The 138080-nt window shown below is 43.1% G+C and overlaps 4 protein-coding genes across 4 annotated transcripts; 1 reads left to right on the plus strand and 3 right to left on the minus strand.

Moving 5' to 3' along the window:
• Window positions 1-7813: 7813 nt before the first annotated feature.
• On the minus strand, window positions 7814-48714 carry tfe3b (transcription factor binding to IGHM enhancer 3b). Its single transcript, XM_084317688.1, has 9 exons — window positions 48600-48714; window positions 35245-35470; window positions 32682-32894; window positions 30547-30642; window positions 24572-24683; window positions 20842-20898; window positions 18404-18479; window positions 13539-13686; window positions 7814-10346 (listed from the first exon to the last, which is right to left on the minus strand). The coding sequence occupies exons 2-9, from the start codon at window positions 35434-35436 to the stop codon at window positions 9900-9902; spliced, it is 1341 nt and encodes a 446-aa protein (XP_084173814.1). The 5' UTR covers window positions 35437-35470; window positions 48600-48714; the 3' UTR covers window positions 7814-9899.
• A 1168-nt stretch (window positions 48715-49882) lies between these two features.
• gnl3l (G protein nucleolar 3 like) lies at window positions 49883-83310 on the minus strand. The gene is made up of 15 exons (XM_084317682.1): window positions 83246-83310; window positions 83093-83136; window positions 77744-77851; window positions 76961-77077; window positions 76771-76854; window positions 73553-73688; window positions 72055-72158; window positions 68891-69035; window positions 66721-66808; window positions 60685-60862; window positions 58454-58596; window positions 57679-57815; window positions 57021-57190; window positions 50913-51087; window positions 49883-49974 (listed from the first exon to the last, which is right to left on the minus strand). Exons 1-15 carry the CDS (start codon window positions 83256-83258, stop codon window positions 49910-49912), a joined length of 1707 nt encoding a protein of 568 aa, XP_084173808.1. The 5' UTR covers window positions 83259-83310; the 3' UTR covers window positions 49883-49909.
• A 15987-nt stretch (window positions 83311-99297) lies between these two features.
• LOC311231170 (uncharacterized protein) lies at window positions 99298-104419 on the minus strand. Its single transcript, XM_084317684.1, has 3 exons — window positions 104116-104419; window positions 103293-103706; window positions 99298-102711 (listed from the first exon to the last, which is right to left on the minus strand). Exons 1-3 carry the CDS (start codon window positions 104297-104299, stop codon window positions 101825-101827), a joined length of 1485 nt encoding a protein of 494 aa, XP_084173810.1. The 5' UTR covers window positions 104300-104419; the 3' UTR covers window positions 99298-101824.
• A 398-nt stretch (window positions 104420-104817) lies between these two features.
• On the plus strand, window positions 104818-110041 carry LOC311231169 (uncharacterized protein). The gene is made up of 6 exons (XM_084317683.1): window positions 104818-104905; window positions 105371-105817; window positions 106246-106477; window positions 106794-106926; window positions 107363-107605; window positions 108006-110041. The coding sequence occupies exons 2-6, from the start codon at window positions 105424-105426 to the stop codon at window positions 108513-108515; spliced, it is 1512 nt and encodes a 503-aa protein (XP_084173809.1). The 5' UTR covers window positions 104818-104905; window positions 105371-105423; the 3' UTR covers window positions 108516-110041.
• Window positions 110042-138080: the final 28039 nt, after the last annotated feature.

Here is a 138080-nt window from a genome sequence, read left to right on the forward strand (position 1 = left end):
GTTGGCTCGAGTTCTTAAACATGCTTTATAAAAAAAATGACTTGACTTAACTAGAAGGAGCACAGTTGAGAGCCATGTTTTGGACTAGAAGATTTGATTTTTATGAACAATCTGCAGTGTAAGGTTCACATAATTAAAACAAAATGATCAACAATCCATCAGGGTAAGTGGAAGGTGGAGATATGGGGGGAAAAAAATAAATATGTTGAAATTAAAGATGAGTATTTTACTGAACATTATGTAATGTTAAACTTAAAAGAGAGGACGGGGGTCTCTGTGTGCCCAGTTGAGGTCTGGCACCCTGCCACTGGCTGTGGAAGTGGGTAGATTCCAAGGTAAACCTGAGGAGGAGCGGTTGTGTGTTCTATGTGATCTGGGAGTGGTGGAGGATGAATATAATTTTGTTTTTCACTGCCCTTTGCACACCGATTTGAGGAGGGCTTTATTTGAGAAAATTCTATTTGTAAATCCCGATTTGTTCTGGCAGTCAGAGTTGTATGTTGAGTTGGTTTTTTGTGGAGGAGATTTTTAGTTTTGCAGGATTTTTGGAGAAAGCATGGCACTTGAGACAAAACACATTATATCCTATATAATTGTATATGAATTCCTCTAGTTTCTTTGTTTACATACATTGTTTACAGCTTATTATATTTTGTTTTATTTTTTTTGTGGCCATCTTGATCTATATACTTATTGTCAAGTATACTATACTTATTGTTTATGTGTCTTGTAAGCCCATATGGGCTGGGCATACATCTGTATGTAAGACACAAAAATAAAAAACATCAATCAAATAAGAGGCGGCAGGCAGAGGCAAGGAAGGTTATGAAAAATAAATTAAACCTGCCAAGTGCAGGTAAGATTGTGGCTGACTCCTACCGACTGGGCCAAAACCTCACGCCACATGTTTCGTCCCCTCTGCAGTGAGCCTCATCAACGAGGCTCGGGACCCTCACTAACACTCCCCACTGTGTTACATTAACATGCAATTTGATTGATTGTACCCACATATTCCACAACTTGATCAGTGATTTGTTTCACGTCGGAGGTGGGATTCGAACAGGCGACTCTTTGAGGTGAGATCCCCGCCCCTCTCTGTTTGAGTGGAGGGGGATGGGGTGCAAGGAGGAGGCGGGGATCTCACCTCACACAGAGTCGTCTGTTCGAATCCCACCTCCGACGTGAAACAAATCACTGATCAAGTTGTGGAATATGTGGGTAGAGAGCATTTAGGTAAGAAACGTCAACACAAGGAGGCCAATAACTTATCCAAGTCCCAGGTGATTGAGCTTCCAACAGGACACTCACACTCGCAGTCGACTAGTTCAAAACGGCTAATGTTACCGTTAACACCTGTGAGAGGAGCAACACGACCTTAGCATTAAAATAAGTACCGTTCAGTCGTCGTAGTAATCAGGATAAATAGGTAACTAAGGAATTAGGACCACCCAGACCAAATTTAAACATAAAGCAAGTATCTACAAGGTACAACGTATAACCGGGGATTTTCGACGACCTGGTAGTGGCCAGGATGCTAATGCCATCCAGAACTTCACAAGCACTATGCAGGCCATAAAGTAAGATATAGAACCTTGTCATAACCAAATGTAATGTAAGCCTATATAATGTATTGAACACATTTAGTTTGTATCTTTGGAAATGATAACCTTTTTGTGTAACAACGTTAAGTCAGCCATTTGTCTTTTTCCAGGCCATTCCCATATAAAGTAATAATATCTATAAAACTGAATAAGACAGAGATTTTGTATTTCTTCTGATTTTTAAGACAGGAATTGTAGGTATTGTCAATAGCATGTCTCACTCGTATACTTACACTATTGGCCTGTGTGCCTTCAGGGGCCGGATTTAATCTCAAGAGCAGCAGCATTGAGCCACAGGGTAATGTATTTTAGGTCGTTCACTAGAAATCTAGCATTTACATGATTCCATCTCAACAATTGTTCCATATCCTCATTAAAATACCTTAGTGAGGATCTGCCTGCTCTAGTCCCTAAATCAAACACACCCACACTTTACTCTGTCAGTCCAATTGTACCTCAGTGTAACAATAAAAGATTACAGAAAAGAGCAATAAGGACAATAAACAAGGTAGGATATAAGATAATATATTCCTTTATTGATCCCCTTGGGGAAATGCAGACATCATAGCGGGGAGGGGGAGGGGAGGTGAATTATTCCAGGCGGACAGCGTGTTGCTTTTTAACAGCGGAGGAGTGCAAGAATGTGACCATGTGACCGCGGCAGCGCGAGAGAGCGGCAGTGCGGAAATAGGCTGTCTATTGCCATTCTTTAAGACAAACGCTAACCTTAACCAGCTCCTTAACAGCGCCTAAACTTAACCCTTCTAACCTTAACCAACTCCGAAACAATGCCTAACCTTAACCTTAACCATGCCTAACCTTAACCATAGAAAGAATATTGCCATTCTCTAAGACAAACTCTAACCTTAACCAGCTCCTTAACAGCGCCTAAACTTAACCCTTCTAACCTTAACCAACTCCGAAACAATGCCTAACCTTAACCATGCCTAACCTTAACCGGCAAAAGAATACATGTTAAAAAAAATAATTGATGGGATTCGAACTTGTCACCAACGGACCGCAGGATGGCAGCGCGCTCCGCTCTGCGGCTGCCGCGCCTGCCGCAGGGCGTGTCGCAGCCAATCAGGGAAAATGCGGAAGCACTCGGCAGCACTCCTCCGCTGTTAATAAGCAATAGGCATCTGGCCACATGTAATTTGAAATATGATTATAGAATATAGAATATCAGGCATAAAATGGTTATGCTATTAAAATGTGATTAATTAGATTAATTAATTACAAATCCTGTAATTAATTAGATACATTTTTTTAATCGCCTGACAGCACTAGTAATAATGTGTCCTATTGTGCATGAGGCCTGAGTACTAATGTATCTAGTGGGATGGTGGCGGAGGACGAGCAGAGAGGGAGGGTTGACTGGTAGCGGGAGGTGATTCCCTAATATTCACGTGGACCAGTTGGTCGGCTGTAGAGTGTGTGTGTGACTATAATAAGTGCATTGTGTGTCTACTGTACCTCATTCAAACTAAGGGTTGTTGCCTATATAAAAGTGTGCTGTGATATGTGCTCTACCTAGAGGTGAAGGGTTTTACCTATATATATATATAAGTGCTGTAATTTATAGTGTGCTTAACTTAGAGGTGATATAATTTACCTAAGGGACGCCTGGCTGTACCCGCTGCATTCTCCGGTTCTGCTAACCCTGTCATGTCTCAGGAGGGGAAATTAGTATCGGCTTCATGGCTCATATGTTTTACTTTTAATTAATAAACCTTGTATCTTTCGTAAACTGGTTGTGCTGTTGACTCATTGATGGGCTTTGACAAAAGAGCAGTTTCTCCTGCTCATAGTATAACTCACTCTCTCTTCTTCTTAGTGTCTTTCTGACAGAGAACGGAGCAACATGTATCTTAGCGTAGCTAACCGGTATTGTGTTGATTGATTTATTGATTGAAAACTTTTAACAGATTGCAGAATGGGTATAATACAGTACGGCTCAATACAAACAATTGTTAAGGGGATGCAGACCAGAAAAATACTTGTTTTCTGACAAAATGACAACCAATGTAATCAAAAAAGTCAAGCAACGAACAAGATTCTTGTACCGGATCTCCTCTCTGGTAAACAAGAATACCCTGAAGACTCTGGCAGGAGCACTCATTCAAGGGTACTAAAACTATGCTTGCACCTCATGGTACCAAAGCACCTCAAAGGCGCTAAAAACAAAACAAACTGGTCAGACTACTGCTTGACCTTACTCCTAAAACCCACCTCACCCCTGCCCACTTTGACAACCTAGGATGGCTTAGAGTAGACGACAGAGTACAGCAACTTGCAATGGGTCTGGTCTACAAGATAGACTACACGACCAAGGTACCCATGTACATGTCAAAATACTTCCCAAAGGTCAGTGAATACCACGATCACAACACCAGAGGGAGCTCCACAAATCATGTTAAACCCAGATTCGGCTCAAACAAGGGACTAAACACGTTTCGCAATTATGCCACATCAATGTGGAACGCCCTACCCACAGCTGTAAAGGAATGTGAATCACTACCCACTTTCAAAACCACTCTCAAAGAACACCTACGGGAGACTGCAATTCGAAACTGGCCCATGTAAATGTCCTAACCCAACCCCCTCCAATGTACAGTAAATGACCAAGTATGGTTGTCAATATTCCAATGTACAGTTTTGCTTGTACAGTTATACAGTGTTCCCCTCCTACCCAACCCCCCCACCCCACCCACGAACCACCTCCAATGTACAGCCCCCCCCCCCCCACCTACCCAACCTCCCCCAATGTACAGTTTTTACGTCAAATGTATATACTCTTTTCTGGACTATTTTTGTATCACAAACAGTACTGTATTTGCAAATCTGGTATGTCATAAATGTATAGATGTAGCAGTACTGTCTATCTGTATGTCATGTATGTCATATATGTCCTGATGAATTGAAAATGGGGGACCCTGATTCTGCATCCCCTTAACAATTGTGTGTATTGAGCTGTACTGTATTGTACCCATTCTGCAATCTGTTAAATAAAGTGTTCATTCATTCCCCCTCCACCCGGTCTTCCCTCTTGTGTTTCTACCTAGGTCCTGCAGATGTCCGTGTGGCTCCCACATGCGTTCCTGTGTCTTTGGACTGGTACATCTGTGTTCTTTAGCGTTCCTGCTCATCTCTATGTTTTGCCTGTCTGAATATCAGAGTAGTCTCCCCACCTGATACTTTGTACCTCCCTACCTACTCTTCATTAAATACAGTACACCCATTGTTGGGTTTTGCTTGTCATCTGCCTCCTGTCTATAGCCTTCACTTGGGTCCACATTCCTAGCCTGGTCATTACAAGCAGTCAGTACAAAATTGTAAATATAATGTCCATATCTTGGCCCGATTACCACAGAAACATGATGAGACAGTTGAAAGATAATTGATGAGACACAGGAGTTCTTCTGAACAGCATTACGACGAAGGGAAACCATTGCAAACAAAACTTAATCATCAAATATAACTCAATTCATGTTTAGAAGGGGCTGTTCTAGCTTCTTCAAAACAAATTCTGTGTGGGGAGCTGCCAGGAGTGGGAACAAACAGTAAAAACACATTTGGGGTTTATGGGAAAACGTAGTCTTATCCTGAAAATGAATCACAAGTTCAATCATTGTGTGAAGAAGTGCAGACTCTCTTGCTTTCCTTGAAGGTGAAAGCAAAGTGATGGGCCTTTAAAAGGCCTCAAAGAAGAGCATAACAAGAGGTTAGTGACTCCAGACAGACCTGGGAGCTGCTGTCTCCTGAGAACAGAGCTTAGAGACTCCAGACGGACCTGGAAGCTGCTGTCTCCTGAGAACAGAGGTTAGAGACTCCAGACGGACCTGGGAGCTGCTGTCTCCTGAGAACAGAGCTTAGAGACTCCAGACGGACCTGGGAGCTGCTGTCTCCTGAGAACAGAGCTTAGAGACTCCAGATGGACCTGGAAGCTGCTGTCTCCTGAGAACAGAGGTTAGAGACTCCAGACAGACCTGGAAGCTGCTGTCTCCTGAGAACAGAGGTTAGACTCCAGACGGACCTGGAAGCTGCTGTCTCCTGAGAACAGAGGTTAGCTCTGGGGACTAGCATCAGCAGCAGAATAAGCTCTTAGTGTCGAGTTTAAAGACAGACCTAGGAGGAGACCAAACAAAGTAAAGTCCTGAGTCCACAAATGCAGTCAGTGCAAGAAGCTAATGTAACTCTCTTCCGTTTTCAAAACACCAAAACGTCAGTACACAGGCCTCTTATCAGAAGGATGCCCAAGTTGAGAAGCAGGCTGCACACAAACAACTTAAATAATTCAGGCAGATTGCCATAAACTCAAGGAGGGTGTTGTGATGGAAAGAGCTCAGGTCCAGAGTGCAACCAGATGAGACCGAGGACCAGGTACTTGAGAATCTGAAATCTGAGCCAGACAGTGTCTGAACCATTGTTTTATATCTCTTCTATTAATGGTCATATCACTGTAGCAATGTGTAGCATACTAATAGGCCAGTTTGTCCTGAAAGCAAAGATGCATATAACATGATTGTGGATTAAATTGTTGAGGTTACATGCATGATTACTCAATTACACCAGATTAACCAAAAATAGGAAAGAATGACCCCAGAGGGTCACATTCAAGATGCTTAACACATTGGACGCCAGAGGGCGCTTTGTTCAATGAGGAGAATGCAGTGTTTGCAGTGCTGAAAACAATATCAAATATTATAGCTATGGATCTAATAACATTGTCGATTGTCAGTGAGTTTCTTCTGGTCAACATGCAAAAAACAGATTGTTTTTTCATCCGTACATATGAGTATAGTTTGGGTGATTCTGAGTAATCCCAGGAAAAGACACGAAAATAGCCCTTTAGTGAAATCCAGTTATCACGGTCATTTTTCGCCGGATTATCGAATCTTCCTGAAATCAACGCTAGATTATCGTTATTATGTCTTCTCATGCACGCATGAAAGGGCTTGTAGCGGGGCGCCCCTCCGTGCTGTGATGTGACCAACGGGAAACAGCACACACACATTCCACACAGACAGCTTCGATCGCGGGAGAAAAAAATATCAGATCAACGCAAGATTGGATATACTGTATACTGTCCTTACCTTGTCTCTGAAAAAAAAGAATCCAATTATCTGATCGCCATTCCAAGTACTGGTCGTGGTAATCCGTCCCACGTTATCCGGCATTGCATATGAACGAGGGGGCAGCCAAGTTGATGCATCGTTGTAAGCGCTCGTCTTGCCGGAAAATTTTGTCCGCGCCCGCACGGCTCAGCTCGGCCCAGAAAACAAACTACATCGTTTCAAATGGAGTGCAATAGCGTCTGCAAGGCGTTAGACGGTGGTATTTGCCGTCTGCGATCTCAGACACACCCAGAACAGCCTGCCCTGATGAATTATGAATGGCAATAGCGAATAAAAGAAATAACGATTAAAATCCGAGATATCTCGGGTTTGGCGCCCAGCGCATGGCAAGTTAACCCGGGATATCTCAGGTCTGGCCCCGAATGCGTTAAGAGTGAGAACCTCAACACTAAACATCCTTCCCTTTCTGGCCTCCACCAGGAGCTGATATGTAAGAAAGGGAATAGTTGAGCAAAGAGCAATCACTGATAAGCACCGGACCATAGCGGATGAGGTCAAAGAACAAGGCTAGACAGAATGAACTAGAATATGCCTTAAAACTGGAGCAGAAGCGTTCAAACCACCTCTAAACTCAGAAGAAAGGTGTTAGGTGCGATGAGTACTTTGAGCTCAAGGAGGCTCTGTCCAGGCAGATGGTATTGACTTATCTCAAACCCCACCCTCTTTTCTTCAAGATCATAAGAAGTCAAAGAATAATTGGAGTAAGAACCAAATAAACTGTAGTTAGTTCATGATAATAGTTTACATGGTATCAACCATAAGTTTTGTCTATCTCTATGGTATCAACCATAGGTATTATATACTGTATCTCTATGGTATCAACCATAGGTATTGTCTACTGTATCTCTATGGTATCAAACATATGTATCGTCTATCTCTATGGTATAAACCATAGGTATTGTCTATCTCTATGGTATTACTGTAGCCAATGTGTTTTGGTAGCTGGAAACAGATGGTAGTTTCTACGTATGTGGAATCAGGAACAAATTACATACTGTATGAACTAAGGCGAAAGGAAATTGACAACGGTGAATCATACATTTAAATCCATGTCACCATATTTCTGTTGGTGCCAGGAGGAAACATTTATTTTGTGTTGGTGCCAAGAAATGTATTGATTAAAAGTCAAATGTCCTTTGGCCATTTTGATTAATGTGTTTTTCATATTTCAATAGCCAACAATAATAGTATTAAACTCATGTCTGTCCATCACTTCACAAGGATTGGTAAAAAAGAAAAAAGAAAAAAAAAGAAGAAAGAAAGTAATTCAATTCACCAGTGTAACTGATAACAAATATGTCCGTGTTGAAAGAAACTACACACATAGTCCGGTGTGTTTTGAGACACACTCTCATTAAACCAACTGTACATAATGTTGTGCTGGGCATCCCACAAATACAATCCTTTCCAAACGTTTGTGACTATTGTATAGAATAATAATAATAATAATAATAATAATAATAGCATGGTATCAAGTTTTACACAACAAACAGATAAAACTTAATATAAAAAGTGAGGATAGTGGTTGCTTTAAAAGGTCAAGACCCCTCTGAATTCAAAGCAATAACACATTTGTAGTTATGTCACTGGTTCATCAGAGGTAAAAAGAAATAGAATAAAATAAAAAATAGGTTACAATCTTGGTAGAACGTGCTAACCATAAAAATCACCCAGCAATCAACATGTTTAAGAACAGACTGTAGATTCACTGATAATAAAGATGTTTAGTAAAGACTTGATAAAACTATTTTGGGATCAATAATATAATGACCTACAGTACTATGAAATGGTATAATTAATCTGCAGTTCTTAGCTTAAAGTTCCTCTACGTCTATTGACACAAACATGTTTAAAAAATAAAATGCAAATATGTATATCTCTGGCTACTCTGAAAAGTTGGCCTGCTTTGGCTAATTAGCTGCAGCAGCATTTGATTTTTTTTATTTATATATATGCATGCAACCTGGGTGCCAGCTATTAACAGTCTATAATAGTAAACGGAACAAATCTTTCAGGAAATGCATAGATTACCATAAAATAAGGTGCAATAAAAATCGCCTACCTAAAATATTCTCATATTTAAATGCAGTAAATATTTCACATTGTGCCAATTCACTTTATGAATATCCCTTTGGTAATTTCTAGTCAAGACTAACCCTATGAGAAGAAACATGCACTTGTGCACTTCAGCAAACAAACCCTGGTTCCAGTCAGTTGAATAAACAAAAAATAATCTTGACATTTTAGTTTGTCGTGCCATTATCATAATGAAAAAATAAACCTCACAGCATTCTTCCCTAAAATGTTGTATATAATATTCAAGCAAACCTTATATTCCTCCTAAATCTCTGAAGGAAACCTAAAGGAGAACCTCACCCAAAAATGCTAGTTTGTATATTACTCACCCTGTGATTACTTGGATTCATGAAGATTTATTTTTCTTCTCACATGTCTCCATGGTGAACGTAGAATCCAGAAAACAGTAGAAATACTTGATGAATTGAAGTTAATGGAGATTTGGTTTAACAGCAATACTACATCAAAACATCAGTTTACAAACTTGCTCACAATTTATGCAGTATAATCCAAGTCTCTTCCGTCTCTCACTATCCAGTCGTATGCTCAGTACTTCATAAACACATGCCACAAACCTTGCTAACAAAAACACTTCAGATTAAGTGCTGCCTTACGTAGTTTTGCTGTTGTTAAACTAAATCTCCATTAACTTCAATACTTAAAGTATTTCTAAGGTATCAGCGTGAGTAACTGATATACAAATGATTTTTGGGTGAAGTGCTCCTTTATGGAAAATAATTTAATTTGTTATTGCTAAAACCCATGTCCCCTTTTTACAATAATCCAATTCAACAAGATTGCATTCATAAGGACCAAGAATAATCTAGTCATCTGATGAGCTCCAAAAGGGAACAACAACAATGATTTAGGCCACGAATGACGTAAAATAAATGTATTCTCTGCTGAGAATGTTGATCATTCGTTTTGATACCATCTCTATATCCCAAACGCAATGCTGCAGTCCTCACACCATGAATCTCATCCAAGGATGATAGACTGCACTCTCCCTGAAATTCTCGTCTCTAGACCCATTGTCACTGTGTGTGTGTGTGTGTGTGTGTGTGTGTCTCCTGATCTGAGCTGGTCACAAGTCTTCATCCATGTCAAGGCTGCTCCTGCTACTGGTGTTAGAGGCACCTGGGGATAAGGGTAAGAACAGGGGGTCCGTCACCCTCCCGGGAGACAGGGTGCATCCGTCGTCCATGAGAATGTCCCCCAGGCCTATGTCTGGGTAAAGGGATGAAGCCGAGACAGCATCCAGCTCGGCGAAGCTCAGGCTGCCCAGGTCCAAGGGACTGCTGACGGTGACGCCGAGGGGGGAGTCGGAGGTCGGCGGGGAGAGGAAGGAGGCGGGGACCGGCTGCCCCATGGCCCCCAGGCTGAGGAGGAGGTTATGGGAGATGGCTCCTCCCACGTTGGACACCAGAGGCTGGCCACTCTGATGGGCCTGCTGGAGCAGGGAGGGGTCAGAGTTCAGGCCGGACGACATGGGGGTGGAGAGGCCGTGGAGCCGCGCCTGCATCTCCAGCTCCTGCCAAATCAACAGCATTGAATAGTAAGAACTCTGGCACTGGTCCTTTTTCTACACAGCTGGTGTGGCTTAAAGGGGCATTTCACCAAAAAGAAAAACAATGCTCATTTATTTTGCACATAATCTTACACACATCCAAAAAGTTTTGCACACATTAATTTAGTTTGTTACAGAGAGTAAATGAGTTTGAATATGGCCACCTGTGATGTCATCGGGGACATTGACATCCTTGTGTTGTGTTAATTACAGCACCATCAAAAATTGCAATACCCTGTCTTATAGGGACTGCTAAAGTACCTTATCATTGCACAAGGCCAATCAGCCTGTGCTTTGGTGCTGAACCAACGTTCAGCAAGGATGAGCGTGTGGGATTATGTTTCACATCAGGCAACAGGAAGTATTCTTTTGGAATCAAATTCCAGCATTCTCCATTGGCCTGCATACAGTTCGGAGCAACTGATGAAATCAGCGTTAATTGTACGTGATTGTAGCCATAGCCAGCGAGTGTTTCAGCAACATTTTACACAGCAGATAATGTCATATGCAGAATTCTAATGAGAGCTATGAGTAGAATAAAAATGTAAAATGGATAGGAACAAATGCATGAAATTATTAATCATAAGGGGCATTGAAATCTGATCCTTTGATATGTCCACTAGGGTTGGGTACTGTTCACATTTGGGAATCGATACCAGTACCTGGGAAGCGATACCAGTACGGTACCTTTTTTGTACTTTACTCTCTGTAATAACAAAAAATTTATTTCAGTAGTCCAAACTTCTCAATTTCAACAATGTTGAAACATTTAGTTATTTATTGTTGTAACACACCACACAAACTAAAACCCCTCCCTACCTCCCTCTCCCCTCCAAAACTGTTCTTACTAATTTTTTTTTATGTATAATTGTTTTTTTATGTTTAAATATCAACATTATCTGGCCATCCTCAGTAAATACTATCAAATTCCTCTGACCTAATCTGGTCTTTCCAAAGACCCAAGAGATGGGACAGCAATATATATATTACACATATTACCTGCTCTCAAGGTACCGAAATGTGGCACCGATTGGTCTAACGTAATTCGGTCGGTACACTTAAAAGTACAGAGTTCGGTACAAAACCCTAGCCGACATTGTAGGTAAAGGTTACTCATGATAATGGTAATCCAGTCTTGAAACAACTTGGTTGTGGAACTGCCTTGGTTGAATTGTTTTTACAGAGCAATGAGGATGGAAACAGCTAGTGTTTAGGGCTGACCTTCAAAGCTTTTTTTGGCCGTTGAAGCTTCGGGGGGCCGAGATTCGATTTTAATTCGAAGCTTCGAGATTAAAAGAAAAAAGAAATTATAATTTTAATTTTTTTTATCTTATGTTGTGTGACTTCTACAGCACTTTGGTCAACTTTGTTGTTTTTAAATGTGCTCTATAAATAAAGTGGATTTGATTAATTAATTAATTAAATTAATAATGAGTCAGGAGCTGCGCTGCCTGGGCAGCTGCTCTCCGTTACACAGCCAACAACATTACATAATTATGACTTAATTTTTTATTAAGACATGTTTTTATATGGGTCGAGACACTATAAAAAATACTATAGAGAATTGTCAGTGCTGTAAAGTTTAAACCTTTTTAAATCTTAGACAAACAAAACACTTTGCTTTTATGAAATATTGTAAGCCGTCATTTGAGGCTTTATAAAAGCAGCACAATTAACACAAATCCGTCAGTGCAGAGTCCGACCTCATCTTAAATAACAAACGGCATTGCTTGTTGTAGTTCAAAAAGAGAGGCAGAGAGGGCGGCTAGGTGGCGCAGTGGGCAAGGCGCTCGCCACCAACGCAGGAGATGCTGGGTTCGAACCCAGCTCTCGCCGTTGCTACCAGCTTGGCTGGTCGTTCATACTAATACAATTGGCAGTATTAGGGGGTGGGAAGCTGGTGGGTGGGGATCGGACGTTGTGGACAGTGACTCCTACAGGTCGGTTGGTGCGCCTGCGCAGTAAAATCAGGAAGAAACGAGGGCGGCGTGTCCCTCCCACGCAGACCCACGCCGCTAAGAGATGGCGCTGTGCAGGTGAAAAGATGCGACGGCTGCCTCCTCGAGTACCGGAGGGGACACGTGATGCAAGGCTTCGTCCACATTGCAGCCGGCTTGTGGGAGGCATGGCCTAACAACGTTCGAGACAGGGGAGGGTAGAATTGGACAATACGAAATTGGGGACGGGAGAAAAATAGAAAAATGGGGAGAAAAAATAGAGTAAAAAAAAAAGAGAGAGAGGCAGAGTTAATGAGGCGTATGACGTTTGTTGCATTGGAGGCGCAAGATTTTGCAGGTGGGAGGGGGGATAAAAAATATATATATATTTGATTTTTCTTTTTTTTATATATTCGAATCAGTTTTTCCCGTTCGAATCCCGTGCCCATCGAACGAAGCTTCGAAGTTTTGAAGTATTTTAAGACAGCCCTACTAGTGTTCTGGTGAAGGAGCTTCAATCTCAATGAAAATCAGGGACTGTTATCAATGTGGTGGTGACTGACACACATCCTGGAGACACAGCAACGGAAGAGATAAAACATATGTGTACATGCAACACCATTTTCATTCATTGGGAGGATATATTTGAGAACAAACAACACTATTGCGTATTTGCACTTAACACATTCTGTGCAAAAACGAAAAATTACGTGTTTGCTCGACAAGCGTTGAGTGCCAAAAACGAGATATTAATCGTTTGATCTTTTTACTTTGATCCCCGCTCTACAGACTTGCCCGGAGCGATCTGCATCACGTTGGCACATCCACATACACTAGAACTGCAATGCCGATCGACTATCACCAGGTGGCAATATCGTCTGTGTCTGAACTGGAATGGCTTGGTGTTGATACGTGGCCTCCTCTTTTTTTTCCCTTGGTAGGGGCCCCTCCTCCTGCTTGATCGCCCCGAAATTCCGTTGCCTAAGTGTATTTTACCATCGAAACGTGTATAGACGTATACACTGGTAATCGCGATGACAATGCGATCACTTGGAATTATTCTTCTTGGAATACCTTCTGGCTAAGGTAAGGTATATTCTATGTCTATTTGACCGAATCTGAACCGTGTTTTTCTAACGATCACAGTTATGTGTTTTACCGGACGTAAAACATACAAGCCCTGTATCCAAGGCATGAAGCTGCTGACCGCATCACTGACCTGGATGCGGAGCATGAGACTGTGGTTGGCCTGCTCCAGCTTCTTCTGACGCATCTCCGTATCCTTGCTCCTCTGCTGCTCCTTCTGTAACTTGCGGATGTAGTCGACCGAGGCCTTCAGGATGGTGCCCTTGTTCCACCGCATCTCCCTGGAGACAGTGGGACGTCAGGTGCAAAAGACAAATATTAGGCGTTTTGGGACAAGCAGGACTTTTTCATCATTCCCCCCTTTTTCTGGGACGTTTTAGCTCCCGTCTCAGGGCAGGACTGATCCCAGCACAGAGGAAGCACGAGTGACGCAAGTGTATGGTGATTGGTCCAGACTAGGGTCGGGTATCGTTCACATTTTTTATTTTTTTTTATTGATATTTTTTGCACAAATCTCTCCAATATTCAAAACATCTCTTTCCACATCATCATATGCAATTTCCAGGATTTGCCTTTTTCTTTTTTGTAAGAACATACAAAACATGTAAAGGACTCATACAAATACATTAACAACTGACATGGAAAATAAAAAAAGACTTACGAAAAAAGAAACATACTATACTATACATTATGCGTATACATCCCTGATATATATACTTTGCATGTAGACCGAACTACCTTCGAGCAGGTATGTGCTGCATCCTCTATCGGGATGCCACCCTTCTCCATATTGCATGTGAGAGAAAGCGCCCCAGACACATGCAGTTGTGCATGATAACATGCATGCACGCATGTCTCCAACACATGTATGTGGGTACGTGTATTATCGTTCACATTCTATCCCAACGGTACCTTTTTTCTGTACTTAACTCTCTCTCTCTGTAATAATAAACAAAAAAATTCAGTTGTAAAAGTATAAGTCCAAACATCTCAATTTCAACATTGGAATTTATTTAAAACATTTTGTTATTTATCGTTGTAACACACTACACAAAATAAATCGCATGATCATGTATTGTGTTTTTATATAATGTTTAAATATCAACATTATCTGGCCATCCTCAGTAAATACTATCAAACTCCTCTGACCTCGTCTGGTCTTTCCAAAGACCCATGAGACGGGACAGTAATATATTGTGTGGAAAAGGCTCCCTCTTGTTTAGTATATTACACTCTTACTCTCACTTATTACTAAACATGTAAAGGTGCGAAATTTGGTACAGATTGATCTAGCGTGAATCGGTACTCTGTAGTAATGATGTAATTCGGTCAGTACCCTTAAAAGTATGGAGTTCAGGGCGGTCAGGTGGCGTAGCGGAGGGACGGTCAGGTGGCGTAGCGGAGATTGCGCTCGTCACCAACGCAGGAGATGCTGGGTTCGAGCCCAGCTCTCGGCGTTGCTACCAGCTTGGCTGGTCGTTCATACTAATACAATTGGCAGTATTAGGGGGTGGGAAGCTGGTGGGTGGGAATCTGGCGTTGTGGACAGTGACGCCTACAGGTCAGGTCTCGGCGCTTGCTCAGCGGGGGCAGGACTTGGTGGAGATAGCGTGCCCTCCCACGCGTTACACTTCATCAATGAGAGTCCTCGCTGCCAAGTGAAAAGACGTCACTGGCAGTCGCCGCACGTATCTGAGGAAGCGTGCGATCGGCTTCGGGACGCCCTTGTACCGACTCGTAGGAGAACATGCGTACAACAACCAGGTAGGGGAGGGGGGGGGGGGGGGGAATTGGCACAACGACTAAATTGGGATGGGGAGAAAAACAGAGAAAATTGGAGAAAGAGAAGGTAAAAAAAAAACTATGGAGTTCAGTACCCAACCCTCGTCCAGACATCTCACACCTAAGTGTGCTCAGCTGTACGGTGCTGGAGAGACAGATGCCAAAAATGCCAGTCAACCTCGTATTGTAGTTGAAATACCAATGAATGAATCAAACTATGAATATTGTGCTGTCAGAACAGTCTCATATTTGTAGGTTAAATATTTAAAGTTCACTATCTGCTATTTTAGCGCTCTCATCTTGTTATCTACCAGGAAACGTCAATCTGGTGTGATCTATGCACGCACTGCCCAGCCACAAGTCTCCGTTCTCCAGGGAGAGAAGGCAGAGGCAGGGTCGGCTTACGTCACTTCAGAGTATCCATTGGTGGTGCGAATGCAAACAGAGAAAAAGCCATGAAGGTGTGTAGTTCTCTGGAGAGCTCCCCAGGGGGTAGTATCTTAAAATTAATGAAAACAGATTAACAACGTATTATTCTACAGAGATCCAATAGCTTGATTCTGAATTTAAAATCTTCTGAATTTGTTATTCATCAACAAGTGAGTCAGCTGTCCAAAGTGATTATCCCAATGTGGCATTCAGATTGTGGTGATACTGGGATGGAAATTTGGACAGCAAACTGGATATCATCCATTTTCAATGAGAAATGATAGTCAAATCTGACAATACAGAGCATTCCCTAACAATGGTATAAGAGCACATTTTATATCTTTGGAAAGGCTGATTAGTCACCTTTACATTTTGGCAAATATTTGGGGCCGCTACCCACGCGGTTAGCTGTGTTGCTCATTCCACGAATACACAATCCTTACAAGTTGTACCTCGTTGTAAAGGTGACTAATCAGCCTTTCCAAAGATATAAAATACAATACCAATTGGTATTATTAACTCATTGGACGCCACGGACTTGAGCATCGTTTGTTCCTACCACGCCAACGCTCTAAGAGATAGGAATAAGTGGCGGTGTTTGCAGGGCTATATATATATTCTATATTATAGCTATGGATACAATACTATGGCCCATTTGACATCAACTATCTATCGTTCAATATGTGATATTCATCAATATGTTTGCGTGTTATACCGTGGTGAATATAAGTATAGTTTTAGAGAGTGATCCTGTCTAATCCCAGAAAACGACGATATGCAGCAAAACATGAATTTCACTAAAAGCGTTGGTGTTTCTCGCCTGGACACGCTACTATTTCCAAATCAAATGTATATAATAGGCATTATGTTTCATCATGAATGCATGAAAGGGGGGGGGGGGGTAGTTTTTTGATGCTTTGATCATCACCAAGGGCATACGTTGTGGAGTAACTTTACACACCCACGTTGCGATCGAGGTGAAATCATGGTTGGATCAAAGCAGGATTGATATAATTTAGTCCTTACCTTCACTAGGAGAAACCACAAAAATAATATTCCAATTGTCTGATTGCGAATCCCAGTATTGGTGTCCATCGTGTCGCCAACATATTTCACCACAACAGATGCATCAGGGGCATTTGACGCTTCTCAATGTGATCGGGATATAAGGTTTCAAAGGGTGCTCGATACTGGAGGATGTGGCCGGTATTGCACTTTGTCCATGTCCACACGAGTCCATGTGCCTGTAATGAATAGAAATATCGAATAAAAGAAATAACGATGAAAACCCGACTATACTCTGGTCTGGCGCTGAACGGTTGGCGAGATAACCCGACTATCCTCGGGTCTGGCGCTGATTGAATTAAAGGGGAGTTATAATTGACAGAAATAATGTTTCCAAACTTTTTTTGAGGAGTTTATATATATACGTATATGTTTATTATATATATAAAATAATAATAATTTGAAACAGACGCATTGTCTAATACGTCCACTGTGTGTTTGTGTGTGTGCGCGTGTGTGCGCGTATTAGGGCTGACCTTCGAATTTTTTTTGGAATTTGAAGCTTCAGGGCCGAGATTCGATTTTAATTCGAAGCTTCGAGATAAAAAAAATAAAAAATAAAATATATTTAAATTATTATTATTATTATATATTTTTTATGTTGTGGGACTTGTACAGCACTTTGTTCAACTTTGTCAGTGCTGTAAAGTTGAAACCTTTTTAAATCTTAGACAAACTAAACACTTTGCTTTCATGAAATATTGTAAGCCGTCATTTGAGGCTTTATAAAAGCAGCACAATGAACACAAATCTGTCAGTGCCGAGTCCGACCTCATCTTAAATAACAAAGAGCATTGCTTGTTGTAATTAACAAAGAGAGGCACATTTTTTTTTTTATATATCATCACTGTTCTACTCCCCTTGAGTTAACTTCTCCCTGCGGTTATTACATCCAAATGTTTCCAAAAATGCAGCTTTCCCAGACACATATGGGAACTTTCAAAAGCTCTCCCTTTCCCTTTACTATTTTATCTGTTAGCTTATACATCTCGACTCCTCAGACACAAGGCTTTCACTCTCTGATGACAGCACTACGTTACGCAAAACAGAAAGTGAAAGCAGCGTGAGGCGCGCGCGCAATAAAAAAAAACAAATAAAAAAAAAAGAGGGCGCTGCTCGGCCGAGCCCGAATTATTTATTTAAAAACAAAGCCCTACCCAGCCCGAACCCGTCGGGTCGGGTAGGGCCCCGTCGGGCTCGGGCAGGGATGCAGTGCACTACTGTCAACCATAGAGGGGGCGTTAGTTATGCAAATCAGTGCTATATTAACGTCACAGAAACCATCAAATCAGAACAGTTTAGTTGAGTGAGGGAGGATCATGTGAACTCGAGACTAGACTGATGAGTCAATATGGTAATTAGAGACACAGACCCATTGATACTAACCTGTATTACTATAAAACCATGCTAAACACAGAAAAAAGGCATTTATAATGCATGTCCCCTTTAAATAAATAACTTATTTGGAACATACCTGTGTGTTTGCTATTTTATTGAAATAAAGTTTTTAAGTCGCAGGAAATTACAGAAAACATCACCAGCAACAGCAGAAGGCGCGGCAGTATCCATCAGTGTCTGAATAGTTTTACATCACTACGCGACGTGCCAATATGTTGACAATTCTAAATGGCAATCTATGAAATCAAATCCTTTGAATTATTATCATTTTATCAAAACACTACAATGTCCTAGGACACAACAGAAAGACAGTGAAACACTTACGGATCACTGGACTTGGGTATAAGAGCCCCCAGCTCCTTGATGCGGTCATTGATGTTGAATCTCCGCCTCCTTTCGACTATAAACAAGCAGAAGGAGACCGTGCAGAGAGAGAGAGAGAGAAACAGAGAGAGAGAGAGAGAGAGAGCAGTGACTTTCACTTCCCCTCTGTGAGGTGGAAACAGCAAGTTGTCATAAGCGCATTAGACAAGAGAATAGAAAGCAATACTAAAGAATTTTTTTTTTAAAACACTTTTAAAAAAGGCTGATTCCTGGTGGCTTAGCAGGTGTGGTGGAACTGGAGAGGTTAATCTTGGTCAAATCTTCATGGTTGATACACATTTATTGTTAAAACATTGAGTAATCAAATACAATTTAAATTCTTGACTTTCTCTGGCCAGGAGAAAGGATCAAGCACCCCCCCAATCCTGTGAGCTTGTCTCTATAACCCCTCTATATATTTCTATATACATCTGCATATAACCCCTAGCTCTGTATGATAGCATATACAAAAATGCTGTATATACCCTATATATAATATATCTATACTTTTTTCTCCTCTTATTTTTCTGTATTTTTCTCCCATCCCAATTTAGTCGTTATGCCAATTCCCCCCTCCCCTTCCTGGTCATTGCGCGCATTTGCCCCCTACTTGCAGGTCTAGGGAGCCCTGAAGTCTATCAGATGCTTCCTCCGATACATAGGAGACAGCCAGCAGCCTCTTTTCACCTGCCAGCGCGGACTCTCATTGGTGAAGTGTAACGCGCGGGAGGATCACACTACCTTCACCAGTTCCTTCCCTCGCTGTGCAGGCGACCTGACCGAGGAGGAGTTGCTGTTTACAACGACCAGGATACCACCCACCGGCTTCCCTCCCGCTGACACTGCCAATTGTGTCAGTATGACGACCGGCCAAGCCGGAGGCACCGCTGACAGCCGGATTCGATACCAGTGTCTCTGCGGTGGTAGACAGACGCTTAGTCTGCTGCGCTACCCGGCCGCCTATATATATATATATATATTTATTCTCACCATATATATATCTATACACACCTGACTGTACATACCTGCACATAATCCTTTTGTATATCTGTAGATACTATATCTATATCTGTACATATCCTACTATTACTAGTTACGCTGCTGGCCAGTATGACCAGTGTTTCCCATTAATTACCTAGACTGTGGTGGCCCGCCACAGTTGTATAATGAACCGATTTTTTTTATAATTTTTTTTTTGCCAATAGGGATGTATCAGTAGTATTGGCAGTGGTAGTAGTCGTAATAGTAATCCAGTATATTTTTTTATTTTCTAAAAAGTAAACCAGTTCAACACAGGTAACCACTTTTGCTTCATTTCTTTGATGGCTCAAATGTATGCTCGTCTAGTCGATTTTGTGTTTTGAGCACAAAGTTCATCATAGATATAGCCTCTTTATTTTGCTCTCAAAGTGCACCAGATTGATGCATTTAACTTTAAAATGTACCACAAAAGAAATTACGGTGCAGCATGCCCCCGGACCTCGGACCCCCTAGAGGGTCCGAGGTTCACCTACCACAGTCTCACAAAATCCTGTGGGAAACACTGATGACTACTACCATACTGTCTTTATACCTATAATATATCACTGTACATATTATACTACAACTCTGTACATACACTCAGTAGTACTAATTTGTATATTTTGTACCCAGTTCAATCACCTGTACATTGCATATTGCTGTTGCACATTACTGTTACATTTGCACTCTGGTTGGATGCCAAACTTATTTTCTTTGTACTGTACTTATGCTGTATAATGACAATACATTTTAATCTAATCAAATCTAATCTAATTTAATCTAATCTTAAAATTTCAGGGAGGGATGAACAGGTGAGAGGTGTAAGGGGGAGAGGAAGGGGGGTGGATACAGGGGGAGGGGGAGATATGAACAGAAGCCTTAAAGGGAACTTCCACACAAGCAAAGGCACATCTTGCTCATGTGAAATGTTTCTTATAATTATTCCATCATGAGCAAACTCTACATTGTCTCAAACTCGAACCACTATGCAGAATCACGTGAGCAGTATGCACCTTTACCACACGTTGGCCTGCCCACTTTCTGGAAACGAGTTACAAAGTTGGGAGAATACAGGCTCTACTTCTGGAGACGCAACCCGGTGTCTCACATTACACATCAGTATCTCAGCCAAACATTCTGCTCCATAACCGCATAAACTCAGAAAGAATAAACCTGATCATTCATATACATGGAAGGAAACCGCCACCACAGGCTTTTATACTAACTCGTCAGATAAGCCCACAATAATAAATACAATTAAAAAAAAAATTATGACAGGAGGAGATTCACAAAATTGATTACTCGTGCACAGAAGAAACAATAAAGTTAATAAAGCAGAAATTCCAGAAATAATAAAAGAAAATAAGACCTGGACTTACTGAGGTTATGGTTGTCCTTCTTCTGCCGTTCTTTCATTAGAGATTTAACATCGGTGTCTGAAAAACAGAAACCCTCATCAGGACATCATCCATACTGTTCTCCCACCCTAGTAAATACCGTAGTCTGCTGACAAACGTGAAGATGGATTAAAAGGGTTAAATGTATGAATTTACACAAATCCATACATTTAAGTAGAACATAATATTTCTAGGGAATATACCTATATTTATCATTTATTGTACATCTGTGTTATATCGTATCGTTGGAGTATTTAGATATGGCGAATCATGACACAATCTTGCTGTCAATAATGATAAAAAGTAAATACAAAGTCTCACAAAATTATTTCTGAAATATCTGAGAATATTTCATGAACATTGAACACTTGGACTATTATAATCCAGCCATTTTCCAAACCTAAGCAAATAATTTCATATCTAAACAATTATTTGGGGGGGATCCTTTTGAATATCACAATAATATATAGATAGAAAATTGAATATATTTTATAAGTATATAGGCCGATAGATATGTATGCAAATGCATACAAAGTTCATTGAAAGGCGCAAAACGTTTCAACTTGAGCGAGAGGTTTGCCAGGCGAGAAGGAGCAAATACAGGTATATCTTGACAATGTATATATATATAATATATTTAGCAAATTTAGCACCAAATGTTTTCCACGTGTTCCCCATCACCATAGCTTTCATTTTGGGGTAGGGGCCACGTCATCATGATGGATTTCAAGATGGCCGCCATGTAAAATCAAGGTTCTGCCCATTAATAAATATCTTGGTCCATAGCACGCTCAATATTTGAGCAAACACAAAGGTATTGGTATCCCTGTAAACTAGAGAAGCTAAGCTTTCCATTGGTACCATTCTCCGTTGGGAAGGGGGTTTTAATAGGCAATGATTCAAAATTATGTTAAATCTTCGACCTAGATAAAACTGCCATGCTCATCTTCCAAAAGGTCCCTTGGCCGTTCACATGAATATATCAGAGTGCACATTGGTTTTATAGGTACCCACAAGCCTCTTCTTTCCAGACATACCCACTTTGTCCAACTTGCATGCTATTTGAGGCAATAATCAAGCAGGTTTGTGCATGTGGTACAAATGTGTCGAACATTGGGTTAGGGTTCGTTGTTAGAATGTTGAACATAGAAGATACATTTTGGTGTCAAACTACAAAATTTCTGGGTCAATAAATGTGTTAATGCTATGAAGAACATCCTGGTCGTTTGGCCATTACGGTGTTGATGACCGGTATAGTCACAGACAGCTGTCATGAGACGTGCACTGAGAGTATGGCCACCGCGGGAATTTTTATGAAACATTCTGATATTTTCGCAGGTCTTGTGCAGTGGTCTCGTGCGTGCCACTGTCAACCAAGGGACCGACAGTGGCACGACTCGAGACGCGCACCGTTTGACAATGATATGCATGCATGCAGCATAATATGCGAGTGCTCTCGTGAGTCGTGACTGAGGAGGATGGCCCGCAGGCTGCAGGAATTTCTATAAACATTCTGATACTTTGATTAGTTAACTATCTATTTCGTTAGTTAACTATGTATTGATAGATAACTTATTACATATATGATATTGTAAGGGGCAGGACCAGATAAGCTTTGCTTCTTTCTGTCCCTTCTCGAACAAAACCATTTGTCTTGAGCTATGTTGATTATTCCCTCCATAGGAAGATATATTTAAATGTATTTGTATTTTATTTCGTTTTTATTTATTTTTTGTTATTACAATTGTGTGTTTTTAAAGGTACTTATCGAAACACAGCCGCTCCGGTGTAAAACAAAGATATCCAAATGGTTTATTACTCTTCCACAGCGAAGTCTTTCTTTACAGAAGTGATCGTAAAGCTATTTTCTTAAATATTCACGTCACTACTACAAGGTAAGAAAACTGTATTTTTCCCAGTCTCCAAAATCACAGCCGACTCGACACATGAAAATTCCTCCTCACCTGAAAGCCGTAAATAAACAGCAAAACGGTAGGCAAGGCACCCTGGTCTAGAAATGCAGGCTTCAATCTATGTTGTTTAGTCTATCTGGTCAGTACTGCTCAGCACTGTTTCAAGATGCACAATGAGCTCTTAAGAGAGAATTGTTGAATATATATAGATACACAAATGTTCTAGAATGTTTGATTATGACATCATACTGTGACATCACAAATGCTCTAGAATGTTCCATTATGACATCACAAATGTTCTAGAATGTTTGACTATGACATCATACTGTACCTAAAGATATAGCTTTGGCTCCTCTACAATACGCTTACCTAGGATTTGACTTGATTAAACAACAAAGCAGTCAGGGCAATGGCAAGCCGAAAATGGTCGAAAGTGTAGTTATTTGAAGTTTGGATTTTTATTTTTCATGACTGAGGTAGGTAGATTACATTTTTAGAGACTAAAGTACCGAAAAAGGGTACCGTTGGGTACCGGTATCGATTCACAGGTACCGGTACCGTATCGGTTCAAATGTGAACGGTACCCATCCCTATTGCTTATGTCCAGAGATTCCACCTTTGATAACTAAAGTAATGACACTTGACTTACCTTATATTATATTATGTTTAGCCTTTTTAAACATGTCCCTTATCGAGCTGTCCTCTGGCTGCGCTAAGCCACGACAGCTGTCACGAGACGTGCACTGAGAGCTGGCCAGTATACCGCAGGACTTTTTATGAAACATTCAGATATTTTCGCGGGCACCACTGCACAAGACCCACGAAAATATCTTCATAACAATTAAATACGCCTATACGGGCTAAAGAGTTATGATAATAATAATAAATGTAACGAGTGATCCTAATAAAATGTCTATTCGATTCATGCATGTCTGACTGTTAAACAAGTAAAAGATTATGTAAATATGTTGTTAGAATGGTAAAAATATTCATCTGGTGACATTCTTCATAGCATTAACACATTTATTGACCCAGAAAATGTATAGTTTGACACCAAAATTGATCTTCTATGTTCAACATTCTAACAACAAACCCTAACCCAACATTCACATTTTTGGCAGTTGTTAGAATGTTCAACACATTTGTACCACATGCACAAACCTTGATAATTGCCCCAAATAGCATGCAAGTTGGACAAAGTGGGTATGTCTGGAAAGAAGAGGCGTGTGGGTACCTATAAAACCAATGTTCACTCTGATATATTCAAAGAATATGAGCATGGCAGAGCATGGCAGTTTTTTCTAGGCGAAGATTTAACATCATTTTGAATCATTGCCTATTAAAACCCCCTTCCCAACAGTTGGGCTTAATGAAAATTATACCAATGGAAAGCTTAGCTTCTCTAGTTTACAGGGATACCAATACCTTTGTGTTTGCTCAAATATTGAGCGCGCTATGGCCCAAGATATTTATTAATGGGCAGAACCTTGATTTTACATGGCGGCCATCTTGAAATCCATCATGATGACGTGGCCCCTACCCCAAAATGAAAGCTATGATGATGAGGAACACGTGGGAAAAATGTGGTGCTTTTGTCCGGCGCGTCCACATCCTTCTCAAATCTGGCGCTAAGCCACCGGACTAATATGAAATAGACTGATTTGAACGCTTTGTAGCCTATAGATATAATAGGTTGCATTTAAAAACTGTCCCGTTTTTTAAAGACCAAACTCTCTAGCATGTCTTCACGACAGTCTTGCTGGTAATCCTGTAAAGCGACTATTAGTAGGTCATATTACCATGGATTTCCCTTTTAATATTTGGAAGGTCAGCGGGACAAGAGTTGCTGGCGGTGAGAGTAGTGGCTGCCATTCCTGGACTGTGGTAAATATCAAAGAGATTCCCAGGTAGCTGCAGGAAACAAGAACATGGGACATTCAAAGGAAATAAGATTGACACTGCGTTAATAGAAGATCAAATGATCTTTTCAACTTTGATTTGATTTGAAATCTTTATTTCGAACATGTAAATGAATACAAACAAAATAAATAACTAAACAAAATCAAAACATAACTCAAACTAAATAAATAACTAAACAAAAGCAAAACATAACTCAATTTACATGTTCGAAAAGGAGTAGGAAGAAGTATACACTTATTTAATCCTAACCCTTTTCCACTACTCAAATGAGTGTACTAATTTAAAACATTTAAAAATAAATATATATATATATATGCAAAACAAAAACAAAAAAATACTATATACCGTATGTAAAACATGAAAGAAATCAAATTAAAATGTAAACACCCGTGAATATCAAGTCCCTTCCTCATCCCTGTACCTCGTGAACATCATTTCCTTATAAATCAGTTTGAATTGTCTCATGTTTGGACATTGCTTTAGCACCACATTCAGACTGTTCCACAGTTTCACTCCACATATCGAGATTCAAAGTAGACTTTCTCAATGTTAAGTTCTGCAACACCAATCGTGAAAACCTAAAAAAAGCCTTCAACAAAAGCTTTCTACATGCAATTCTATACTAAATGTATACCTACCTACTGCTTTCACTGTCTACCCATATACTCTGTATGATAGCACATACAACAGTGCTGTATATACTGCATATATAGTTCAAGAGGTTTATTTGTCACATACATACCAGGGCATACAGTGAAATGCGGGAGAATATACAGGTGCAGCTCAATAAATTAGACTATCATAGAAAAGTCCATTTATTTCAGTAATTCAATTCAAAAAGTTAACTCATGTATTATAGATTCATTACACACGTAAAGTGAAATATTTCAAGCCTTTATTTGTTATAATTTTGATAATTATGGCTTACAGCTAATGAAAACCCAAAATTCTGTATCTCAGAAAATGTGAATATTACATAAGACCAATAAGAAAAATAATTTTTAATATAGAAATGTTGTCCTTCTGAAAATGTTCATGTATGTTCACTCAGTACTTGGTTGGGGCTCCTTTTGCACAAATTACTGCATCAATGCGGCGTGGCATGGAGTCGATCAGCCTGTGGCACTGCTGAGGTGTTATGGAAGCCCAGGTTGCTTTGATAGTGGCCTTCAGCTTGTCTGCATTGTTGGGTCTGGTGTCTTTCATCTTCCTCTCAATACCACATAGATTCTCTATGGGGTTCAGGTCAGGTAAGTTTGCTGGCCAATCAAGCACAGTAATACCATGTTAAACATTAAACCAAGTTATTGGTACTTTTGTCAGTGTGGGCAGGTGCCAAGTCCTGCTGGAAAATTAAATCAGCATCTCCATAAAACTTGTCAGCAGAAGGAAGCTTGAAGTGCTCTAATATTTCCTGGTAGTCGGCAGCGTTTACTCTGGACTTGAGAAAACACAGTGGACCAACAGCATCAGATGACACGGCACCCCAAATCATCACTGACTGTGGAAACTTCACACTGGACTTCAAGCAACTTGGATGATGCACCTCTCCACTCTTCCTCCAGACTCTGGGACCCTGATTTCCAAATTAAATGCTAAATTTACTTTCATCTGAAAAGTGGACTTTGGACCACTGAGCAACAGTCCAGTTATTTTTCTCCTTAGCCCAGGTAAGACGCTTCTGACGTTGTCTCTGGTTGACAGTTGTAGCCCATGTCCTGGACACGTCTGTATGTGGTGGCTCTTGATGCTGACTCCAGCCTCAGTCCACTCCTTGTGAAGCTCCCCCAAATTCTTGAATGGGTTTTGCTTGACAATCCTCTCAAGGCTGCGGTTGTCCCTGTTGCTTGTGCACCTTTTCCTACCACACTTTTTCCTTCCACTCAACTTTCTATGGATATGCTTGGATGGACAGCACTCTGTGAACAGCCAGCTTATTTAGCAATGACCTTTTGTGGCTTACCCTCTTTGTGGAGGGTGTCAATGACTGTCTTCTGGACAACTGTCGAGTCATCAGTCTTCCCCATGATTGTGTAGCCCACTAAACCAGACAGAGACTATTTAAAGGCTCAGGAAACCTTTGCAGGTGTTTTCAATTCATTATCTGAATAGAGTGTGACACCATGAGTCTTCAATATTGAACTTTTTCACAATATTCAAATGTTCGGAGATACTGAATTTGGGGTTTTCATGAGCTAAAACCAATAAAAGCTTTTTCTCTTTTTTTCCCCACTTTTTCTCCTCTTTTTCTATGTTTCTCCCATCCCAATTCCACTGTGCCAATTCTCCCCTCCCCTGTCTTGAACGTTGCTCGCATATGCCCCCCACTGGCCGGTTGTAGGGAGGATAGAAGCCTTGCATCACGTGTCCCCTCCGATACACGAGGAGGCAGCCTGTCACATATTTTCACTTGCCAGCGCGGACTCTCATTTGCCGAGGTGTGTAACGTGTGGGAGGCTCACACTACCCCCGCCACTCGCCGTCTCTGCTGTGCAGGCGTCCCCAACCGACCTGTGGGAGTTGCTGTCCAGTCGTCCAGATTACCACCCATCGACTTCCACCTGCTAACTCTGCCAATTGAGTTAGTATGACGGCTGGTCCAAGCCGGAGGCAACGCCGACAGCCGGAGTCGAACCCGGTGTCTCTTGCGTTGGTGACGAGCGCAATGTCCGCTGCGCCACGCAGCCGCCCCAAACCAATAAAAGCTTGAAATATTTAACTTTTTGTGTAATACATCTATAATCTATGAGTTTCGCTTTTTTAATTTAATTACTGAAATAAATGAACTTTTTCACAATATTCTAATCTAATTCATTGAGCTACACCTTTTTTATATATATATTTATCCATATGTCTAAATATACCTGCATATAACCCCTCTATATACTTGCTTGTACATCTGCATATAACCCATAGCTCTATGATAGCATGTACAATAGTGCTGTATATACCATATACCGTACTTTTCGCACTATAAGCCGCACCTGAATATAAGCCGCAGCAGCTAAATTGAATGTGTACATATATAAGCCGCACTGGACTATAAGCTGCAGGTGTTTTAATGTTTAATTACCATAATGTAAGGGTTCGTGCACAGAGGGGATTGTCGGGAAAGAGATGGCTGTTTGAGGAAGCTCCCATTTATTAACATTTTTGTTTAAACAGTAACGGTAGATAGCTACTAACGATAGCTACTTAGCCAACACTAGGTAGCTACTAACGTTATCTCACGGAACAATAGAGCCAACTAGGTAGCAATCGTCCCGGGAGCTGTACCTGGCTGGTTGCTGGCTAACTAACGTGGCTACTCGTCCCGGGAGCTAACGTCTCTGCCTGGCTGGTTGCTGGCTAACTACCGTGGCTATTCGTCCCGGGAGCAAACGGCGCTGCCTGGCTGGTTGCTGGCTAACTAACGTGGCTAATCGTCCCGGGAGCTAACGTCTCTGCCTGGCTGGTTGCTGGCTAACTAACGTGGCTAATCGTCCCGGGAGCAAACGGCGCTGCCTGGCTGGTTGCTGGCTAACTAACGTGGCTACACGTCCCGGGAGCTAACGTCTCTGCCTGGCTGGTTGCTGGCTAACTACCGTGGCTATTTGTCCCGGGAGCAAACGGCGCTGCCTGGCTGGTTGCTGGCTAACTAACGTGGCTAATCGTCCCGGGAGCTAACGTCTCTGCCTGGCTGGTTGCTGGCTAACTACCGTGGCTACCCGTCCCGGGAGCAAACGGCGCTGCCTGGCTGGTTGCTGGCTAACTAACGTGGCTACTCGTCCCGGGAGCAAACGGCGCTGCCTGGCTGGTTGCTGGCTAACTAACGTGGCTACTCGTCCCGGGAGCAAACTGCGCTGCCTGGCTGGTTGCTGGCTAACTAACGTAGCTACTCGTCCCGGGAGATAACGTCTCTACCTGGCTGGTTGCTGGCTAACTACTGTGGCTATTCGTCCCGGGAGCAAACGGTGCTGCCTGGCTGGTTGCTGGCTAACTAACGTAGCTACTCGTCCCGGGAGCAAACGGCACTGCCTGGCTGGTTGCTGGCTAACTAACGTGGCTACTCGTCCCGGGAGCAAACGGCGCTGCCTGGCTGGTTGCTGGCTAACTAACGTGGCTACTCGTCCCGGGAGCAAACTGCGCTGCCTGGCTGGTTGCTGGCTAACTAACGTGGCTACTCATCCCAGGAGCTAACGTCTCTACCTGGCTGGTTGCTGGCTAACTAACGTAGCTACTCGTCCCGGGAGCAAACGGCGCTGCCTGGCTGGTTGCTGGCAAACTAACGTGGCTAATCGTCCCGGGAGCTAACGTCTGGCTGGTTGCTGGCTATGCACTCGACTGTGAGGGGGAGGAGGGCTCGACTGTGAGGCGGAGGAGGAGGGGCAAGGCGTGCACTGCTGCAGCAGATTTACGAGTCTGATCTGACGGTCAAAGAGCTGAGGGAGCGAGCCCAGTTAGCTGTAAAAATCCATAGATTAGCCGCACCGTTATATAAGCCGCAGGGTCGAAAAATGGGGGGAAAAGCCGCGGCTTATAGTCCGAAAAGTACGGTATACCGCATATATATCTATCCACACCTGTCTGTACTTACCTGCACATAGTCCTTTACTATATCTATACATATCCTAGTCTTACTAGTTATGCTTCTGGACAGTGTGACTACTACCATACTGTCCTTATACATGTATCACTGTACATATTATACTACAACTCTGTACTTACATCTGATTAGCACAACACTCAGTAGTACTAATTTGCATATTTTGTACCCAGTTTAATCACCTGTACATTGTATATTGCTGTTGCACTTTACTGCTACATTTGCACTCTGGTTGGATGCCAAACATATTTCCGTTGTACTGTACTTGTGCTGTATAATGAGTTTGACAATACATTTGAATCTAATCTAACCTATTGACCATTACATATTACACAGCATGATATTGCTTGATATGCAGGACACAGGATAAAATCAAAACAACAAAAAAATATAATGATTTTCTGCTTCTGTGCTCATGTTATCAATTACAACAATGTTTCACCCAGTGTGCCTTTTCTGTGCGAAACGCTTCATTATGGAGGAAAACAAAGATACAGCAGCATCAATACACTGCTTGCGTAGCAGAATGTGCACATTATTTCACATGTTCACATTCAAGTCCAATCAAGATATCTTTGTGACGTCAGAAACCGCGCAACAGATTTACCTCACAGTGCTTTCTTTTCCTGTCATCCAGCAGAAAAACCATAATCCTAATTTTTTCTTTTGTGGTGGAATTCCTGCCAGTTTTCTCTATCTCTGACACATCAGCAGGTGGGTAACTTTACACTCGCAGCATGTTGTTATGAGAGCCATGGATCTACCGGACCTACCGACATAACGCACTGCATCGCCTCCCTCTCGCCTCCGCCGACCACCTCGCCCCCCCCCCCCCCCAGAGGCAACACTTTCCTGACAAATAGCAAGCGAGTGCCAAAAGTATATATTTACTCCTACGACACCGGCTGAATTCCTGTTCCAGAGTGCTACATGGCACGCACCGGCCCAGGAAGAGGATGACACTCGAGGTAATTTAATGCTTGTAGGACTCAATAACCTGAGGAGTAAAGTGTTTTTATGCGAAGTGAAGCCTACATGAAGTAGTGGCTAAAACCGCTTCCCTATCAAGTCACGTGTACAACTGCTGGTCTGGGATCAGATCCATGTTCTCCCGTGTCTCCCCTACTCTGTCTCCCTCTCAGCCTTCCAATAACGAAAGGGTATCAAGGACAGTGGACTGCCTACTCGTGTGTGTGTGTGTGTGTGTGTATATATATATATATATATGAAGAGGCGTTGACCATCCAGTAAACACATTGTTGTTCATACCGTGCTAGGCAGCTGAAGACCGGAGTCGATTAATGTCAAGATGTCGTCATTAAAACTTGATTCGAGGCTAATGATGTCATCGATGACGTCTTCAATCTGGAGAGAGAAAAAAGACCAGGGAAACATGTAATCACAGAATATGTCCATTATAATTAAACCACTTTCCATCCAGTAAAATATTTATAATTAGATTTCCTTTTGCAATAGCTTTAAATTTATTTTAATTTTTTTCCATTTTTATTTGTTCGTACGTGGAATTGTTATTGTACCTGCCCCTACACACATACAGTACACTGATAGACTAAGTGCAATGTTTACCAAACCAAACAAAATGTACATACTTATTTAGCAGAAATGGAAACATCAACACAATTAAATTAAGATAAATAAATACCTTTTGTTTATCTATCAGTTAAATTGCATTTAGGTTCATTCATTTATACACACAGACATTTATCTATATATAATGTATTATTCTATATTATACTTCTATATACTATACTTGTATTATTTTATTTTATTATAATATAACCAAATCTTACTATTTATACTACACTATATTATATTATTCTATGTTAAGCTGCTATATACTATATTACTATACTCCTACTAGCCTATACTGTAATGCTATGCTATATTATCCTGTTATGCTAAACTGCAATATTATACTAAACTGTGCTATAGTGTCTATCTTTTCTTTGTACAACCTTTTGAAGTGAAATATATTAGTAGAACTCTTTTCATCATTCTGCAAAGAGTTGCATGGTTTGATACCTATAACTGAGGTGCACCTTTGTTTTAAGGTGGTTCGTGCACATGTAAAACTAAATAACATGTAAAACGAATTATAACAAACAATTTTGCATTAGTATAATTAAATTGTTCTATCAGAGCCTGTTTTAAACAAGCATGGGTGCAAGTGAGGTGCTGGTATCATTACGCTGCGGGTGCAGTATTTAACAGTGTATTGTGACACCGGGCCAACTAACAAAACATCACAAGTACATAGTCTTCATGGCGGGACATTCAGGCACACCGTTACACAGCAAGAGAAAAGTAATTAAGAAAGTAGTGGACAGTAAGTTAGTAAATAACACAAACTGCAACAGCTTAAAGGTTGTAACTTGTTTTAAAGAAAGATTCCAAGGAAACAAACTTTTGCAGTGTATGTTGCAATTTTGCTAAAGTAGATGTTTTCCTAAAAACCACTAGCAGGATCTTTGTCATGAGCAGAGTTACGAGCTCTCTCTCAAAAGTGAGGAAAAGTGCCATGACCTCATCGAATAGGATTGTCTGAGATGGTTGAGAGAAGATATTATGGACAGGTGTATATCTGTGCCTATTGTAAAAATCTACATGATTTAAAATAATATATATATTCCATATACTCTATGATATCATGTACAACAGTGCTGTATATACCGCATATTTAAATTTGTATGTACTGCATATATATACATAATATTTGTCTGAATATACATGCATATAACCCCTCTATATACTGCACTTCTATATACTGTACACCTGCATATAACCCATAGCTCTGTATGATAGCATGTAGAGTAATGGTGTATATATATATATTTATTCTCACCACATATATATCTATCCACACCCGTCTGTACTTACCTGCACATAGTCATTTTACATATCTGTAGATACTATATCTATATATGTACATATCCTACTCTAACTAGTTACGCTGCTGGCCAGTGTGACTACTACCATACTGTCTTTACACCTGTATCACTGTACATATTACACTACAACTCTGTACATATTGTACATCTGATTAGCACTACACTCAGTACTTTGTACAGTATATTGTATACCCAGTTTAATCACCTGTACATTGGATATTGCTGTTGCAATCTAATCTAGATCTAATCTAATCTAGATGTTTACTATGCATACAGAAACACGACTGTCTAGAATATCGTTTGACCATCTCAGGCAATGTAATTGAAAGATATTGTGACTCAGAGCTCATAACTCAAAACTCTAGACTATTTTCTTAGGACCTTCTTCTTATAACAAAAAATTGTGGAATTATCCCTAAGAGCAACAAAAAAAAGAGAAAGAAATGAGAGGGGGAAAGATTTAAGAAAAGTTTCATAATCAATGATTTCCCATACTTCCTCCTTGTTGGACCCGAGGTTGAGCTGAGCCATGGGACTGTTGGGAGTGCTGGTGGCCGTGGGGGCGATCTCCGGTGCAGAGCTGGACTGCAGGCCGAGGGTATGAGGAACCATCTTGTTGCCCAGAGTGGTGGAGAGATACTCCTTCACCTGCTGCCTCTGAGCCTGCTGGATGTGGTATCTAGTGGGGTTCTCCAGATGTGACTGCACCTGAGGATTAGGAGAACATCACCAAGAGCATTGTAGTGTAGGGTTGCCACGGTGATGTGGAATTTCCCATGACTTATAAAACACCAGACATTTTACAAAATTATGCTCAATATCTGCAGAGCGCTTACTTTGATCTTTAACGTTATATAGGGCTACATTGATCCACTGTGTCCGTCCGTCTACGTCTGTTTTTAAATAATTTTCAATGATTAGTATCCATTTGTTGGACAGACAGAGTTGACGTTAGGTTCTAAATAAAAAATAAACTGACGGACAGTAATACCTTCCATCACTTTTCTATCTGTTCATTGATGGACGGACCAATGTAGCTGCAACATACTTTTGCTGGTCTGGACGCGTGTAGTCTTTTACCAACACACTTGCAGTTCCACGTTCGGGTTCTGTGATCTGATTGGCCACTGACGTTTCTCTCTGCGCCAATCGCGTTACGCCTAGTTCTGCTTTACTATCCTCAGTTAACGTAATTTATACAAATGGAAGTATTGCTTTCGCCGTAACGAATCATTAAAAAAATATACCGTTAACTGGAATATGTTAGTTTCTTACACATATGTTGGATTATGTAATTGGTTTGTCATGACAAACCAATATAAAATCATGAATTAACCGGTGGTTATCCTATAGCCCTAGTTATATGTACATTTCAACCGGACACACAAGCAGAATACGACACATAATTTTTACTTCCGGTCGGGGGGGTTTCAAAATAAAAGAGCGACGTCTAAAGCACCGGAAATACGTTTATTTTGTACATTATCTAACGTTAACACGAACCTAAACTAACTTTTCCCCCCGACCGGAAGTAAAAATGATGCATCGTATTCTGCTTGTGTGTCCGGTTCTGTGTTTGTTAGTTTTAACGTTAAATTAATTGATTGCTGTTTAACTTGTCCGTGTCCCATCCTTTCGATTAGCCCCACACCGTTCATTGTAAACAATGATGCATGTTATTATATTAACGTTACTGTGTTGTTGTAGCTATGTTAATAAATTCTGAATGGCATTAACGTTAGTTGGGTTACTTGGGTATGATAGCATTGAATAGCATCAACGCTAGCTGGATTTAAAGGCGTATGCTATGGAAGTCCCCTGCGGCTCCACTTTGTTGAAATGTACATATAACTAGGGCTATAGGATAACCACCGGTTAATTCGTGATTTTATATTGGTTTGTCATGACAAACCAATTACATAACCCAACATATGTGTAAGAAACTAAACATATTCCAGTTAACGGTATATATATATTTTTTTTTATCCACTTTTTCTCCCATTTTCTATATTTTCTCCCATCCCAATTTCGTATCATCCAATTCAACCCTCCCCTGTCACGAATGCTGTTTCTTGCCTCCCACAAGCCGGCTGCAATGTGGACTAAGTCATACATAGCACAAGTCCCCTCCGGTACTTGAGGTAACAGCAGTCGCATCTTTTCACCTGCGCAGCTCGATCCCTCAGTGGCGAGGAGTAACGCGTGGGAGGCTCACGCTGCCCCCGACACTTCCTGATTCTACTGCGCAGGCGCACCAACCGACCTGTAGGAGTCGCTGTCCACAACGCCCGATCCCCACCCATCAGTTTCCCACCCCCTAATACGGCCAATGTGTATTAGTATGAACGACCAGCTAAACTGAAAGCAATGTGGAGCGCTGGGCTCGAACAGGCGAGCCCAGCGTCTCCGCATTCGTGGCGAGCGCCTTGCCCACTACGCCACGTAGCCGCCCCCCCCAGTTAACGGTATATATTTTTAATGATTCGTTACGAAGAAATCAATACTTCCATTTGTATAAATTACGTTAACTGAGGATAGTAGAGCAGAACTAGGCGTAACGCGATTGGCGCAGAGAGAAACGTCAGTGACCAATCAGATCGCAGAACCTGAACGCGGAACTGCAAGTGTGTTGGTAAAAGACTACACGCGGCCTGGACGGGTCCTCTGAGCTCCTCTCCTGTTGCTCTTTTAATCCTAAATATTTCTGAATCCTCCGCTAACGTTGTGTACCGTGTCGTCTCTAGAGCCTTCTTTCTCTCCTTCACGTGAAGTTAAAACTAAGTAAAAGTGAAACCTAAAAATAGCTGCTGTCCGCAAGTTCAGTTTATAATGTTGTCTGATTTACACGCTTGATAACACGTTTAGTATTTTACAAATTAGAGGTGGGCAAGTAATGTACTCAGTGGATGCCTGAACACAGAGTAACACCGGTATCACAGACTACTGTTGTGTAAATAAACTGAATGGAGAAACGGAAATCAATGAACAACAAAGCACTGAACCCCAAATAGCTAATGTTGTAAATCCTATGTTTGGGTTTTATATTCGAAAGCCTTACTTTCAGCACTTCCACGGGCACCTGTGCTGGGGGTGGACGGGCGGCATTTGGGGGCAGTGTGACGGAGATAGCCGGGGTTGAGTCGGAAGCTCTGAGCTGAGACACAGAGACCTGCTGCTGGGCCTCACGTCTCTCCTGCTCCTGGGCCTGCTCCCTCATCAGCTGCTGGCGCAGCAGCACACGTGACGACATGGCTAAAGGTTTACAGCCAGACGTATGGATGGAGCTGGAAGACAAATGAAAGACAAAAAGAACATTCATGACACAAAGGGCTAGATCCACAAAGAATGGATTGCACGGTGCAAGTTGCACCCTTACTTACAATTCATTATGAATTGAAAATGGGGGACCCTGATGTAAACAAGACGAAAGTCTTTCTCTGGTCTGCATCATCTTAACAATTGTGTGTATTGAGCCGTACTGTATTGTACCCATTCTGCAATCCGTACCGAGATGTGCAATGCTTTGGCAAATACATTTGTAGTTCAAATGGTCAACATCATCATTATCAGAATCGGAAAAGTCTTTATTGCCAAGTAAGCTTGCACATACAAAGAGTGACAGTGCTGGGCGATATAACGATAACGATAAATATCGCGATATATTTTAATAATCGATATCGAATATCGAAATTAAAAAAAAAATCGAAAAATCGTTTTTTTTTTTTTTTTTTTTTACCTGCAACAGGGCAGTTTTAAAACCAGAGACAGTGGACAGACTCGTCTTTCTTGCCTGCAACTTAAAGTAATGGCTTTGCTTGTCCAAATGACAATACTGACCAAATTCAGATTTCTTTTTCTCTTGTCCATTTATTTTGTTTGCTTTCTAATTTAAAATACATTTTGAAACCGTCTGTACACAGTAGGCTATGTGTGCTAGCAGAACTAGACTCCAGTCACGAGTCACAGTGCACATGTGCGGTGGTTTGTCCACCAAAAAAGCGCCAAAAGATCGAAAATAAACTAGCAGAGCCAGAACTGTTCAACTCCTCTGGAGCCACAGCCAGCAGAGAAGCCGGTTTACTTTAGCTTTTAAACCAGCTGCAGCCTGAGAACTGGAGTGTGAGGGGATGTAACACTAAAGATGGCGGCAATGACAAAGAATTGCTGCAAAATAAACATACATCTGTTGTTAAAAAAAAAAAAAAAAAAAAAATATACTTATAACAATTCGATAATTATCGATATCGAGAAATAAAATAAAATTATCATATCGTTATCGCGATATGATTTTTTTCCATATCGCCCAGCCCTAAGTGACACGTTCAGCCGAACGCACAATTGGAGGGGGGCTCCCCACCCTCCAGAACATTTACAACAAGCGTTGCAAGGGCAAGGCTAAGAGAATCATTAAAGACTCCAGTCACCCAAACAACTGCCTCTTTGAACTGCTGCGGTCAGGCAAGCGATACCGGAGTCTCAAGGCGAGCACAGAAAGACTCAGAAGAAGCTTCTATCCCCAGGCCATCAGGCTGCTAAACGAACAATGAATGAACACTACACAACAACAACCACCAAACGCACATAGCACACACATCCACACGCACACACTCACTTTAAACAAACACACTGTAGCACCCACTCCACACACTTTATAGCACACACCCACTTTAAACAAACACACTGTAGCACCCACTCCCCACACTTTATATTTATTGATGAAGGATTGCACTACAACTCGTACACCTTACTGTAAATTGTACCTAAATTGTACCTCATCCCATTTCTGCTTTGCACTATATAGTACTGTACATTAGTACACTGCATAGTATTGTATATTATATGGTAACTCAGAACATTGTACATATGTCTATACCGAACACTCTGACCTCATTTTCTTCTTCTAAATTACATGCTATACTATGTTATTTGATACTATATTGTCTAGCACAGTCTCTGGAGCGTAACAGTAAGAAGCATTTTGTATGAAAGTATTCTGTACTTCTGTATGACAACTATTAAAGAAACTTGAAACTTGAAACTTGAAACATACAAGAAGTCTTGATAATTTGGTGCAATCAACATTAACAGACAATTAAAGTAGAATAAAATAAAATGGAATATATAAACTAAATTAGAATAAGAAATACAATAGAATAGAATATAGGACAGGGCTGTACAATTGTGCAGGATTGTAGTAGAATATATAGACTAAATTAAAATGAAAATACAGTGGAATAGAATATGTAACTCGCTCATGATTAAGCAGATAGAGGTAACTGGGGGCAAACTAAGTAGCTTCGCAAGCCAGAAAAATTACTTTTTTTTTTTACTCAAATAACTAAATCTTCTGGCTTTCGGAGCTCCAGACCAATAAGCTGGCTGACACACTCATGGAATCAAACCAAGTGGTCTACTATCAAATTTGCCTGAGTGAGTGAGATATAGGCCACGCCAAGTGCCAAAAACACATGAAAGGTTGATGGGTTCCCTAGATAGATGAAATTTCCCTTCTCAACCAACCCATTGATAACAAGCAGAAAAATAAGCATTATTTTTACTTCCGGTCGGGGGATTTCAAAATAAAAGAGCGACGTCTAAAAGCACCGTAAATATGTTTATTTTGTACATTATCTAACGTTAACACGAACCTAAACTAATCTAAAGTTAGTTTAGATTCGTGTTAACGTTAGATAATGTACAAAATAAACGTATTTCCGGTGGTTTTAGACGTCGCACTTTTATTTTGAAATTCCCCGACCGGAAGTATTTGTGATGTATTCTGCTTGTGTAACTTTAGGTTAGTTTTAACGTTAGCTAGCAGCAGGGATGGACGCCTTTGTGCAAATGCAGGCAGCTACAGGCACTCGAGGTCGAGGAAGAGCTGCTGAATTTAATCGGCAGGAGGAGAGAGAGCTCGTCAAAGCTGTATATCCCTGTGGCTGTGGTTGTAGGCACGAAAATGCAGCTCGAACTACCTGTTATATTAAATGTATTGATTGCTGTTTAACAACTTGTCCGTGTCCAGTCCTTTCGAACTGCCCCACCGTTCATTGTAAACAATGATGCATGTAATTATATTAACGTTACTGTGTTGTTGTAGCTATGTTAATAAATTCTGAATGGCATTGACGTTAGTTGGTTTCAACTTTCTTTAATAGTTGTCATACAGAAGTACAGAATACTTTCATACAAAATGCTTCTTACTGTTACGCTCCAGAGACTGTGCTAGACAAGATAGTATCAAATAACATAGTATAGCATGTAATTTAGAAGTAGAAAATGAGGTCACAGTGTTCAGTATAGACATATGTACAATGTTCGATGCAGAATAGACGTAACTGAGTTACCATATAATATACAATACTATGCAGTGTACTAATGTACAGTACTATATAGTGCAAAGCAGAAATGGGATGAGGTACAATTTAGGTACAATTTACAGTAAGGTGTACGAGTTGTAGTGCAATCCTTCATCAATAAATATAAAGTGTGGGGAGTGGGTGCTACAGTGTGTTTGTTTAAAGTGAGTGTGTGCTATAAAGTGTGTGGAGTGGGTGCTAAAAGTTTGTTTAAAGTGAGTGTGTGCGTGTGGATGTGTGTGCTATGTGCGTTTGATGGTTGTTGTTGTTGTGTAGTGTTCATTGTTCGTTTAGCAGCCTAATGGCCTGGGGATAGAAGCTTCTTCTGAGTCTTTCTGTGCTCGCCTTGAGACTCCGGTATCGCTTGCCTGACCGCAGCAGTTCAAAGAGGCAGTTGTTCGGGTGACTGGAGTCTTTAATGATTCTCTTAGCCTTGCCCCTGCAACGCTTGTTGTAAATGTTCTGGAGGGTGGGGAGCCCCCCTCCAATACCCAGTTGGGTATGATAGAGCATTGAATAGCATCATCAACGCTAGCTGGCTGGCTACAACAATGGAGGATGGTATTCCTCGCTGCGGGACCAATATTATTCTATGACAGCCCGCCCCCATTCACTACCAACCAATCACTGCTACGCAATATCAACGCAACGGTTGTTTAGATTAGATTTTGGGGAGATGTACGCAACATCCTCGCAACACAGTCTACAAGACCCTCTGCAACAACCGCGTTGAAATCGCGCTGATGTTGTGTTGCAGTTGCTTTGAAGTTTCTGTAGCATGCAGAGGCCTTCAGGGGTAAGATGGCAAAGGGTGGGTTTCCCCGGTTTTCCCCTGGGCCCCCCCCCCCCTCCCCTCAAACATGATTTTGTTTACAATATGTGTGTTGTTTCACTATGTTTTTGGGGATACGGTGTAACCCCTCAGCTTCTGCTGGGGTTGTGCTCTTGCTTAGAGAGGCAATTTTTTTCTGAAAATTGTTTGGTCGCTGTCATGTGGACTTAGCAAGGCCTGTGACCAGTACTTAATCGAGGACTTGTGTCTTCTCTCGTCATGAAAAACGGCGTTCCTCTTACGGTAGTGAGTGTACTTTCGCCCTTTTTTGTTGTGATGGAGGGTTGTGTGTGTCGTTAAGATCCACAACTGGGAGGGTGGCTATGTGGCGTAGTGGGCAAGGCGCTTGCCACGAATGCGGAGACGCTTCGAGCCCAGCGCTCCACATTGCTTTCAGTTTAGCTGGTCGTTCATACTAATACACATTGGCCGTATTAGGGGGTGGGAAACTGATGGGTGGGGATTGGGCGTTGTGGACAGCGACTCCTACAGGTCGGTTGGTGCGCCTGCGCAGTAGAATCAGGAAGTGTCGGGGGCAGCGTGAGCCTCCCACGCGTTACTCCTCGCCACTGAGAGATCGAGCTGCGCAGGTGAAAAGATGCGACTGCTGTTACCTCAAGTACCGGAGGGGACTTGTGCTATGTATGACTTAGTCCACATTGCAGCCGGCTTGTGGGAGGCAAGAAACAGCGTTCGTGACAGGGGAGGGTTGAATTGGATGATACGAAATTGGGATGGGAGAAGATATAGAAAATGGGAGAAAAAGTGGATACAAAAAAAAGATCCACAACTGGGTTAGGTGTTGGCCTACAGAAGTTACATGTGTAAGCTCTTGTACCAGGGCCCTTGGCTCTTGGTCTGTGTTTTTTCTTCCTTTAGGAAAAGGTGTAAAAATTCAGGTGGCAGGTTCGCACATGAGCCTATGTGAAGCTGTACATGCTGGTGTCATGGCTCTGCTTTGTCATTGCATCGTATCAGGAGTGAGGGGTCATGAGGGGATGAACTGATAAACCATCCCTCCCCTTTTTCTGATTGGTCAGGGGGTTGGACCTCCTGTCCTTCGGGCTTCCTGTTACGTTGCTGGGTCAGCATGTCACAGGGAGTTTCCTGGTCCCAGGCCATATTTGGGTGGTGGGTCACGGAATTCCCCCCGCCATAGAGTACGTCACTGGGCGCGTTTCTATTGGTTGTGAGACTTCCGTGAGTTCTTTTCGGGCTCCATGTTGTGGACCTCTGTTATTGTCAAGATGAGTTATGCGGTGCGTGAGAACTTAAAAAGAAGTTCTGCTCTGTTGTATGTGTCTTGAGCTTGGTAGGTGATGCAATGCAGTAGAGACAATTTGTTCTTCTGCTCTGCTCCCTACTAGTAGTGTATATTGGGTCAGAGCCTCCTCCTCAGGAAGTTTCAGAGCCTCCTCCTCAGGGAGTTTCAGAGCCTTTGACAACCTAGGATGGCTTAGAGTAGACGACAGAGTACAACAACTTGCAATGGGCCTGGTCTACAAGATACACTACACGACCAAGGTACCCATGTACATGTCAAAATACTTCCCAAAGGTCAGTGAATACCACGATCACAACACCAGAGGGAGCTCCACAAATCATGTTAAACCCAGATTCGGCTCAAATAAGGGACTAAACACGTTTCGCAATTATGCCACATCAATGTGGAACGCCCTACCCAAAGCTGTAAAGGAATGTGGATCACTACCCACTTTCAAAACCTCTCTCAAGGGACACCTACGGGAGACTGCAATTCAACACTGGCCCCTGTAAATATCCTAACCCAACCCCCTCCAATGTACAGTCATTTACCTAGTATGGTTTTGTCAATAGTTCAATGTACAATTGTGTTTGTTTGTACAGTGTCTCCCCCCCCCCCCCTCAATGTACAGTGTTACTTGTTTATACAGTGTGCCCCCCCCCCCCCCAACCACCTCCAATGTAAATTACCCAGTATGGTTGTCAATATCCCAATGTACCCAACCCCCCCCACCCAACCTCCTCCAATGTACAGTTTCTACGTCAAATGTATATACTCCCTTTTCTTGACTCCTTCTGTATCACAAACAGTACTGTATTTGCAAATCTGGTATGTCATAAATGTATAGATGTAGCAGTACTGACTATCTGTATGTCATGTATGTCATATATGTCTATATGAATTGAAAATGGGGGACCCTGATGGAAACAAGACAAACGTCTTTCTCAGGTCTGCATCCCCTTAACAATTGTATGTATTGAGCCGTACTGTATTGTACCCATTCTGCAATCTGTTAAATAAAGTTTTCATTCATTCATTCATTCCTCTGTGAGTTTCAGAACCTCCCTCTCAGTGAGGGAGCCTCAAGAGTTTCAGAGCCTCCTCCTCAGAGAGTCTTAGTCCAATTGTTACATGAATCTTTTTGGACACGTAGCTCAATGTTGCATATATCTTTTCAATTATTACTCATGTGGGAAGTCTCTGGGGGTTCCCTGTCTCCTCTCTTTTATAGGGCAGGGTTGACAGGGGTGTTTTCCCTCGGGCGCGTCATATGGGACCCATATCTGTGTCTTGGCCAGCTTCCTGCCGCTCTCCCAGGCGGCTTGGAGGGAACGTTATCTGGGTTCTTGTTAGAATTACCATTGATATGTTTTGGGTCTCGACGTGTACATAGTGCTGGCCCTGGGTGCTAATGTGTGGAACCACACATGGGCTTGCGCACCTTGGTTGCTCATCATTGAAACAGCGTTTTTATGGGGCAACTAGGATGGAGTTTTGTCTCTTCCGAGCGCCAGTGTACTAGGTTAGTCTCGATGAATTCTCGTTCATCTCTGGGGGGAGATACCTAGGGCTGACCTTCGAATTTTTTTTTGGCAATCGAAGCTTCGGGGCCGAGCCTCGATTTTAATTCGAAGCTTCGAATTAAAAAAAAATAATCTTTTCTTTTTTATATAATTTTTTTTTCTTCTTATGTTGTGGGACTTGTACAGCACTTTAGTAAACTTTGTTGTTTTTAAATGTGCTCTATAAATAAAGTGGATTGGATTAATGAATTAAGTAGCCCCTTTCGTGACTGTGACGCAGCCAACACAGTGTGATTTAATTCAAGGTGGATCGCTGTTGTCGTTTGAACAACTTCAGATTTCATGGGAACTACCAATCCCCCAAATCAAGAATGTTTAAGATGAATGAAGTAAGATTTTGATTATTTGAAATATGGCCTGTGTAGTGTTGTGGAAAGGTTGTTTGACACAGCAGGAGACGATATTTCCAATTGTAACAAATAGGTAATTTATTTAAGAAAAGAAGTTCGTTAACAGCAAGAGCTATGGGTCAAAGATGATCGCCACAGCTTGAACAAAAACACTCTGTCCTGGAACCCTTTGCCTGTCCCTAAATCCCCTCTCAGTCCTGCCCCCATGACAGATATGATGACGTGTCACATCATGTCAGATCTGACATGACGTACATTAAGATGATACGTAGATTTAACATTGGAGAGAGAGAGAACATGAGGAGAGATAAGCAAGATATGATATCACACACGATATGATGTAAAACATTAAGAACATGAAGAGAGAGTGAGATATGTGTGTTTGTGTGTGTGTGTGTGTATGTGTGTGTGTGTCTGTGTGTGTGTGTGTGTATGTGTGTGTGTGTCTGTGTGTGTGTGCGTCTGTGTACAGACGTGTGTGTATTGTATGTGTGTATTGTGACACAGGGAATGTGTGTGTGTGTCGGTGTGTATGTCTGTGCGACTGTGTGTGTCTGTGTCTGTGTGTGTGCTGTGTAACTGTGTGTGTCTGTGTGTGTGCTGTGTAACTGTGTGTGTCTGTGTGTGTGTGCTGTGTCTGTGTGTGTGCTGTGTATGTGTGTAAGAGAGAAAAGACACAAGATTAGAACACACGATATGATGTGCTGAAATGTCCATCTACTATCTTGAGGCTGTTTTAAGAACATCAGCCAGACTGTCGCCCTAGTGTCTTTGAGCCCTGCTAGTTGACCTATATTAAACTAGTCAAGACTAACCCCTTTCCTACCTCCACCCTCGTATACACATTTTCCCCAACATTCTGTCACGTCATCATATCTGTCATGACGTACATTAAGATGATACGTAGATTTAACATTGGAGAGAGAGAGAACATGAGGAGAGATAAGCAAGATATGATATCACACACGATATGATGTAAAACATTAAGAACATGAAGAGAGAGTGAGATATGTGTGTTTGTGTGTGTGTGTGTGTATGTGTGTGTGTGTCTGTGTGTGTGTGTGTGTATGTGTGTGTGTGTCTGTGTGTGTGTGCGTCTGTGTACAGACGTGTGTGTATTGTATGTGTGTATTGTGACACAGGGAATGTGTGTGTGTGTCGGTGTGTATGTCTGTGCGACTGTGTGTGTCTGTGTCTGTGTGTGTGCTGTGTAACTGTGTGTGTCTGTGTGTGTGCTGTGTAACTGTGTGTGTCTGTGTGTGTGTGCTGTGTCTGTGTGTGTGCTGTGTATGTGTGTAAGAGAGAAAAGACACAAGATTAGAACACACGATATGATGTGCTGAAATGTCCATCTACTATCTTGAGGCTGTTTTAAGAACATCAGCCAGACTGTCGCCCTAGTGTCTTTGAGCCCTGCTAGTTGACCTATATTAAACTAGTCAAGACTAACCCCTTTCCTACCTCCACCCTCGTATACACATTTTCCCCAACAGTAGACTAAACTATGCACAGAATTATGTCAGTCTACAAGGTCCGGATTCTACATGGTCCGGCAATGTAGACCTTGTAGACTCCACTACAGACCAATTATCAGTGAATGTTCATGCATTTTTAAGAAGGGCTACTTCCACAAAAAAACAAAGAACTCACCAAAACATCTCAGTAGCACCTTATCTAAATGTTCTATTTCATATATGGAGATTCATATTTATTTATGTATTGCATGCATTTCTACATTTTATTTCCTATTTTGTTTATTCATCCCAGTATCTTTCTTTCTTGTGTGTGGAATTCTACAAGGCATTCTACATTCTACATTCACATTTAGTCATTTAGCTGACGCTTTTATCCAAAGCGACTTACAAGTTCTGTACGACAGGTCATCAGGAAGGATACAACTCTATCAGCTGAGTAACAATATTCATCAAAGTGTTGCGTGTTACAGTGTAGGTTAGTTTATTAGGACAAGTGCATGACAGTAAGGTTAGTTAGGGTTAGATTTTTTTTATTTTATTTTTTAAATTTTATTTCAGATAATGGTTGAAGAAGTGCGTCTTTAGTCGACGGCGAAAGATTGGATGGGATTCGGCTGTCCTAACTGGGGTGGGTAGTTCATTCCACCATTGTGGGGCAAGGACTGAGAATAGGCGTGTAGGTGGTGTATATGTGTTTGAGGATGATATCCTTCAAACAGGCAATAGTGATGATATAATTTGGGCAGTGCTGAGCTGGGTTACTTTCCTCCAGTGTATTTGTCCCCCGGCCCCACCCAATGGCCCCATGCACACACACACACACACACACACACACCGAAGTAAAAAAATAAAAAAAAATTGAAAAAAAAATTGATTTTTTTTTTTTATGTTCGAAGCTTGTGCCATCGAACGAAGCTTCGAAGCTTCGAAGTATTTAAGACAGCCCTAGAGATAACTGAATAGATCAAAGCATTGGCGGAGGGGTCTCCCGCCTTTGGGGTGGGCCACCGGGAGCGGCTTGGTGGCGCCCCCTGTGATGTTTTAGATCGACACGCGTACCTACCCCGGCGGCGTGATTAGGACACGGGACTGGTTCTTGTCGCGCCGGACCAGGTCTGTTAACCCGTTGTCCGCCGGGGCGCAGATCTGCTGTTCTGGTACCCTGAGGGACTTGTGCTTTTTCGGGGGGAAAACGCCGGGTCGGCCCGGGCGTTGCAGGGTTTGATGTTATGGAGGTGTTCGTGATTATGTCACTGCGTGTTATCCTTCACTGTTACTTGGTCCATATTGGTTGTACCTTGCGCTGTGCTGAAGGAGCCTGGTCCTTCTCCATTATTTTTTCGCCCCTCTTCTCCTGCTTGGCGGAGCTGGGAGGGGGCTGTCGAGGTGGTTCTTGTACGGTACCCCTCTGGCATCCCTGTGTACGTCCCGGTCCACCGGGCCCAGGTCCGGACTCGTTCTCGTCTACCTGTTGGCCTGGGTTAGCCCCTTCTTGAGAACTGAAATGCTTGTACTGCTGTATAGCCAGTGTATACCCGCAGTTGTGTTTTGGAGTTTTTTCTTGGGGAGGTTATAGGAACAACCGCCTCCAGTTAGGTGGTGGTTGGTTTCCAGGTGTGTTGGTAGCGGAGTCGACTCTCGGGTTAGGCCGGGCTTGACCCCGTCTGCCTGTGAGTGTGCCCCTGCACCTTTAATGACGTCTGCCAATCGTGTCTGCCTTCTCTGCCTCGGCCCCTCTAGAGGGTCAGGGTTTTTTGTGGAGGCTGCGACATGGTGCACAGCATACCGTACGCCCCTTCCGCCGGGGTGCTGTTTTCAGCAGACCCCTTTGGCGCCTGTCTAGTCCGCAGTGCTCCAGGCTCAGGTCGAGTCTTTTGACCCGTTACCTGGATTGAGGGATCAACCTCTTTGGAGGTTGTCTCCCCGGTGCGCTGCCTGGTCCCGCTGTGGGTGTAGCCTCTTGAGTGCTTCAGGGCGGCGTGCTGTAGGGGGGAAGGGCCTGCTCTTGGATGGGCCCTGTCCGATACGCTGGCGATGTGGGGGGTGGTGTCACTAGTGACCGCCTGGTGGGGTCTCAATGCTGCGGCGTCGTTGGCCTCACCAGGCCCCCTTTTCCGGGGGGTCCAGTCCCTTCCTGGGGCTGGGTCCTCCGCGCTCCGCTGCTACGGCCTTGCCACAGGGTTGGGTTTTTGCCCTTGACCCTGTGATATTAGGGGTTGTAACGGGGGTTTTGTTTCCTGCCGTTCGTTCCCTAGTGGCATGTGGGTTGCACGTTTGTGTAGTCGTGGGTTCTTCTGTGGGAAGGTAAGTCACACGGTCTGCTCACCCTGTGCGTTTGAGTTGCTAAACCCCTCTTCGCACAGTCGGATCCGATTCCCTCCCGTCCTCCACTAGGGGGGTCCGGGGGCTCGGGTCCTCCCCGGTTCTGATGGTTGTGGAGTGCCTCAGCGGGTACATTTGTCGAGCTTCCGCTCTGCTCCTGTGTTCCAGTAGAGCACAGAGCGTAAGCTATGACGTAACATAACATACGGTTATCTGTGCGAGCGCTCTGTGCTGGTCTCACTGAGGACCCTGTGGTCTTCGCCTTGGTGGTGAAAGACTTGGGAAGGAGCCGTTAGTATGGCCACACCCCTGCTTATGTAGAGGAGCGAATGGGGGTGTGGCCAGACGGATGGGTGTGTATAGGTACATGTGGAGAAATGTATTCAGTATATAGACTGGATATGGGATATGTTCCAGTAGAGCACAGAGCACTCGCTATTACTCACATAACTATGGTTATATAGATAACCTTAACATTGCTTTATGACCAGCTGACATTCTGTCAACGGTGTAAAAGTGATCATGGCTGATTGATTGATTGAAAAGTTTATTAACAGATTGCAGAATGGGTACAGTACAGTACAGCTCAATACATACAATTGTTAAGAGGATGCAGACCTGAGAAAGACTTTCGTCTTGTTTCCATCAGGGTCCCCCATTTTCAATTCATCATATGACACACATGACATACAGATAGACCGTACTGCTACATCTATACATTTATGACATACCAGATTTTCAAATACAGTACTGTTTGTGATACAAAAAAAATCCAGAAGAAGAGTATATACATTTGACATAGAAACTGTGCATTGGGGGAGGTTGGGTAGGTGGGGTGGGGCTGTACATTGGAGGTGGGGGGGGGGGGGGGGGGGGGGGGACACACACTGTACATTGGAATACTGACATACATTTGATATGGAAACTGTACATTGGAGGAGGTTGGGTAGGTGGGGTGGGGTTGGGTGGGGCTGTACATTGGAATAGCCATGCTTGGTCTTTATTGTACAACTGGGTTAGGACATTTGTAGGGGCCAGTTTTGAATTGCAGTCTCCCGTAGGTGTTCTTTGAGAGTGTTTTTGAAGGTGGGTAGTGATTTACATTCCTTTACAGCTTTGGGTAGGGCGTTCCACATTGTTGTGGCATAATTGCGAAACGTGTTTAGTCCCTTGTTTGAGCCGAATCTGGGTTTTACATGATTTGTGGAGCTCCCTCTGGTGTTGTGATAGTGGTATTCACTGACCTTTGGGAAGTATTTTGACATGTACATGGGTACCTTGGTCGTGTAGTGTATCTTGTAGACCAGGCCCATTGCAAGTTGCTGTACTCTGTCGTCTACTCTAAGCCATCCTAGGTTGGCAAAGTGTGCAGGGGTGAGGTGGGTTCTAGGAGTCAGGTCAAGCAGTAGTCTGACTAGTTTGTTTTGAGATGTTTGTAATTTGGTTTTTAGTGCCTTTGAGGTGCTTTGGTACCATGAGGTGCAAGCATAGTTGTAGTACCCTTGAATGAGTGCTCCTGCCAGAGTCTTCAGGGTATTCTTGTTTACCAGAGAGGAGATCCGGTACAAGAATCGAGTTAGTTGATTGACTTTTTTTATTACATTGGATGCCATTTTGTCACAGGAAAGATTAGCCTCTAGGATTGAACCCAGGTAGGTAATTTCATCTTTCCTTGTGACAATATTGTCACCCACTGTAACTGAGAAGCCGTCTGTTTTGCTGAGTTTGTTATTTGAACCGAAGAGAATGGACTCTGTTTTGCCCATGTGTAATGATAGTTTGTTGTCGGCGAGCCATGATGATGGTTGCCAGAGAGGACTGATGAACTGTGAAGTATGTGGGGACTGTCTGCCACGCAGAGCAGAGGCTCTTAACGCACCTCAACGTTCAACAGTTTTGGAATAATGTTATCATTTCTCAATTATTTCCGTTAGTCAGAAATTAGGTCAGTTAACGTAACGCAACACACTTTTAACTCGTAGATAACGTTACCGTTAACTTCATTTGCACACTATTCGTTATGCTTAATGATCATTGTCCCTGTCATTAGTTGTGCTTAATCCAAAGAGCAAATGTTGGAGCTGGCGTTAAAGCAAAGTGAAAATAATATAGTTATGTGTAACGTTAGCTAGCTAGCTTGTTAGCTAACCTTAACAGCAATGTTTTAGCTAGCTTTAGCGTCAACTTAACGTCACAATAACTTTGTTTCAAGTAATAATAGAACATACTGTAGCAATGTATCTGTATAATTTCGTCACAGCCACAAATCGCCGAAGTCCTCCGTTTCCTCCCGCATCTTGTCGTTATTGGTTGTAGCCGAGCTGCAATGAAACTCTTGTTTACTCCACTCCGAGGTCACTTGACGTCTGTGTTGCCCGGAACTTTTTGCCAGGTGCAGTTGGGATGTCGTCAGAATAAAGGTCCTCGCATGACAGACTGGTGTTGCGTCTCCTGGTTGGTGTTAGTTGGTAAAGCGTTTAGCATTGAATACAATGAATGAATGAATGAATGAATGAATGAATGAAAACTTTATTTAACAGATTGCAGAATGGGTACAATACAGTACGGCTCAATACACACAATTGTTAAGGGGATGCAGACCAGATTAAGACATTTGTCTTGTTTACATCAGGGTCCCCCATTTTCAATTCATAGTGACATTTATGACATACACAACATACATGCATTTCCAAGTGATCGGTAAACCCTACATTTATATTTGTACAGTAATAGCTCATGTAATGTGTAAAGCTACTTACTTACTTACTTACTTAATGTGTAAAGCTGTAAGAAAGTACTGCCTCTGGGTCTGGGACAACTTTACCATCTCTCAAAAGTGCATTATTGTAAAACCAAACTAATTAACTAAAACTGCAGTCATGGCAGAGTCACCTAGCAACGGTGGGAATGAGTGAGGATTGGAATAATCAGGAAAATGAAAAAGTGTCATGTAGGAACGTCAGTGTTTTAATCCTCTTGTCTCCCCACCCTGTTCTACTGTCAGGTGAGATGGGTTTTTTTAAGGGAAGAATCCATGTCCACATTTCACACCACTCATCCCAGGATTTAAATCCACTGTTGCTCCAACAATGTAGCTTCATTCTATCTGAATGTTTTAATAAATGCTTTTGTGTATATTTGGCTCTACATCCATAATTGCATCGACAATTCATTAGCGTGGCTTACGATAGAAAAACAAATACCTGGCCAATTTTCCATCGTGGACTAAAAACACACTTCTTTAATCAATGTCTAATTTTTTTTTTTCTAAACAAACCATTGTACTGACTTTTACTATCATGCACTTTGCTACCAATTAATCTTCCTTGCTATATTACTACATACTATGCTATTATGTCTTTACTACTATGCACGCAAAACTGTAGCACCCAAGTTTCAACACTGTTTGACGAACATTGTTACTCAGCTGAATTGTTGTACAGAACTAGTAAGTCAAAGTGTTCAGCTAAATGACTAAATGTAAAATGTAAATACAAGCAAACAAACAAAAGACGTTTTCATTGAGTCTTTATTTTCATCAGCTGTCAAATGAGAAGTTCATTGCGGATGTCAGCGTGTCCGAGAGTTTGGTAGAAAGTTTGTCTGAAAAGTAAAGAGGAGAAATACATACAAAATTCAATAATACAAAACAATCTAAATGATCAATTCCAATTAAACAGAACAAACCTGACTAATAGGTCCAACATAGTGGGATTACCAGTGGAATAGTAATTAAGCAATAGCTCACAACAGGCCATGGTATATGGTTATTATATCACACGTAATTTGGCCTGACGTAAAGCAGAGGTCTCCTCCGTAGACCAGACTGTCTCGTTTTAACAGGGCTAAGATTTTATTTTCCTTAGACGCGGAGTGATACTTGTGAAAAGGAATTAGAATCATAGCTGTTGATATACGCTCATTATACCATGGCTATGATCCAATCAGATTGCTTGATTTGAGCTACCCGTTTTATAATGCTGGATATAAATGGGTTGTGGCGGAACAATAATTGATTCCGTTTAGTATCAAAGGACTAGTATTAGTATGAAGAAGATGGTGATAACAGGTCATACACATTAGTGATGTTGAAGTTTGAAGCATGCGTTGAGAAAGCAGGGCCATGTCCGCTGAAGCTCCATTATCGCCCCGGGCTTGGTGAGCAGATGTCAATTATGGCTATAAGGAATCAAGTCCCCTCACAATTGGTGCGTTCTAGCTGGCCACAACATCGTCTTAGCTTGCAAACTGTAATTATTATATATTAACTTGATCAATGGACAACTGATTTAGTTTGAAGATCATTCTGTCTAGGAGGAGCCAGAATCAAACCGGGAATCTTCCGATTACCAGACGCCTGCTCTACTGTACCTCCTGATCCACCTTTGTTCGACCGTGGAAAGCAGAAGTGGCGATTGAAGAGTCAAGAAAAGAGGGAGGAGTTGGGGGTCAAATGGCTGGGAAGCCGCAGTGCTGCAGGAAGCAACGTTTCTCCATTAATACACTTCCATCGTCTCTCAATATAAAGTATTTAAACAAACCTGCTCTCTTCTGCTGCTTCTTCCTCTTCTTGCCGGCAGCGCGGAGAGCCTGGCCTTGGTGAAGAGGGTCTACGTTCACAACGTCCTGTAAGCTGGGAAGCTTGGGTGCTGCACGGGCTGCTGCACCACCTGTCTTTGCCTTCTGGGTTTTTAGCACTACCGTCATCGGCCCAAACTAGTATTTATTTTGCACAGGATAAGAGGAAAGAGATAAAGAATATTAAATACAGTTTTACAAAAGGAGAGAAAGGGAAACAATGTGGTAAAAGGAGAATCTGCCCAAAAAAAAGCACCAGAAACTATTAGGACTTTTGAAAACGCTGGTGAAAGTCAATGGAAACCCAAACCGTTCCTATATCACATTTACAATTAGTCATTTAGCCGACGCTTTTATCCAAAGCGTCTTACAAGTTCTGTACGACAAATCATCAGGAAGGGCACAACTCTATCAGCTGAGTAACAATGTTCATCAACGTGTTGAGTGCTACAGTGTAGGTTAGTAAGTGCATGACAGTAAGATTAGTTAGGTTTTTTTTATTTGTTTTTTCAGATAATGGTTGAAGAAGTGCGTCTTTAGTCGACGGATATCACCTTCCAAATAGCTTCATAACCATATAGTTAAGTATAGGGCTGTACCGAATGTCATTTTTTAACATTCGAAGCTTCGATTGAAGTATTCGAACGAAGCTTTGATTTTTTTTTAACTAAATCCTCAATTTGAATAAAGTGATTAATCTGATTAAATTAGTCTCTTTTATTAAATCAACTTTCTTTAATGAATATAACTCATCAGTTTCGTCAACATAAATAATCCAATAAGGGCACGGTTGGTATCAAAGTGATGGTGATGTCTTATAGTATAATATTGTGGTGACACTTATCACGCACAATTGGTGCAGACATTCACTGGACTTGAGGAGCAGAGGAATGCTCCTTTAAGCCTGGGGATTCTGGGAACGGTGTGGGTATTTGGTGACGTATATTAGGTCACCTGTCAGCTGTCAGCTGGCTGCTGTCACTTTGAAGTAGTAACGTTAAACGCCTCTGCACTCTGTTTTGATGTATGTAATTTATGTTGGGAAGTAAAGGAAAGACTCGACTACCGTCTCCCGTTTCATCCTTTCTTGCGATCCCACATTGGTGACCCGAAGTACGTGAGGAATATTACATCATGACGGACGGAGAAGTGAACATTATCTACGCCGCTGCAATCAAGTTACCCGACTTCTGGCATCACAGCCCTCGACCCTGGTTTCAACACATTGAAGCTCAGTTCGAGTTGAGAGGAATAACACAGGATGTTACGAAATATTATCATGTGGTAGCAGCATTGGATGCCCAGACGACGGCCCGCGCTATGGGGCTGCTGGAAGCCCCGCCAGCTGCCGGCAAATATGACGCTATCAAGGCATTCCTTTTGCAATTATTTGAACTGTCGGAGATTGAAAAGGCGGATCGTCTATTGTCACTTAACGGCCTCGGCGACGGCAAGCCGTCCGAACTGATGGACAGGATGCTGTCCGTTTTGGGCTCGGCAGATCCCTCTTTTTTATTTAAACATGTTTTCATGCGTCAGCTCCCAGCGCCTGTGCGCACCGCCCTGGCCAGCTCTCCCGTCTCCTTCACCAAGGACTACCGCGCGCTGGCTGCCGAAGCGGACAGGATTTATCTCGCCAACCGACAGCAGTTTGTGCATGCGCTGCTTCCAGCCTACCACCCACCTACCCACCTAGTGGACGCTGCGGACGCCGCTGCAGCAGTGACTGCCCGTCGCCAGGGTAACAGTGGATGGTGTTATTTCCATAACCGGTTTGGCGCCAGGGCCAAACAGTGTCGCCCACCGTGCAATTACAGTGACCAGGGAAACGCCAGGGCCAATGCTCATTAACAGCCATGAGCGTTGGCGGAGGCAGCAGGCTGCTATTTATTAAGGACACCTTATTTGGCCGGCGACTACTAGTCGACTCGGGCGCGCAACGAAGCATCCTGCCTGCTACAGCTGTGGACACTATGGCTGGGGGCCACGGTCCCCCCATGGACGCTGCTAATGGCACGCCTATACGTACCTACGGAACCAGGTATGTAGAGGTGTGTTTTGGCGGGCGCCGTTTCGGGTGGGAGTTTGTCATGGCCGCTGTGTCAGTTCCTCTCCTCGGCGCGGACTTCCTGTGTGCGTTCAGGCTGCTAGTGGACATTACAAACTGTCGCCTAATCGATGCTGTCTCCTTCGCTACCTACCCGTGCACGCTGGGAGGGCCAGGGACACTAGGTCTGTCCAACATGCTTGCTGCTGGGGATGTATATCAGCGCCTCCTAGCGGAGTTCCCTATCCTCACCACGCCTACATTTTCCTCAGCAGTCGCTAAGCATGGCGTGGAGCACTATATAGCCACTGTCGGTCCCCCGGTCTATGCACGTGCTCGGCGCCTTGACCCAGCTAAGCTCTCCATTGCCAGGGAGGAATTTGCAACCATGGAACGCCTTGGAATTGTGCGCCGTTCTGACAGTCCGTGGGCCTCCCCCCTGCATATGGTCACTAAGGCTGATGGTGGGTGGCGTCCCTGTGGCGATTTCCGACGCCTAAACAACGCCACGACCCCGGACCGGTACCCCGTCCCGCATATACAGGACTTCTCCGCCCACCTGGCGGGGACCACCATCTTTTCCAAGGTGGACTTGGTGCGGGGATACCACCAGGTACCAGTTCACCCACGGGACGTTCCCAAGACGGCGGTCATCACTCCTTTTGGCCTGTTCGAGTTTCTGCGGATGCCCTTTGGCCTCAAGGGGGCGGCACAGACTTTCCAGCGACTGATGGACTCGGTGCTGCGGGATATGGCATTCATGTTCGTATACTTGGACGACATTCTCGTAGCCAGCACGTCTGCAGAGGAGCACCTGACACATCTCAGGCAGTTGTTTGAGCGGCTCAGTGCACATGGGCTCATTGTTAACCCCGCCAAGTGCCAGTTCGGCCGGTCGTCTATAGATTTCCTCGGGCACAGGGTCTCAGCAGAGGGAGCCGTTCCGCTCCCTGCCAGGGTGGACGCCGTTGCCAGCTTTCCACGCCCCCGCACCGTGAAGTCCCTGCAGGAGTTCCTAGGCATGGTGAACTTCTACAACAGGTTCATTCCCCGTGCTGCTCACCTCATGCGTCCCTTGTATGAAGCCCTGCGTGGTAAGGACCCCAAGGCCGAGGTGGACTGGTCCCCGTGTACCGACGACGCTTTTTTGGGCGCTAAAACTGCACTGGCCAATGCCGCATTACTGGCACACCCATTTCCTACCGCCCCTATCGCCCTCACAACTGACGCCTCAGACTACGCAGTGGGGGCAGTGTACGAACAGTGGGTGGGGGGGGGCTGGCAACCGCTTGCTTTCTTCAGTCGCCAGCTGCGGGACAATGAAAGAAAGTACAGCACCTTTGACCGGGAGCTCCTAGGCCTCTTCCTGGCCATCAGGCACTTCAGATTCCTGCTGGAGGGCCGACGGTTTACTGCCTTTGTGGATCACAAGCCACTCACCTTCGCCATGGCCAAGGCCACCGAGCCGTGGTCAGGGCGCCAGCAGCGCCAACTCTCCGCCATCTCCGAGTTTACCACGGACTTACGGCATGTCGCAGGTAAAGACAACTACGTCGCTGACTGCCTCTCCCGGACGGTGGTGGGGGCCGTCCACTTGGGACTGGACTACGCTGCCATGGCTGCCGACCAGGCCACTGACAAGGACATGCAGGCCTACCGAACAGCCGACACTGGGCTAAGGTTAGAGGATGTGCAGGTTGGTATTGCCAACACCACGCTCCTCTGCGACGTCTCCACCGGTCAGCCCCGTCCGATGGTTCCCGCTGGCTGGCGGCGGCAGGTATTCGAAGCCATCCATGGCCTGTCGCACCCGGGGGTGAAGGCGTCAACTAAGCTGGTCAGTGCTAAATTCGTCTGGCATGGCCTCAGGAAGGACATCGCAGCCTGGGCCGGCTCCTGCGTGGCGTGCCAGCGTGCAAAGATACACCGTCACACCAAAGCCCCCTTGGCACCGTTTCTCGTGCCGGAGAGGCGCTTTGACCATGTCAATGTGGACCTGGTGGGTCCCCTGCCCCCCTCCCACGGGTTCACTCACCTCCTCACCATGGTGGACAGAACCACTAGGTGGCCGGAGGTGGTCCCGCTGGCATCGACCACATCCGCCGAGGTGGCCCGGGCGTTCATTGGGTCCTGGGTAGCCCGTTTTGGCACACCATCTGATCTCACATCCGACCGGGGCCCACAGTTTACGTCCGGGCTCTGGACTGCAGTTGCCGAGGGCCTGGGAGTGAAGCTCCACCGCACCATAGCCTACAACCCACAGGGCAACGGCTTGTGTGAACGGTTTCACCGCTCTATGAAGGCTGCTCTGCGGGCCAGCCTTACGGACTGCAACTGGGTCGACCGGCTTCCCTGGGTCATGCTTGGCCTGCGCTCCGCCCCCAAAGAAGACCTGCAGGCCTCGGCTGCTGAGCTGGTGTACGGACAGCCGCTGCGAGTCCCTGGGGAGTTCCTCCCGGATGCCGAGGCTCCCTGGTCGGTCACCTCATCTCGGACTGTGCTCAGGGATGGCGCCGGTGCTTTCACCCCAGTCCCAACTTCCCAGCACTGCCTCCCGCAGTCCTACATGCCTAGGGATCTGCAGTCAGCCAGGTATGTTTTCATTCGCCATGACAGCCACCGTACTCCTCTGCAGCCCCCTTACGACGGCCCTTTTCGCGTCCTGGAGGCGGGGCCTAAGAACTTCATGGTGGACATTGGAGGAAGGTCAGAGCGGGTATCGGTCGACCGGCTCAAGCCTGCCCATTTGGACCTAGACAGGCCAGTTGAACTGGCCCGGCCCCCGCGGCGTGGACGACCCCCTGCCCGGCCCCTGCCAACTGCTTTTCCCTCTAGTCACCTCATATCTCCTGAATCCCCCCCACACGCCCCAATCCCCACCTCTACCCCTGCACGGGTGATACGGACTCGTTTTGGGCGCCTGATCCGCCCCCGCCTCGTTGACTGTGGATGATCTTTTGGGGGGTTATTGTGAATTCTGGGGGGGCCTGTGTGGTGACACTTATCACGCACAATTGGTGCAGACATTCACTGGACTTGAGGAGCAGAGGAATGCTCCTTTAAGCCTGGGGATTCTGGGAACGGTGTGGGTATTTGGTGACGTATATTAGGTCACCTGTCAGCTGTCAGCTGGCTGCTGTCACTTTGAAGTAGTAACGTTAAACGCCTCTGCACTCTGTTTTGATGTATGTAATTTATGTTGGGAAGTAAAGGAAAGACTCGACTACCGTCTCCCGTTTCATCCTTTCTTGCGATCCCACAATATTATAATATTAGTGTAGCCTAATCTTTAACTGCAACTGTGAAGAAAACCCCCATTGGTTTAAACGGATTGAATAGACAAAAAGCAAAAAAAATAATAATAATAATAATAATTTAATTAAAAATTTGAATGTTGATTTAGAATTCGAACGTCAACATTATGATCGAAGCTTCGAAGCATTCGGTACAGCCCTAGTTAAGTATATAAAATAGGGGTGGGAGTGGATGGGGGGATGAGAAAGAACTGAAGCACTTTGCAAAATGCAAATAAAGCATTTTGAAAAAGGTTTTGTGATATAGTTTAAGATAAGATAACAGCATGGGGGAGGGGAGATACGGGTATGGGCATGTTAATAGTAGAAGACATAAATAGACAAAGTTTAGAACTTTCTCATGAACTTAGAACTATAAATAGTTAGATCGCTAAATCCTTCAGGTTGCCACGGTTAGCAAAGAATAAAAACCCACGCAATATAAAAGTTTTGTAACAAAAAAGCAATCTAGAATCGAATCTATTATAATGTGTAGATACTCGGGATGAATTGAGAATTTAATTAAAAATCACACACAATATAACCACAATAATCTAAATAGAATCCTGGGATTCCCAAAGATTCCCTCCCCTAATATAAAAGTACCTATGTTTTTATCTCTGAGACTGGCATTGCTAACAAATACTAATCATTTCGGCTTCCATTATCTCAAAAACCAAAACATTGGTGCAAGTGCTTTTTAGATATAAAAGTCACAAAGACTGCATTACCTCTGGGTCCTGGTCATCCTCCACAGATTCTGAGTCATTATCCATAATCTCTAGCTCCTCTATGGAGCCCCCTTCCACCTCCAGTCCATAAGGCGGTTCCCCTTGACCACCCTGAGTCATCCCAGAGGTCGTCATGCAGAATCCCATGTCAACGTCAGGACAAAACGACTCTGTAAAACACAGCATAGGTCTACACTTAAAGCAGAATTCAACCGTTTTATTATCAATGCTTTCAGGGATGTTAGGTCAGTTGTACTCACAACTGCATGAGTGACCATTAATGTTTGCAAATTTGAGAAATAATGTCTACAATGAGAATAAAGTTGGTTTGAGACTTCTGGGTCACATAGGAAGAGGGATGTATTGAAATTAGGTAGTTTTTCATTATGAAGAAATGTGCACATAAAATATGCTAAGTGTAAACTGGAGAACATTGTGGTTGTAAATTAGGCGTGTTCCAGATGAGAATATGTTGTTGAGATGTCTTGTCATAAACTATTTTAAATGCCCTTTCAAACAAAGTATAATAAATAAATATCCGCTCAAAAACAGAAAGATCCAGATGAAGCAACTGATGGAGTATAGTATGTATAGAGAGAGAGAGAGATGCTTGGAGAAACAGGCTACTGCATCAAACTGACCAAATAGTTGCACCTACCTGCAAGTGCCTGCTGATTTCCTTTCTCCAGTTCATCCCAGTCAAAAGCTTTGCCCATCTCTGTGACAATCTCTGCACTGACATGAGTGGGAAGCGTGTGCGTCTCTGGGGGATGTGTAAAGTAGCTGATCCTTCCCCTACAAGACAAAGTATAGACAATGTTCCAAATCAACACTACAGTATAGCATTAGCAACAACTTCGAGGTTGGTTCATGGCGTGAGTGGATGTGCTGTGGATTGACAAGAGGTGCTTGTTAAGTGCCATCCTTGTTAAAATTTCAAGAGGTGCATAGCCTCACGTGCAACCTGTGACCCTCTGTGGCCCATGCATCTAATTTCAGACACATTTACGTAATCTCGTCCACATGCAAACCTGCCATGTCCGTTTCTGCAAAACAACATGAAGCAACCTTCATGCTGGTCCTTGGAAAATACCATGCAGGATCAGATAGAATATAGCTGGAATGGGTACTACTAATGGTGTCCAGTAGCCTGCTCCAATCCGCACATTGTTGCTTTAGGAAAATGTCAGGCTCTGATTCGCATACATCTACCCCTATACAGAAAGGTCCCGAACCTACTTTACAATTTTTAAGTTCAGCATTATAGCAGCTGAATAACTGTTGTCATGTTTAAATGTCACAGACCAGATGTTTTAACTTGACAGACGATGTCATTACGCAACTGAAAACATAATTGAAACGATCAATACATGAAATGTAAATATTAAGATGGTAACAGAAGGTGGTAGATCATCTTTTGCACATTCACCCACCCTGTCCAGTCCATTAGAACACTCTTTGCTGCTTTGTCACAATCAGGTAGTCCTCCTTTCCGCAGTTTTCCTTGTCGCCGAGCAAGCAACGCCAGGAACTCCAGAGCTGTGTGGAAGTCTGGCACTCCATAGTGTTCCATGATCTGAGGATAGAACAATAACGAGTCAGAGACACTTTGTTCACTAGAGGAATGTGTCTTGGTGAGAACGGTGCAGCAACAAGTCAGCAACTTAAAACTAAATCCCAAAGTGTAAACATGGTACAACAGGAACCTGCATACAGTGCACAGGGTTAGTAACACAAAACAATAAGACTATAGACTATACATATCATACATGTATTACTACTATAGACATCAGAGTGGTGGTCATGACAATGTATATAAACTAGGGCTGTCAAACTAATACAAATTCATTTAGCATGTTAATCACACGATAGGCGTTTATTTACGATTATTATTCCTAATAATTATTCAATCATAATTAACGCAAATAAAAAATACATCTGTAGGGCTGTTGTAATAATAAGTAATACATGCCTAATCATAAGTACTTATGTGTTCGACAGGAGTCTTCAATAACATTCAACGGTTGTGAACACATAATTTGTTCTCTAATGCTGTGTTGACAGATGACATCGCTAGCTCAGCCTGTAGATGCACTTAATGTTGTCGCTTCAAAGACCATTCATGATGAACAATGAAACCCAAAAGTCTGTTTGTAATGAAATCTGCCATTCAAGGGCTGTCACGGTCACTCATCCTCCTGGTATGCATGTCCGAGGGATCAGCAAGGTAAACAGGCCGACCACTTGCTGCTTGTTTTCGAAGTTATGGGAGGTGGTTTGGAGTCAAAAGGGGCGATTCAATTATGTTACTTTTAGGCTATGTTCACACTGCAAGCTTTAGTGCTCAATTCTGATTTATTGCTCAGATCAGACTTTTTAGTTTGGCTGTTCACATTATTATTATTATTTATTTTTTTATCCACTTTTTCTCCCATTTTCTATATTTTCTCCCATCCCAATTTCGTATCATCCAATTCAACCCTCCCCTGTCACGAACGCTGTTTCTTGCCTCCCACAAGCCGGCTGCAATGTGGACTAAGTCATACATAGCACAAGTCCCCTCCGGTACTTGAGGTAACAGCAGTCGCATCTTTTCACCTGCGCAGCTCGATCTCTCAGTGGCGAGGAGTAACGCGTGGGAGGCTCACGCTGCGCCCGACACTTCCTGATTCTACTGCGCAGGCGCACCAACCGACCTGTAGGAGTCGCTGTCCACAACGCCCGATCCCCACCCATCAGTTTCCCACCCCCTAATACGGCCAATGTGTATTAGTATGAACGACCAGCTAAACTGAAAGCAATGTGGAGCGCTGGGCTCGAACAGGCGAGCCCAGCGTCTCCGCATTCGTGGCGAGCGCCTTGCCCACTACGCCACGTAGCCGCCCTTATTATTATTATTTTTACATTTTACTTTTTATGTGGCCAATATCAGATTTCAGAGTGAACTGGTCACGCTCCAGAACTGACCCGCATGTACAATAGTGATGATGATGATAGACGTAAACATGGATGACACTGAAGTCACAGTTTATGGTTTCATTTATAACTTGTAAATGCAGTGGAGGCCATCTACGGTAATTAAAACCAATCAGACCTGTGTAACGTTATCCGATTCAGGACCACATATGAAAGTGGACCAAATGAGAATTGAAAAGATCAGATTCCATGTGATTTGTGCGGTTCACAATTATGAAAAAATTACATGAGCAAATCAATCAGACTGGGGCCACTTTTGCCTGCAGTCTGAACGTAGCCTTACTTTACATGTTAAGGTTTCCAGTTAATATTGACAGCCCTAGTAAAGGCTAAACTAAAGACACACTTCTTCCACCATTATCTGAAAAAATTAAATTAAATAAATCTAACCCTAACTAACCTTACTGTCATGCACTTGTCCTAATAAACTACCCTACACTGTAGCACTCAACACTTTGATGAGCATTGTTACTCAGCTGATAGAGTTGTGCCCTTCCTGATACTTGTCGTACAGAACTTGTAAGTCACTTTGGATAAAAGCGTCAGATAAATGACTAAATGTAAATGTAGTATGAACACAACAACCAAAGTTGTTGATCTGTCAATTTTGTTATACGTTTTTGTCAATAAATCAAATCAAATCAAAAAGTGTCAAACGAAATGGCTCAAACACATTTCAATAACATACTTGTGTTTTATTGCAACGTCGTAGAATGGCTTCCACGGGAGCAACGGGATCTACGAGGTGTTCAATTTTCACGCAGTTCCGGAGGATCATTCCTGCGTCGGTTGTTGAGGTTGCCATGACGATGCCGGGACAATCAAGAAGCTTTATGAGTTTGTCCAGATGAATTTCTTGAAGGCACCTGAAATCCATAAAATGCATTAGTGACACAGAGAGCTAAATAGCCTTAAAGACTAAATTCAATGGAAAGATATTTTTTTCTCATTAGCTCATTTCCCCGGTCATATCTATTTAACAATATTATGTCAGAGAAATCACAAAAACCTTTTGTAATCTCCTAATATCAAAATCCAATCCCTTTTCCTGCCAGAAAACCTATAATGGGCTGTTTTTTGTTGTTTAGATTTTGCCTCCAAACTGAACATATTGGGCACATTACAAACTCCTCAAATCTTGATGAGACTAAAGCCATGTGTTTTTATATAACTATCAGCAGGGACACAGGCTCCAGACTAACTTTTTTCACCACCGTCCCGGAACCGTCCCGAAATACAAAGTGAATGTAAACCGTCCCAAAAATCTAAACGTCGTATCTTTACTTTGGTTTTCCCGTCTATAGTTGTTATCACCATTCAAATGATTAAGAAATAAATAATAATTATTTGAAATAATTATTTATTTTAACAATAGGCACATATATATATATATATATATATATATATATATCAACAGGTAACAACAAAACAACAACCAAAGCAATAACAATATTGAAACACCTTTATTATATTGTCAGAGTAATACTGTGGATAGGCGCGCGCGTGTGTGTTAGGGCTGGACGGTATGATCTACAATTTATATCACGGTATAATTTGAAGTATAGACGGTAACGGTATATTAATTTATCTTAAAATTAGGGCTGTCAGTTTATCGCGTTAATTAGATTAATTACACAGCAAATTATCGCGTTATGAAAATTAACTCAAAATGTATTACACATTTTTTTAAATTTTTTTTTATCTCATTCATTCCATAAGAACGTAGAATACACATTTACAGACTTTTTAATATGGTCCATTTGCATGTTCTTGGTATCGGATTCTAGGGACATCTATGGATCGCAGGGAATATCAATAAAAATTTTTTTTATCTTTGACTGAATAACACCATGCTCAAATTGACCAGACCTGAAGAATCTAAGCAAATTAATAGATGGAAGATGATTAAACAGAAGGTTTTGTAGATACAGTACTGAATTCTGCCATCTGGACACATGCAATTTGAAATATGATTATAGAATATCAGGCATAAAATGGTTATGCGATTAAAATGTGATTATTAAGATTAATTAATTACAAATCCTGTAATTAATTCGTTTTTTTTTAATCGCCCGACAGCACTATAAATGCTTCTGAAGGGGTAAAATACTGGTATGGCAGCTATTACTGTACTCTTGTATTACTAGGACATATTTCACATAGTACAGAGGTATTGCAAAACTGCAATAGAAAATGCTAAACCTTTTCTCAAGTGTCTGCTGGCAGATAATGCATATCTTGGATCGTGTTTTGACCATGTCTTTAAATCCCTTTCTATCGACAGTTTGAAAAGGAACCATGTCCTTACACAAGTAAACAGTGACAGCGTTTGTTATGTCGGTCCACCGCTGGCTTTTTTTGTCGTTGTTGAAACATAATTTTTTTTTAAATATTCTGTTACAGCTGCTGACCTATATACTATAGCTAATGTCCATCAATATATTCCTTTGGAATGAAATAGGTTCAAGAATCGAATCAGGATTGTTAGCAGAGAGAGAGAGAGGGGAGAGAGAGAGAGGGAGGGGGGAGAGAGAGAGTGAGAGAGAGCTGCTAGGAGTAGCCAACGTCAGCTTGCTGAAGCTACATCAATAGGCTGCTAGGAGTGGATCTAACGTTAGCTTTCCGAGGCTACATCAACAGTTAACATTACTTAAGATGTTAGCGCAACGTGGGCATTCAAGAATGGCGAGGATGCAAAGCATGTTAGACCATTGGATCCGTCGCAGAGTTTACATTACACAGAAACTGCTGAAAGGACTGAAGAGCTTGTTTGCTTCTAGAATTGAAGGTCCACTCTGTTCCGCGTCTATTATGAAATGACAATTGCGCCTTGACACGCCCACTATGCAAAGCCTCTGTGCTCCACGTGCTTAAGCATTCTATGTCTATGTTTGCGGGTCTTGTGCAGTCGTCCCGTGGCACTGTCAACTAAAGCGAGCACTAAGAAGATGGCACGCACCATTTGCCAGTGACAGTGATACACTGATATGCGCAGTTGACATTTTCCAAATAAATCCTCTTCGTCCCCACTGCGTCCCGGGGAGGATTTGTGTTCGTCCCAAATACATATTTGATCGTCCCCGGGACGGTGTTAGTCTCGAGCCCTGAGGTAAAGGCTAGCTGTACGCAACATTGTTAGGGTGACCACCTGTCACGCGTTTCGCAGAGACAGTCCCGATAATGGAACGTTTGTCCCGCGTCGTTAATGTGGCGTGCAGGTGCGTGATGACACGGTTTTATGTAGACAGTGGCAATCATTGAAGTGGAGAAGAAAGACAGCCGAAAACGATAAAAGTTTAGCTAGCTAAACTAAACGAGAAAATGAACTCCTAAAAAAAAAAAAGACTGCTCATACAACAGAGACTGGGAGAAGAAATATACCGTACTTTTCGCACTATAAGCCGCACCTGAATATAAGCCGCAGCAGCTAAATTGAATGATGTGTACATATATAAGCCGCACTGGACTATAAGCCGCAGGTGTTTTAATGTTTAATTACCATATGTAAGGGTTCGTGCAGAGGGGATTGTCGGGAAAGGGATGGCTGTTTGAGGAAGCTCCCATTAATTAACATTTTTGTTTAAACAGGAACGATAGCCAGTTAGCCAGCGCCGGGTACAGTAGGTAGCAACGTTAGCTCTCATAACGATAGAGCCAGTTAGCAGCTCCAGGTACATATAGGTAGCAACGTTAGCTCTCATAACGATAGAGCCAGTTAGCAGCTCCATGTACATATAGGTAGCAACGTTAGCTCTCATAACGATAGAGCCAGTTAGCAGCGCCGGGTACATATAGGTAGCAACGTTAGCTCTCATAACGATAGAGCCAGTTACATATAGGTAGCAACGTTAGCTCTCATAACAATAGAGCCAGTTAGCAGAGCCGGGTACATATAGGTAGCAACGTTAGCTCTCATAACAATAGAGCCAGTTAGCAGCGCCGGGTACATATAGGTAGCAACGTTAGCTCTAATAACGATAGAGCCAGTTAGCAGCTCCAGGTACATATAGGTAGCAAGGTTAGCGCTCATAACGATAGGTAGCAACGTTTACAGATTACGCATGGCGAGGAATGACATCTAAAGTCGTCCTTGGCGATTAAAGGGTTAATGATGAAAGTGTGATTAAATAAAGATGTTGGTGACAGTGGTGGCTGAGAAGGTGAAGCATCTACAGTTTAATAACAAAATGTGCTATATATAGTCGAATATGAAATAAAGGCATTTAAATGATCATTTACATTTTTTAATAGAAATCATGTATTCCCCCCCCCTCACCTACGTGTCCCGCATTGTCCCACAAAAGCAGTGCTGCTGTCCTGCGACTGAACAATTTTGACCTGGTCACCCTAAACATCGTTGTATGGAACATGGTTAGTCTGTGTTAATCTATACACCCACTCGCTCACTGTGTGAATTCTGCGATACAATGATCTACCTGTGTTCCGTCATGGGCTGTTTGGCATTACGTGCAGATTTAGGAATTTAGGACTCAGAAGTGGGCTTCGGGTTTTGTGTTTTTGGGAGACAAGCATGCTATCGATTTCCCCCCTAATTTGTGTTTGTTTGTGTGTGTGTGTGTGTGTGTGTGTGTGATTGGGAGAGAAATGTAGAGGAACTGTAAGCTTGGCTACTTTTTCACCTGCCATGATGATGTTGATGTTGCATACTGTATTTTGTCATAGCCTGCACCCTGATACATGATAAGACCAGTGTTTGTGAAGTGCTGGTGTTCTGAGTTATTGATTGCTTTAAGCAACTCGTATGTGGTCTGTTGTCTCCACTTATGTCATGCTTACCAGCTTCAAACAATCAATAAAATTAGCGTATTGTTCTAGTGCAGCCATGGTGGTCTATTTCACTCGGTAACCCCGTCTGTAATGGTAACGCATAGCGGGACCAAGATCTACTCGGTAAAAAACCTTCCGTTCCGAGCGCAGAGAGAGAAAAGTCTAACTAACTTTGTGGTCACAACAAATCAGAAATGTAAAATGACAAAATCAAAGACAACAAAATGTTCTCATGTTCTATTTTAATTTTTTTTTTATACTTCAGAACAAAATCAAAACAATGAAAAACAGCCCGTTATTGGTTCTGATTTTGGATTCTAAATCGGATATTAAATGATTGAATGATACACAGAGATTGCAGTAACTGTTCTACGTGCACCACCGAGGCCATGGATCAGCTTCTTACAGTCTTCTGTCCGTGGTCTGTCAACATTGTTTGTGGTCTGTCAACGTGGTTTCATTGCTGGGTTAAGTACTTCTATTCTATTCACATAATATGCTTACTTCATATATCTATTCTATCCACATATATGCTTACCACTTGTATCTATTGCTATGTCCGCCCATCACAATCACGCGAGCTATCTAACGCCTGTCCCGTCTCCCTGTGAGTGGCTGCCCCGGAGGCGTCTATTCTTAACCCAACGCATGTTTGCTTCCGCGTTCGCGGTTTGCAAATCTGATTGGCCACTGCAGTTTCTGGTGCGATCTGATTGGCCACTGACGTTTCTGGTCATGTGACATGTGCGCCCAATCGCGTGACGCGCCCATTTCCGCCTCGACCAGCAGCAAACTACCTAACGCCTACGATCCACACTCTAACCTTAACCAACTTCGAAAGAGTGCCTAAGCTTAACCAGCGAAAGAACTTGCCGTCACACGATTGGCGCGACCAGAAACGCCAGTGGCCAATCAGAGCGCAAAACGCGAACGCGGAAGCAAACATGCGTTGGGATAAGAATTTAGGCGTCCCGGCGTGATGACCGAAGTGTTGGACGTCCCGTGATGAAGACCGGGAGGAGGCGACCCTCTCTGCGTGCCCCCCTGTCTCCGGCTGTCTCGTAGTGATGACCGAAGTGTTGGACGTCCTGTGATGAAGACCGGGAGGATGAGACCCTCTCTGCGCTGCCCCTTGTCTCCGGCTGTCTCGTAGTGATGACCGGAGTGTTGAACGTCCCGTGATCAAGACCGGGAGGACGCGACCCTCTTTGCGCCGCCCCTGTGCCTCAAATAGATCCGCTATCAGCTCTATCTTTAATCTTTCAAAATGTTCAGTTGCTATCGCTATCAGCTCTATCTTTAATTTTTCTAAATGTTCAGTTGCTATCGCATGCACTCATCTGTGTTTCACTACACACGAGTGCATGCCTACCAACTGTTTTCACTGCAACACTACTATCACCGACATCTAAGAAGGGAGATCCCCCCTTGAATGGCCCTTCTAAGGTTTCTCTCCTCCACATTGCCTGTGGTGCATTTTTTCCTATTGCTAGGTTTTAGTGAGTTTTTCCTTACCTTCGCGTGGGGTATGTCTGAGAGTGTTGCATTTATTTAAAAAAATGTTGACCTTGTTTTGTTCTTGACTTATTGTGATGTTTCTTCTTGACTTGTTTAAAGAAGACGTGTACGGCCCATGGGGACATTAACGTGTGTTGTCGGGCCTTACAAATAAATTTGATTTTATTTGGTTAATGTAAGCATGCCCTTGTGTTTTAAATTGATTTGGTATATATGATTTCCCTCAAAAGCTAGCTGCCTGTCTAACTTCGCAAAGGTTATTAGAGGTAGGACATGTATTCAGCTTGTAGATTATAGAACAACAATGGAACACTGGTCTATTCGGGTGGAAATGTGAATATGAACAAAAGCGAGTTGTTTACAAGAAAAGCTCTGCTGGATAACTTTAACACATTGTCAATTATTAACAAGCACTTACTTTGTCACACCAGGAGTGGCTCCAACACTGCATGCCCGTGCCCGTTTCAGACTGTTTATCAAACTACTCTTTCCTACATTTGGGAAACCTGTAAAACGTGAGTGGATAGCGATTATCAGTGATGCACGAACACAAACAAGGCTTTAGTGCTCGTACTTGGTGAATCAGTGAAATCAGTTAAAGAGGCAAAGTGCTAGCTCAGTTACAAGGTGCTGTAAATGTAATTCTAGAAAGCATTTCATTGGAAGCAAAATTTGTATATGCCCCGTGTGCTGGATGACTCATCAACTATTTGTTTTTGTTTTCCAGGAAATGACGAACATCTATTTTGATTTCATGGGGGCTTTAAAGTAACAATTCATAGTATTGACATGTTTCAAGCCAACCTATATGGTGAATGCCAGAGTTCATTGGCCACGGTTGTCATTTGATTGCACTCACCTGCTTTTGGCGACCAATGGCTAGATCCACAAAGAATGGATTGCACGGTGCTAGTTGCACCCTCTTACAATTCATTATGAATTGAAAATGGGGGACCCTGATGTAAACAAGACAAACGTCTTTCTCTGGTCTGCATCCCCTTAACACTTTCTCTGCCAGAGACGCCTAAACTCGTCATTCCCAGTCATGCTAATTCTGCCAATGACGCCGTAACACGTCATTGAGATCAATATTTCAAAAATCTGTGATCGCAATCATATTTCTCCCCCGGAGACTTGAGATCTACTGTTGATCCCCTCTCAACTCTCCAACGGTTCAAGAGCGCCATCTGGTGGCCGATCGGCGGACCGCCCAAACCGGAAACGGAAGCTGGTGCTCATTCCAATTCTGTCCGATCACTCGCTAATAGTCCCGGGACTCGAGCTAGACACAATGGATAGCAATCCGTTACCAATAACTCGATAAACAACATGATTTGGACGTATATACTATTATACAACCTGGAGATGGATCGCATATTTCGACATCCCATAAAAGGAATATTTTTGCTCCACGCTCATCGCCCAACGCTACGAGGAAGCTACGGTGAGTTTCAGCGTTTTTTTTTATTGTGTTCGATATAAACTGCTCTAATGATCATATCACCCACACTAGATGAATCATCTAACGTTGGCCACGGAATTATAAACGACCCCCCCCCCCCCATCTGGTCAACATCAGATGATAAGTAGTAACTTCTAGAAGCACGTCCATTTGACATTTTTTATCTCGCGCAGATCGCTATCAAACTGTATTTGATCATCAATATAATGCATTTAGGGCTATAAATCACGTTCTGGAGAAAGCTGCAGAAAACAATAAAAACATATTTATACTTTAGACCGTATTTTAGTATGAATATGTGAATGAAAAAGTATAACGTTCCTACGTCCTGAACGATAGATAATTGACGTTGAATGGGCCATAGTAATGTCAATTTAGCAATACAATTTAAAAAGTTATAGCCCTGCAAAGAAGGGGAACTTCTCCATAGACAAATAGAGCTGGCAGAGAGGGGTATAATGATGTACATAAGCCTGGCGAAGAAAGTGTTAACAATTGTGTGTATTGAGCCGTACTGTACCCATTCTGCAATCTGTTAATAAAATTCTCATTAAATCAATCACCGTAAGTAAGGGTGCAACTAGGCGGCCGGGTGGTGCAGCAGACATTGCGCTCGTCACCAACACACGAGACACCGGTATCGAATCCGGCTGTCGGCGTTGCCTCCGGCTTGGGCCGGCCGTCATACTAACTCAATTGGCAGAGTTAGCGGGTGGGAAGTCAATGGGTGGTAATCTGGACGTTGTAAACAGCGACTCCTACAGGTCGGTTGGGGCGCCTGCACAGCAGAGACAGGAAATGGCGGGGCAGTGTGAGCCTCCTACACGTTACTCCTCGCCAAATGAGAGTCCGCGCTGGCAGGTGAAAAGATGCGACTGGTTGCCTACACATGTATCGGAGGGGACATGCGATGGGCTTCTATCCTCCCTACAACCGGCCAGTGAGGGGCACATGCGAGCAACGTTCAAGACAGGGGAGGGGAGAAAAAAAATAGAAAAAAAGGAGAAAGTGGATCAAGAAAAAACTAAGGGTGCAACTTGCACAGTGCAATCCATTCTTTGTGGATCTAGCCCCAAGTCGCCTGCGATCCAATACTATAAATACAGCATGAGGAGGCGGGGCTTACCTACAACACCGACCGTGATGGCAGTCTTTATATCCAGGTTGCGACAGTAGTTCCCGAGCAGTTTCATCAGGCAGTCTGCCCCAACGCAAGCGCTGCTGGCCAGGAGCTCTGCTGTGGCCTGCGTTACTGGCACGTTGCTGCGCTTCTGTTCACAGGAAAAACAATACGTTTTAACTGGAATCCCCAGGCCATCAGACTGCTCAATGTGGACTCACTGTAACATTAACTCATCCATTCTACATTCACTGCACACAACATCCATATGCACACACTCACTTTAAACATTCACAACACTTTAAACACTACACCATATTTCATCTATTTATTCGTACAAATTTGAAGGCGTTCGAGAGACTGGTCCTGCAACACCTCAAGCCCCTGGTGCGTGACTCCCTCGACCCCCTGCAGTTTGCATACCAGACAAACATCTGGGTGGAGGACGCCATCATCTATATGCTCCACAGAGCGTACACGGACCTGGAGAAGCCGCGCAGCTCAGTGAGGATTATGTTTTTCGACTTCTCCAGTGCCTTCAACACCATCCAGCAGTCACTGGTAGTGGAGAAGCTCTGTGATGCAGCTGGAGCACGGCTTGGTGGCCTGGATCAAGGACTACCTCACTGACAGACCACAGTACGACAGACTACAGGACAGTCAGTCTGACGTACAGGTGAGCAACACCGGCACCCCCCAAGGAACTGTACTGTCACCCTTCCTCTTCACCCTCTATACCTAAGACTTCTGCGACAACTCAAGCGGGTGCCACCTGCAGAAGTTCTCTGATGACTCCTCCATCGTAAACTACATCACCGACGACGATGAGGAGGAGTATAGAGCCCTGGTGGAGAGCTTTGTGGGGTGGAGCGACAGCAACCCCCTCCAATTCAACACCAGTAAAACCAAGGAGCCGTGGTGGACTTCCGGAGGAGCAAGAAGAGGCCCCCCCCGATTCCCATCCCAATCCTAGGGGATAAGGTGGAGGTGGTGGAGTCATATAAGTTCCTTAGGGTACACCTGAACAATAAACTGGACTGGTCGGACAACACAGAGGCCCTCTACAGGAAGGGACAGAGAAAGCTGTTCTTCCTGAGGAGACTCGGGTCCTTCAATGTTTGCAATAGACTGCTGCAGTCATTCTACCAGTCTGTAGTGGCCAGCGTCCTCTTCTATGCTGTGGCACTGGCATGCTGGGGGGGCTACATCAACTCAACAGGACACCAACAAACTGAACAAGCTGGTGAGGAAGGCTATCTCCGTGGTGGGAGTCGAGCTGGTCAGACTAGAGGTGGTGGCAGGGAGGGGGATGAGAAGGAAGCTGGCTGCTATCCTGGAGAATCCCTCCCACCCCCTCTACGACGAGCTAGTCAAGATGAGAAGCACGTTCAGTCACAGACTCATACACCCATCAGGCTCCACAACAGTGGGCAGGGACTGCTGCCAGACATCCAATTACTAGGAACCTAAAAAGGACAACATACTATCTTATCCAGACCTGGGCAATTACGGCCCACGGGCCACTTCCGGCCCTTTGGGCGTCCGAGAGAGAGAGAAGAGAGAGAGAAGAGAGAGAGAGAGAGAGAGAGAGAGAGAGAGAGAGAGAGAGTGAGGGTGTGTGTGTGCCACACTATGAGGCTATGTTAAATTACAGGTAAGCGCTCAGTGTTGTGCGTGGGTTTAGGGCTGGGCGATATGGCCTAAATATGATATCACAATATTTTCTGACCTTTCGGCGATACACGATACGCATCACGATGTTTTTCTTTTTTCCCCCCAAACAATTCATTATGAGGCTTACCAAGACAGTATTTGAGTTTGCAAGCTAACATTAAAGACAAAATAAAATACCCATGCATTTAGCATTTTTATATTATATATTAGATTTAGATTATTGGATTATTAGATTATATATTGCATATATTTAGCAATGAGATATTATATGATTTAGATACGAAATATGATGAATTGAAAATGGGGGACCCTGATGTAAACAAGACGAAAGTCTTTCTCTGGTCTGCATCCTCCAGTCCACTGTTGACTGTTGTTGTATTGAGCTGTACTGTATTGTACCTATGCTGCAATCTGTTAATAACGTTTATATTCATTCAGTCGGCAAACAGAATCAGTTTGATTGACAGTCGCGTCTGCCAATTACGTCACATCGCTTGCACCCGCCCTGCTGTTCTTAGCACCAATCGGCAAGCGCGTATTAATTTTTTACTTCCGCTATTGGAGAGCTCAATGAAAACAACAATGGCAGCGGTAGCTCGCCGCGGCCGACTTTTACCTTTTAGCTCTGCAGAATGACTAAACGACTGGAGGCATAATGATTTTACTGTAACGGATGTTATAATAAAAGCATTTCCATACATCTGTCTGATTGAAAACGTTATTAACAGACCGCAGAATGGGCACAACGGAGTCAGCACGGGCTGAGATATGAACGGCTAATGCTTGCTATATCTAGGTCGACCTCGGTCGTTGCTATGTAAATACGCTGATGTTATTGAAAGTGTAACTATATAACGTCAATGCCACAAAACGAATGCCTTTGTTATCATAAGTAGTAACTTTTGATGCAGTAGTGTGTGTGGGGCGGCGCTGTTCAAAAGTGTCAACGTGTGGACCAGATTGACGCAACACAAGCCTCTTGGGCAAAACATCACGATATCCACGATACGTTTAAAAAGTGTATCGTTAATGAACTGTACCCGATATTTATATAATATCGTCATATCGCCCAGCCCTACGTGGGTTGAACGAACACTTGGCACAAATTATATTTTGGGAAGGGGTGAACTTGGGAGTTTTGAATAAAATTCTGCACACAAAAAAAAGTTCTGCATGTGCATTCCGTTAACGTACCGTTGCATTTGTTCGGTACACAGTGCGTACTGAACCAAAGCTCCAGTACTGAACGGTTCGGTACGGATACGTGTACCATTACACCCCTAGTGTTTGGTCTTTATTATTTTACCTTTTTACTGTATGAAGCACAATTCCAGGAGGGTCATACAGAACCAAGCATTTCACAAGCAATACAAGTGACAAATAAAACAAAACTTGAACTTGGATATAATTAAATATACAATCAACCTATTCATGTTATTCTAAAGCATTAATGTAGACCACTAATAAAAAGAGAAATCATAGGTAATATGACGCACCAAGTTCTTGTTCTGAGTTTGAGTTGAGGCCTTGAAGGCCACTGTAGGGAATTCATTGCGCAGATACTTGATCCATTTCTCCACGATTTCCTTTGATACTAGATCTGTAAATAAAGTGAAATAAATGTAAGCACAGGCTAACCGATGAAGAAAAGATAAATCACACCAGTATGCTCCTTTAACCCTTCCACACTGCAAAGGGTAAATGCTTTCACTACCACACTGCAAAGGGTTAACACTAGGGATGTCCCGATCCGATCACATGATTTTCAGAAGATCGGGGGGGGGAAATCGGGAGCAAAATTATTAGTTTTTTTTTACATTGTATTCAACAAACATGACCATGTTCATGTCTCTTAAACTCATACTGAGGCTTTAGTTTTAAATTACATATCATCATTAAATTATTTATTGTCGCACAGAACAGAAGAATTTGCCAGTTTCTGACAAATGCGTCAAATCGGTTACTAATGTGAAAGATCGGTATCGGCAGATACTCAAAATCACATGATCGGGATCGGATCAGGAGCAAAAAATGCGATCGGGACATCCCTAGTTAACACTTTCACTACCACTACAGAAGGTTAAAGGGGAGATGAAGCAGTGAGCAATGTGAGCTAAGCAATTATAAGCCGACCTCCTAATACAAGCCGGGTTACTAATATACTGAGTTGCATACTGAGCTGCTAAGGTAAAGTTACTTGATTTCACTTTGAAAACGTTGAAATGACCAGTGACCACCTGTAATTGCACTGTTTACTATTTCATACAGTACTTGGTTTCAATAAATTAACAGTACATTTTACTGGGTTCAAACTGACACAAAATGTTGATTTATTCATTATGATCCGTTTGAAAATTAGAAATATAGGCCTCTCTCTTATACATGCCTCCTCCTAATAAAAGCCTGGTACACGCTACAGTTTAAGCAAATACAAGCCCGGGTCACTATTAGAGGAATTACGGTATAAGCTTTTATGTGATTATGTGATATGGCTGTTTGGCTGTGCGAGCGGTCAGTAACTAGGAGAATCGATTTTCAGCTCGCGGCACGAGCGTGCATGCGCACACATATACTATCGATAATCTAGCGTTTATTTGAAAACGATTCATAAATAGGCCGAAAAATGACAACGTTCTAGAATATTCCAGTAAAGGGCGATTATCATGGAATGTCAAATATTTTCCGTGAAATCGAGTGCTTTTCAAAATGCTAGAAAACAGAAATGAACTATGAAGCGATAAAAAAAACAATCTGCTACGACAATGTTGACTGGAAAATGAGTCTTTGATAAGCTACGGGGCAGATTAGACACATGCCATATTTTAAAACATAGATTAGGCGATATTAACGCTAACATTGAAGTGGTGCTGGGCATTCAAGGGGGTAAAAAGGAATTAAGCTTGGGCAGTGAAAGTGTTAACACAGAAATACCACTTACAGCGTAGAATTAGCAGAATAGCCAACATGAAACATGCATCCTGAAGGCCAGCCTACCAATCTTGTTGAGCACCAGGACTATCTTCTTGTTGGTTCCACTCTGGATAACAGCCTGTTCCACCTGGGGACACCTGCAGCCCAGAGGGTCACGTGCATCCAGGACCTCCAGGATCACATCTGAAGCCTCCACCACCTTCAGCAACACAACACGTTAGAGCACTGATCACTTGTGGTGTGTCTGTGTCTGTTAGAGCTGTGAATCTTCACTGGCCTCACGATTCGATTACGATTCAGCTGTCCACAATTCGATTAGATTCTACGATGCATCTCGATGCAGCTCAATAATATATTACATCCTCAGTTTTATAATATATATTACTGCAGGCTACTTTTTCATCAATTAATACAAGCAGTCAGATAAATTTACTTTTATTTAGAAAGTTCTTAAATCAGAATGTCAAAATAAACGTCTTTACTAGTGTTGCATGATACAGATACTAGAAAGGTATCTCGATACCCAGCTGTTAAAAAACGGTTCAATACTCTTTATTAGTATCAGTATTAGTATCAATACTTTTAGAATAGCCTGATGCTGTATTTTCTATGAGTTGAGTGGATGCATGACCAGAGAACTAGCTTTAATAATACAATAATAATAATAATATATTTGATTTGTAGGGCGCTTTATAGTTGTGGAGCAAAGCGCTACATTGTAAAAGAACTTAAAAGCTAGCAAGAGAAAATATTTCAAAATAAATTGTATTTTAACTAGTGCCGCCAGGCAATTAAAAAAATTAATCTAATTAATTACAGGATTTGTAATTAATTTATCTAATTAATCGCATTTTAATCGCATAACCATTTTAGGCCTGATATTCTATAATCATATTTCAAATGGCATGTGTCTGGATGGCAGAATTCAGTACTGCATCTACAAAACCTTCTGTTTAATCATCTTCCATTTATTCATTTGCTTAGATTTTTCAGGTCTGGTAAATTTTAGCATGGTGTTATTCACAGTTAAAGATAAAAAAAAAAATTATTGATATTCTCATTTGGTTAATTACAATTTACTCAAGCCTAGTAACAGACACAGTATTTTTGACACTGGGAATACATTCCCTGAGATCCATAGATGTCCCTAGAATCAGATACCAAAAACATTAATTATTATAAATTTTGAGTTAATTTTCATAACGCTCACGTTCACATACATTCCCGTTTTATACCGTGGTGAATATAAGTATGGTTTTAGAGTGGTTTAGGGTAATTCCTGGGAGGCTAGTAATAGGCCGTGACGCATATTATACTTAATCCATTGTAATTTCGTCCCTATACATGCTACAATAAAAAATTCAAATGCATATGTATATATCGGTATATTATGTTCCATCATGAATGCATGAAAGGGGGGGGGGGTCGTTTCTGATTAATTGATCGTCAATAACGGCATTCGTTAGTACAACAGCATACGCTGATCGCCCTGATGGCTATGAAAACAAGGCACAATCAAGCTGAAATTGCTGTTAAATTACTCTTACCTGTGGCCGGTGAGATTCCAAAAAGAATATTCCAATTATTTGATTGCCATCTGGTAGATCGTATGTCCATTTGGGCCACGACATAACCCACCACAGCCTAATGAATCGGGGGTCCCGAAAACTATTCAATGCGATCAGGTAAAGCCCTCGGTCCAGGTTACTATAAAAGTCCGCCCAGAGGAATTTCATCGACACACAGCCCCCATACACAGAGTCTCAAAGGGAGTGCAACATCGGCCGCATACCACCAGGCGGCGGTATTGGACTTTTGCGATCTCAGACTCATTCCCTATGGTTACACAGGCTCCCTGGATGGATAACGATTGGAAATAGCTAATAAAATAAATAACGATCAAATAACGAGTATACTCATTGTTGGCGTCCAACGATTGGCGGCCAATAGCGAGTATACTCGTCATTGGCGGGGAATGAGTTAAGATCGAATAAAAGAAAAAAAAACGATCTAAAAACATATATATACGTTTATGGGGCTGAACCGTTGGCGAGCAAACACGTATTGATACGTGGTTGGCCGTGAAAGTGTTAACGATGCAGCAGCTGATTCTGTATCCTGCACACACACACATGCTCCGTAGCGCGACAACGATTTACAACTCCAGATGATAATAATATTTTATATAATCTCCCAAAATGAGATTAGATTATATTCAAAATTTCAAATGTATCGTCACCATACAGCACAAGTACAATACAACGAAAATAAGTTTGGCTATACTGTTTATATCGAAATAACAGTATCAACCCCCCTGAACTAAATATAATGGGAAAGTTATTTGAAGAAGCTCTTGGTACACAAACTCCTGTATCCAAAAATAATAATAATAATAATAATAATAATAATAATAATAATAATAATAATAATAATAATAATAATAATAATAATAATAATAATAATAAAATAAGACTTGATTCACATCAACTTGTGTGAATGAGTGAGTGTTATAGTATTTCTTAATTTTCTACCTGTTCTCATTATACCCCCCACATAAAATCCAAAGGATAATTAGCTGGCCAAACATTATCAGTGCTCTCGAAATTATAATTAGCCGAAATTATATAGGCCTATATCTCGTTGCACTTGACTTGAATGATAAAGCGTCTGCTGAATAATTCTGTTTTGCTTCAATATATTATGTGTGTGTGGGGGGAGGGAGGGGGATGAACGTGATATCTGCCAATGCTAGGCGAGCAGGCTATAGTCAACTCTGAAGTGTTCGACTTTCTGACTCCTCCCCCGGTTGTAATCGGCTACGCTTGTTTGTTTTCGAGGCAAGCTGAAAGTAATCTCAAACAAGCCTATTATGAATCAAAATGCTATGCACGTTAGTCGCGCTATGCAGGTTTCGCTTGCTAACATTAATATGACAACAAAGATGCTATTTCAACAAATGCATTCACAAAATGGATTACCATCCAAACGTTTTTGAAGACTCCTGTAACCAGTAAGTAGATACTACTACTTTTACTAAAAAAATATTACTGCAGCAATATGCACATATGTACGCTACATTATATACGTGAATGTAATATACGCTACGTTATATGTGTAAATGTGCCTAAAGTCAAGACTCGACCGTACTGAGCCAGAAAATGTATTCATATGATTAAAAACATCCGTTCGAAAAACCCTGCCAAACTTCGAATCCTAAAAACAGGCTTCAGGGACAGCTCTAGTGTGTGTCTGTGGTGTGTGTGTGTGTGTGTGTGACCTACCTTTTTGAATTCTCTATAATAAGCCTTTCTAGAGTTCTCAGTTTCAAAATTGGTGTTCTTCTCTAAACTCTGCATCTCCGTTTCCTGAAAAGCAGAAAGAAAAACAAAGAGCTCACTGCTTGTTAACTGGATAATATGCATTTATTTTATGTTTGTATCGTGGTGCGTTTCCATTAGATTGCGGACTTACCTTCTGCTCAAACGCTCTTTGTCGCTGCAAGATGTCGTTCTGAAAGGTGTGTATATTCCTCCTCTTCATCAACTCTCTTTCTCTCGAAATTTTTTGCTTTTCTTGGAGGTCCTGAAGCTGATTCAGCAAGGTGTGCATTCAAAAGAGTTAAAAGCTCTGACTCTATAACTAATTTATTTCACATTTTGTAAAGTGTGTTTTGGTTCAGCTGGATGTTAAAGGGGTAGTTCACCCAAAATTCCTGGAATACTATCTATCCAGTTGGAGATTATGTATCTGCTGTGGAGATGTCTGCTATCACTTCAATACAAGATGGCGCTCAAAGCACCAATAAAATATATTCAAAAAACTCAAAAGCAGTGTCTATTTCCATAAATCATGACCCGGTTACTCAAGATAACACAACACTGTTGTGAACGGTTTCATATGTAGGAACTATTTTCTACCAAAGTACACCCTGATTTATTATTATGGCAGGTGTACTTTGGTAGAAAATAATAATAATTCCTACATGAGACTGATGATCACACGATCATCTGTGGATTCTCTTTTGAAAAAAAGAATATATATATATATATATATAAGAAAAGAGAATCGCTTTTGAGATTAAATTTTTTTTTAAAGTTTAAAGTTTAATAAAAAATGGAGTGAGCTTTGAGTGCATTCAGCTCCATTGTATTGAAGTGGCAGCAGACATCTCCAAAACTAGGCAAACCACATCGAAACGATCTTGATGGATAGATAGCACTCCGCGTAAGAGCCCCTTTAAAGTTCAACATTTACCCTTCGATTCCTGGTTTCTTCTGGCCTGTTGCGAGCCTTGGGGTGTTGAGGAGAAGACAGCTCTGCATGCTTAGTCTGTCCTGTAGCATCACTCTGTCCGGCATTAGTCTTTAGAGAGGAGGAACAAATCTTATTATGCTAAGTATGATGTAAAACGTGCATGTCTTGTTTACTAAATGTTACTATTGTAGTGACTGTACATAATTCACAAGGAACTCGTTGGGAATGGTAGTTCCCCCCGGACGATTTATAGGGTGGCACTTCCTGCCACCGGCATTCTTATTTACTGTCGACACGACTACGTCGACTTGTTGTTACGCTGATGAATAAAGGAATTAGGTTTAACTTCGAGACACCGCCTCCGACTCCTTCTTCTCAGCGCTACACTGGTGACCCTGACATTAGTCTCGAAGAAGTTTCCGAGGCGGAGAATACGACGAACATGGCAAACAACGCTGGTTTTCTCAGACTGCCTGAGTTTTGGGAGCAGTCGGCGGCCGCGTGGTTCGCCCAGGCGGAGGCGCAATTCGCCCTACAGGGAATCGTGGATGACGCCGCTCAATACTTCCACGTCGTCTCGAGTCTGAACAACACTACGGCGGCGAGAACGGTAGGCTTCATTACCGCTCCGCCGGCCCAGGATAGATATGAGGCGTTTAAGACGCACCTACTCAGGATTTTTGAGTTGTCGCCGTCTGAGCGGGCCCGACGCTTGTTGGATATACGTGGCTTGGGAGACAGCAAGCCGTCGGCGCATATGGAGATGATGCTGAATCTACTGGGCGCCGAGCAGCCGAACTTTTTATTTAAAGAGCTGTTCCTCAGACACATGCCGCCACGGGTACAGACGGCGCTGGCCAATACAAACATTGTGGATCCCCGTGCTCTGGCAGAGGAGGCAGATCGGTTCTACCTGGCCACGCAGCACTTAGCCCCAGAGGTGCTGGCCCCGACACGGGCGCACATGCCCAGAGGGGGAGGGGCGAAGATGGAGAGGGGCGCCGCGGCCGACGGCAATAATGACACAGGCCTGGGTTATTTCCATGCACGCTTCGGCGCGAAAGCAACAAAGTGCCGCCCGCCTTGTACTTTTGTCAGGGCGGGAAACGCCAACACCTGCGCCCAGTAGCGGCCGTGAGCGCAGGTACGTCGAACAGGCTACTCTTCATTAAGGACACACTCTCTGGTCGAGAATTCCTCTGCGACACCGGAGCACAGAGGAGCGTCCTACCGGCGACGGTGGAGGACACCGCCGGCGGGGGGGGGGGTCCGCGACTGACGACCGCCAACGGTAACCCGATCCGCACCTACGGCACGAGGACCGTGGAGTTGTGTTTCGGGGGACAGCGGTTCACGTGGGAGTTTGTCACGGCCGACGTCTCGTTCCCACTACTCGGGGCGGATTTCCTCTGCGCACATGGGCTCCTCGTGGACGTGAGGCACGGCCGCCTGGTAGACGCCCAGACGTACGCTTCCTTGACTTGTGTGCGCAATGAAGTGGTATACAGCGGGCTGGCCAGCTTGCTCGCAGAAGGTGACGTGTACCAACGCCTACTGCGGGAGTTTCCCGGCTTGACACAGCCTACGTTCTCGGCCGCGACCACCAAACACGGGGTCGAGCATCACATAGAGACTCAAGGAGCTCCCGTGTACGCTAGGGCCCGCCGGCTCAACCCTGACAGACTAGCAGTCGCTAGGTCAGAGTTCGCCAACATGGAGAAGTTGGGGATTGTCCGACGCTCGGACAGCCCCTGGGCCTCGCCGCTGCACATCGTGCCCAAACCGGACGGGGGATGGAGACCGTGCGGGGACTACAGACGCCTCAACGATGCTACCACGCCAGACCGCTACCCGGTCCCCCACATCCAGGACTTCTCAGGGCACCTGGCGGGTAAGCTGTTCTTTTCGAAAGTAGACCTGGTACGCGGTTACCACCAAGTGCCGGTACACCCCTTGGACGTCCCGAAGACGGCGGTGGTAACACCCTTCGGTCTATTTGAGTTCCTACGGATGCCGTTCGGACTGAAGAACGCGGCACAGTCTTTCCAGAGGCTAATGGACTCGACGCTCAGAGACATGCCGTTTATTTTTGTCTACCTGGACGACATCCTCGTCGCCAGCTCCTCGCCCGAAGAGCACCTGGAGCACCTACGATGCCTCTTTACGAGGCTGGGCCAAAACGGCCTAATCATCAACCCGGCTAAGTGTCAGTTCGGGTTGACCTCCATACGGTTCCTCGGACACCTCATCGACAGGAGGGGGGCCGCCCCCCTCCCATCGAAAGTGGAGGCCGTTTCCGCTTTCCCACGACCCCCGACGGCCCGGGCGCTCAGGGAATTTCTCGGGATGGTGACGTTTTATCACCGGTTCATCCCCCGGGCGGCCCACACCATGCGGCCGCTTTACGAGGCGCTGAAGGACAAGTCCCCCAACCAGCCGGTCGACTGGACGGCCGAGAGGACGACAGCCTTCGCGGCCACCAAGGCGGCCCTGGCGGGTGCAGCCATGTTGGCTCACCCGTCACCGGGGGCCCCGGTCGCCATTACCACCGACGTGTCAGACTACGCGGTGGGCGCAGTGCATGAACAATACGTTGACGGCGCCTGGCAACCGCTGGCGTTTTTCAGCCGTCAACTGACCCCCAGGGAGCGCAAGTACAGCGCATTTGACAGAGAGCTCCTAGGTCTCTGGTTGGCGGTGCGCCATTTTCGTTTCATGCTGGAGGGCCGGGAGTTTACGGCCTTCGTCGACCACAAACCACTCACGTTCTCCATGTCCAAGGTGGCTGAACCGTGGTCCGCGCGACAACAGCGCCAACTCTCGTACATTTCCGAGTACACGACAGACATACGGCATATCGCCGGGAAAGCCAACGTGGTCGCAGACTGCCTATCCAGGGTCGTCATCGGAGCTGTGCAACTGGGCCTCGACTACGTCGCCATGGGCTCGGAACAGGCCTCCGACCACGACATCCAGGCCCTCAGGACAGCGGATACCAGTCTGCGCCTCAGAGACGTCGCGATTGGCGGCTCGGGCGCGTCCCTGCTCTGTGACCTCTCCACCGGGCAACCCCGGCCGCTGGTCCCTATAGGCTGGCGCAGGCGGGCTTTCGAGGCTGTGCACGACCTGTCTCACCCCGGTAGGAAGCCTTCGAGCAGGTTGGTGTCACAGAAGTTTGTGTGGCGAGGGCTCAAGAAAGACGTGATGGCCTGGGTCGACGCGTGTGTGTCCTGCCAACGGGCTAAAGTGCACCGACATACCAAGGCCCCGCTTGTGACATTCGTGGTTCCCGAGAGGAGATTCGACCACGTCAATGTTGACCTCGTGGGCCCGCTTCCTTCCTCTCACGGGTTTACCTACCTGTTCACTATGGTGGACAGGACCACCCGATGGCCGGAAGCCGTTCCCCTCGCCTCGACGTCTTCTTCCGACGTGGCCCGCGCCTTTATCAGCACGTGGATCGCACGTTTCGGGACCCCGTCTGACCTCTCCTCCGACCGGGGCTCGCAGTTCACCTCAGAGCTCTGGAACGCGGTCGCCAGCGGCCTGGGGGTTAAGCTGCACCGTACAACTGCGTACCACCCGCAGGCCAACGGGCTATGCGAACGTTTCCACCGGTCCATGAAGGCGGCGCTGCGCGCAGGCCTGACGGACGGCAACTGGGTGGATAAGCTGCCGTGGGTCATGCTCGGACTTAGGAGCGCCCCCAAGGAAGACCTGCAGGCCTCGTCCGCGGAACTGTTATACGGCCAGACATTGCGCGTCCCGGGGGATTTCATTCCGGACGCGACAACCCCTTGGTCCGCGGCCAGCCAGCGTTCCACCCTGCGAGAAGCGGCTCAGACCTTCGCCCCAATTCCCACGTCGCAGCATGGTACCCCCGTTTCCCGGGTGCCGCGCAGCCTGCACACGGCGGAGTATGTTTTTGTTCGCCACGATGCGCACCGTGGGCCCCTACGCCCCCCTTACGATGGCCCGTTTAGGGTCCTGCGACACGGTAACAAGGACCTCATGGTCGACATGGGCGGTAGGACGGAGACCGTGTCAATAGACAGGATCAAGCCCGCTCACGTAGACGTTTCACAGCCTTTGGAGTTGGCCCTTCCCCCCCGCAGGGGTCGTCCGCCGTTGCCCCGGGTGCCACCGCCCACAGAGCCACCGGCGGCCTCACCGATGCCAGCGCCCCCGGGTGTCGGTGAGGGTACGGGCGCTTGCGACGCTTTCCCCTCTCCGCCCCCGGTTTTCCGCGCTCGCCGAGGCCGTTTCGTGCCCCCGGGTGTCGTGGACGGCGCGGGCGCTTATGCCACTCCGCCCTCCCCGCCCCCGGCTTTCCGCACACGCAGAGGCCGGGCAATTGTTCCCCCACGCCGGGGGGATTTTGACTATGGGTGAATTCTGGGGGGGCTTGTGTAGTGACTGTACATAATTCACAAGGAACTCGTTGGGAATGGTAGTTCCCCCCGGACGATTTATAGGGTGGCACTTCCTGCCACCGGCATTCTTATTTACTGTCGACACGACTACGTCGACTTGTTGTTACGCTGATGAATAAAGGAATTAGGTTTAACTTCGAGACACCGCCTCCGACTCCTTCTTCTCAGCGCTACACTATACTATATACCTGTATGTCCCTATGCCATAAATGGCATGTATGTTGTATGTCATAAATGTCACTATGAATTGAAAATGGGGGACCCTGATGTAAACAAGACAAACGTCTTTCTCTGGTCTGCATCCCCTTAACAATTGTGTGTATTGAGCCGTACTGTATTGTACCCATTCTGCAATCTGTTAAATAAAGTTCTCATTCATTCATCCATTCATTCACAATGTGGATGGTGTGTCTAACGGGCTGGAGAAAGTTAAGCTTACCCTAAAATTGTACTCATTACAACACAGCCCACAGAGCTAAATATGCCAACTGCACTAGTGGGTGGGGACATTCTAAAGTCATTATGGAATTGAACAGAAGCACATTAGACATCAAACAAAGCAAAAAATATTAATTAATACGTTACATTGTAATATTGTTGTAAGCAGGCAAGTGCTTACATAGGTTAGCAACAGTATGTGAAATGAAATACTCCCAATATAATTCTAATTCCCTGTGGTTTCTGAGCTACAACTTGTTGGCTACAAAATGCTAGTTTTAGTCACAACAGGCAACTTTTCCACAATTCTCATTTATTGCACAGTCTCTAAACATGTCTGCTAATATTACAATCGACAACAACGATAACATAATAACATGATCCGATCATGATCACGACGAGAGGGTAACGTTGGCAAACCTCAGCTGCCAAGCCTACTGTAACGTTAGCAAGTTTAGCTAAACATTAACAACGTTACCTTAATCTTTCCACGGAGGGCAAGGCGTTTCTGTCGTTTTTGTTCTGCAACGAGAAAACATCAAAACAACACAGCGGGCATTTTAAAACATCAGTTATGTAACGTTAGTTAATTCACACATGTAGTTATATATGCAATCAAACAAATACATACTGGTTTTCGACATTTCCTCAGCAAAGCTTTCACGTGTGTGGCACGAGAGCCAACATGCGTACAGCGTGACGTCATCGGGAACACCCGGTTATCCTTCAAAATAAAAGAACGCGCAGCTTTTAGTCCATGGGCCAGAGCAGTTCTATAGCCAGACTATATATATATCGGTACCACCACCACCTAAATGTAGCAAAGTCTTTTGGATGCCAAATTGTTTGTAGGGTCTGACTATGTGAATAGATTGTTGTGTGAATGATAACATTTCAACAAAAGCCGGTTAGTGTCTGTTTATTGCCTTTTGTGTTTTAAGGGGAGACACTGCAGGTGAATAGGGTAAAAAAGTTAACTAATAGATATCACAATGAAACTTCCCCAGTTGATTACTTATATTAAGACAAGACTTTTTTGTATTACACGTTTTCTGAAATTGTATGTTTAAATATGCAAATTAGGCATAATCTACTTAAATATGCACTAATTTGCATATAATTCCAGGACAGAAATCTGAACATTGGATAAAGCCATTTTCAAAATGATAGTTTCATTTTGTTGACATATTAGAGCCAAAGGTTATTACAGAGGGGATTTTGGATATCTCTTTTTATCACTCCATAAATCAGAAAATACTCCATTCAGTCAATTTTTATGGTAAAATTCCATATTTCGCCATGTTTTTAGGAATAAAATGTGATATAAATCAGGGTATGAATGCGATATCAACAAACCCTTCTGTAAATACCTTCAGAACATAGATATGAATAGAACTGGAAGTTTTGGTGTATGTGAGTGCTACTGAAGTGGAGATTTCTGGCTCAGAGTATGAGGAAAAACTCTTAAAACTCATTTTTGGGGAAACGCATTCAAAGTTCTGTATTGTAAAATGCCATACTTTTTTTTTTAAACAGATATTTACAAACACAATACCTAATCAAACCATTAGTTATAGACAACCTAAACACATGTCTGATAACTGAATAATAATAATAATGATGTTATTGAACTGAACAGAACTACACACAGGCTACAAACAGTGTAGTACAGTGTAGTACCCCCTAATAGGCAAAAAATATTTGAATAGATATCACTATGAAACTTTCCCAATTTGTTATGTACATATAAACTAAGAAAAAATATATTGCAAGTTTTCTGACATTTATGTTTATATATGCAAATGAGGCACTTCCCCATTAAATATATGCACATTTATGGATGCAATAAGGCAAAATGATGTAAAATAAACAACTAAATGTGTGTTATTGACGTTTTATTGTCACTAGTTTCATAGAAGACATGTTTAGGAAGCAAAATATAACAAAATCTCAAAATCAACAAAAAAAAGTATATTTGACTATTCACCTGCAGTGTCTCGCCTTAAAGGGGAACTATTTTACTATTTCTTTCACTATTTGGGCACTTTTACACAATTCCTGTGAGTCTATGGAACACCTCTGTAATATATATTTTTTTTTAATTCATTGTTTTGTATTTCTAATCAAGTCCTCAAAAACAGCATTTTTCTACCTCAAGATCTCGAGCTGTTTTGCAGCCGCAGCTGCAGGTGCCACCTAAACCACTGTGTGGCCTGCGCCGTCTGCTGAACATTAACATGCAGCAGTGACTATATGACATCACATATAGGCACATTTTCAAACGACTCAGTTCAGTGAGGGTGAATATTGTGAGAGGAGAATTGGAAGAATGCGCCAATATGAGAATTTTGAGACATAGATCATATTAATATAAGTTCACATAGCTAGGAAACAATGCTAAACACTCAAAAAGGCCATTTATAAGATAGTTCCCCTTTAAGCTTCTCTGTTACAGTGGGTGACAATATTGTCACAAGGAAAGATGAAATTATACCTACCTGGGTTCCATCCTAGAGGCAAATCCTTCCTGTGACAAAATGGCAACCAATGTAATAAAAAAAAGTCAACCAACGAACAAGATTCTTGTACCGGATCTCCTCTCTGGTAAACAAGAATACCCTGAAGAACAGGAGCACTCATTCAAGGGTTCTACAACTATGCTTGCACCTCATGCTCATGGTACCAAAGCACCTCAAAGGCCCTAAAAACAAGGCTACAAACATCACAAAACAAACTGGTCAGACTACTGCTTGGCCTTACTCCTAAAACCCACCTTACCTCTGCCCATTTTGACAACCTAGGATGGCTTAGAGTAGACGACAGAGTACAGCAACTTGCAATGGGCCTGGGCCCTATTCCCCGTACCTGGCTAACTGAGTTAGCCGGATAATTTTCAGCATAGCTTGACTTAAGCCAGACATTTCCGTTCCCCGACGTCGGATTTTCTAAATGGCCATGGTAACAGATCAGAAAGTTTGAACCTGGTGAGGGCAGGGTTTAGTTCAGTTAGCTGGATAACCTGCATGGCCACACCCTCGCAAAGAAATGCCAGCTCCCTTCCTTTTTTTTTTATTGATCTTTTTCCCCCTCCATTTTCCTCCGATTTTCTCCCATCCCAATGTTAGTCGTATGCCAATTCCCAGTCCCCTTCCTGGTCGCTGCGCACTTACCCCCCACAGTCAGATCATCTGGGAGAGTGGAGGCTATCACGTGCTTCCTCCGACACACGTCCAGCCAATCAACCGCTTCTTTTCACCTGGCAGCGCGGATCCTCCCTGAGAGGGCGTAGCGTGTGGAAGGATCACACTATCCCACTCAGGTCCTATCCGCGCTTAGCAGGCGCCCCGACCGAACTGTAGGAGTCGCTGTTTACAACGACCCGGACCCACCCCGCCAGCTTCTCCCACCCTCTAATACAGCCAATTGTATTAGTGTAAACGGCCAGCCAAGCTGGTGACAACCCCGGAGCTGTGAGCTGGATTCAAACAGGCGAATCCAGCTCACAGCTCCAGGGTTGGTGACGAACGCAATCTCCGCTACGCCACCTAACCGCCCTTGCCAGCTCCCTTCCTGAAATATTTCTCACAGTCTAGATCCCATTATACCATTCTGAATTATGTTTTTGTGCTTCGTTTGAAATGTAGAATAATAGGTCTGCAGTAACGCTGATAATAAATCATATTCAGCCTATGAATTTACGTTGTCCTATTATGCACGTCATATTTATACGGATACGGTGCTCGCGACACACACAATTATTTTAATAACGGACTAAACAGATCATTGCAAATGTGAATCCCGCAGGGATATTTTTAATGAATGAAACCTATCGGGCGTTTGGCTCTGATTAGTTTCATATTATTTGCTGTGTATTTGCTTAACGGAGCGCCCGGATTGTGTTTCATTCAAGCTGAAGCGTCTATGCGCGGATTGTGGATATGAATTATGAGGAATCTGAATCTGTGGAGTGTTTAATTGTATCACTGTCACTGTGACAGTGTCACACGTTATTGTGACATTGTAACTGGGTTTAAAATATATGAGGAGATGCGCTGTTTGATGGATTTGATGACGTGACGTGACTTGATAAATTGAATGAGCCTTTGACGTTTTGATGAATGAATTTGAGAAAATGCATTTCAAGTAGGGGTGTCCGATATTATCGGCCGACCGATATTATCGGCCGATATCGGCAGTAAAATGTGATATCGGAAAATATCGGTATCGGTTTAAAAAAAGAAAAAAACAATAACAATATTTGTTATATATATATCCAGTGAAATGATTAGTTACCTGAAATTATTCCGTTTTTTGGGGTGGGAAACCCTGCATATATCGGTATCGGTTGATATCGGTTGATATCGGTATCGGAAATTAAGAGTTGGACAATATCGGAATATCGGTATCGGTAAAAAAGCCAATATCGAGCATCCCTAATTTCAAGCACTGTTATCTGATGATGAACATGAGGTGTCACTGGTATATATAACGGGTACGTCCTAGTACCCGTCACGAAACTTCGACCATGCCTCGAGTGGGAGTCGAACCCCGAGCGTCTGCTCCGGGGCCAGTATAGAAGGGAATTCCCCTCTAAGCGCTCGGTTTATCTGCCTCTGGGGAGTGAGTTTTACACACTTCTATGTGCCGTAGTCACACTATCGCGGCACATATCCGTTACATTCACCCCCCCTAAACTCACACCACCCAAGGCATCCGGGTCACGGCACCAGTATAACGGGTACGTCCTAGTACCCGTCACGAAACTTCGACCATGCCTCGAGTGGGAGTCGAACCCCGAGCGTCTGCTCCGGGGCCAGTATAGCAAACCGCTGCGCCAAGAAGGGAATTCCCCTCTAAGCGCTCGGTTTATCTGCCTCTGGGGAGTGAGTTTTACACACTTCTATGTGCCGTAGTCACACTATCGCGGCACATATCCGTTACATATACACTGAAGGTTAATCAATTCAATGCATGTATGGATGAACAGATTAAAACCTGATTAATAGTGTAACTGCAAGCCTCCCTCCAAGCCTCTCTTTGGGAACCATGTATAATATTTATATAGTACATAATACATAAGCACATACAGTAGGCCTACAGATATCCTCATAATATAATTCGTATCAATTAGATATACTATATTTGGGCTTGTTTTTATCCTTATTCTGAAAGAGTTGAACAAATTATTTTCGCTAGCAAGATCTCATTTGATTATTCATTCCATTAAGCCTACTGCCAGCAGGCACATTTAAAGAAATATAATCTGATTTATTGGGGTAATGAGGGACTTAAAATGAACCTATAGATATGCATTTAACTTGTCGGCGAGGCTATTGAGCCGTACTGTATTGTACCCATTCTGTAATCTGTTAATAAAGTTTTAAATCAATCAATCAATCAATGCCGTTAGAAAATCAGGATTTCTGCGATCGACACCTGCTGTCTTTTCAGCTGAGGCGGCCGCGCGCACTTATCCTGAGTATCAAGTCTGGTTCAAATGAACGAGACTGAATCCACCTTCGAGGAACAGGGAAAGCGCGGATTCAAACATCAGGTTAATTGAATCTGGATAATGGGACTTTTGATCGACTTAGTTGAACCAGGTACGGGGAATAGGGCCATGGTCCGCTCCGCTGTGGCCTCATGTTTGTTTATTATGTGCAGAGTGTAGTGTGTGTGTGTGTGTTGTGTGTGTGTCTGTGAGTGAGTGAGGGGTGCGAGCGTGTCATTTGCAGTGGTGGGAGGGGGTTGTAGCGGGCGGGCGGGCGGTCTTTCGTTCGTGCTTGCTGGAGGGGGGGGGGGGGGCACGACGAGGTAGCATGCCCAGCTTCAAGGGCACCGCTCGCCACTGCTGTGAGCTGAGTGAGTTTGACTGGGATGATATTTGGAATAATGTCCCATTGGCTTCCCACAACCCTAATCACCAGAAAATACATTTACACTATATTCACAGGACGTATCTCACACCTAGGTGCACTATGGGGTTGGTGGCCGACTCTCGATGCACTCTGTGCGCTCTAGGCGCTACTGGCACTTACATGCATATGTTTTGGGACTGCCCACCGGTGGCTAGTTTTTGGAAATCCATGGCAACTAATCTTTCAAGCATATGTAGCCTGACAATTCCACATACGGCAACAACACTACTCCTAAACTATATAACATTACTACCGGCCTCCATACAGCAAAAGATAATCATACTGGCCTTACAGCAGCCAAGAAATGAATAGCCATGAGGTGGAAACATCCTGAAAAACTCACAATAATCAATTGGTCATTAACCTTTCTGGATGTCATATATATGGAGATTTCTACTGCCCGGGTGGTGGGGATTGGGATTGGGCAGTCCAATATCGAATTGTGGTTCTCGGCGGCTGAGAGAGTGAAGGCCATGTTTTAGTGGCGAAGCGGAGTCAGGGTGCTGATCCTGGGGGGTCCGGGGGTCCTGGGGTGGGAGTGGGGAGGAAATGTTTTTTGTGGTGTCGGTAACACAATTAAATGTTTTTGGTAATTTCCGTTGTTGTTATTGTTGTCGTTAATATGTCCTGTGAAGTCCTGTTTATTGTTGTTATTACTGTATTGTGTTGTTTCATGTAAAAGAAATAAGAAAATCAATAGAAAAAAAATACTGTGAGCTGATCCAGCCAGTCTAACAATACTGTGAGCTTATCCAGCCAGTCTACCTCTGATGGCAACAGCCCGTCCCCTCATCCTTCTCCCCCTCCCCCCCAGAACTACAGCCCAGACCGAACACCCGGAGACAACCCAACACCCATCTTTAAAACAACTGATCGGGTAAGATGGCAGTTCTCCAGGGTCAAGGTGAATAAGGGCAGAGGACCAGACAATATCAACCCCAGAGTGCTCAGGGCGTGCGCTGAGGAGTTGGCGGACACGTTCCAACACCTCTTCAACCTCTCACTGAGACTAAAGAAGGTTCCCCGGCTGTGGAAAACATCCCACATCGTCCCTGTGCCCAAGAAGGGACGCCCCACCACTCGCAATGATTACAGGCCGGTTGCTCTGACGGCACAGGTCATGAAGATCTTTGAGAGGCTGGTTCTGGAGCACCTTAAACCCAAGTGAGAGGCTTTTTGGACCCCTTGCAGTTTGCGTATCAGCAGAACATCGGTGAATGAATGAATGAATGAATGAATGAATGAATGAATGAATGAATGAATGAATGAATGAATGAATGAATGAATGAAAACTTAATTTAACAGATTGCAGAATGGGTACAATACAGTATGGCTCAATACACACAATTTTTTTTTTTTTTTTTTAAATCTTTCCCCCCCCTCCTTTTTTCTGATTTTTCTCCCATCCCACTGTTAGTCGTTATGCCAATTCCCAACCCCCTTCCTGGTTGTTGCGCACTCCCCCCTACTGACCCTCTCTGCGTGCCCTCCTGTCTCCGGCGGCCTCGTAGTGGAGACCGGAGTGCTGGGCCTGGACGTCCCGCGATGATGTCAGGGAGGTTGCGACCCTCTCTGCACCGCCCCCTATCTCCCTGTCTCCGGCTGTCTCGGAGCAATGACCGGAGTGTTGAATGTCCCGTGATTAAGACGGGGAGGACGCGACCCTCTTTGCGAAGCCCCTGTGCCTCAAATAGATTCGCTATCAGCTCTATCTTTAATCTTTCAAAATGTTCAGTTGCTATCAGCTCTATCTTTAATCTTTCAAAATGTTCAGTTGCTATTGCATGCACTCATCTGTGTTTCACTACACACTTGAGTGCATGCTTACCAACTGTTAGTCTGCAACACTACTAGACATCTAAGAAGGGAGATCCCCCCTTGAATGGCCCGTCTAAGGTTTCTCTCCTCCACACTGCCTGTGGAGCATTTTTCCCCTATTGTTAGGTTTTAGTGAGTTTTTCCTTACCTTCGCGTGGGGTATGTCTGGGAGTGCTTGCATTCTTTCATTTATTTGCATTTATTTTAAATTTGTTGGACCTTATGGTGTTCTTGTTCTGTTCTTGACTTATTGTTATGTTTCTTCTTGACTTGTTTAAAGAAGACGTGTACGGCCCATGGGGACATTAACATGTGTTGTCGGGCCTTACAAATAAATTTGATTTGATTTGATTTGATTTGTTGGTCCGGGAGGCCGGAGACTGTCACATGCTTTCCTCCGACGCATGTGCAGCCAGCCGGCAGCCAGCCTGGCAGCGCAGATTCTCACCGGGAGAGTGTAACGTGTGGAAGGTCACACTACCTCCCTCCAGATCCTACCCTCGCTGTGCAGGCGCCCCGACCGAACTGTAGGGGTCGCTGTCCACAACGCCCAGGACCCACCCATCAGCTTTCCCACCCCGAACACTGCCAATTGTGTTAGTATGAACGACCAGCCAAGCTGATCAAATCAAATCAAATCAAATCAAATTTATTTGTAAGGCCCGACAACACATGTTAATGTCCCCATGGGCCGTACACGTCTTCTTTAAACAAGTCAAGAAGAAACATAACAATAAGTCAAGAACAGAACAAGAACACCATAAGGTCCAACAAATTTAAAATAAATGCAAATAAATGAAAGAATGCAAGCACTCCCAGACATACCCCACGCGAAGGTAAGGAAAAACTTAGAGAGTTCCCATGTTTGTAGTGCTGCAAAAAAGCAGACATGGGGGAAAATAGACATCCTAACTAAACTAGACAGATTAATCTAAAGGTCAGTCCCCGACCAGGTGAGATCAGGGTAGGTTGAAGGAGAGAGAGAAAAGATGGGTCTTAAGCAGGGATTTAAAAGCTTCGACAGAGCAGGCGCCCCTGATGACGGCAGGTAATTTGTTCCACAGGTAGGGAGCGCGGTAGACAAAGGCTCTGTGGCCGGCGGATTTCTTTTTAACCCTAGGAATCGATAGAAGCCCCGCATTTTGTGAGCGCAGAGCACGAGCGGGCGAGTATCGGGAGATGAGATCGGATAGATAGAGCGGTGCAAGCCCATTTAAGATTTTGTAGGTGAGGAGTAGCACTTTAAAGTCAGATCGGGCTTGAATAGGAAGCCAGTGTAGGGCGAACAAAACTGGTGTGATGTGATAAAATTTTCTAGTTCTAGTTAGTATCCGTGCAGCCGCATTTTGCACGAGTTGAAGATTTTTGATGCTTGAATTAGGTAGGCCTGAAAAAAGTGCATTACAGTATGTGCATTAAATGAGAGGGAGGAATCAAAAATTACTCAGAGGTTTTTTATGGTGGAGCTCTGGGATACATGACAAGTATCAAAGTTGAGGGAGATGTCCTGAAACAGGCCTCTGTGGTTTGGGGGGCCAACAATTAACATCTCAGTTTTATCTGCATTAAGGAGTAGAAAGTTTTGCGACATCCACTTTTTGACGGCAAGCAAGCAGGCCTCAAGGTTTTATTGGGAGGAATCATTTGGCTTAATAGGTATATATAATTGGGTGTCATCAGCGTAAAAATTAATGTTTATGCCAAATTTGCGTATGATATTGCAGAGGGATAGCATGTAAATCGAAAATAGCAAAGGGCCCAGGACAGAGCTTGTTGTTAGGGTTTGAAACCGACCTCAACAGCACGGCACAGACAGGTAGTTCAGAGTTAGCCAAACACTAGGGCGTATTTATTACAGAATCAAAAAGAGCCAAATAACAAATCTGAATCAACAAAAAAGGAGAATGCCTTCGGCAGAGTTGTCTGCGGCTCTGCAGATCCTCCCGGTGTTAGAGGTGGGGAATCGGCATAGGCGCCGCTGCGGCTCTGCAGATACTCCCAGATCCAACTCGGAGTGGAAACGGAGAGAGAGAGAGAGATCAACAACAGTCCAACAGTACACAGAGGCAGTGCAGTTCAGTCCTCCCTTAGCTGAGTCCAGTATGAAATACAAGTGACTTGATCTTCGGTGTAAACTACACACAAGTTAGCTGAGTCCAGTACAAAACAAAACGGTACTTCTTCAGTGTTATCCAAACACACAATTTAGCTGAGTCCAGTACAAAACAAAACGGTACTTCTTCAGTGTTATCCAAACACACAATTTAGCTGAGTCCAGTACAAAACAAAAACGGTATTTCTTCAGTGTTATCCAAACACACAAAAACAGATAATCCAAAAAGGTTTGTTTCCAAAACTCACCAAAGCGCAAACGCGTAAAGCGGGCAACGAGGCGCAGCTCCAAACGGATGATCAAGATATTCACCAGCGGCGATCCAAAGATGTCCTGGAGGGAAAGTAGACGAGGCACAACAACGGGGGGAAGACAGGCAGTAGCAGTAGTAATCAAAACGACCCGACAACGATTGAAAGAAGGTCCGAGTATATGAAGCCTCTGGAGCGCTAATCACAAACTACGACAGGTGCGTGATGGAATTGGTAATCGCTCCTGAAGCGTGTGGCGGGGAATGCACCAATCAACACAGTACCTTGAAGAAGCGTGTGGCGGGGAACGAGCCAATCCTCACACTTGTGGAACACCACATTGCACTGGGAGGGTCTCAGATGTTAAATCATTATAGACCACGCAGTGTGTTCTATCAGTTAAATAGGATTTAAACCAAGCTAGTGCGAGACCCCGAATGCCAACATGATTCTCAAGCCGACCTAGAAGAATCGAGTGATCGATAGTGTCAAAGGCTGCACTGAGATCAAGCAATAAGAGCACAGAAGTGAGGTTTGAGTCAAGAGAGAGCAGTAAGTCATTTGTGACTTTGGTAACCGCCGTTTCGGTGGAGTGTAAGGCTCTAAAGCCAGATTGAAAAGATTCATTAAGATTATTGTTTGATAAATGGTCAGTAAGTTGCGTTGCGACGATCCGTTCTAACACTTTGGATAGGAACGGAAGATTGGAGATGGGTCTGTAATTTTTCAAGATTAGAGGGTCGAGGTTCGGTTTTTTAAGTAGTGGTTTAATGACGACTGATTTAAAGGCCAGGGGCACCACGCCAGTAGACAAGGAGGTGTTGAAGATATTGAGTAGGGCAGGGTCTAGAGTTGGGAAGAGTTTTTTGATGAGAGTTTCTGGAAGAGGGTCAAACAGACAGGTTGAGGGTTTAGCCGCGCCAACCAATTTAGAGAGGGCACTAAGTGAGACGTTTTCAAGGCAGCATAGCGTATGGCTGGATTCAAAGTCAGGGGGAAGGCCCATCAGAGGTTGGGAGGGACTCTGATTGTTGAGTAAGGCAACAATTTCATCTCTAATGAGGTCAATTTTCTTGGTAAAGAATTTAATGAATTCGTTAGCCGAGAACGCATGGTTTAGGGCACTTGGTTGTTTCTGAGTAAGTTTTGCAACTGTGTCAAACAGAAACTTTGAGTTGTTTTTGTTTTCATTAATGAGCCTGGAAAAATATGAGGTTTTAGCAAGTGAAAGTGCCTTTTTGTAGTTACGTAAACTATCATTCCAGGCAAGGCGGAATACTTCGAGTTTGGTCGAACGGCATTTATGTTCAAGTTTGCGACAAGCCTTTTTAAAGGAGCGCGTTTCCTCCGTAAACCAGGGAGTTTGTTTTTGCGGAGCACGTTTAATTTTAGGCTTAAGGGGAGCGACAATGTCGAGCGTGCTATGAAGGGCGGCGTTAAGTTTGTCTGTAAAGAGATCAAGGGGGCCAGAGTAAGAGAGGAAGGGAGAGAGGGTGTCTGGTAGGCAGTTAACTAGAGTTGGGACAGTTGAGGCGTTAATACGACGGCTCATGTAGGATTCTACACTGTCTGGGCGAGAAACCGTCAGATCAATTTGAAATTTGATGAGGTAGTGGTCTGAGAGAGCAGGAACATAGGGGGAAACGGTCAAATTTGACACAGTGAGACCGCGGGCTAGGACTAGGTCAAGGGTGTTCCCACCACTGTGAGTGGGTTGGTCAACGATTTGAATGAGACCGACAGAGTCAATGATGTCGGTAAAAGCCTTATTTAGGGGATCTAGAGTTTTGTTGGAATGAATGTTAAAATCACCAACAATTAAAATGTTATCTGAGCGCGTAACAAGCTCAGATATGAAAGTTGAAAACTCATCTAGGAAGAGGGTGTAAGGGCCTGGGGGGCGGTAAAGGACAGCCATTACAAAGGATGCAGTGGAGGTAGGAATCAGACCGCCACACTTTCTGTTGGGTGGAGAGGGACGCAACAGGAGCACCTCAAACGAGGAAAACGTACAGTTTGCGTCGGATGTAAAGTTGTGTTTAGAGTCGTAAATTAGAGCAACTCCGCCTTCTTTCTTGGAGGTGAGTGCGATATGGGAGCTACTAAAATTAGGGGGTGAAGCCTCGTTTAAGGGCAGAAAGTCATTTGGTTTAAGCCATGTCTCAGTGAGGCCCAATAGGTCGAGACTATGGTCTGTTATCAGTTAATTTACCAAAAGAGCTTTGGTTGGCAGAGAGCGAATGTTGATAAGGCCAACCTTCACGCACTCTGTATACTTAACAGCGCCATTTTAAGCCATGCGGGTAGGTTTAATCGCAATTAAGTTGGCATGGTTTATCGCACAAGGACGAGCTGGGTAAAGCGGAGCGTAACAAGATATTCTAGTTTTGATTGGATATACCGGTTTAAGGATAGAGATAGAAGGAGAGGAGTGGGGAGCCTGGTGGAGGAGGGACCCAGCAAGGTTAGGAAAGGTATAAGGATTGGCAGGCTCCATCGGTTTAGCATGACTAGCAGGCTCGCTAAGAGCCTGCACCCTGGCATGCTTATGGGGTGGCTGTCAGCCCGAAGCTATAATCTTGTCTATATTGCTAGATAAGAGAGAGGCGCCTAGCATGTTAGGATGCACGCTGTCCTTTCTCAGCAAGCCAGGGCGCCCCCAGAAAGAGGACCAGTTATCCACGAACCCTAAGCCCTGTTCTTTACAGTATTTTTCCAGCCATCGGTGTAGAGAAGCTGTCCTACTCATGAACTCATTATCATGCCGGTTGATAGCAACGCCGAGAGCTGGATTCGAACCCAGCATCTCCTGCGTTAGTGGCGAGCGCCTTGCCCACTGCGCCACGTAGCCGCCCAACCTTTACTATATCTGTACATATCCTACTCTTACTAGTTACGCTGCTGGACAGTATGACTACTACCATACTGTCTTTATAACTGTATCACTGTACATACTATACTACAACTCTATACATACATCTGATTAACACTGCACTCACTAGTAATGTTGTACCCAGTTTAATCACCTGTACATTGTTTGGATGCCAAACTTATTTTTACTGTATAATGACAATACATTTGCATCTAATCTAATATATATATATACACCCTCCTCTTTCACAAGTCTATGCCTGACGAAGTCCAATGTAAATTAAAAGGTAGGTGATTAACCACTAATGGAGCTTTTCCTATTCATTGACTTGCCTTGTCTGTCCAATGGTGTGTGCAGACATGACCTTGCTGTAGAATACAAGCTGCCTAGTATTTCAATGCAGATCTGTTTCAGTTCATTTCAGTGGATCAACTTCCATTCCAGACTTGCAGGGGTCCTGTTGCTGCAATATACAGCTCCTCTCATAGCACATCTGTTATGTAAAAAAAAAAAAAAAAAACATCTGTTTTTGAAATGTTTTTCCTAAGATTATGGGTTTAGGTCAGCTCTGATTGCATTTGTTTTATCAATCTACCTACAAATCCTGTTTGAAGGTTTTTTTGTCTCTTTTTCTCTTGTTTTATTTTCCATAAAAATGTTTCGCCTTTGCTGATATTTGCTGTTTTTAACATGTCTGTAAAGCACTTTGTAACTTTGTTTGGAAAAGCGCTATACAAATAAAATGCATTCATTCATAGCCAGATACTGTAGGAGCTGTTCATTTCAGAAAGGGGGTCCAACTCTTGACTTGAACATGATTAATGTGCGAGTCCCAGATAATAAGAAATTGTTTATATAGATGTGATGAATGAAACGAGCCAAATGGTTAACAACACTAGTATTTGAATCCGCTTTTCAGCCGTATCCCAACAGAGTACTCCATACCTGAACACCACTGTGTTGCCGGTTGTGATTACGGTTTTGACCGTTTTTGGTATATTTAAAACTCGTATTAGTATTAGTTGTCACACTACTTACTTACTGTAAATTAATTTCCTGTCAACCTTCTCCAGCACAATGTGTCAGCATTATGCAAGGGTGATGTTTTATTCATGTCTGAATAATGGATTGCAGTTTATACAGAGACTGGATGTAAATGGAAAACTACATCCCCAAAATGTTTATATACCCAATGTATCAAAATTCTTGTGGGGAAGATAAGGAATTATGTAGTTCGTTTAGACCAATATCGATCCTTAATTTGGATTATAAGCTGTACGCCTCCATTATCACAAAAAGATTAGAACAGTTTTTGCCAGACCTAATAAGCACGGACCAAACTGGATTTATATCTGGTCGCCAAACCCAGGATAACTTAAGACGAACACTACATATTATGAATCAGATTAAACAAACCAACGTTTATTCTGCCTTATTAAGTCTGGACGCGGAAAAAGCGTTTGATTGTGTGAGCTGGGACTATTTATTCTTGGTACTAGAAAGGTTAGGATTCAAGGAAGATGCAATTAGGTGTTTTAAAACACTATATACAAGACCCACAGCGAGAATAAAAGTAAACGGTCGGTTAACAAATCCGATCGCCCTAGAACGCGGTACACGCCAAGGTTGTCCATGTAGCCCCGCCCTGTTCGCGATTTTCATTGAACCGCTAGCCCAAGCAATTAGGGAAGACCCCAATATAACAGGTATTAATATAAAAGAAACGGAGCATAAGATAGCATTATACGCGGATGATGTCTTAATTTACTTAAAAAAACCCAGTCTGAGCCTCCCTAGACTAATGGACCTTATTGAAACCTATGGTCAACATTCGGGATACAAACTAAATATAGGAAAAACACAGATACTTACATATAACTATACCCCCCCAAGAGAAATAAAAGAAAACTACAATTTAAATTGGAACATGAAGTCCATAAAATATCTGGGAGTAAGGCTGACTAAGGACTTAACAAAATTGTATGAAGCAAATTACCAGCCCCTAAACACACAAATTAAAAAAGATATAGAAAGATGGTCATTAGCCCCCCTGGATTTCACCTCCAGAATAGACTCAGTAAAAATGAACGTAGTCCCTAGACTACTATATCTTTTCCAGTCCTTGCCGGTGGAAATCCCTGCTAAACAGTTTAACGAGTGGGACAGGATGATTTCTAGATTCATATGGAGCGGGAAAAAACCGAGAATTAGGTTCCGGACACTCCAACTCCCTAAAGAGAAGGGAGGCATGTCCCTCCCAAATCTGAAGGAGTATTACTATGCAGCGCAAATAAGACCTTTGGTCTGTTGGTGTGAAAGGGACTACGAAGCGAAGTGGAAGGACATTGAAGTGAAATCACTTGATATACCACTCCAGACAGTAATTGGTGATAGACAGCAGGCCAAGACCCTATATAGAAACTTAAACCCATTTATTGTACACACCCTACAGACATGGTTCAAAATTGTGAAACAATTCAAGTTAGAAAAAAGGATTAAGATCTTGAGGTGGTTTGCCTTCGATTTAGGATTTAAACCAAGAATGTATGATCAAACATTTAAGGAATGGGCTCTCCGAGGTATTACCTCATTCAGCACAATGGTAGAGAATGGAGAACTTGTGAGCTTTCAAACCTTGAAAGATACATACGGTTTGGATAAACACGACTTCTTCAGATACCTACAACTACGCCAGTACTTTCTAAAAGAGGTAACGGTGTCTGAGCCCAATACCCCAATAGACAGTGTTATTCAGATATTCATTCAGGCCTACAGGGACAAGATGAGTAAAACTGTGTCAAAATTGTATAATAGCTTTGTTCAGGCCAGAACTGACTCCACAAGTTACATTAAGACAAATTGGGAAAAGGAATCAAACATTGAAATAACCGAAGACGAATGGGAGAACATGTGCAGAACTCAATGTAGCTCGACTAATTCAAAAACATGGAGAGAATTCTGCTGGAAAAACTTGACTAGATTCTTCATAACTCCCAAAATCAAATCCCGACAAGTAGGCATAGAGCAACCATGTTGGAGACAGTGCGGCCAGAGGGAGGCAAACCACTCTCATATCTTTTGGAATTGTCCAGGAATTCAACGTTATTGGCAAGATGTTCACTCCACCATGCAGGTTATATTGAATTTTAAGATACCGGAGACCTTCTCCTATTTATACCTGGGTAACTTACCTGAGGAATTGGTAGGAGGAGACAGATATTTGATGAAAATATTTTTATCAGCAAGTAAGAAAGCGATCACGCGTCTCTGGTATCAACAAGAACCTCCAACAAAAGAAAAATGGTTGGCCATTATAGGCGAAATATACACAATGGAAAGACTTACTTTTACTCTCAGATTACAGGAAGAGAAAGGTTTGAAGTACTGGGAAAAGTGGGACTTTTATATGGTAATGACGACAACCAGTGGATGATGTATTGATGTATAGTTGTAAAGAATATTCGCCATACCTATAGGGAAAGTAAGAGAATTGAGAACTCAGCATGTGAAAAGTATATTTTTGTAAAGTGACACTAATAATGCAGCCCGGGATTGTGTTTTTGTTATGTCTTGTTGTTTGTGATTGTTTGCTTGTTGTGAAAAACAATAAAAAGAAAGTTATAAAAAAAAAAAAATCTTGTGGGGAACAACATTTTGAGTATCAATCAATAAAACAATCTTAAGAACATTGTTTATTCTTTTGTGCTTTTTTTTTGCTTTGAATTTATCTTTTTATCTGTCCTTATAAGAATAATATGCCATTTGTATGTCATGTCATCTGTACTTTCAATGTTATTTAAAATAAACAAAGTAATCTGTGCAGCAGTGATCAAAATAATATGGTTGTACACTCTAAGCAGGTCCAACTTTGGAGACTTCAGTCACTGATGAGGTCTTCTCACCCATCTCTAACATCTTCTTCATACAGTTTATAAACCCTGGTCTTTTGTCATCGTGACCGACTTCCGGGGCCCGACCCACCAGTTGAGAAACTGAGACAGAAGGTAGACATCACTCACACCACTCTTGGCACAACCCGCCAGTCACCGCGGTCTGCGAGCAACATTAGCCTCCTGTACGGTATGCTTGTGTTGTGTCAAAGTTCCGACGTTCCTTGCCAAATTCCCAAACAGGTCTCTGACATCAAGGCCACCTAATCATCCCTTCCCCTTAATTGGCTGATATTAATCCCTGTCTCCCGAGTCGTTCAGCCATTGTGTAGTGTGATGTGTGCCGGGTGCCAGAGTATGGTACTAGCCATTGAGCCTGCGTAGCCCAAGGTTGGGTGCTACCAGTGGTAGTGAAGGAGGCAATTTACCTAACCCTACGTTGTAAAGCGCTTTGAGTCTGAGGAAAGCACTATATAAATGTAATGAATTATTATTATTATTAAAGTTCTGTGGATGGTCGGTTCATGAATGGGGAAAAGTTCTGTGAGGAGATATTTATGCCTGCAACCTAGCATTAGACCCACTAAGGACCAGTCCCTGCTGTGCTGCACTACATATTCTCCTGTAGGTTTTGAATTAACTAAGATCCTACATAAACACTGGCACATCATCAACTCTGATCCCAAACTCCAATCTGTCTTCAAGGAACCTCCCACCGTAGTTTACAAACGCCCCCCCAACCTGAGAAACCAACTAGTGAGATCCTACAGCCCACCCACTGCTCAGACCCACGTTCCTAGATAACACCCCGGATCGGAACTACAAGTGTGGTAACTGTGCACAGTGTGGGTATACTATTAAGAGCAAGACCTACACACATCCACTTAATGGTAAAACCCTCAGAGTCCGTGACTTCATCACCTGTAGCTCCACTCATGTCATCTACCTAATAAAATGTCCATGTGGCCTGAGCTATGTAGGCAAAACCAACCGGCAACTCAAAACACGCATCAGCGAACACCGCAGCAACATCAGATGTGGTGATGAACATAACCCGGTTGCAGTACACTTTAGACAGGCAGGACACAATATCAGCACATTAAGATACACAGGCATTGAAAAGGTAGAGAGACCAGCGAGAGGCGGAGACTATGGCCCCTCTTGGACTGAATGAAGAGTTTGACATTAAACCCTTCCTGTAAATACACACATTCTGTCTGGTTCTGTTTTTTAATAAATTTTTCTGTTTTCTTATTATATATTTTCTTCTCTATTTTGCATGTGAAGGTGTGTTACATCTAACTACTAACTACCGTACTACTGTTATTGTAACTATGTACCGTATGTTCTGGCACTTGAGCTGCAGTATGTTTTGTAAATTTGTAGCCTATAGGCTAATTGATTTGAACCTTGACCTGGTTCAACCTTGACCCCTAATATGTATGTATATATACCCCACCCCTTTTCACATGTTGGTGACACTTGAAAAAGGCCACAGGCCGAAACGTTGTGTTAAAGTATATTAAACTTGGGAACACTACAGACGGTGTGCTGACTTTTTTTTCCCACAACTTGAGATATTTAGCCCCATGGCTCTTGGACTCTGAGCATGACATTCAAGTCTTTGCTAGTTTAGTGTGCCTTACTTTTTCTTAATAACCAGTGGTTCATATAATGAAGGAAAGCAGACATATTCAATTCTAATGTTTCACGGCGAGCCTCTCCCTTCTAACCGATCAGAGAAGCTCAAAGGGATTACATTCAATAATAAACAATAAAAAAACATAATTTAATGCTCTAAATGGTCCTCACTTTGCGAAATAAAATTATGTTCTTATTTAACGTAATTCATACGTGTTCTAGTTTCATTTAAAATACCTCACATATAGGAGCTTTAAATTTATATAATTTACTTTACATAAAAAGGAGGCTCCAGGTTGACTAGTGAGAGACAGCGTTTGTTTGCACAAAAGGCAACAAGGTCCAACTTAGAAAATGACAGCAGAATAATTATAATATTCCAATTGTCCATAAGTTCCAATGTTTACAGTTTACATGATGGTGCATCTTAACACCATAAAGTGGCCTTCCCTCGTGTCTGTAAAGACCTTCTTGCACCAAAACCTGCACAGTGTATAAAGATGTCAGAGGTCTGTCATTTAACTTTAAGTTAAGATAATGCCCTTCAATGCATTTGGAAAGCTCAGAAAACTTAGAAACAAAATAACCCAGAGCCATAGATAAGAATATATCATAAGTGTATAACAAATTGTATACTAGTGTATATACTAACTAGTGTAGTATATCCTTTTCTGAGTTCTTTATGGAGCTTATTATGTAACACATCCCTATATGCGCTCAGGACAGTTCCGTGTGTGCTGCTCTCTCCTCCACGTGTGTACCGTCTTCACGTGTGTGTTTAAGTTACTCTTCCGCCTGAAGCTTTTCCCACACTCCATGCACTGGTGTGGTCTCTCCCCTGTGTGGGTCCACCTGTGCGTCTCCATGTCTCCTTTCCGGTTGAAGCGCCGGCCGCACTCGCTGCACTGGTACGGTTTCTCCCCAGTGTGGGTCCTCGTGTGCAGGGTCAACGCTCCGCTCTGCCTGAAGTTCATGCCGCACTCGTTGCACCGGAAGGGCTTCTCTCCCGTGTGGATCCTCAGGTGATCCCTCAGGTGGCTCGACTCTTTGAAGCGTTTCCTACAGACGGGGCACGTGTGCCTCCTTTCCTTCGCGGGGCCGCTGGCGTGCGCTTCTGTCCTGCCGGTTTCTACACCCTCTGCGCATAGTTGCCTTTTCCTCATCCCCGTCGACACAAGCGTATTCAGCCATTCTCCGTCCTCCACGCCCTCCACACTGTCGCTGTATTCGCCGTGAGTGGCGCGTGAGCGGTCTGGATTCATGGAGAAGATGGTCTGAGAGTCACCGGTCACTCCTGACAGTTTGTATCCCTCTCCATTGGGCTGCGTCATGAGATCCTCAGACGTGTAAAGTCTGTGCCTGAACATCTGGTCTTGGCTGAGATGGAACGGATGAGGTTGATCGTACGCTCTCTCGTCTGAATGAAGGGGGGCCGTGCAGATGTCTTCGGACTCGTTCTCGGGGTCGGACCACACGACTCTCTCCTCTTTGATCTGCGGGGGATCGGGGGCCTCCTGGTCTCCACCGGAACTCCAGTCCCCGTGCTCCTGTTTGGGAGGAATCTCCTCCTCATGGCGAATGCTCTTCAGAAGTCCTGAAAGGAAGAGGGGAAATAAAACACATTTACTACACACTCATAGTGTCATAATGATGCGAGTGTCCAATGCAAAAGGTGAAAGGACGTTCATTTCTACAGAGAGAATGCACGTGTCATCTATGTCCTCTATATAATATGTTGAGAGTTTTTTTCCCTGGTCCGTGAATCATTTTCAGCTTATTTAATTTCCTAATCCCAGAGCGAAAGCACATGGTCTTTCCTTAAAGGTACAATCTGTAATGCTGTCAGACAGTGACCTCTAGGCAAAAGAGCCCTGCCTGGTATTACACCTTTTGTGTTTTGGTCTGATGTGTAGGTTGGATTTGAGTGGGGATAGGGGGGGGGGGGGGTTGCTATTGCTGGACAAACCTCAGGCTCTGCCAAGAGAGGTCTGGAGAATTTCACAGTATAATAATTTACTAAACTCCAACCCACACATCAGACCAAAAACAAAAACATTTAAACAAAGTGCTGTATCAAGAGGGGCTCTTTTGCCTAGAGTTTGACATTTAACGGCATTACATACTCTACCTTTAAGTCTCTCTATGTCTGATTTGATGATGATTGTATCTCCTCACCTTGAACGGCTTCTCTCTGAGCTCCAGAACACTCCGGGTTTACTCCAAGGGGGGACTGAGAACCACAGGTCGGTTCAGACGTTCCAAACTCATCACAGTCGGGTTCTGTTTTGATATCTCCAGTGTTGTTGATGGTCCTGTGCTCAACAGTCAGTATTCGGTACAGGTGGGAGGGTGGAGGAGATTCCTGGCGACACCTGCCTTCTCTTTTAGCAAAGGGAGGAGAGGCTAGTGTATCGTACTTGTGCCGGGAAGGTCCCTGCTGACCGGTCCTATGCTCCTGGTCCTCTTTGACGAGCAGGGGCTCTGCGTCCTCCTCCTCCTGGCTGAGCCCGGGATGCCACTCCTGCTCACAGCGCTTCTGCTCAGGGGGAACTACCTCTTCACAGTCAGGAGCAATGGACTGATGAGGCACTGAAAGAGAAAGAGATAGTATGTCTGATGTAAACTAGGGCTGTGTGATGTGGAAAACTCAAATAAACGTCATGATATTCAGAAAGACTTTCTGATAGTACTAAATGTGTAATGTGTTGCTTACATGCACAATAGTATAATGTGCAAACAAATACACATTTAGGTACTACAATTAGCCCTAGCCGACAAATTACTATATAACAATACACTGTGCACAATTGTGATCTCTACGCTAGATTTGCAACTACGTTAGTGTTAGATATTAGTAAGGTCTATGCAAATATCTTCAGGCTACAACACAATGATTCCAGTTCCATAAAACGCATACGGCACACTGAATGCTTTGAGTACGACCGAGGTGATGATGATTACAAGACTCAAACGTTGAAAGTGAAAATGAACCACACACCTGCCCTGTGCAATTTCACTTCAGGCCAGAGGACCAGCGTCCGCAGATGATCTATCTCCTCTTTGGATCGAGAGATCTCTCCCTGGAATTCTATGATCGTTTTCTCCACCGCCCCGAATATATCCACAGCCGCCGCTGTCAAACGCTCAGAAATAAAGGCATTTAGAAACTGCAATGCAGCCATTATTGTTGCCGTAATGTCTTCCTACAACATCTTCCACGGGACGAATTTATATTGGACGTTAATGTTCGGCCTAAATGGTCTCTGGTGAAAATAAGATTTCATCTCACATGACTTCCTTGTTTATATCCCTCTCCCTCAGGCGTCTCCGGCGTTATTTCTTTCCGTAGCCGCATTTTAGCGGAGACGCTCTCTGATTGGCCACTGAATAACGCCTCTCGCGTGGTGGTGTTTATCGTCGTTGAGAACATTTGGAAGTCTGTCTCCTGTCGCCACCTGCTGGTCAGGAGCGGTCTGTGAATGTCATTATTAGTGTAATTTAAAAAAAAAATCTTTTTTATGCGTCTATTCATTCTGTTTAAACCAATGGGGGTTTTCTTCACAGTTGCAGATAAAGATTAGGCTACACTAATATTATACTACTATTATAGTATATAACTCATCATAAAAATGTAAATAAAACATTATAAATCTCCACTTGCACAACGTGAAGTAGGCATTTCCGGTAGATCTCGGGTTGAGTAGGCTTCTTCCGGTCCCATCATAATACAGCATCTTCAGCAAGTTTTCTCAAGCAAGTTATTTAAACAACTTTATCATCACAGACAGGTAATGAAACGTTTGTATTATTATATTATAGAATCTATTTAATAAGCAAACGTTTGTCAGCAGGGTTTTTGGGCTGTATTTCATGTAAAAACGTTTACTGTTAGTTAGCCAAATTAGCATTTTAGCTAATATTAGGAGACATGATCAATGAATTGCTGTTGTCACCATCGCGTTTGTTAGACCCCCATATGGACTTGTTTGATAATCAGAAGACATTTTATCATGTTATGCCGATCTGGGAAGTGTTATTATGCTGCATGCATGTCTTTTCTCCTGTTGTTTACCTGCATGTAATGCTATCTGTAATGCTATCTGCAGGATATCCACCAAGCTCACCAAGTCAAATGTACTTCTATGTGCAAGACATAGTACCTAAAAGAATGCAGCATTCTTTATGTGTGATTCTCAAAATAGACTGATTCTTTATGAAAATCTAATCCTTTCACATCTCGTTTTTGCATACAGGGACCTGCTGTGAGTAGCATTCAACATCCCACTGTTGCTATCCCTGCTCCAGAATGAAGAAAGGCACTGTGACATATATGAAGAGGGCGGCCGGTTCTCACGAGTTTTGTTCAGTCCCTCTTTGCTCTACCTCAGCTTCATTCTGTTCTATGAGTTTTCATAAGTTCCCAGCTGATGCTGATGTTAGAGCAAAGTGGCTTGTCAACGTAAGAAGGGATGACTTCACCGTCACTTCTAATAGCAGGGTGTGTAGCAGGCATTTCCTCACTGAAGACATGATTAAAACTCCTGATGGACGTCGTAATCTCACAAAGGGAGCATTGCCTGTGCTGTTTGAATGGAATGGCTATCAAGTCCGCCAACGTGTGAGTGTTTGGGGGAGGAGAGAAAGACCAGTGGCTAACTGCACCGATCAGACTGACAATGACAGGGATGGAGGTGCTGGAGGTAATTGGTCTGATTAACGTCTAAACTTAACACCAGAAATTACCCCCCACCCCAACGGTTTACTGTACATATATTATTTTCTACTAGTAGACAGGGCAAATCCTATAACAATTTATCTATAAGTCATAATAAATTATATACAAAAATATACATTGCAGAAATTGATTCTACAGGAAAAATCACATAAGGCACACCCTTTTATCAAATTGTTATAGGATTTGCCCTGTCTATAGTGTTTTATTGCTACTAGTGCTGATGATGTCTAGGGTATATTATTGTATGTCTTTCAATATCTCTATGAATTTAATACACATGACCTCAATGGAAACAAGACCTTTTTTGGGTTATCCTTTTAGACCAAGTGTGTGTACTGTACTTGTGCTGTTTGTATCTCTGTCTAATAAAGTATTCAACCAATCAATCCGCAGATCAGACTGACAATGACGGGGAGGGAGTGGGTGCAGGTGCAATGGAAGTGTGTGACCATGACTACTGCACAGCCCCTGAACCTGCCCATGTTCACCTGACCTTAAGTGAGAGAGATGAAATGCAAGATCAAATCCGTCAACTGACTAAGCAAGTGGAGGACTTGACAGTTAAATCTCGGTTTGGGCTACGTAGATTTGAAGGCTCAGACTCGCAGATTAAAGTCTTCACAAGGTGAGTATAACTTGCACAAAGCATACCAATTTCATATGAATAACATTAGTTTGTTTATTATTAGTCACAATAAAATACAGAATACGATGAAATGCTTGTTTCTGTATGAGCCCCTGTGAGTGTGCTTCATACAGTAAAAAAAAAAAAAAAAAAGTAATTAAGAAGTAAAAAGTAAGTAAAGTAATGTTCAATATACATATATACAATACAGAGTAAAATGAGTAACAGTGAGGTACAATGCAGAATTTATGATGCTGTAAATGCCATTATATGAAACCTTGCTTATAAAGCATGCCTGTGTCTTAATGTTCCTTAGATTTGCCAGCTATGAGCACCTGATGGCCTTTTGGCAACTCATAGAACCATCCACTGCCAACATCATCCGGGTCACTCGAGCACGTAGAGCCCAGCAGAGAAATGAGGAAATAATTTCCCCATGTACTTACTCAGTAAGTTGTGTTTACTGGTTTAGTATTTTGAACAGTGCGGTATGTTTTTACTGTAGCATATCTATACCACAAAATTATGTACCGGTAATCAAGATCAGGTGTAATTTAAAAGTACAGCAACATGGTGTTGGGGAAATTTGTTCTCTGCATTTCCCCCATCCTAACTGCTTTAGAGAGCATTGAATAGCCATAATGCAATGTAGATGGACCAGCTGCAGTTATGATGCCAGTACCTTGGTCAAGGGAAATGGCAGGAATACGTATAGCATGCATGTTTTTTTTTTTTTACATCAGTAAGAGATGAGATGGCTGTGTAAATGTCTGGGGAAAAAAACATTCCCGGAGATTTCTTTCCCTCTTCTGACTATTAGAAATATGTGGGAAATGAATGCTTGACGTAATAATTGTCTAATCTGTTTTGTACAATTTCTTACAGAGACATGCTCTTCCTCTGCTGGATGAGATGTTCCTGTACCTAATGTACATGGCCTTGGGGTCCACAGAAGTTGACCTGGCAAATCGCTTTGGGATCCATCCATCGACGGTTAGCCGGATCATCACAACATGGACCCATTACCTGTACTTTCTACTTGGCTCACTGACCATCTGGATGTCTCAGGAGCAAGTTAAGGCTGCGTTGCCGAGGGAGTTCAGGCAGAGCCAATACGCAGACACACAGGTAAACATAATCACTCACATACTACTGTATTAGTTGTTACATAAACTGACTTGCTACACACCAAAGCACTAGACCAAATAATTATGTTTTGCCAACTGTGGCCTCTTCTTTGCTTGGTCACTACATAGAAGAGTCTATTGACTGCAGGACATAACTGTCACTGAATAAAAGTCACGTTGGACTCACTGCATTTCTAATTATTTTGTTTACATTTATCATAACTCTTTACCGATTGACAGGCTATACATTCCTCTGAATTATTCATTAAGTGTTCTAAAATAAATATAGTTGAGTTAAATGTAAGTGTAATGTACTGTTGTGAATCAGCTTAGTAGAACATAACTCTAGAATGGCTGATATTACATACATTACATTAATTTGATGTTACTTGATTTGGTAGGTAGTTGTTGACTGCACAGAGCTGAGATATCAACAGCCAGAAAGTCTGCATCTGCAAAGTGAACTGTACTCCAACTACAAGTCTCATACCACCCTGAAGGGCCTGATTGGGATGGCACCTCATGGAGCAGTCACCTTCATCTCAGAACTGTATTCTGGCTCCATCAGTGACAAAGAGCTGTTTAAGCAGTCAGGCCTCCAATGCCTTCTGACAGAGGATATGGCTGTGATGGCAGACAAGGGATTTCTGATACAGGACTGTATCCCGGGTAAACTTTATCACCCACCCTCCCTCTCAAAGCAGAGCCAGATGCCAGCAGAGCAGGTTAAGAAAACCCAGGAGATTGCGCACCTTCGAGTCCACGTTGAAAGGCTAATTGGAAGAATTAAGCTGAATAAACTCTTCCACTCGGATATCCCAGTGTCCTCGATGGGAAGCATAAACTCTATGTGGACCGTAGCCTGCTTACTGAGCAACTACCAGTATGGTGTTCTTGCAACCTCTCCATGATGTGCTGTTTTAACTATTCCTACAGAGAAAGGAAAAACCTGTGAGGGGACAATTAAAATTAGCTATATATTCCCCTTTAGATTGGCAAGAGTAGTAGGGTTTTAGGAGGTTCACATGACATACTCTAGGAGAGAGTGGGCCGGTTTGATTGTCTGACTCGGCTTCCCTGTTAACTGACAAGTGTGACACGTTATGATGTAAGCGGAAATATCACGTTTTAAACGGGGCCAAAAACAGTGTCTCAGTGCACGGGCATACATTTTCCTCACTACCTGATGCCCTGCAGCCAGCTTCCTTCTCATCCCCCTCTCTGCCACCACCTCTAGTCTGACCAGCTCAACTCTCACCACGGAGCTAGCCTTCCTCACCAGCTTGTTCAGTTTGTTGGTGTCCCTCGATTTGATGTAGACCCCCCCAGCATGCCACAGCATAGAAGAGAACGCTGGCCACTATAGACTGGTAGAATGACTGCAGGAGTCTATTGCAAACATTAAAGGACCTGAGTCTCCTCAGGAAGAACAGCCTGCTCTGTCCCTTCCTGTAGAGGGCTTCTGTGTTGTCCGACCAGTCCCCTTTATTGTTCAGGTGTACCCCAAGGAACTTATAGACTCCACCACCTCCATCTCATCCTAAAACCCTACTACTCTTGCCAATCTAAAGGCAGAGACGGGGATGAGAAGGAAGCTGGCTGCTATCCTGGAGAATCCCTCCCACCCCCTCTATGACGAGCTAGTCAAGATGAGAAGCACCCACCCCCCCACACTCAACTAACCGCCTCGGCCAGTCCTTCATACCAGCGGCCATCAGACTCCACAACAGTGGGCAGGGACTGCTGCTAGACCTCCAACTAGGAACCTATAGCACCTTATGTGAATACTGTATACTTTATCAGATCATTTAGCATTTATATATTATAAATTATTTTAGATTTAGATTATTGGATTATTAGATCATATATTGCATATATTTAGCATTTAGCATTTTTTGATTAGATTTTGATTATTATATTATATAGTGTAACTTTATTGTAGGGCAAATATTACTGAGAGGGCATACATACCCTCATCTCGCACCTTGTTGCCCATATGCACATGTCCAGAGTTAAATTATATTGATTTGTTATATTGTTTACACTGTTTTTTTACTACCTTATACCTCCCCTCCCCCATGCTGCTATGATGCACAATGCTCCACAATCAATAAGTTAAAGCTAATTACCTTAGGATATTTGACATGTACAGTAACTGACTTATGTTTAATCAATACAAATATAACAAATAAACGATGGGATTAGAAAACTACAAGGCTAAATTAATTCAGAATGCAGTTGTTTGTTGAAATGTGGTGGCCGGACAAGATTTTGTAATAATTTCTGTATCAAATATGAAAGATATGAATAATATATTACTTTGAGCATACCCACAAACAGATATTCATCATAAACCCATTCAAGTAAATTTTCAGACGGAATTGTTTTATTACTATCACTATAATTATCATAACTTTTGAACAATAAATTATATTTCTAATCTGTCAGCTGTTCTATATTGCCCACATAATTGTCTATATCCCATACCCTCTAAGTTTCCTGCTAGCTTGTCAGTAAAGTGGTTGAAAATGCAGTTGTTTATTGAAATGTGGTGGCCGGACAAGATTTTTGTAATCATTTCTGTATAAAATATGAAAGATATTAATAATAATAATCATGATAATCATACAGATATTTTATATCATTTGAAAGCCCTAGTTGTTATCTTCAAAATGGTACTTTATATATTTACTTTGAGCATTCATTTTCATAATGGAATGTTGCCTAGGGCTAAAGATAATGTGCGATTTTGGCCACTGGTAGCGCTCATGAGCCGAATACACCTCGGGCCATGTTCGGTAGCGCCGAAGAAGAAGAAGCGTCACACACGAATCCACACGGGGAAAACAGTGAAATATTTGTCTTAAAATTCTGTACGTAACTCCAAGCTGATCAAGCGTGTCCTTAGAATTCCATACGTAAATCTAAGCAGATCAAGCTGTTTTTAGAATTCCGTACGTAAATCTAAGCAGATCAAGCGTATTTTTATGATTTATGAAACACAAATTGAGAGGTGTGTGTGTGGATCGTTTTTACTATTGTGTATTATACTTTTGCGTTTGTTTATTTTTGATAGACCTCTAAGAAGAAGAAGCTTCACACACGAATCCACACGGGGAAAACAGCGAAATATTTGTTTCAAAATTCCGTACGTAACTCCAAGCTGATCAAGCGTGTCCTTAGAATTCTGTACGTAAATCTAAGTAGATCAAGCTGTTTTTAGAATTCCGTACGTAAATCTAAGCAGATCAAGCGTATTTTTATGATTTATGAAACACAAATTGAGAGGTGTGTGTGGATCGTTTTTACGATTGTGGATTCTACTTTTGCGTTTGTTTATTTTTGATAGAAATCTACCGCCATAGTGTTCTGCCTCTCATTTGTTGATGAAACAAACCTAACATCAACACAATTGACCACCAAGAGCGGAGTTTAGTCTCATCGGCGCCGATTTTGTTAGCTTACATGCTAACGCGATAGGAATATGCCATTATAACAGTATAGCATTGTGGCTAGCAGCTAACGTTAGCTCACGTTAGCCAGCCAGCACCAAACTGATGATATCAGGAGCTATCAGTAGCTACATTAGACAACGCCTCATGTATTAAACAAAGGTGAATAGATGACTGGGCCATTTTGTTTAATGCTTGTTAAGATTGAAAGAGGAGCTCTGAGCTAACGGGGTCTGCTAACGTTAGCTCACGTTAGCCAGCTGCTCATGCAATCGTTAATGCTAGCAGAATGAATGGATGTAAACTTTATTTAACAGATTGCAGAATGGGTACAATAAGATACGGCTCAATACAAACAATTGTTAAGGGAATGCAGACTGTTGTAGCTTGGACTGGGGTCCTTATAACAATAACTTGACAACACATGGTAGCTGCAGCTATTTGGGACAGCTCTGTCGTAACCGGACGTTGGTGAGGGCACGCAGATGTCGGTATCTACTGCGCATGGGCGTTGAGCAACAACGGCTCCGCGCAGATTACATGACACGTTGTCGGCGAGTTTTGGCGAGTATCCAAAACGAAAACACCTTTTCAGCGTTGTCAGTAGGGCAACGCGTTTTCCTGCCAAAACTGCATTTCTATTTAACTGGGACAGCAAACATATTCATTCAGCAACAAAACGAAAACAAAAACACCTAGTCTAACCATGGGCCTATAACTGCTGCAGTCATTAGGGTCCTTGTCTTTTTTAAGTAGCAAGGAGATCAAGGCCATACATCTCTCGAGAATCCCCCCTGTTCAATAGCATGTTGAATCATCTCGAACAGCAATGGGCTCAATTGGTCCCAAAATGCCAAGTAAAATTCAGGCGGGATCCCATCCCAACCCGGTGCCTTACCTCTCTGCATTTCAGCTCGGAGGACTTTTGAAGAGAAAATTATTATTATTGCAAGAGGACGTCCAACTCCCGAACTTGGCATCACAAGACAGCGAGAAGAGTTTGACCGTGTATTTGCACAGGTAGAGGGACGGGAGAACCCAGCTAAGAGGACCAGAGGAGATTCTGCTGACAAAAAGGCTGCTAATCGAGATCTTTATTTCAAAGTGTTGGACACGATTTCCAAATGCAGAAGCGGCTTTCATCTCTGCAGAAGATGGAGTTTCTTGGGCTATTGGACTTTTCTAAATAGAATTGTATGACAAAGTCATCGCAGAATTCACAAAGAATGATCAGAGGATGGACTTCATGTACTACCAGTACCAACTAGACCAGACCTGGGCAATTTACGGCCCGCGGGCATCCGTGTCCGGCACGTGGTCAATCAGAACAGCGTACCAAACTTCTTTTAGCAGGAGCACGCCGCAAGTCCGCACTCCGGAATGTGTTCCACTCAACACCTGGCTACTTTGCATAACAAGCGTTGGAGCCTCGGAGGGGGTGGTCTGCGTGTGCGAGTGCCTGTCAGCTCAGTGTGTGTCTCTCTCTACAATATAGCTCTGAGCAGACAACACAGCATTAGCGTTGGCAGCAGCTAGCAATAGGACAGATATTAGGCCATTATTATTATTATTATTATTATTATTATTATTATTATTATTATTATTATTATTATTATTTTGTCTTGGTCTCAATGAAGACTGAGCCGGCGAGCGAGAGTGAATCCAATGATGACTGCCTAGCTAACCCGCACAGTCTGCTTCCATTTATTGTGCTAAGCTAGGCTAATAATAATAACTGGACTTTGGAGAAGTCAGCCAGATAGCTTTCTACAGAACGAGTCAATGAATGAATCATGCTAGAAATAAATAATGCCTACATGCTGGCTGTGTGTCTCTGTGCATTCAGTAGAAAGCTATCTGGTTGCACGTTATTAGCCTAGCTAACTGGCACTATCCGCTTCCATTCATTGTGCTAAGCTAGGCTAACGTGCAGCCAAGCTAGGCTAACGTGATAGAGCCCAAGACATCACAACTACTGTATTGCTTTTTGTATAAAGTTGATCAATTGCATGTATTTTAACATACTGCAAAACATCTCTTCAGTGTTTGTGAAGATTAACAAGTTGAAAATAAAATGGAACACTGATGTAATGATTGTTTTGGTTTTTACTGTTTATTATTTCTATATTTCTATATGTTTATTCTTCCGATTACCAGTAGCAGCTCATTAAAATATACAATCCCTCCTATAGTTACACATACACAGTCCTCATATCCCTCCTAGTTACGCATACAAGTAAAAATAACTGAAAAAAATCTAAAGCATGTATTGCTTTTTGTATAAAGTTGATGTTACTGTTTATTACTTCTATATTTCTATGTTTATTCTTCTGATTACCAGTAGCAGCTAATCAAAATATATAATTTACTACTTTTTACAATGGGAGATAATGAATATTGAGCAGAATTAAGTTCAAGTTATCATTGGTTCGGCCCTCCAACACAGTTCAGGTTTCTTATGTGGCCCCTTGTAAATATTAATTGCCCACCCCTGTACTAGACTGACTCTACCATTAACACCCGAGTACCTCCTGAGGATCTAACCACAGACTGTAAAAATAACGCTAGCGTAATAATCTATGCAGATGGGTAAATAGAATACAAGTACTTTATTAATCCCGAGGGAAATTCAGCACACAGGTCGCTCACAATAAACATCTAGGTAGTCAAAAATCGAAAATAAGAATACACAATCAAAGATATATTCTAAAATATGTATATACATTTCTAAAATAATGCAAGTGCAATACATTCTAAACGTGCTGATGCGAGCTAGTCAACAGGCTAACGCTAACAACGTTCAACGTTAGGGCACGACTCCCGCTCCAGAAGTAACTGTACCCACCCCAGTTAGGACAGCCGAAACACGTCCAATCTTTCGCCGTCGACTAAAGACGCACTTCTTCAACCATTATCTGAATTAAAAAAAAAAATAAAAAATCTAACCCTAACTAACCATACTGTCATGCACTTGTCCTAATAAACTAACCTACACTGTAGCACTCAACACTTTGATGAACATTGTTACTCAGCTGATAGAGTTGTGCTCTTCCTGATGGCTTGTCGTACAGAACTTGTAAGTCGCTTTGGATAAAAGCGTCAGCTAAATGACTAAATGTAAATGTAAATGTAAATGTACGCCCGTTCGACCTGCAGTGTGACTCCTCCCCCGCAACAACACCATCACCGCTCCGCTGCACGCTGAAGCTGCGTTCGGTTCAGTTTACATACCTCCTGATTAACGTTACTAGTCCTCCCTCCAAATGAAAAACCTCACCTGGCCGAATATTCTGTGGTGCATCCCTATAAATAACGTTATTATTATTTTACATTTATTTTTATTTAAATTAAATGTATTTTATTTTAAGACTTTAAAGAATGTCATGTTTTTAGACATGTCTATATTATTCAAATGGGAGCTAAATATATTATACTTTATTATTACATTACATTATAATAATAACATTACATTATATTATATCAACATATTATTTATATTATTAAAATGGGAGCTAAATACAGTATATTATACTTCATTATTATATTACATTATATTATAACATATAACATTACATTACATTATATTACATCAACATATTATTTATATTCAAATGGGAGCTAAATATATTATACTTTATTATTACATTACATTATATAATATAACATTACATTATATTATATCACCATATTATTTATATTATTCAAATGGGAGCTAAATATATTATACTTTATTATATTATAATAATATTACATTACATTATATTATATCATACATATTATTTATATTATTCAAATGGTCTCAAACATGTTCCGTTGTGATGTCACAGTATATATGATGTCACAGTATGATGTTCCGTTGTGATGTCACAGTATGATGTCCTGTTGTGATGTCACAGTATTATGTCATAATTGAACATTCTAGAACATTTGTGTATCTATTCAACAACAGATGAAGATCTCACTTGTTGTTTCCGGCTACTTGTCTGTAAGCTTGAATATATTCTCTAGATACAATTTAAAAATCACCACATGGAAAAGGAAACAATGTCCTGTACAATCCTTAATGAGCTGCGTCTGGAGGGAAGGTTCTGTGATGTGGTTATTAAAGTCAACAGCACTGAGTTTAACGCCCACAAGGCCATCCTGTGTTGCTGCAGCACCTATTTCAGGTACGTTTAGCTTGGTTCATGTTAACTTGGTTAGTAAAAGGATACTATACTGTACTTCTACTGTAAAAAGATACTATACTGTACTTCTACTGTAATGATAAAAAAAATGTATTTAATAAAAACAATTTTTTTGCAATGGAATGCTTTTTTTTTTTTGAACAAATGTTTTTTATTTTCCCTTTTTTTTTTACATGAAACAAGACAAACAATACAGTAACAGTAATAATCAACGATAAAACACAGGACAATAACAGAAATAATAATAACAATAATGACAGTCCAGTAATTAAATCAGAATAAAAGTAGATTAAAAGACATAAAAATAATAAATACAATACATGGGCTCTTGCTCGCTCGCTCCACCCCCCCCCCCCCCCCCCCCCCCAGGACCCCCACTTGGACTATACATCCACTACTTCATTCAACATCAGAAAATTCCAAATGTATATGCGTTCCTTTATCTTATCCACCACAGCTACCCAGACTGCTGTGCTGGCTTCATTAACACCCAAAATTCGTGCAGTGGATATCTCGAGATAGGTGAGAATCCATACCTTCCGTCACATTTTATTCGGTTGAATCCAGCGTGATGCTATCAACTTTTTGGCAGCCGTAAGACCCGCCAAAATGAGTCTCTTTACATGTACAGAGGTCGATAACTGAGAAACATCATTCAACAACAGTACAGAAGGCAGTGTCGGTATGGTCAGAGATAAAAATTCTGATAATTGAGTGGTGACATTTTCCCAGAAAGTCTTAACAGGAGGGCATTCCCAATACATATGCATATATGTACCAATAGCATCGTTTGAACACAAGGAGCATCGAAAGTCCGGTCTGAGACCCATTAGGTGCAATCGTCTAGGGGTCAGGTAAGTCCTATGAACAAAGTTAAGATTAATCTGTTGGTGATCTGGGTTGCGTGATGATAGCCGAACATTTTCCCAGACTGCATCCCAATCAAAATCTACTTCCAGGTTTGGGATATCCTTCCTCCAACCCGAATCTAGGGGAAGGACCTTATATGAGGACGTAAGTAAGTGGCGATAAAAGTCAGAGACGAAGCCTCTCGACGTCTCCTTGTCATAAAAGAATTTGTGAAATCTGTGGTGCTCAAGTGGAACATCTAATGGGACTCCGTGAGCCTTCAAAGCTGTTCTTATTTGTAAATAGAAGAGAAAAGTGGAACTGGTGAGGTCAAATTTGTTATATATATATATATCTCGACCAATATCGTGACCTTTCAAATAGTGCAACCACTTTACAACTGTGCAATTGTGCAACAACATAACAATACTGTCCAATACACTCAAAGACTGTGATTTTTCAAAATACAGACATCTTGTAACATTGCAATACAATCCAATGGACACTCAAGACTGCTTTTTAAAAAATAGAGATCTTGTAACATTGCAAATTTTGCAATACAATTCAATGGACACTCAAGACATGCTTTAAAAAAAATAGAGACATCTTGTAACATTGCAATACAATTCAATGGACACTCAAGACTGCTTTTTCAAAAATAGACATCTTGTAACATTGCAATACAATTCAATGGACACTCAAGACTGCTTTTTCAAAAATAGAGACATATTGTAACATTGCAATACAATTCAAGGACACTGCTTTAAAAAAAATAGATAGAAAACTTTGTTAACTTGTGAAAGAACTTTGCAATTTGTGCAAAAAAAGAGAAAATGTAAGTAATTATGTGAGTCATCACAGCATTAGTGGCTGCACTAATGAGCCTGTTTTGCACTGCACATCTTTTCAAAACGAGGTTGCAGGCTTGATACTGCCACTCTCAAGTCATGCTCAATGTTGAGCTTAGACCTGTGCTTTGTCTTCAGTGAAGCAACAGCTGAAAATCCAATCTCACAGAGATAGGATGTGGCGAAGGGAAGAAGGATACCCACAGCCCTCTGCCCTATGAGTGAATGCTCCCTCTCCACACCAAGCCAGAATTCACTCAGTGTCTGAGCTGTAAACCTCAGCCTCAGCAGAGCTGAAATCAGCAGGTGCTGTAGATGGAGATACTTTATTTGTAATTAATTGCAAATTAAATACAACACATTTCAGTTTTACAACAATCCATTCCAGCTAGATAGTAGCATATTATTATTATTATTATATTATTATTATTATTATTATTATTATTATTATTATTATTATTATTATTATTATTATTATTATTATTATTATTATTATTATTATATAATGTACAACATAAATAAAATGTATGTAGCCTACAGCACAAATGTCATAATTAGTCAGTCAATAACATAAAATACCAACCTGCTGCATTGAATGGATCCACCACCCAGTGATACTGAGCACTGTTGTTAGGAAAGTATTTTTTTTAAATCCTCTCAGGGAAGAGATGTGCTGCCTTAGACAGCGGATCACTGTGGTGACTTGAGAAACACTGCTTTCAGCAAACTCAGTCAGGTTCTGAAAGACATCAGTCTGTTGTTCATCAAGGCGCCTGCCCCATATCTCCAGCTTTCCACTGAATGCAGTGATCTTATTTGCCAGGTCAGGTAGGTATTTATCTTTGCCTTGAATTGAATTGAATAGAATACTTTATATATAAAAAATCACATGACAGTAAGTACAAGGTCAACTAAATAGGATTAAAAAACCCAAGAAAGCCAATGGCTTGTTTCAATTGGGGTCCTTTTGTAATCAATTCATATTACATTTAGTGACAAACAGACAGACACTCTAGTTTAGAGTAGACATGACAGATACTAGAAGACAAAAAATATCAACATACCTTGAAGATGGGCTGCTCACCACGAATATTGGAGACGCTGGGTTCGCCTGTTCGAGCCCAGCGCTCCACATTGCTTTCAGTTTAGCTGGTCGTCCGTACTAATACACATTGGCAGTATTAGTGGGTGGGAAACTGATGGGTGGGGATCGGGCGTTGTGGACAGCGACTCCTACAGGTCGGTTGGTGCGCCTGCGCAGTAGAATCAGGAAGCGATGGGGGCGGCGCCCCTCCAAAGTGCAGACCCCTGACGCTGAAAGATTGCGCAGCGCAGGTGAAAAGATGCGACTGCTGTTACCTCGAGTATCGGAGGGGACTCGTGCTATGTATGACTTAGTCCACATTGCAGCCGGCTTGTGGGAGGCAAAGAGACAGCGTTCGAGACAGGGGAGGGTTGAATTGGATGATACGAAATTGGGATGGGAGAAAAATAGAAAATGGGAGAAAAAGTGGATAAAAAAAAAAAACATACCTTGAAGCTGAAGGTTTAATTCATTCAGCTTTCCAAAGACATCGCTGAGATAGGCCAGTTTCATCAGAAATTGTTCATCATTGAACTTGCTTGCAGCTTCTTGCATGCTCTCCAAGAACACCCGAATCTCCTCTCGTAGTTCAAAGACTCGCGACAACACCTTCCCTCGCGAGAGCCACCGTGCCTCGCTGTGAAACAGCACTGCAGAATGGTCAGCTCCTATCTCCTCACACAGCGCAGAGAACAGGCGCGCTTTCAGGGGTCGGGTTTTGATGAAATTTACCACGTTTATAACTTCTGTCAACCTCATTCAGCTCGGGGCTAAGCTGTCTTGACGCTAGCGCCTCTGTGAATTTACAGTGCGTCCATTGCGCGTTTGGTGAAACCCCCTTGATGAGCGCCTGTAGCCCCCTCCTTTTCCCTGCCATGACCTGCGCACCGTCAGAGCAAAAGCCCACACAGTTCTCCCATTTCAGTCCATGTTCTGTCAGGTAACTGTCAATAATTTTGAAGAGCTCATCAGCTGTCGCTCTGTTTTTGACATATTTGCAAAACAGCAGATCTTCACTCAGTGACTGTGTAGTGAAGCTCTTGGTGGTTAGGAAAGTTAGTCAACGACACGGGGTGTCTAGTCAGGACACGGGAGGCAGGAACGTTCTTTGAGGAGTTTTATTATCAATCATCAGACAGGTGCACAGGCAATTGCTACTTCTATTTCCCATTAACACAGTGGGAGTGTGTGAGAGTGTGTGTGGTTCTAAATGGGGGGGAAACAAAGACATCTGCGTTACTAATACTTATTAATCAGCCTGTTCTATACTATACAATATACTGTTGCTACAAGTAACATAAACCTCATGAGTGGAACTAACAATGGGGATAAACAGTGCTTTACATATCTAGTTACAGGGATAAACAGTGCTAAACAGATACTAAATATTATAATCAACAACATAGATTATACCCAATAGGCTAGATTATCACTATAAACATACTGGTACATTGCTTCCTAAACAGCTGGTAGAATTATAACTAGAGGTGGGCATAGATAATTTTTTTTAATCTAGATTAATCTATCTGCAATCCTGGATTTAATCTAGATTAATCTAGATTAAAATGGCCCAAAAAAAAAAAAAAAAACTGCCGAAGGCATTCAAAACATGTGTGTTCTACCCAAATAATGACCAGAAGTAAGTCCTTACTTTTTCTTTCCTCCTTATGTTTCTCAGGCCAGGTGGCCCATTACACCATGAGCCCATCTCCGGTTTCCAAAATGCATTACAGACTGTTTGAAAAAGCTGTTTTGCTATGATAATTGGTAATGAAATATCAAAATAATGTTCAATAAGATGTACTTGTGTTTAATAAGTTGTTTTATTCAGAAGTTAACACAAATAAATAATATTACCAGTACAGTACAGTATCTAGCACTCTCAGGAGCAAAACAGAAAGAATAATTTCAAACTTGAACTATGTGACATGGCTTGAATCAACTGCTCCAGTGGAGTTGCTCAGTGGCCAATGGTGTCAACTGTGGTTGTACTGGGCAGCTCCCAGGTGTGAATGGAACTGTGTGAATGTGAAGCAGGGCGTTCCTGAAAAAGAGCATCTGTGCTCAGCGAACCTACCCTGGGTAAATAAAGGTTAAAAAAAAAAAAAAATTGTAGATTAATGCGTTAATTATATTATCGCGCGATACTAGTATAGCGTTAAGTTAACGCAGCACGTTAACGCCGTTAACGGCCCAGCTCTAATTATAACATTAGTATAACTAAGCGTCCTCATTATACACATATCTAACACTTACTTGTGATCAGGGACGCACACACGAACTGAAGGAATCACTAAAGCCCACTAATATATATAGATGCTGACTATCGACTGACATGTCTAGCAGTGGCATAACTCTCTCTGTAGATGTGGGGGGGACAGATTCGGGGGCGTGGCGAGTGACGTCGCTGGGGGGGGTTAGGTGGGGTCAGGTCTGCATCCTCTTAACAATTGTATGTATTGAGCTGTACTGTACTGTACCCATTCTGCAATCTGTTAATAAACTTTTCAATCTTAGGGGGAGCTCCAGTAGCTCACCACGTACCTCGAGCGCTATTTCGGCGCCGGGGACAACCGTGCTCGTCACGGATCTGGGGTTTAGCGAGTTCGAATCCCGGACTGCAGCCGTGCCTTTCCCAGAGTGTCTTCCCCCCCATCTGTACCCCTTCAGCCTGTTTCTGTCGGTCATTCTTGACCAGAGTAAATGCGATAAAGAAGCAGTCAAAAGAGGATCGGTAATGCAGCCTTTATCAACTATGCCCCAAAACTATGGAACAAACTACCCCAAAACATCAGGGAAGCCAACTCGCTAGACATCTTTAAAAGACAGCTTAAAACCTATCTCTTTGCTCAGGCATTTCACTGATAGATATCTGCTACCACCTAGTGGCAAGAGGAAACATCAGGGATATCCTGACACAACTTGTATTTATTCTTACCCTGCCTACTCTTTTACACTGCCTATCAAATTCATGTATCGGTTATTGCACTTTTTACTTCTTACTGATGACTATTTTTAAACTGAATCATTTTAAACTATTCTTATTATTTGCTATGCTCGCTCATGCCTGTATTTTTTATGTCCGTCGGTTATTGCACTTTTTAATTACTGAATAGAGAGCCTATTAGGATGCTAGATCCTAATGTGAAACACTATGCTTATGGCAGATCAATCAGCATGGATTGTCTGTAAACTTTAATACATGGCAGTTTGGTTTGTTAGAACAGACTGTAATCTTATGCTTATGGCAGATCAATCAGCATGGATTGTCTGTAAACTTTAATACATGGCAGTTTGGTTTGTTAGAACAGACTGTAATCTTCACTTGCTTATGGCAGATCAATCAGCATGGATTGTCTGTAAACTTTCACTTGCTTATGGCAGATCAATCAGCATGGATTGTCTGTAAACGTTATGCATTGTTGTCACTTGCCATATCTTGCTATGCTCGCTCATGCCTGTATTTTTTATGTCTGTTCTATTTTATAATTTTTATTTATTTTATTTTATTTTTATTTTACTATTTTTAAACTGAATCATTTTAAACTATTTTTACTATTTGTGTTACTGAAAACTGTAAGCGGAGAGCCTATTGGGATGCTAGATCCTAATGTGAAACACTGTGATTCTACCTGTCTATCTTTTTATGCTCGCTTATGCCTGTATTTTTTACTGTTGTGAAGCACTTTGAACTGCAACCTCTGTATGAAAAGTGCTATACAAATAAAGTTATTATTATTATTATTATAAACGCTAAAAAGAGCCAGGGGAATGGCCAAAGTAAAAAAAATAAAATAAAAAAAAACGTTTCAATCAATCAATCAATTAATCATGGACTTATGAACCACGATTATTTTCAAGAGAAACAAACAGGCAAATAGCTATAGCTTAGTCAATCTGGACAAATACATTAGGCCTATATTAAAAAAAGAAAATCTGCTAAAATGCTGTTACTTGCCAGTCTTGCCGTTGCCCTCCTGTTTCGTGGTGGTGTCGTCACTGCTGCTGGTTTAGCTCTAGGCGATAGCGTAGCAAAACTTAGTTTGCTTTGAAGAAGTAGCTTTCTCCTCTTGGGCGACGGTGCCATCTCATTGTTGCAATCACGCAGGTAGGAGTCGGACATAGCACTGAATGTCTTATCTTATGTAAATGTAAATGTAAATGTTATCTTATCTCTCTTTATACCGTATGTGATGACGTATTTTAACACACACCTCGGCTGACGACCCGAGCTATTATTATGCAAAGACGAGTACTTTAGCGAGTGGGTACTTGGCCCGTGCAGGGCAAGAATGCGACCCCCATCTACTGCTCTTTGCATAATAATAGGACAGGTAGTCAGACTCAGCTCTTTGGACGGTAAAACGGGGGGGGTACATAACTGCATTCTGAAAACATGCAGGGGACACTTTCCAATGTCCCCCGCGTGAGTTACGCCCCTGATGTCTAGGCATGTCTGAGAGGCGTCCAGCTGCAGAACAGCACCCCACTGTCTTAAGGGTCCAGCTGCAGGCCAGCACCCCACAGTCTTTATGTCTGCCCAGTCCTTGGGCCTTTTGTACAGCCGCCCCCTAATCCACAGTGTGGATTAGTTCCTGGAAAGGCTCAACTGTCTTCCGGAGTCGTTGTCGGGGCGTCCTCTGGGATGGCTGGTAACTCAATAAGCTTGGCCACTGGTCTGGTGTAGGTCCTATCGTCCACCTGCACCTCTGCAGACCGCACCTTCCCGTCGGCACTCCTGATGGTCTTCGTGACCCGTCCTACAGGCCACAGCGCTCTAGGTAGCCTCTGGTCAATCACCATCACCACCGTGCCGACAGTGAGGTTCTCTGTATCCTTCACCCATTTCTGCCTGGACTGCAAGGAGGGTAAGTAGTTCTGCAGGAAGTGGGTCCAGAACTGGTCGCCATCTTCTCCGACTGAGGATTTCGGATTCAGGGTACACCACTGGAGGGAGTGAGGAGTCGGGCCGCCCCATGAGGAGGTAGTTGGGGGTCACCGCGTCCACGTCAGCTACATCTGTCGACACATATCCCAGCGGCTTGGAGTTGAGGATTCCTTCTACCTCAATCAGTACTGTCCGCAGGACTTCTTCGGTCACTGTCTGTGCTCCAAGAGAAACGTAGAGTGCAGCCTTGATGGACTTGACTTCCCGCTCCCAGGCCCCGCCAAAGTGGGGTGCATTTGGGGGGTTGAACTGGAAGCGGATCTGGCGCTTTGCCAGTTGGGTCTGCCGCTCTTTACCCATGTTCTGGAAACTTGCTCTGAGCTCCGATTCTCCTCCACGGAAGTTGGTCCCACGGTCAGAGAGGAGTTCGAAGGGGTTCCCTTGTCGTGCCACAAACCTTCTGAGCGACATAAGGAATGAGTTGGTATCCATGTTGTGTAGCACGTCTAGGTGGACACACCTAGTGGTCATACACTTGAAAACTATTCCCCATCTTTTCTCAGTACCCCGACCTCGCTTGACCTGAAACGGGCCGAAGCAATCCACTCCTGTCGAGTAGAATGGAGGCTTCATGAGGCGGAGACGGCAAGGGGGCAGATCCGCCATCTTGGGAATAGACGGCTTTGCCCTCCACTTTTGGCACTCCGGGCAGAATCGCTGATGGCGGCGCACTGCTTCACGCCCTCTGAGGATCCAGAACTTGCGCCGGAGTTCAGCAAAGACCCTCTCGGCTCCAGGATGGAGTAGCTTGTTGTCGTACTGTCGTATGATGAGCTTAGTGACAGGGTGCTTGGGTTCTAGCAGGATCGGGTGCACAGTGTCTTCCTCCAGGCTGGTGGAACGGCGCAACCTACCACCTACGCGGATAAGGCCTTTAGAGACGTCGTACTCTGGGGCAAGTGCCAGGAGCCTACTGTTGGGTGGAATCGCTTTCCCGGTTTGTAGGCACTTGATTTTTTCGGAGAAGCTATCAGCTTGTGTTCTCTGAAGGATTCTGAGTTCTGCCTCTGCATAGTCATCCGCACTGGGGGCGCTTGACGGAGACGCCGCCCCGTGCAGTAATCTACTTGTGGCCTCAAGGAGGTCTTCGAAGGTGGAATGGTCTTCTGTGGTTGGGGTCTTTGGAGCTGGAAGGGTTGAAGTGAGGCCACAGAACACGGGCTTCCTTGTCTGTCTCATCCAGAACTTCTGTGACCGAGGGTCTGAGTGGCCAACCGTGCGTGGTTGTTGGAGGAAGGCGGGACCATGACTAAACTGATTTGGCTTGGCTAGGTCAGACACTGTCATTCCTCTGGTGATAGTGTCTGCTGGGTTATTCTTTGTGTCCACGTACCTCCATGACCGGTGGTCGGTCAGTTCTTGTATCTCAGATACACAGGTCCCGACGAACACCTTGTATCGGCATGACTCAGACTGTATCCAGGTAAGCACTGTGGTGGAGTCAGACCACAACACTGCCTCTTTCAACTTAAGAGTGAGCTCTCTCTGGATCAGTTGGGCAAGTTGGGCTCCTGTCAGAGCAGCACAAAGCTCGAGGCGGGGTATTGACTGTTGTTTTTTCGGTGCTACTCTAGAGCGAGCTAGCATGAAGGATACATGGACCTGGCCTTGGAGGTCTTCGCCACGCAGGTAGGCGACTGACCCATAGGCGGACTCGGAAGCATCACAGAAGACGTGGAGCTCGAGGGTGAGCGCACTTACGTCGACGTCTGGTGGTAAGTAGCACCGGGAGAGGCTGACTGTTGGGAGCTGTGGGAGCTCTTCTTGCAGGATATCGGCAGGTAAGTGTGGGTCATCCCAGTCGCGGTCTAGTTTCTGGACCAAGACTTTGGCCCTTGTGGTGAAGGGCAGGATACGACCTAGGGGGTCATACTGGCTTGCTAGTATCTTGTAGATATTTCTCATAGTCGTCTGGCTTGGGGCAACTGGGCGATGTCTGTAGTGGAGCGTGTCCTCCATGAAGTGCCAACTGAGTCCTAGTGTCATTTCTTGAGCTTCCCCGTGGGTCTGGGAGACCCATCTCTCACTGCTATCTGCCTTGGCCTCTTTGGGCAGGTTGCCGATCACCTCTGGCTGGTTGCTGGCCCACTGGCGGATCTCGAAGCCGCCTGTGGCTAGGAGGGCTCTCAGTTTGTTCACGAGGCTGCTTGCCTCTTCTTTGGTGGGCAGACTCTGCAGACAGTTATCCACATAGAAACACTGTTCTACACTGTGGCGAACATCCTCTGCTGGTTGGCTAGACTCTATGACATGTTTCTGGAGGGCAAAGGTTGCACAGCAGGGACTGCATGTTGTCCCGAAGGGCAGGACCTCCCACTGGTACACTGATGGTGGTTCGTCTGTCTTTAGGTTCCTCCAGAGGAACCTCAGTAGGGGCTTGTCTCTGTCCAACAGGCGAACCTGATGGAACATTCCCTTTATGTCCCCACTGATGGCTACTCGATGCTCTCTGAAACGCAGGAGGACTCCAAGGAGTGAGGGTCCCAGTGTTGGGCCTGGAAGGAGGTAGTTGTTCAGGTTCTGCCCGCCGTACTGGAAACTGCAGTTGAAGACGATCCGGTCTTTGCCATTGTGCCTGACCATGTGATGGGGCAGGAACCATGACTCTTCGGATGTGTCGGCCTGGCTGGGGTTAGTCTTGGTGATGTACCCAGCTATCTCTAGCTTATTGATCTCCTCTTGGTAGGTAGACGCACGTTGTGGGTCTTGAGTTAGTCTCTTCTCTGTGTTCCGCAGGTTCTTCATCACAACTTCCCTTGAAACGTGCAGCTTGGGCATGGTTTGGACTCGCAGGAGGGGGGTGGCATACCGCTGCACTCCGTTGACCTCTACACGGGCTGTCTCGGCCTCCAACAGCTCCACTGAGTACTTGTCCTGTTTGGATCTGTTCACTAACCTCTCGCTCTTGAAAGGCAGTGTATCCAACTGCCACAGCCGTTCAACTTGACTGAATAGCTCGGCAGACGGGGAGGAAGCAGCAGTGAAGAAGCACTGTGTGGTCTGAAGCTGTTGCTGCATGTACTTTGCTGGACCTTGGAGTGTCCAGCCGAGGTTAGTCTTGACTGCCGCAGGGCCCCCATGGGGGCCCAGATGCACTGGCTCGATCGGTACGATCAGATTGGCGTGATCAGATGGCGATACTTCTCCTGGAGCTGGGTGACTGGGTAGCTGTACTGAGACAGACCTAGCTGTTCACCGGTGAAGGCACCTTGAATAGGGAACCTTTTCCTTGGTTGGGATGCTGGGGCGAAGGAGACACGTGAGCCTGACAGGGTCTTGACGTCTTGGCGGATAGTACGAAGGGTCAAGTCTTCAGCTTGACCCTGTATTCCCAGGTGGCGTGCTGCTGAAGCGAGCAGGATGGTTCTCTCTGAGCCATCATCCAGCACTGCATAGGTGTTGAAGACTCTGTCCATGTAGTGCAGGTTGACTCTGACGATCTTCAGGAGCACTCGATTGTATCCGTTTGGCTGATCCAGGTAGTGAGTCTCTGCTGTTGAAGTGATGGTGGGCTCGTTCCCACTCCTCTGGTTAACCTCGTGCAGGACGGAGAGGTGTTTGGACTTACAGAGTCGACACAGCTTCTTCAGGTCACAGGCAGAGGCTAGGTGAGGACGACCGCATCTCCAACACCTTCTCTTGGCTTTGATCCAGTCCACTATCTCCCCTCTGGTCAGCTTAGCGAAGCGTTCGCATTGGCTGAGGTAGTGTTCTGACTCACAGTAGGGGCAGTGTATCTTACCCTTCCCTTGGGTCTGGACAGGATGATATATTTTGGGGGGCCTTTCAGGTGGGAGATCTTGGGGGTTGTCTGTACCATGCATCACCGTAGTGACCTTTATCTTGAGCTGATACTTGGGGTCTCTCTTGTCGTTATCACTGTGAGCATGAAGGGAGGGCTCAATGTCCAGGCATCTGACTTCTACCCTCAGCCACTCTGCGAAGTCGGTGAGAGACAGCTTCGTCTTGTCTGGGTTATTCCTGTACTGTTGACGACGGAACCTCTCTTGCTGGTGCTTGGGGAGCCTGTTGAGGAGGCGCTTTACGTTTGAGCCACAATGGAGTTCCTCATGACCTTCACCTTGAAGAGACCTCAGCATCCCGACTAGCGACTGCACTCTGATGGCAAATTCATCAAGGGCTCTATCGTCTCGAATGGGTGGTAAGCGTTCCATGTCCTCTATCTCCTTCAGAGCAAACTGGTATGGGCGTCCGTATAGCTCGTCCAGTGCCCTCAGGGCTTCCGAGTAGGGCATACTTGACTCTGCGTAAGCCAGCACCAGGCGATGGGCATGCGGCACCTTTATATGCTTCAGCAGAATGGCATACTTGTAATGCTCGGAATGAGAAGGATTGAGGACTGTACTGAGGGAAAGGCGTAGTTCCACGTATTGGGCTCTATCCTCCTTGTTAAAGTCCGGGAATGTTGGACCTTCTATATTGGGGGTGCATGCTGGTATACTGTGGAGGGATATGGTCTCGCTATGACTGGGTTCCCTTGGTAGGCGAGGTAGGGCACATACGGAGGTTGATGTGCTGACTGGTGTGCAGACTGAGGCATGTGCTGATGCATGGGCTGCTGCATGACCTGAGGTGTCGCCCAGGTTAGTGGCGGGTAACTCTGCTGAGGCTCATTCCTTTATTGGATGTGCTTCGTGGGTTCGGGTAGGAGGTCGGTGGCCAGTATGAGGGTCAATGTTATAGAACATTGATAACAGGCCTCTGCTATTGCAGTTCTTGATGATAATTTTTTCTAAAGATGAAAGTGTAGGAATTACCAGTGATTGGTTTTGCAGAGAGGAAATGAAACTTCTCAGTTGCAAGTATTTAAAGAAATGCTTCCTTGGGATGCTGTATTTTATTGATAGTTCAAAAGACATCAAGACCCCCTCTTTGTAAAGGTCAGATATTTTACTTATTCCTTCTTTTGTCCATAGTTTGAATCCGGTATCCAGTTTGCCTGGTTTAAATGAGACGTTTCCCCAGATTGGGCTGAATTGCGACATGGAGTTGTTTATTTTCATAAATTTCTTGACCTCATACCATACATTGATCATGTTAAGCACTATGGGGTGTGTAGTATGTTTTTTACCGATTTCAATCCCATGTAGCTGTCTGTTAGCCCTGATTGCTATTGCTAGCGGTTCGATAGCTAAAATGAACAAAAGCGGTGATAAAGGCGAGCCTTGAGGGCAACCCCTGGTGATATTAAAGGGTTTAGATGTCACTTTGTTTGTTAGTACCTCAGCTACAGAGTTTAGGTGTAGTAATTTGATCCAGTTACAAAAGTAATTTCCAAATCCAAATAGATCAATAATATCAAAAAGATAGGCCCATTCAACCCTATCGAAGGCCTTCTCCGCGTCGAGCGAGAGAAGACCCGTGTCCCTCTCTCCTTTTTGGTTGTATAGGATGTTGAAGACCCGTCTGACATTGTGAAATCCCTGTCTCCCTTTTATGAATCCATTTTGATCGTCTCCCACTATCTCTGGGAGCATGTCCTCTATTCTTTTGGCCAAGATTTTACTAAGAATTTTGGTGTCGTTGTTTATCAAACTTATAGAACGGAGGTTCTCGCATTTAGTATTGGTTTTGCCTGGTTTTGGGAGCAGAATAATCAGGGCCTCTTTCATTGATGCGGGTAAATAGCCATTAGCAAAGGATTCTAGGTACATTTCAAAAAGGGGGGTCACTAATTTATCTTTAAAATGTTTATATAAGTCGAGGGCGGCTAGGTGGTGTAGTGGGCAAGGCACTCGCCACCAGTGTGGAGACGCTAGGATTCGCGTGTTCGAATCCAGCTCTCCACATTGTTTTCAGTTTAGCTGGTCGTCCGCAGTAATACACATTGGCCGTATTACGGGGAGGGAAAACTGAAGGGTGGGGATCGAACGTTGTGAACAAGCGACTCCTACAAGTCGGTTGGTGCGCCTGCGCAGTAGAATCAGGAAGTGTCGGGGGCAGCGTGAGCCTCCCACGCGTTACTCCTCGACACTGAGAGATCGAGCTGCGCAGGTGAAAAGATGCGACTGCTGTTACCTCAAGTACCGGAGGGGACTTGTGCTATGTATGACTTAGTCCACATTGCAGCCGGCTTGTGGGAGGCAAGAAACAGCGTTCGTGACAGGGGAGGGTTGAATTGGATGATACGAAATTGGGATGGGAGAAAATATAGAAAAATGGGAGAAAAAGTGGATAAAAAAAAAAAGTTTATATAAGTCAATTGAGAGGCCGTCTGGTCCTGCTGTTTTTCCAGATTTTAATGCTCCTATGGCCTCTGATATCTCTGTTATGTTTAATTGTTCGTCCAGGGTTTTCTTTCTTTCTTCTGAAATTTTGGGGATGTTAAGGTTATCAAGAAATTTTGTTTGTCTATCTTCACTAATGTTATATTCTGAGCTATATAGTTTTTCATAAAAGGTTTTAAATGTTGTGTTAATCTCTAATGGATCGATTATATAGTAGTGTTACTCCTGATAAAACCCTTAACCGAGTTCCATAAAATTCTGGGGTCTTGTACCAATCCCGCATTAAACTGCAGGTATTCAATGAGTTTATCTTTAAATTGCAGGTTGAATTCATTGTTCTTCAACAGTGTCGAGTTAAAGCGCCATCTTGGAGCTCGGGATGTCATTCTACTGAGTGAGCCCTTTAGAAGTAAATACTTGTGGTCTGACAATGCAATGGGCCCCAATTCAACGTCAAAGCTATCAAATAGTCTAGGGGATGCAAAAACATAATCTATTCTAGAAAAGGTTTTGTGTCTTGTTGAGAAAAAGGAAAAATCTCGCGCAGTTGGATTGAGCGATCGCCACAAATCAATTACTCCTGTGTCCTTGGACCAGGCCTATAGTGCCGTAGAGGCCTGTCTCTCAGGGAGATCTAGCATCGCTCTAGTGAGTGAAGCATAGAAGTTAGCGTCATAAACATTAGGGGCGTAAGCCGCTACCAAAGTAATTTTCCTGTTAAAGTAATCTATCTTGGCAATAGTAACTTGACCATCTGCATCAGACCATATGTCTAATAATTTAATATTCAACTTCCGTTTGGCTACTATAGCTACACCATGGGCCTTGGTGCCAAAGGAGGAGGAGCTTATGTTTTGATAGACTTTATCCGCCAGCTTTGCATTGTCAGCCAATAAAAGATGCGTTTCACTTAAAAGAGCCACATCAACCTGTTGTCTTTTCATCCATGTTAATACGCTTGTGCGTTTATGATGAATATTAAGACCCCCTGTATTCCAAATCAAGATATTTAAATTAGCCATAGTCTAAACAGGTTGCAGTATGCCTGAATGTAATTCGTCTGGAGTAGCACTTCATAATAGATATATATCCAACTGTTAAGGTCCTGTTGAGATCCGAGCGTGAGCATAAAAACAAACATAAAAAACAAAAAAACACACAATCCCCCATTCCCCCCCTCCCCCCCTTTAAAATACTTATCCAGTATCCCCATATCGAGCATATCAACCATAACAATCCTATGCATATTACCATAGGGTCTAAAACTCTCAAACCTACCATAAGTAGATTATCCTCTCAGTGGCTGCTAGCCACACTCCCTTAAAAAAAAGAGATTAAAAAATGCCTCAAAAAGTAGAGTAAATTCACTTAAACCTTATAAGAACATGGCTAAGTTTAAACCAGAAGAAGAAAGGGGGGGGGGAAGCCTAGAATTGGAATTATTGCAAAAGAAGGGGGGGGGGGGTTATAATACGTGTGCAGTGCGTCCACCAGGCCAGGGGAGGGCGATGTTCCGCTGTGAAGTCTGTTGTTTCCTATGATTCACATAGAGTAGAGGTTACAGAATATTCCAGCATTGTCATAGTGTAATTAGACCGCCGTGTCAGAAGAGGCGCTGTACAACAGTTCGTCTTATTTTTTTATCAACCTAGTAGGTCAACAGCATATGAACCTCAGATGATGACGTATGCCGTGTGTGTGGTTAGCAGAACGTATCTGAAACGTTAATGGATCTTTGAAGTCCAATAAAATTATGTACACATACACAGAATAAATCCAAGTCATGGCGCGACGTAAGTGACATGCATAAAAGTCATAGATCATTTAAACAGAGCTATCGTTTATCTCCCCAGCCTTAGTGGACGTATATAAAAAAAAATCATGCAATGGTTATACAAAATAAAAACGACCAAACCCCCCTCATATCAGATTTAGCGAAACATTTAAATAACGTATCTAGGCGATACCCAGCGTCATATAGTTAACCTATTTATAAGAACAAAGTTATAGAAATTATATGACGCCGCTCGCCGTTTAAGCCATAACGAAGTGCTAACTGCACAAAAACAAGCTACTGTCGCCTAGTACGTGGCCTCCTCCTGGGTCTTCAAGAAGGTTGCGGCTTCCTTAGGCGAGGAAATCGGTATCCTCACTCCGTCTTTGGTAATGAACAGCTTCGCAGGGTATTGTAGGGACGGTTTAAAACCTAGATTGTAGAGTGGGCCCATGACGGTTCTGTAGCGGGAACGTTGCTCCACGACTTCAGGGCAGTAGTCTTCAAAGATTTGGACTGGATTCCCTCCGTATACCAGCTGTTTCTGTGCCTCCCGAATAATTATTTATTTTATTCCATAATGACATAAGCTAGCAATAACTACTCTAGGCCTGGAGCTATTTGTTGCTTTGGCACCGACTCTGTAACACTGATCCAATTTGGGTGTCGCAGGGAGGATCCCCTCCCCCAGAATATCAACCAGTACCTTTGCAAACAAGACATTGGGTTGGTCGCTATTCACGGACTCATCCAGTCCTGTTATGCGAATATTAGATCGACGAATACGGGATTCGACGTCGGTTAGCTTAGCCTTTAGCTTATCATTGCTATCTTCTAGAGCCAAACATCTAGCATCTATCACTTCCACCTTGTCAGTCCAAGTATTCAAGCCGGCTTCCACATCGGTCAGACGCACGGCATTGTATACCGTCCGTTAAGGATTGCCTGAGCTCTTTGATTAGCTTAGCAATGGCGGCCATATCAGTGGGAGCGTCATCTTTCTTTGATTCGCTTCTCGTTGCTTTCTTCATTGTGGTTCTTTCAGTCAAAATAGTTAGTAGGAAACCTAAGGTGATGTATACATAAAGGTTTAACCGAGTTGAGAGTATAAAAAGAGGCTTTTAAAGTTAAATATAAAAAAAGGGAGTAGCAGCTTAGCAGAGTGCAACTTCACATCCTCGACCCGGAACCGGAAAACCGCAATGGAATGCTTTTAAATATTTTTTTTAAATTTTTTTTGCCAATCAAAAATCCATAGAAAAAACAAATCTGTAAATGTTTATTCTACATTATTATGGAATGAATGAGATAAAAATAAAAATATGTTTAATAATTTTTTTTTTTTTTTAAATACATTTTGAGTTAATGGAATGCTTTTTTTGTTTTTTATTTTGGCCAATCAAAGTCGACTATACAAATCCTCAATTTGTATCCTTTAATAAAAACGTTTTATTATTTTCTTTTTTTAATTTATGTCTGAACAGAATGTCATGATGTCATAACAGAATGATGTCATAACAGAATGTCATGATGTCATAATGGAATGTCATGATGTCACAATATAATGTCATGATGTCATAACAGAATGTCATGATGCCACAATAGAATGTCATGATGTCACAATATAATGTCATGATGTCATAACAGAATGTCATGATGTCACAACAGAATGCCATGATGTCACAATAGAATGTCATGATGTCACAATAGAATGTCATGATGTCATAACAGAATGTCAAGATGTCACAATAGAATGTACTTCTACTGTAAACATTATACTATACTGTACTTCTACTGTAAACAGATGATATACTGTACTTCTACTGTAAACAGATACTATACTGTACTTCTACTGTAAACAGATACTATGTTTTTACTGTAAACAGATACTATACTGTACTTCTACTGTAAACAGATACTATACTTCTACTGTAAACAGATACTATACTGTACTTCTACTGTAAACAGATACTATACTGCACTTCTACTGTAAACAGATACTATACTGTACTTCTACTGTAAACAGATACTATACTTCTACTGTAAACAGATACTATACTGTATGTCTACTGTAAACAGATCATATACTGTACTTCTACTGTTAACAGATACTATACTGTACTTCTACTGTTAACAGATACTATACTGTACTTCTACTGTAAACAGATACTATACTGTACTTCTACTGTAAACAGATAATATACCCTACTTATACTGTAAACAGATACTATACTGTACTTCTACTGTAAACAGATACTATACTGTACTTCTACTGTAAACAGATACTATATTGTACTTCTACTGTAAACAGAGATACTATACTTCTACTGTAAACAGATAATATACTGTACTTCTACTGTAAACAGAGATACTATACTTCTACTGTAAACAGATAATATACTGTACTTCTACTGTAAACAGAGATACTATACTGTACTTCTACTGTAAACAGATACTATACTTATACTGTAAACAGATAATATACCGTACTTCTACTGTAAACAGATACTATACTGTACTTCTACTGTAAACAGATAATATACTGTACTTTTACTGTAAACAGAGATACTATACTTTTACTGTAAACAGATCATATACTGTACTTCTACTGTAAACAGATACTATACTTCTACTGTAAACAGATAATATACTGTACTTCTACTGTAAACAGAGATACTATACTTTTACTGTAAACGGATCATATACTGTACTTCTACGGTAAACAGATACTATACTTCTACTGTAAACAGATACTATACTGTACTTCTACTGTAAACAGAGATACTATACTGTACTTCTACTGTAAACATATACTATACTTCTACTGTAAACCGATAATATACTATACTTCTACTGTAAACAGATATTATACTGCTGGGGTCTGCTGCTGATGGAGACTCAGTGTTCAGGGTAACAGAGCATGAGGTGAGGCGGACCTTTAAAAAAGTGAATATCAGGAAGGCAGCAGGTCCGGACGGCATCCCCGGCCGCGTCCTAAAAGTCTGTGCCGACCAACTGGCCCCGGTATTCACTGACATATTTAACCTGTCCTTAGAACAGGCTGTCATCCCCACCTGCCTGAAGAAGTCCACTATTATCCCTGTACCCAAAAAATCCAAGCCTGCTTGCCTCAACGACTACCGCCCTGTAGCTCTCACCTCCATAGCCATGAAGTGCTTTGAGAAGCTAGTAAAGGGCTACATCTGCTCCTCCCTCCCCATCAACATGGACCCCCTGCAATTTGCATACCGCCCCAACAGGTCCACGGAGGACGCCATAGCCCATGTGCTGCACACAGCAGCATCACACCTGGACAAGAGGCAGGGGAACTATGTGAGAATGCTATTCATCGACTACAGCTCGGCATTCAATACCATAGTCCCCTCCATACTCATAGCCAAGCTCAGGGACCTGGGCTTGAACTATGACCTCTGCCAGTGGGTCTTGGACTTCCTGACGGGCAGACCCCAGGTGGTGAGAGCAGGCAACTGCACCTCCTCATCCATCACCCTCAACATAGGGGCCCCCCAGGGCTGTGTTCTGAGTCCCCTCCTCTACTCCCTGTACACACACGACTGTGTGGCTCAGCGGAGTAGCAATACAATCATCAAATTTGCTGACGACACAGTGGTGGTGGGCCTGATCTCTGCCAACGACGAGAGGGCCTACCTGGAAGAGGTCAAGGTCCTGGCGGGATGGTGCCAGGAAAACAGCCTCTCCCTGAACGTCAGCAAAACAAAGGAGATGATTGTGGACTTCAGGAGGTCGGGGGTCAAGGACTACAGCCCCCTCAGCATCGACGGGGCACCGGTTGAGAGAGTCAACAGCTTTAAGTACCTTGGAGCCTACATATCCGAGGACTTGACATGGACCACACACATTGACAGTGTTGTGAAGAAGGCACGACAACGCCTCTACTTCCTCAGGCGCCTAAGGAAGTTCCAAGTCAGTCAGAAGATCCTTAAGAACTTCTACTCATGTACAATAGAGAGCATCTTGACTGGCAACATCACCTCCTGGTTTGGGAATAGCACTGCACAAGACCGAAGCAGACTACAAAGAGTGACACGTTCAGCCGAACGCACAATTGGAGGGGGGCTCCCCACCCTCCAGAACATTTACAACAAGCGTTGCAGGGGCAAGGCTAAGAGAATCATTAAAGACTCCAGTCACCCGAACAACTGCCTCTTTGAACTGCTGCGGTCAGGCAAGCGATACCGGAGTCTCAAGGCGAGCACAGAAAGACTCAGAAGAAGCTTCTATCCCCAGGCCATCAGGCTGCTAAACGAACAATGAACACTACACAACAACAACCATCAAACGCACATAGCACACACATCCACACGCACACACTCACTTTAAACAAACACACTGTAGCACCCACTCCACACACTTTATAGCACACACCCACTTTAAACAAACACACTGTAGCACCCACTCCCCACACTTTATATTTATTGATGAAGGATTGCACTACAACTCGTACACCTTACTGTAAATTGTACCTAAATTGTACCTCATCCCATTTCTGCTTTGCACTATATAGTACTGTACATTAGTACACTGCATAGTATTGTATATTATATGGTAACTCAGTTACGTCTATTCTGCATCGAACATTGTACATATGTCTATACTGAACACTGTATCGAACATTGTACATATGTCTATACTGAACACTGTGACCTCATTTTCTACTTCTAAATTACATGCTATACTATGTTATTTGATACTATCTTGTCTAGCACAGTCTCTGGAGCGTAACAGTAAGAAGCATTTTGTATGAAAGTATTCTGTACTTCTGTATGACAACTATTAAAGAAACTTGAACTTGAAACTATACTGTACTTATACTGTAAACAGATACTATACTGTACTTCTACTGTAAACAGATACTATACTGTACTTCTATTGTAAACATATACTATACTGTACTACTGTAAACAGATACTATACTTCTACTGTAAACAGATACTATACTGTATGTCTACTGTAAACAGATACTATACTTCTACTGTAAAAAGATAATATACTGTGTCTACTGTAAAAAGATACTATACTTCTACTGTAAAAAGATAATATACTGTACTTCTACTGTAAACATATACTATACTTCTACTGTAAAAAGATAATATACTGTACTTCTACTGTAAACATATACTATACTTCTACTGTAAACAGATACTATACTGTACTTCTACTGTAAACAGATACTATACTTCTACTGTAAAAAGATAATACACTGTCTACTGTAAAAAATCGAAGTTTAAAAAAAAATATATATATATATGAATAATTTTTTTTTTAAACATTTTTTCAAAAAAATGTTTTACTTCGACTTGTGTGTGTGTGTGTGTGTGTGTGTGTGTGTGTGTGTGTGTGTGTGTGTGTGTGTGTGTGTGTGTGTGTGTGTGTGTGTGTGTGTGTGTGTGTGTGTGTGTGTGTGTGTGTGTGTGTGTGTGTGTGTGTGTGTGTGTGTGTGTGTGTGTGTGTGTGTGTGTGTGTGTGTGTGTGTGTGTGTGTGTGTGTGTGTGTGTGTGTGTGTGTGTGTGTGTGTGTGTGTGTGTGTGTGTGTGTGTGTGTGTGTGTGTGTGTGTGTGTGTGTGTGTGTGTGTGTGTGTGTGTGTGTGTGTGTGTGTGTGTGTGTGTGTGTGTGTGTGTGTGTGTGTGTGTGTGTGTGTGTGTGTGTGTGTGTGTGTGTGTGTGTGTGTGTGTGTGTGTGTGTGTGTGTGTGTGTGTGTGTGTGTGTGTGTGTGTGTGTGTGTGTGTGTGTGTGTGTGTGTGTGTGTGTGTGTGTGTGAACTACCCATCCCAGTTAGGACAGCCGAATCCCGTCCAATCTTTCGCCGTCGACTAAAGACACTTCTTCAACCATTATCTGAAATGATAAAAAAAAAAAAAAAAAATCTAACCGTGACTAACCTTACTGTCATGCACTTGTCCTAATAAACTAACCTACACTGTAACACGCAACACTTTGATGAACATTGTTACTCAGCTGATAGAGTTGTACCCTTCTTGCTGTCTTGTCATACAGAACTTGTAAGTCGCTTTGGATAAAAGCGTCAGCTAAATGACTAAATGTAAGTGTGTGTGTGTGTGTGTGTGTGTAGGTGTGTGTGTGTGTGTGTGTGTGTGCGCGCGCCTTGTAGAATTCCACACATAAGAAAGAAAGATACTGGGATGAATAAACAAAATAGGAAATAAAATGTAAAAATGCATGCAATACATAAATAAATATGAATCTCCATATATGAAATATAACATTTAGATAAGGTGCTACTGGGATGTTTTGGTGAGTTCTTTGTTTTTTTGTGGAAGTTGCCCTTCTTAAAAATGCATGAACATTCACTGATAATTGGTCTGTAGTGGAGTCTACAAGGTCTACATTGCCGGACCATGTAGAATCCGGACCTTGTAGACTGACATAATTCTGTGTATAGTTTAGTCTACACAGGCCATATTTCAAATAATCAAAATCTTACTTCATTCATCTTAAACATTCTTGATTTGGGGGATTGGTAGTTCCCATGAAATCTGAAGTTGTTCAAACGACAACAGCGATCCACCTTGAATTAAATCACACAGCCGAGTGAAACCTTGTTGGATGCGTCACAGTCACGAAAGGGGCTACTTAATTCATTAATCCAACCCACTTTATTTATAGAGCACATTTAAAAACAACAAAGTTTACGAAAGTGCTGTACAAGTCCCACAACATAAGATAAAAAAATTAAAAAAAAAAAAAAAATTAAAACGGATTTTTTTTTTTTTTTTTCGAAGCTTCGAATTAAAATCGAAGCTCGGCCCCGAAGCTTCGATTGCCAAAAAAAGCTTCGAAGGTCAGCCCTGATAATATACTTCTACTGTTCTAAGACCCTATACTTCTACAGTCAAAATATATTAGTACACAGGACAGAATGTTGCTTACTGTTTACTCATCAGATATCTCTATACTCTGCATCCCACAGCACCCTCTTCACTCGGTGGAGCGACACAGAGAAAGCAGTCTACAGTATCCCTGGGGTGTCCGTGGGTATGATGCAGCTCATCATAGAGTACGCCTACACACGGTTTGTGCCGGTG

Source organism: Notolepis coatsorum (genome assembly GCF_963971535.1).
Source record: "Notolepis coatsorum genome assembly, chromosome: 6".
Lineage (NCBI taxonomy): Eukaryota > Metazoa > Chordata > Actinopteri > Aulopiformes > Paralepididae > Notolepis > Notolepis coatsorum.

Bases quoted from the DNA above. Each gene is read 5' to 3' on its own strand.
- tfe3b (XM_084317688.1), bottom strand. From the start codon at position 35,436: ATGTCGTCACGTGTGCTGCTGCGCCAGCAGCTGATGAGGGAGCAGGCC. The intron at 30,643-32,681 runs GTATGGGAAATC...TTCTCTCTCCAG, and splicing joins TCGGGTCCAACAAGGAGGAA to ATTGAAGACGTCATCGATGA. The intron at 18,480-20,841 runs GTAAGTCCAGGT...GCTTGTTTATAG, and splicing joins GAAGGACAACCATAACCTCA to TCGAAAGGAGGCGGAGATTC.
- gnl3l (XM_084317682.1), bottom strand. The intron at 76,855-76,960 runs GTAAGTCCGCAA...TCTGCTTTTCAG, and splicing joins AAAGAGCGTTTGAGCAGAAG to GAAACGGAGATGCAGAGTTT. The intron at 69,036-72,054 runs GTGCGTCATATT...TCCTGTGAACAG, and splicing joins AAACTCAGAACAAGAACTTG to AAGCGCAGCAACGTGCCAGT.
- LOC311231170 (XM_084317684.1), bottom strand. From the start codon at position 104,299: ATGGCTGCATTGCAGTTTCTAAATGCCTTTATTTCTGAGCGTTTGACA. The intron at 103,707-104,115 runs GTGTGTGGTTCA...TTTCTCTTTCAG, and splicing joins AGTGAAATTGCACAGGGCAG to TGCCTCATCAGTCCATTGCT. The intron at 102,712-103,292 runs GTGAGGAGATAC...TCTTCCTTTCAG, and splicing joins TCAGAGAGAAGCCGTTCAAG to GACTTCTGAAGAGCATTCGC.
- LOC311231169 (XM_084317683.1), top strand. From the start codon at position 105,424: ATGAAGAAAGGCACTGTGACATATATGAAGAGGGCGGCCGGTTCTCAC. The intron at 105,818-106,245 runs GTAATTGGTCTG...ATCAATCCGCAG, and splicing joins CAGGGATGGAGGTGCTGGAG to ATCAGACTGACAATGACGGG. The intron at 106,478-106,793 runs GTGAGTATAACT...AATGTTCCTTAG, and splicing joins CAGATTAAAGTCTTCACAAG to ATTTGCCAGCTATGAGCACC.